Here is a 128,848-nt window from a genome sequence, read left to right as displayed (position 1 = left end):
GTATATTGCCATTTATGCCTGTTAATTTATGGAATCTTTCTTTTAATTAAGTAGACTCATGAGTGGAATATGGCAATTAAAAAAGAGATGTCCCCTATGATTAATTAGCCCTTTTCAGTTTTGCCTCCAAACCGCACCTGGATAATATACAAGGAAAAAGCACCATGCATAAAAGATACGTTCTGTCCCAAGCCACTCCTTTTGAGAGATTAGAGTTATAGTTTCATTGGTCCAAGTTATGCCACCCTATTCAAGGAAACAAACCACAGCAACCTTTAAATTTCCTCGATGTCAGTTTTCTGAGATAACAGGCAGGAGGTCCGAGGAAATGCTTGCTTGGAGCCTCCTGCTGGGATCTGTTCCTGCTAAAGCAGAGCTGCAGCTGGAGGCCAGGGGGTTAAGGAGGAGCGTGTGCGGTGCAGCAGCCGGTCAGCGATTCCCGCCGGGGTAATTTTCACCCTGCTGCAGCCTGTGCCCCCCACTGCCGGCTTGGCCACGGCTGCCCGACCCCTTCTCCTCCCTGGGACACCCCGGGTGCTGTCCCTACCGCCCAGGCAGCCGCGGCTGGCCCCGCATCTTCTGCCACCTGCACCTCGTACTCCAGGCAGTGCGGCGGCACCCGCCCGCCCGGGGGGCTCCAGGCCGCCAGCAGCTCCTCGGCTGCAGACACGGAAACCACCAGCTGCTCCGGGGCTGAGGGCTTTGCTGGAGGGAAAAGAAAGAGAGAAGGTCAAGAGGTGCACTCGGACAGCTCCTGGCTGAAAGGCTGCAGTTAATCACCGCCAGCCTCTGTCCCCTTTCCCCGCTGACGGGATTTCTGAGCGCTCCTGACTTTCAGCCACGATGCTGGAGGAGCAAGATGTCACCGAGTCTGGGGGATGTGTTGTTTATTTTAACCTGACACACAGGCGGGACGGAGTCCTTGCTCTGGGCTGCGGTGCAGGGGTTTAGAAGCACGGCGGTGTGAGCGCTGTGCCTGGCACGTTGCCCGGGCGGTCGCCGGCGCTCCCCGCGCTCCTCGGCCCCTGCAGCGACCCTGCACACTCTGCTGGCCCCACACTCTGCATCACAGAAAGGGCTCTGATTTATGTCCCATACCCAGAACCACACACAAAGCACGTGGCAGCACTAACTGAATTCCGACATCCTGCTCATTAGCCTAGTGGCCCAGATGGAGGACTGGCTGTTTGTCCTGGCATGTAGGCAAATGCACCGACAAGGTAAGTGCATTTAATAAATTACACCATAACAAACACCGAGTACATGTAATAGCTGCAAATCATGCAGTGCTCTGCTCCCTTTCCCTCCTGTCTCTCACGGGTTTGAAATCCATCTCTGACAGACCCCATCACACCTTGTACTCAGCTCACCCCAGACCTTAGCTTGGTTTGAACAGCAGAGCCCAAAGATTTCTCCTGTGCTTGCAAGGAGTGCAGCAGTGGTTTCAGTTCCAGCAGGAGTAAATAAAGATATCTCTGTGACTGTGCTGCTAGAGCCAAAAACCCCGTAGCTGCTCTGCCACATGCCCAGCAGGCCATTTATGTCCCAAGCTGTCCAGCTGCCAAATGCAGCACTTGGATGCACCTGCTGACCTCCAGGGTTATGCTGGGTGGTGTTGTTTGCCTGCAAACACTCCTGGAAACCGAAGTCCTGCTTGGCACATGCCACAGCCCCTTCCCTGGGGGGAAAGGCACACATTCTAACCACCCAGTTACAAAAGCACACATTGAATTGAGACCCTTAATGCAGAAAGTGGGCCTAGGGTGTGTGGTGGCCACGAGGGTCCCCTGTTGTTTCCCTGCCCTCCTTACCGAGGTTGTGAAGATGAAGGGTGGTGTACAGTGGCCGTAGCAGACTGGCTGCTGCTGAGCCATTGACACAAATGTTCAGATCCTGGTATTCTGCCTGGCTGAGGTTGTGTAGCACGCAGCCGAGGTTTATGCCATGATCCTGGATGTAGTGATCGCACTGCACCGCCTGCTCCAGCCCCTCATACCTAGCAGTGGGCAGGGAAACCGAAAAAAGGCACCGAAACAAATTACTACTTAGTAAGACATTTTTCATAAGATTGGACCTAAGCCTCAAGTATTGCCCATATCCCAGCCTTTGTCCAAAGCACAGTGCTGTGGGTCAGTCACCTGGACTCCTGCTATGGCATAAGTGTGGAGAGGAGAAAAAACCCAAATTAGCATGCAAAGACAGCTTCTCAGGTTGGTTTTTAGGCTGTGCCAGGCTGGAGCTGGGAAGGATCTGGCCTCTACTCATGGAGACAGTCCTGCTCCTCTAGGGCCCTTCCTGCATCATCAGCCACAGACTCTGGAGTTGCAGAAAGGTCCCCTCCCAAACCAAAATGAAGTTTTTAGGCAGGTGACGTGTGCCATGGATGTACTCAGTGCTGCTGAACTGCTCTGGCTGACTGCAGGTAGTTCCCATGGCTCTCATGGGCACATGGAAATTCAGGGTTTGCTAGGAAGGGGTTTACTGTTTGTCACTTAATGTGCAGCCACAACCCAGTCCCTTCTGCCTTTTGGGGGCCATTCTCCAAAGCTGAGCTGCTGGCTGCATCCTGGAAATACTGACTGGTGTTTTATACTGCCTTTTAAGATTCCTACTGCTTTATGCCCTCATGACAGGGCTGAATTTGGCCCCTGTACTCCAGACCTAATGAAAGTCTCCTTGCACAGCACATTATGTTTGGGGGAAAAACTTCATGTTCTAGCACTATAAAAATTTGCTCAGAGGGATCAAAGGATGCCGTGGTGTCCACCCAATCTTGTGATAAAATTGGGACCCAGATCCAAATGCCTGGTTTTATTGAAGGCAATTGAATCAAGGTTGGGGTTTTTTTTTAGTGTCTGTTTCCCTTTAGGCATGAATCATGCATTTCCATGGTTTCCTTCAAGCAGATCTTTGCAGTTAGCAAAATGGTTTTGAACTGGTGCTTCTGCTTTGAAGACTATTTCCAAGAACTACACGGAACCTGTTTAAAATGCAGCTATGCTTTTCTTCACATAGCCCAGTGGCACGAAACCCAGCCTAACTCATCCTTTCCGTAATATCATAGGAGCTGAAGCACAAATACAGTATTTACTTTGTTCCAAACCACTAATTCTAGCTATGTTTTTCCTGGAGAACAGAATTTAGGCACCGTTTTAAAAGAAACAGCTGAGAACTATGTATTATTATTACCTTGTGAAAGCATGTTTCCTTGTATAGGATGTGCTAAGGCTATGAAAATATATTTGAACACTAAAACTGTAAGTTGCTGGGAAGCTCCACTCTGTGTCTAGGGTTCACTGAGCTTGGTAGCCTTGTGCTAAATCCTGTCCAGTTGAGATATGTGCACTGTGATCATGGGAAATGTGCAGCCAGAGCTATCCAGGTGTGTTTAGCAAAGACAAAGCACAAGTCTTTATGGTGGACAACATGCAGAAAACACCTCCTGGGGATGAATAACAGGATAGGAGGAAGTGAGAAGACATTTCCTGGTAAAGATCAGCATGGGTCTGATTTTAAGAAAGTAAGAAAGATTTTGGTGTTTTCTTGCCAGAAGCCCTGTGTTCCTTGGGACATTATTTTGGCTCATTCTAGGTGAACTGGACAATAGCACTGCCAGCTATAAAAGCATATTTACTGTGGTATTTTTGTACTCGGAGTGGTTCACTTGATTGCTGCCTGGATGTTTTCCTATTTTTCTGTTACATACCAGTAATATAGCCCATAATGTACACCATGAGGTGTGAGGAGACCTGGCTGCCAGGTGCACTTCAAGTATTCCCAGTCATGATAGATGCAGTTGAAATTCTGGACCTTTGATTCAAGTTTTCCTGTCAAATGAGAAGGAAATAATCACTATTTAACAGTGTACCAGTCAGACGCAGAAAACACGCAGTTTTATGCATTTGAACCACTGTGTGCTGCAGTTGAAAGATAAAAAATGGAAAGAAAAGAAAAGAAAAAAGAAAGGAAAAGTCAGCCAGTCAGAATTATTAGATTTACTGCCAAGTGCTCTGTTTCTCATAATAGCCAGTCCACCTTAGAGCAGAAAGACATTTAACTGACCTTTTCATTCAGCAAATGGAGCTCTTGCAGGGCAGCTGAGCAGAGCTTGGGCATGGGCAGAGGGAAACAAGCCCCAGGTATCCAGTAACCACAACCACAGCCATTGGTAGCAGAGCTGCTCTAATGTCTTAAACATCAGCAAGCCCTGCAATAACTTATCCATCCAGGAACCCTCAAGCCAGCACTGGTTCATGCAACAGACTCATGCAAAGCACAAAACTGCAGCAGGTACTACAGGCCGCTCCTAACCTTGTGGTGGGATCTGAAAGGTTGCATAAATCCAGTCACTCTGCACCTCCATGTCACCTGTACACTGTCCTTTGAGCAGTGTCTGCAGCCTCACTTCAGCAGTCCTGCTGAGGTCAAATCCAACTCTGAGTTTTAGCTTCCTAGTAAAAATAACCTGGTTGAAAGACAGACTTTTTAAGCACCTCTTCTGTCACTAAGTGGGCTGCAGAATTAGGTATCTTTGCTCTTGCTCCAGCTGCAAATATTCTCGTTTGTGTGCTTTATTGTCTCTTTATATATCTGTCCTGCTTCACTTGCCCAGTGCTTCTCCAGCATTAATTTACAGCTACTGTGCCCAGCTTTGCTGGCTGTGAGTCCCTTCACCCCACAGGACACAGCCAGGACAAGGCAGAGCAGGCTGATTAATGGGACCCCCAGCAGCAAGGAGCACTGCGGACAGCCTGAGGAGGATACTACCACAAATCCACATAAAAGGCATTTTTTAAATGGTGTGAAACAATCAGAAACAGAAAGAGCAATGAGTCTTTTAAGGCTGGTTCCTGTGGGAAGCACAAGCAGCCCCTGAAAGGGTGGACCAGCAGCCAGGCAGTGCATCACAGCCTCACCCACCACTATGCACCACCTGGCTTGGCCTTCTGTGGGACTTTCTGAGCACCCCCTTTTAAGGTTTTTCTTCTTTTTTTCCCTCAGACTTACTCCCCTTCACTTTATGCAAGGACAACAAAGTTGACAAGGTTTACGACAAATGATGAGACAAAGTGTTGCATTAGCCCACGCAGGACAGAGGTAGCATGCCATAAAATGCATCTGTGCCATTAAATGCATCTGCGTGCTGCAGTGGGAATAGCAATGGCACAGCTCACAGCCAGGCTGTCCTCAGCACTCCCCAGGTGTGAGAGCTGTGGTGAGCCAGGTATTTCTAACAGATATCAATGATGCTGTCATTGATCATCTTCTGCTGATATCCAATGGATTTTCTTCAGCCTGACTGTTTTTTGTGACCTTATCTGAGGTCAACATTTTGGCAAGGTGTCAGAGGTGATTTTGCCCTAGTCTGTACATCTGCCTCATATAAGAAACTTTTATCACTCATGCTTTCAGGATTTTTTTTTTCTGAAACTGCATATGTTTTTTCTTTTAAATTGCAGTTAAAATCATCCTGGAGGGATCTGCACAGATGGACACTGCTGCACAGCTGGGAGCATGAGGTGCATCATGACCAGCATCAGGTCCAGGAGCCTCTTTCTATGCCCTTGCAATTGCAATCCATAGCTGAAACAGGAATTTTCCCTCTGCAGGCTCCTATGGGGTCCCCGGGCCTAACCCCATTTCTGTGGTGGCTGAGCACAGCCTGGCAGCCTTGGCTTTGCTGCCCCAAGCAGGTGAAGCAGGTGACCTGTTCCAGCAAAGAGCTGGGCTCCACAGCACTGACACCCTGACTGAGTGCTCCTTCTCTCTCCCTGGTCTCTTGAGCTGGCAAGCCCTCTATCTCTCCTCCCTTAGGATTGTGCAAAAAATCCCTTTTTCTTTCAGGATTTCAATCTGTATTTTAGGTTGTTGAGGGAGATCCTCAGCATATTTTTCATGTGTTCCTCAGTACCTTGTGCCAACCAAACAGCTGGGTTTCTCCTCTCCCCATTCCATTTACCTTCCTAACCCTGCAGCAGTTTTCATCTTCTAAGTACTCACAAAATATATTCCAACAACCCTTCCTGTGTCGTGCCTGCTACCACCCTGCTACACATCAATGAGAGATAAGTGACAATTTTATCGAAGAGCTGAGTTAGAGTCAACCACATCTAAAAGAGAGAAGTAAATGGTAATTAGAAACACAGTTCTGGATAGAGGGAATTTTGGAGCATTAGGATAATTAATGAAATTTAACTTTTATTGTTTTATTGTTCACTGCTTTGCATCCCTAAGGATCTGTTGTTTAAGTTCAAGCCCCATAAAGATGCTTTAGAAAAGTGTATTTTTTTTTTCCTTTTACAATGAGGAATGTTATTTAATTATTTTGGGCAGCAAACACCCAGCCCTGTGACAGAAAGAACCCTTTCACTGGCTGCTGCTGCTGTTACATTTCAAAGCACATTCCCATTCAAACCACTGAAACAGTCTGGGTTCTTATGGAAAACTGGAACAGCTTTAGTTTCACTCCTGCTTGAAATGCAGACATAAATCTATGCAGGAAGTAGAGGCAGAACAATAGCCCTGGTTTGGGAGGATTATTTCATGCTTTGCCTTACCTTCCAGTCTCTATCCCCAGTGTTGCGATATTCAAAATTGTATTTTACTGTGCACTTCTTGAAGGTTTGGACGTGGAGCGGAGGCTTCCACTCGACATCAAGAGAACCCAGGAGCCCAGGGTCAGTGATCCGAAGGTCTCGTGGGGGAGCAACTACATTAAAAACAGAGCAGAGGGTGAAACAGAATGTCAAAGTGAAGAAAACAAACCCAAAGCAGTCATGAAACTTGTCGGTGTGATACTTTGATATGAATTGTTGAAATGCAGCTGCTGGGTGTGGAGGGAATTGCTGCAGCCCTGACTGTTCAACAAACATGCACAAGCTCTGCCCCTGCCCACCCCCCCAAATCCAGTTTTTGCTGGATTTTTGCTCAAAGAAAACACTCAAGGATCATTGAAAAGGCACACAGAACGCCACTTTTTCACACCCTTTTTCAAGATGTTTTAAGCAAAACTACTGTCCTGGGATGACCTTTCACGTCCTGTATTTGCTTACCTTCAACCCCTGATATTTACCAACGTTCAGGACACTTATTTCTGCAAACATTGTGTTCAGTACATCCACCAACACAAAATGACAGATCAAAGCATGCTGTCAGGGGGATTTATATTTCTTTACAATAATAGACACAAATCACACATATTGCTTTAAATATTCCTTTCAAGTGTATTAAAGATTATTGGGAAAAAAAAAAAAAAAAACAGGGAAAAAAGGTAAAAAGCAGAGAATTAGAATAATTCTTATTTTAGACATCTATCAGCTACACAAAAATGTGCCCATGCAGTTGATTTGGCTTTTCAAAAAGTATTTCAAGGTGCTTGTATGTGTCAATAAAAGGAAGTATAGATGAATTCCATCCTAAAATGTTTCCTAAAGATACAGCTCTATATGGAGTTGTCATTCACATGACAAAACTGTTTGGCTGCTCAGTTTTATTTGCTGAAACAAAGTAAATTTTTGTCAACATTGAAGGTCATTTTTCTCCACTATCTAGAGGTAGAATGATCCATTTGGTTTCTACATATTCACTGCATGATACAGTTTATTTCACAGGAATTTGGAGCCCATGACCTGGCAGTTTCAGTCCAGAATTACCACCATTCTCCCTTTGAATCTGGCCTTCAGATCACTGGCTTCTCTAACACCTTTTTCATGTCTTCATTAGGATTTACACATTTTTTTTTTTCTTTTATTCTTTTAATAAATCCACTGTGAAAGCAGACCATAAGGATATTTTTCAGTGGAAGATGGTGTCATAAATCCAGCTTTAATATGCTCCCTGGAAAGTTTGCAGGGTACATTGCTGGAGGATTTGTTTCTTCGACAGAATTTTTCCCAAATAAAACACACTTCAGTCAGCAGTTTGAAAATCCCACTTTTCCCAGTATGTGAAGTTCCATGGGATATTTGTTACTACATTCAATGGTGAAGTAGAAGATGTATTTAGATGATACTGGACCAAGTGCTTGGGAGGTGCCTCCTGATTGTATAAATCCTGAACCTCACACAAGTGCAAACAAGGAAACAAAAAGCCTTTGTCATGATAAGCTGTCAAGAGAGGATTAGATTGGTCAGAACTGGAATTCCTATCTGGATAGGAGAATGCTCTGAAATTCATTTATATCTTGAGCTTGAGAAAAACAGAAGTATTTTTTCAAAACAATTGTAATTGTAAACAGCAATTCTTGCAAAATAAATTTTGACTGGATTTCAGAGGGATGTTGCTTGCATTCTGGGATTTGATTGTTTTTTAAATGTCAGCACTGCCTCTTGCAGTTTCTCATTTTCACAATAATACATTACCAGTCTCACTCACATCCACATCCCTCATACAGAACACAGGACTAGAAATGCTCTACTTCATCATGCTGTTTTGAAGGAAAGATGCTCCTGGATGTTTCTTGGAAAAAAAACAAACTAGCAGCTTTTGCCCTTGATGTTTGTGGTGGTGAGTCATGTAATGCTGTCAGGCTGTGAGACAGCCACAGCCCTCACAGCCACCCCTCCTGGCTGCTGGGCACTCTGCCACCAGCATCACTGCTCTGGTGACAAACCCCTGCTTGTCCCCAGCTGCCCCCCCGCCCCACTTCTGTCCACACCACGCCCTCTGACATGCTGGTGGGGTTTGCAATTTTCCACCTATTTTGCCAGTGGACCAACACGAGCCTACCAGGTGTCCCCCAAATGTCCGCCCCCCCCCCCCCCCCCATGTCTGCCCTTCCCTGTGCTGCTCAGAGAGGTGGAGGTGGCACTCATGTTTTCTGGATCCCAGTTCAAAAGCAGCAGGCTTTGCTCAGCATGGCAGCAGGGGAGTTGTCGTAGACAGGTAAAAGAATTATAAAAGAAAGGCCTCATAAAATCAGGCCTTCTCTGCTGGATTGATAGCTGGCCTGTAATTTCTTCTAAGTGCAGCTATTACTTTGCAAGTTCCCATGCAAAAACAATCTTGGTATGAATAGTTCATTAACATAACAACCTATTCTTGGGTGAAAAATAAGTACACCTGCATAAACATTAGATCTGTTCCATCAGAACCCACAAAAGAAAAATGTAAACAACCTGAACCTTAGCATGTATGCACAAATCATCTTCTGACCAATAAATGGAGTAGTACGAAAACTACCAGCCAATAGATGTTGCACATAAGGTCTGTGAAAACTGTATAAAATAAGTTATGTGAATAAAGATTTGGCTTTTCCCACATGAAGAAAATGGAGCCCTGCCTGATTTATTCCGACAGGGGGTTGTGGCAGCTTTCTGTGCGTGCTGGCTAGCAGGACAGACAGTCTCTCGATGGCTGAGCATGTTCTCACCTCTGCACCATGCACTGCTTCCATCAGGGAGGGCCAGACCTGCTCAGCATCTCTCAGGGTGCAAATGCCAGCTGCCAGATGCCAGAAGAGCCAGCAGGTGCAGTGCAGCAAAGAGGTGCTCGAGGGCTGGAACTGAAGGGTGCTTGAAGTGCCATTGCCATCAATGATAGCTTGCAGAGCAGTATTCTCTTAGAAGCCTCACTCTCCAAGTACAAATAAGCCTTGTGTTTCTTACACCTAGCACAGTCTGTCTGTCTAGGACCGTGTTCACGAGCATTTATAGCAGTGTTTGTATTTGATAACTCTCTATCAAAAATATACTTGCTGTGCACCAAAGGCAGTCTTTTCTCCTTTCAAATAGAAAAATAGCCACTAAACACAAAACATATTTAGACCATGGATTATATGTTTATAAACCAGCCACTCACACAGCAATGCACACACAGAGAAGAAAAGCTCTGGCTGACGGACAAACTCCCCAGAGGGCCCAAATGAACACAAAGCAGTGACACAAGAGCACGCTGGGCTTTACCTGTGCTGGGGGAGGAGGAGGCCAGCACCCAGCCCCACACCAGAGCCACGGCGAGCACGGAAAGCCTCCAGGGAGCCATCAGAGGTCGGGGGTCCCACTGGGCAGGCGCTGGTCAGAAGAGCAGTCCTGCAGCAGGGCTGTGAGGGGCTGCAGAAACACAGCAGAGTTCAAAGGCTTCAGCGTTACCCTGGGGCCCTGGTATTCCCTCTGCAGGCTCAGTGTGACAAAAGCATGGCTTTACTTATTTACCAAGGCTAATTAATTATTTCCCAGGGGACTTCTCTTTGCAACTTTTGGTGATGGCTAAACGTGGCTTCATTTGAAATAGTTTCTGGCCAGCTACATACACTCTGCAGATGGGTGTCAGTACTTTAATCACTAGCCCTCTGTCTCATGCCTTCTGTGGAAAGTGATTCAACTCCCTGCCACAGGAAGTGCCTTGGACCAATGATACTTTCATTTAAAAAAAATGAAAATAGAATGCCTGAGCCTTGCCTTATCTAGACACATCTTATGCAGCTATCCCCACCTTTTGCCTTTGCTGTTTCAGGACTTGGTAGGAATGGTAGGAATGCTTGTGAAATTTCTTCTTTGTTGTCATGGCAATATTTGAAGGGGACAAATTTCTATTCCTGTGTAAGTCTGCTGGAGGGAAGATGGGGATTGAGAGGGAGAGGAGCAGAGTTTCCAGGGAGGGGACTACTCTTTCCTTCAGATTTCATGCTAAAGGTGGGTAGAAATTACTGCCTACAGACATGCCAGCCCAGCATGCTTCCCTATGCCAGAAAGCACATGCATTCTGACAGGGTTCTAATTTTTTTCATATAGATACTGGTGTAGGTATAGCTTAGATAGGGATGGAGGACAAGAAAGAGATATAGATTAGATATAGATACAGGTATATCTAGGTATATAAATAGGTCTAGATAAATACATTAATCTTCCTGGAACCTTGAGGCCACTGCTTGAGCACCACTTGAGTAAGAACTTGGCAGGCTCAGTGTGAGCATGCAATTTATCACTGAGATCTATTCAGAAAACAAACTCACTTTATATTGCCCACACAAGCCTGGCTTAAGCAGGTGAAATCCCAGGTCAGACTCTGGCACAGCTGCTTCTTCCTCAGCACCCACAGCTACCATGCAGCAATGGGAAACTGGGGCTCGGCTGAACAACAGAACAAGTCAGAGGGATCTTTAGAAATCTGAGGACTGGAGCCAACAAAAAACCCCCCATCACTGGAAGAAGTGGCTCAGGGGAGCCAGAGGAGGAGACAGGTTATGCTGGCCAGGGTATCTGTATGTGTTTAAAATAAACCAGAAACTCAAGCTGGCAACCCATAACAGCAACTAAAAATACACACCAATTTTAACAGCAAATTTTCAATTTAAATTAATATCAAATCCCCCAGGTCCATCACATAATTGTAACTATTATATCACATAAATCCATCACATAAGTATAGTTATTACATAACTATTATTATTACAGCAATAGCAGCAATTTTTCTTTTTCACTGTGAAGCGAGAATGTATAGGCAAAAGAAATAGAGGAATTACTTCTTTAACCTATCAAACACAGGATAAAACTAGTGTCAGTACAAACCTGTAGAGAGCGGGTCTGTGTTTCAAAAAGATCCGAGGGTGCAGTGACAAAGGAGAGCTGCCTTGCAGAGCTGGGAGAAGCAGTAGCTCTAACTCAGAGCTGGTGAGCAGCAGCATCCAAGGATCATGTGTGCATGTTAGCACAGAGAGCTTCTTTTCATTTCCAGTACGGTTATTTGAATACATTCATATGATTTCAGAAGGCAAGTAAAAATAAACAAATGCTTTCACAGGGAGGTTTAAAATCATCAAAGTGCTCTTACCTTGACCTCTAACTGCGTGGGAGCCCATCTATCTCTGGAGTGTGGGGCTTCTCAGCAGCTTCATGGCTCAAAGCTTTGCATTTCACAGAAATCTTGTGGTTTTTAAAGACTCTTCTGTGTGCTCCCCAGGGAGATTGCATTGAAATGGGATGGCTTTTGGTCAGAGGCTTCACTAAGCATCAGAGGGAACATTGCTAGGTTTTATGAGGTGCTGGTGCTAATTGTGCTGTTACGTGCTCAAGTGGGTCAAAGGTATGTTTGAAATATTGAAGTGACTCATTAAGATGAATACCAAATGGCAGAATCAGTGCAGGCTGTCTGCTGGAGCTGGTGACATGCAGCTGTCCCCAGCAGCTGGCAGCCACAGCCCCTGGCTCACTGCAGCCCCACGCATTGCTTTGACCCAGGTGGTTCCATCAGGTGGTCCCCAGGACCACCCTCAGTGTGACCCACCACAGAGCATTCCCATAATCTCTCTGGCTCTGGAAGAAATCTAGCCTCTCCTGGTCCTTGGGGCTCTGCAGGAAATACGGTGAATTATCCCTCTCCTCTCCCCTCTGCTGTGGCCAGGCATTTAGCCATGAGTTTGTACAGCCTTGCCTGTCACCCAGTTTATTCATCCCTCCTCTCCTGCAAGCCCTCCCTTGCCCCAGCCTGGAGAACTCTGCAAGGAGCAAGTGCTTCAAACGCACCTGGTTTACTCCAGGTGAGAAATCTATTGCCAAATACACCTTGCTGGAAAAGCATCTGATGGTTCCTGCTGATCTACTAAGGATCATTCAAGGTCATGGCCAGTCATACATGAGTCAGTCACAGCCGTGTTGCCTCCTGTGAGCTGCAGGAATTTAACTGCAGTAAGTGCCCTCCAGGAGGAACAGTGGGGATGCTTTGGGATGAGCAGAGCTGTGGTGTGCGTGCCCTGACAAGCAATGGGCTGTGGCTCAGGCTGACTCTTCCCACGGCCAAATTTAGGCATACTGGGAAAGAGTTCAGGCATACAAAGAGCATGAGAAATGGCATCAGGAACTGAAGGAGTGCTTCTTGTTAGGAAGAAAAGTGTCCTCCAAGTACCTGTACAGGACTTAAGGTATCGCTGCTTGATGAGAGGCCGAATGCATGTGTTGTCACTTCCCAGGTGTTGTCAATGGGAATGTTTTGGAGCAGCAAGGGCAGGATCAGGCCCTTTTCTATCTGTCAGGTGTCCTCTCCATTTCTCTATGTGCATAGACATGCAGAAATGTGTAGTGCAAACACAGTCGCCTTGAGAGCCCTGTGAATTCTGGGGATAAGGAGGTTACGGGTGAGTTGTCCCTTCACTGAAATTGCACACTGCTGGCTTTTCCTTCTTACTTCCTGCAAAGGATGGGGAAAAAAGTCCCTTACTGCTGGTAAATGTAGGGCCCTGCTTTCAGAGTTATGCAAGATTAGAATTTAGCATTAATGTATTCCCATTGTGTAAGCTATTTAAAAACAAAAGGTCACATTGGATACATTGTTTGAAACAAATAAGAAACATTTGCCAGTAGAGTGAATGCCAGTTCCCAAAAGCTAGAACTGGGTCAATTCCTGAGAAAATTAGGTTGGAAAAAAAGCATAGTTGGGATTTGCAACAGTAGAGCTCCACCACACATCCAGCAGCACTGGAGCACCTGGGAAGGAGCATAGGGTGCAGGTCTGTGCTGGACCTGCTGGTCCAGCTGCTCTGGCCACGTCCTGCCCAAAACAACTCCCTTTGCAAACTGCAGGTGCTTTTCCCTTCCTCTCCTTGTGCCACTGTGCTGGCATTGCTCCTCCGTCTCTGTTCCTCCCCCTGGCAGTGTTGGTGCAACCCGGCTGGTCCTGGAGGAGCTCAGCTGAGGGCACACTGGAGAGAACCCATGCCCCATTCCAGCAAAGCTGGGGGGAGGCACTGCAGTGGGTGGCAGAGACATCGTGGTCCAGGGCACAGCTCTGCACAGGCCACGTGCTCAGACCTTGTCTGGTTCCAAGCTCACTGACTGTAGCTGTGAGAAGCGTCCCAGCAAGCTGTGGGACAGGCAGGGACAATCCCTGCGTGTGCTGGACCACAGCCTCAGGCTCCTGAGGTCAGGGCAGGGACAGGCAGTGGATGAACTGTTGTGTAAATGGGATTAAGTTAAAAAAAAAAAAAAAAAATCGTCATAAGGTGATGACAAGATCATGGAAGAAGACGTAAATAAAACCTGATCAGCTCTGGCTCACCAGCAAGCCCTGCCAAAGCTGAGCCTGGTGGGCATCACTGCTGGCTGGGCTCAGCCCCTCCCTGTGTCCCCTGTGCCCACCTTTCCTTGGAGGCCACTGGTGTCAGCAGCAAAGCTCCCCTGAACCCAGCAATGAGCAAAGCCACAGGGACTGTGTCCCCTTTGATTGTCTGCCTTCCCTGCTGCAACAGTATCTGGAAGTTGACTGGTCTGGTTTGCTCATGAATGAGAGTTTTTAGGATTTGTCAGCTGGGTGACTGACCCCTGGAGTCACCCCTCCCAGAGTCTGGCCAGCTCCCAGAGGCTCACAGCTCCTCTGTGGGGGCAAGATTAATAAAAACACTAAAGCAAATGGAATGCAAGCTTGTAAAAGTGATTAAGAGATTTCAAAGAGCCATGAATCCCTTGAGCTGGGTTCTTGGACTATGACAGATATACAACTGCATGAAGAAATTAAAAAGCCACACTGTAAAAATCTGCTTCTGTTTGAGGAAATAAAGGAACAGCAGCATCATTGCTGAAATACTTCATTGCAAATGGCAAAGCAGTTGGCAAAGATCATTAATGGAGCTAAATATAAAAAATTGGTCAAATCCTTTTTGGTTGAAATATATTTGATATATTTGTCCCATTTGTGTTAAATTGGTTCTGTCAAGCAATCCATTGTAAACCTAGGTTAAAATATTGGGATGCCATAGCTCAAAATAAAAGCTTTCAACTTTGCAACTTCCATGTTTAGAAGCAGCTTCATAATCACCAAAATACAAATGGAAAGGGTCCAGCTGTGAACAGACCATTTGGTATAAAATAGCATGTTTCATTTGATCCAGAAGGATAGTTTTGAAATTGCCAGTGGCATGGAAAATGGATGATTTATAAAAGCCTCTTAACTGCCTCATGTTTCAGAGAAATCTGTCTCTTTTACATAACTTGCTTTAAATAAGTTCTTTCCAAGGTGCCGGGATGAAGGACTCAGTAATTCCAAGCAGACCTGTGGCCTCCAGCACAGTGTTATGGATTGCGCTGGAGAGGGGATGTCACCACAATGACAAGGGCTAGGAGAAGGAGCATGGGCAGACTGAGTGTTGCAAGAAAAAAAATCCCTTCTTTACATTCATAAATTAAACACTTATGGCTGTTACAGGATTTCAGGAAATGATGGAAGGAATCCAGACTCTCTAGCAATGTCCAGTGTCAATATTTATTTTCCTGGCGAGTGGAGACCTCATTTTCCCATATTTCTTTGCTGATGGCTACTATCCTGGCTTAGATGGCATCTTAGGAAGGACAGCAGCTATTTGAATGTCCCTGTATAATGTGAGCCAACAAGGCGTCTGCCATGGAGCTGGCTCCACGGAAATATTTGCTTTCTGTAATCAGCGTTGCTCCCAGAAAGACCCATCCAGCCCAAAGTCAAACGTCACACACTCCCTCTGCCTTTCAGATGACTTTGTGGCAGCCTCTCCACTTCCTGTGAGGCAGCTCTTCCACAAATCCATCACCAGTTTCCCGCAGTTCCTGAAGAAATGGTTTCTGTGTGCTGTCTGCTACCTTGGGAGCACACCCTGACTGAAGTATCCACAACCTGCTGGCTCCTGTCTTCACACTGAGTCAGCTTTTGCTCCTGGAGCAATTTCTTCCACAGCCTGCATGTACCCCTTGCCTACACAAGGACTTGCTCTGACTCTGCCTCTGATGCAGCTGGGCTTAGGTTTAGCAGAGACCGTGAGAATAATCTAGTTCTTGTCATGGCACAGTGCCATGTTTAATCAAGAACTCAATGACTCTACCCTGGAACAGCAGTGCACATAAAACTTTTGTAGGAAAGAACTACAAAGCAGGCTGAGGAATTAGACAGTGCTGACCAAAGTGTGTAGCAGTGCCTGGGAATCAGCCTGCAGGAAAAAAAGGGCTCCAGGGGCTGGCGGTGTGCAGGGCAGGCTGGGGAGATGCTGGAAGGGGAATAGGAGCACAGTCTGGAATGCCAGGGACCAAATTCTGTCACTAAATGCACCAGGGCATTACAGAAACAACTGAAGACACAATGCTGGCAGAGCAACAACTGCAACAGGCTGTGAATACATCCAGAGGGAGATGTAAAGGAAGCTAAAAATTATCTCCAGAACAGAAAGGCTCTCCCACAGAAGGATTAGGGGGGACAAAGAGTACCGTACCTATTTGTGCAGGCAGCACTCTGCCATGTGCCTGCTCTTGGCCGCTCCCAGCACCATCAGCACTGGGTGCAATGGCCCAATCCCCCTGCCAGGGGACCAGCCTGGCTACGGCAGGCTCTGCCTGGGATATGGGGCTCACAGGGAAGAGCTGTGTATCCCTGTTCTGGAAAAGGTGCCGTTTCCCCTGTTGCTCCTGCTCCCCCCTGTGGTTGTAGCTCTCTGGCCACAGAGAGCAGGCACAACTCTCCCAGGCATTGTCCTGGGGAAGGCTGTGAGAATATTAGAGAAAAGAATGATAAACAATTTTTATCTTTACGTGTTGTACTTGTTGTTGTGAATATGCGGAATGTGCTATGGAGACTTGTTTACTAAAGAGTAGTTTTTAAATTAACTAATCGTGATAGTGTTTAGATTAAAGACTAATTTTGTTTGTCTGCATTAGACTGTTAGTAAGGGTGATGAATTTTTAATAAGTATAATGTAGTGTAGTATAGTATAGTATAGTACAGTATAGTATAGTATAATAAAGTGATTGATTAGCTTTTTAAAATCATGAAGTCAGTACTAATTGTATTGTCTAATACTACTATCAGGGACATCCTACTACAATATCCCCTGCCTGGAGACTCAGATCTGTGCTGCCCAGAGTCAGGGGGAGCTGCTGACCCCATGCAGGCAAGCCCAAGGCTGCTCCAGGACCACTTTCTGCTCTTCAGGCAAGAGCAGGCAGAAATAACACTTTGTATCAAATAGTCTGAGCCCTGCCGTAGCAGAGAAAATTGAGACATCCAAAGACAAATGGTTCTCACCCACAGCATCTTCCCTGCCTGTCCTGCAGGGTGGGCAGGAGCCAAGCACAGCCTCCTGAGCACCAGGCTCTGACTGTGCAGGCATTCATTGAGAGTTAGAAAACACTCTCCATTTTCTTCCTCCCAACAAATCCACCAGCCTGCTGGGAGGGGCAGGTGAATACAACTGGTTCCCTACCTGGCCTAGAGGCTGCCTTAGGAAAGACCAAAATCTTCCCACCACATGGCTTTGAGTCCAGCTTCAAGACAAATTTTACCTGGAAAGGCAAATGTCCTAAATCTTGCTGCAATCCTGAAGCCAGTGTGGAGTTACTGGAGCAGGCAGAGCAAGCTCCCAGGCTGGCTGCCATCCTGCAGCTGAAAACCTGAGTGCAGCCAAGAGCCTAGCGCTTTTCCACGAGAGCAGTTTTTTCACCAGAGTGACGTGAGCGGTGGCAGCCAGGCGTTCAATCCCTTCTTCAGTGCTAAATCCTGGGAGGGGCTGACACACCTCACTGTGACTCTCCTGCCAGGGCCACGCTCAGCCTTTTTGCTGTGATGAATGCCCAGGTGCCAGCCCAGCCTCCTTCCAGCACATCCTGCCGGCAGGCAATCACCATCTCCACTGGCCACCTCCCCTCCCTTGTACCAGTTTTATTCCAGCAGCATTTGCCCTCGAAAGTAATTACTTTTGTGGCAAAAGTAATTAAAGTAATTATTCCCAGTAGTAAGCACTTCCAATCTCGTTTTCAGAATTAGGCATACAAAAAACCAGGTTGAGAATCGTTATTAAGGCAGAAACATCTCACATGAAGTGTTGTCCCAGTAACTGTGAAAATAAGGCTGGCAGCAGGGCAGCACTCTGCAGGCTGGCCCTGAGAGTAAGGATGGGGGAGGCAACGTGATGGGCAAAGCAGGGATCCTGGCAGGCAGGGACCAGCTGCCTCTGATGGCTCTGGCACAGGCAGCAAAGGGAACCAACGCTCCGTTCAGGCCATCCTAAAGTGAGAATAGTTTCCTGGTTTCTTCTTCTCTGCCTTATCCTTGAAAACTGATTTGTCCTCCACAAGCCTCCAAGCCCTTGGAATAAAGAAAATAAATTTCCCTTTCCTTCTCCTTTTAACTGCATCCAATGCCTTGCACGAGAGAGTTTATGGAGACGTTGGCAGAGGTGTTCTGGTGCAATCATTGTGCAATGGGACTAACAAGTGAAAAAACAGATATTCTGTACCGCTAAACACCTTGACCTGGGAGCTGGCAATTCCCAATCTGTTCATCTTTGCTTCCTGCCTTTGTCTCCAGTGGGGATGGAGCACTGCGGGTGCTATGGGCAGGGCAGGATCTGCCAGAGCTGGAGCAGCCACCACCCACACAGTCACTCCTGGGGCCACATGCAGGAAGAGGACATCCACAGGGACACCAGGACAGCCAGGCACCCCGAGAGGCTGGCTGGGAGAAGTGGGCAGCCAGGGAGCCCTGCAGCCAGAATCTAATCCTGCCTTTGCTGCCGAGGGCAGGATCTGGCAACCTCCAGAAGGGTGGGCACAGGGGCAAGGCAGGGCAGCTGGCACATGCAGGACAAAGGGCAAACTCCAGGTCATCCTCACAGACTGGTCCTTGAATCCTGAGCTGCAACCCTGGGCATATAAAACAGCACTTTCCCTGGGACCAGGTGGTTTTCCTGGAGTCTGAGGGGGCAGCAGTGCTGGGCTGCTCTCCTGTGCCTTCCCAGTCCCGTGGGGTGACCAGGGACTATCAAACAGCAGCCCGAGCCTTTATTGCTCACATCAACAACTTTCCTGGTGTTGAAAGCTGCTTTGTGAAATGTTAGAAATACAGTTTGGCCTGAGAGTGAACAAACTGAGAAGAAATTATTTTAAAAAAGAAGAGAAGAGAAGAGAAGAGAAGAGAAGAGAAGAGAAGAGAAGAGAAGAGAAGAGAAGAGAAGAGAAGAGAAGAGAAGAGAAGAGAAGAGAAGAGAAGAGAAGAGAAGAAGAGAAAAGAAAAGAAAAGAAAAGAAAAGAAAAGAAAAGAAAAGAAAAGAAAAGAAGCAAAGAAAAGCAAAGAAAAGCAAAGAAAAGCAAAGAGAAAAGAAAAGAAAAAAAAAGAAAAGAAAAGAAAAGAAAAGAAAAGAAAAGAAAAGAAAAGAAAAGAAAAGAAAAGAAAAGAAAAGAAAAGAAAAGAAAAGAAAAGAAAAGAAAAGACAGTCCAAAAATGCTGAATGGATTTGCTCTTTTCAGAGGCAGATCTTTGACACCTCCCCCAGGAGAGAAGTGTTAGCCTAGAATAACTGCTTGGCCAGACAGCCCTTGCATGATACCAGCTGATAGCTTTTATCAGCAAGCCAGTGCTGGATTAGGACAAGCCTAAAGGCTCTTAATAATATGAAAAGCTGTTTAAATCTTCCCATAAAAGAAAAAATATTGGAAGATACTTAAGGAATGATCACCAGAAGGATTTCAGAACAGCCAGAATGTGGTTTGAAAGGGATGAGCCATATTGATGCAACAATGGTGTAAACACACACATACATACACAATGGTCTGAAAATCTGCAATTTAAACATCACCCTGCACTCTGAGCAGATGCAGCCAAAGTTATTTCAAGAAAACAAACATCAGTGCCACTTAAAAATAAAGAGGTGCTGGAAAACTCTTTCAAATTTATATTTTTTTTTTTCAAATTTATATTGAAATTCTTTCAAATTTATATAGAAATTGTGGTATGCATAAATCAATATTCTGCACTACAACTTAACAGCTTTGGAGAGTTTCAAACATACACGCACAAAATAAAATCATAATATAAAGGAACTATAACTTACCATCACACTTTGGGATTTTCCTTTAAGCCAGGTAAAGTGTTAGACAAAAGACTTATTAACTCTTAAAAGTCTTAAAACTCTAAAAAAGACTTATTAACTCTTAAAACAAAGAAGAGTGAAATGAAAAAAAAAAAGTCCTGCATATGTTCCTGTTTCTAGAGAGTGAGTTTTGATCAGCTGCATCTGACGGGGCAGCCTGGGAGTGTTCTGTGTGTAGGATGCACAGGAAGAAATAGGGCAGGCACCGAGTGCTCGCAGACGTCAGGCTCAGCATCCACTCCCAGGCAGCACAGCTCCCTGCACGTGTGGCTTGCAGCAAACAGCCCCACAACCATGTGTGAGGGACTTGCCCATCACAGGATGCAGAATGGTTGGGAAAACCTTGATTAGTGTGATCTGAAGAGCCCTGCCTGGCAGTGGGAAACCATGGGGACAGTGCCACAGGCAGACTCCAGCAGGGAGGGGCTTTGGCTGGGGGCTCTGTGCCCAGCAGATGGAAAAACCTTGGCAATCCTGGCTGGTCTCAGGTCTGCCAGCTCCCATCACCTGCGATATGGTGACTGCTGCAGCTCTGCACACTCTGGACTCACATCAGCATCTCAGCTGGGCACAGGTGTCCACAGGCAGATGACTGCTGGACTTCTTCATTTATGGGGAAAAGCCCCCAAAAAACAAACACAAGTGTCAGAAAGTAAGACACTTTACATCCAATGAGAAATTTTGTTCTTGGCTTCCACTGTGTCCTTTTAAATTGAGTGGGGCTCCTTCATCAGAGAAAAATTTTGTTCCATTGTTATTTCCTGAGAGATATGCTGTGACCAAGGTCATGCCCAGATGACTGCAGCTTTCAGACAGCAACTCAGCAGCTCTTCAGCTATAAATCATTGTACTGAAGGATGTGCTCACAGGACTGCTCTCCAAGGCACAGCTAGCTGGTCTTCCCAGCACTGACTGGCCAGTGAAATTAGGCACAAGTTTGATCTCACCAGGTTTGTGGATGCTCTTACATAGGTTTGTTCTACAGCAGGAAACATTATTAGGAAATATGATTAGGGAAAAAGGGTAGACCAGCTTCTTCTGGTAGCACTGAAATCCCTGTACAGCCCAGGAGCATGCACACATCAGGGAACAGTGAAAAGGGAAGCAGAGGAGGAGTAATTGGGTGGGTGGCGGGGGGTGTGGATGAGCTGCTGTGCCCTCTGGAAGGTGTTGCTGGCAGGATGCCTTCATTCAGCAGCTTCTGCAGGGCTGTGGTCTGCAGGGGGGCAAGGGTGGGACACCCTGACCCTCTTGAGGGGGTGGTCAGGCTGATCCCACTCTAGGCTGGGCTTGGACAGACCAGCTGTCCCTGTACTTGGGTAGTGGGAGGGACCAGCTCTGGCCAGACCTGTCCCTGGGATGTTGGGGCCAGATGTTCTTGCCAGACAACTTACCAACAATTTATAGTACTGATAGAGGCTTGGGTCAATGTGACCAGACCTGAAGTTAACACTGTTCAAACCTCCACAAAAGCACAGCAAATTTCCAAAGCCAGAGCCCTGAGAGGGCCATTCCCATATAAGTGTCCTGAGGATCCTTTTCAATAGAGGCTGTGTTGGGTTTTCCTTTTGGAGGGGTTCACCAAGCAGCATTTGCACTAACCACTGCAGTTTAGCTTGGGTTAAAGGAATCTAAGGATTTACATCTCTGCTGTGAACCAACACTTACAAAACAAACCCATGCTGGGCTGGTTTCATTGCAGATCTGTTGCTGGTAAGAAAGAATGAGTTTCACCTTGAAGGCAGGGCTCAAACAGTTTAAAGACTGCTTTTGCAAACAAAAATATTGGCTAGCACCTAATATCTGACATGTAATGCTTGAGAAATTAGAGGTCCCACCGGTACAGGCTCTTACGGGTGTGCAGGATTAAGCCCAAAGGTCATCCTGTTATTTCCCAGTTGTTCCCTTTTCTGACTTTCCCTGGTGTTATGCTCTGTTCTTGAGGGTTGCCCTGCATTAGAGATGACTTCATGGATTTGAGTAATACTACTCCAAAGATTTACAACAGCAAAAACAAATATTTCAACAAGCTTTAAGAAATATACCAATAAATCCTTCATCATTGTATTAATCAACTGCCACTTACAAGATAGATATTAGCTGATGGGGAAGATTTGTCATAGCAGAGAAAATAAAAATATTTATTTTAATGAAAGAATCTCAGTAGTTTGCCTGCTTTGTGAAAGACATTCCTTTTACCCTGTGGGTGCCGCAATCTGCACTCTTCTAAAATTGAGTTGTGCTCTCCTTAATTCCCCACAAAGTGATTGAGCAGTGACTTTTTATTCCAATTACTAGCCTTGAAACTTGAAGAGTTGCCTTCTTCTGAAGCTTCTCCCAGTCCTACACCGCCTGTCTCTGCAGAAAGCCCCTGGGAAGATGCCACGCAGACAGAAACACCCTCTGATGCTTTCTTTGTGAAGTCCTACAGCACACTAAGCCCCTGGAGGCTGAACTCCCTTGCTCCATGCATTGGCTTACCCCAAAACAAATGATAGGGCTCATTACACACCAAAATATATTTAAATAAAACCATTTAATGTCAGGAAAAGGATAAGCAGGGAAAGCCTCCACAGACATTGAGCCATTGAAGTGGGTCTGCTTCAGTGGTTCTGCTCCAGTGGATGCTCCAGGGCGTCACCTTTAATTCCACAGGCTGGGATTGCAGGTAACAAAACAGAGCTGAACCTGCTGTCTCTGCTGGGGCAAGAGCTGCCAGCTCAGCCTTGGGCACAGGGGTGAGCACTGGGGATCCTGTGCTGAGGAGAGGGGAGGGCACTGCCCAGAACAAAAGGGACACTGCTCCAGTTAAAGCTAAGGAACCACAGCCTTGGCTCATCTTCCAGTCCACAGCATCTGTGCTTCATTGGTTTCCTATTTCCCAGTTTGGGAGTATCAAGCATAAAACAAATATTCCTGTACTTGTAGGTTTTATTTCTGTGAATGTCTGGCACAGAAAACATTCATCAGAGGTCAGAAATTCGTCCTCTGTGAGAAGGAGTGGTCAACAGAACACAAGTTAACCACTGTCTTCTTCCTGCTGGATGGGAGGCAAGTAAATAAACTCCCCAGTCTTAATCACTTTTGACAGCCAGATTTCAAATGCTTTATTTTGACTTGTAGTTTGTCTCTTACACTGTCTAAAAAATTTCTTTAGCAGCACTTCTTGTGGATGTTTTTCATGGCACCACAGTGCATGAACTGGTCACTCAAAACTGCTCAACTAAAGGGGCAGGGTAAAAATGCCTTTGGATTCCTCCTTTGGTCCACCAGAGTCACAGCATGCCTGACAAATTAACCAGCAATTGAGATACATTTCATGTCAATCCAGCTGTTCATTTTGAACATATCAGAGCACAAGATGCTCCTGCTTGTGAAGAAACATCCCACCCTCTGTTCTGCCAGCTGACAGGAGTACCTGTGTGCTCCCCAACTGTTTCCCTAAAAAAAATGTGGGATTTGTCACAAACCATCATCTACAGCTGTCTAAAGCCTGCTGGCCAACAAGGACTGCCTGAGGCACCATCCTGGGGAGTCCAGAGCCAGCAAGCAGGGCAGGACACTGCAGCTCAGAGCCGAGGCTGGAGGGGACTGCAGGAGATCCCCTATTCCATCCACCTGGCAGAGGTGGGTCAAACACACCAGCAGTGGGCAGCTGGCTAAAATCGGAGCCAAACATGTTTTAGCCCTGTAGGGGAGGCAGGCGGGGAGCTCATCTGAGTTGGTGAGGGGGGTGGAGGGATGCCAAGGCACAGTGACACTGCTGGAAGTTAATAGAGAGCTGAAACTCCTTTAGGCAGCCCTGAGCACCACCCAAGTGTGTATTTTTAACTGCCACATCCTTGGCTTGGATTTTTCATGTTTACCAGCTTGGAAGGGTAACAGCTTCAGTGGCATCAAGTATTTATTTGTATAAACAAGCTGCAAAAGTGACAAACAGCAGAATGCTCTAGTTCTGGAGATCAGAGTGCAGGAGCAGTTCTCTGGCCAAAGTAAAGGGGCTTCACTGTCTGCAGGCAGAGCACAACCTGCACTCACAAGGGAACACAGGATTAAGTCAAGTTCCAATGTTGCCAAGCAGATGCAATCTGTCAGAAAGTGAAAAATAACTCATGTTTTTACCATTGTTGAGTAAACTATCAATTTAGACATGAATTTGTTGTGTTTTTTTTTAAAAAGACAATAACAAATTTAGTTTCAAAAATCTGTATTTACAGAAACTAGTTTACCCTTCTGTGCATAACCCTTTCTTGGTTTATGTCAAAGTCCAAGTGAGAAAAGCCAGATGGTGGCGAGATTTCTTTCCCCATCTGTATCTGTGGGAACAGAAGTGGTAAGATCTGCTCTGTTTTATAGATGTCTTCAAAGCATATTATAGCAATTCTGAGTTTGCTTTTAGTCAAAACAGAACTCCTTGCAATTTGTTGATATCTGAAAGGCCAAATAATTTTGCCAAAAAAAAAAAAAAAAAAAAAAAAAAGGAATGTACCCCAATCTGAGGATACATAAGTCCTGAAAGAATCAAGTATTTTTCCTAAATAAAATGTTTGGCATTTCAATTTATGCATCAAACACAACTCCTGAATTTGCAATGAAAGCGCTTTGAATTAAATATTAATGCAAGTTATCAAAAAGAGTCAGTCAGTGTGATAAAGCAGTCAGAAGCAGTCAGAAGCAGTCTGCATGATAAAGCTGTTTCTAAGCCAGTAGCAAAAGTAAAAATTGGGAATGGGAGTTTCAAAGTTCCCAATACACAAATAAGGCTTAATGATGCCATATACGGGCAATACACAAAAACTGACAATCAGAGCAAGCATGGCACTGCTAAGAGAAGGGCAGTAACACTGAGTAATAAATCTTGGTTCATTCAACGGGGGGGCCTATCTGCTACCTCTCTTTTGTAATCCTGTTGCATATACAGGAGGAAGAAAACTTTGAGAAATCCCCTATGATTTCATCAGAGAAAAAATATAGCCATCATTTAAACTAATATTCCTGGGAAATAGAAGTTTATGTTGCTTGAGCCAAAAAATACAAGATAATCACTGTCCTTACTGGAGAAAGAACAGAATGCGCTTACTATTTCAGTACATAGTGAAAAGTGCAAGTTAGACACATCACCCAATGGTTTGTGGAGGAGAAGAGCTTTCACATAAACATTATTTGGAACTGAATTCAATACTACTTATCTATTTCTAAATTATGCCCTTGAGAGTTTTCAGAGATAATCCTGCTTTCTTTTGATTCTGTTTCTTGAGGCCTGGAGAATACAGGGAGTGTGGGATGATTTGTCTTATTAAGAATTCTTCAGAAGTTCATGTGAAACAGAGATTTTTGGAGTTAAGTTAACAAAATGCATTAAGCATTTATAATTTAGCTTGTAGAGTTATGTGTTGAATTTTAACCTTTTACTTAAGAAACCTCTGCCTGGTACAAAGGGCATAGGAAAATGCAAATTTCTGAAGCTTCTTGCATAAAGAACAATACCAGAAGAGGCAAAGAACCCAGACAAAGAAGCTCCTCTGTCTCCAAGCCCATCAGGACTGACAGACGTACTCAGATAAGCACCAAAGGACCAAAAGCGCACGCGTAGAGAGGAAAAGTTCAAAAGTTCAATCATGAGGAAGAGTACAATCTTCAGCCTCAGGACCACCAAGAGACCCCCGTGAGACCACCACAGCAAACCAGGCGTGCCCAGAAGGGCGTGGACTCATTTAGCATGAGAGGCGAGGACAGGCGGGGCCAGGGGTTGAATGTGCATGAAAAAGTTGTGCAGTGTATTGCATATGGAACACCTTTGGGAATAAAGGTGTGGGTCAGAGTGAGGCTCGGGGCACAAGTTTTGGAGAGTTATCTCACCTGTGCCGGGCGCTGACATACTAACACTGACACTTCATAACTACCCCAGGGTGTGGAGTCTATCTATTTATTTCGCGTATCGTTTCACATGCACTTGGAAGCTTCTGCTAGGAAATACTGTGTTGGCTGTTGCTTTACCTTCTCTGAGAGCTGGAGATGTTGGAGATCAAAAGGGAGAGGATGAAATGAACAACACAGCATCAGCTCATGAATTTATACCTGTCTATCTGGAATGTCATATTCTTATTAACAAAAATTAACATTTACACTGAAGATATCAGTATTTCTCACTCAAGCTGCAAAAGGATTTCAGCCTCCACTAACTGTGGAGAAGAAAAAGGTCTGGAAATGCATTAGGAGAGAAAGTAACACACATCACTGGACTGCTGAAGAGTAGGAATTTTAGATCTGACAGTTTCATAGAAGATAAAAATGGTAGTAAGTCATTGTGTTGGTTTCAACAGGGACAGTATTAACTATCATCTTAGAATCATAGAACCATTAAGGTTGGAAAAGACTCCTGAGACCACTGAGTTCAATCATTAGCTCAGCACCACTGAGCTCACCATTAAACCCTTTACCCAGTGCCACATCCACACAGCTCTTGCCCACTTCCAGGTATAGTGATTCCACCACTGCCCTGGGCAGCCTGTTCAATGCCTGACCACCCTTTCAGAGAAGAAATTTTTCCTAATATTCAATCTAACCCTCCCCTGACACAACATGAGGCTATTTCCTCTCATCCTGTCACTTGTTACCTGGGGGAAGAGACCAACCTCTACCTGGCTCCACCCTCCCTTTAAGGAGCTATAGAAAGTGATAATGTCCCCCTTGAGCCTCCTTTTCTCCAGGCTGAACCCCTCCAGCTCCTTCAGCTGCTCCTCCTCAGATCTACACTTCATGGAGTTCAGCTCGGAACAGAGGCTTCTGCACGTGGTATCATTGCCCTCGAACATCTAAAAAGCCTTTTCATAAGAGGAAAGTTCTCTTCAGAGCTGAAAACTAAACAACAGACTCAGAATATTTCAACTTTAAACCCCTCATTGGTAACTGCAAAAAAAAGTTCCAGCTGCTGAGATGCTTTGGTAAAGGACTGGTGTTCCTTTCTTTAGAATACTGCTCCTCACTTTCTGCTTTACAGTCCCCATTGTGCCTCATCAGAAAACAAAGAGCAGCTGGGTGTGCGCAGGTGCAGAACAAGATCTCACAGGGAAAAAACATCTCTCAAAAGACAGTATTTATTTTCAATATTCAGGTCTAAGAATAAAATTGTCTATGTATTTAAATAATCTAAAAGAAATTAAGGTAAAATAAATTTGGTAATATACAACACTCTGTTAACCTACATTTGAATAACCCAACTTAACTACAGCTCCAAAACGTGGCAGTTCTGTTTCCCTAAGGCTGGATCAAGCAATTGATGACTGCAAACCAGACAGATTATCTGTGCTATTGCCAGAGCCAGCCCAGGGAATAGAAGGGAAACAGATTACCTCTCTCAGGAGGAATTTCTGTGCTGCTTTAAGGTTATCATTAGCAAGACTCAAAAATCTATGTTGTTCCAAATACATATGTGAGAAGATACTGGGTGGTTCTTACAGGAAAATGTGTAAATATATAAAGATTGCTACAAGTGAGGGCAACTTGATCCTTGTATATTCTCACCACTGTTGGTCAAAACCAAAATCCCAACATACTTCATATGTGGATGTGTCCTACATCCCTGAACCAGGAGTTAGCTTTCCATTTGTTTGTCAGAGGATGTATTTCCTGACATAACGAGGCAGGTCACTTATCTATCAAAATGACAACACAGACATTTGAGAGAACATACAACAAATTCTCATTATTTACTACAAATATATAAACTGAAATGAAATCAAGTTGAATAACTTGACTACATGAAAATTATGAAACAGTTTGTATTTTATACACAGCATATGTACACTGGTTTTGGAAATGTGGGGTTTATCCATGCAACTTTAATACAAAACACTATTTACAAAAAAAAAAAAAAAACAGTAAGAACATTTTTCAAAAGAAACATGTATGTTGGAAGCTCCGGCAATAATGGAAATCCTGAAAAAAGGCTTAATACAGTACAGTACAAGTAGACAATCTTCAGAAGTATGAAAGATGCACTTTACAAGAACATGAAATGCAAAATCAATTGAAATGCACTATCAAAAACTTTGCAAGTATATACACAATTTGAGCATCTATTTTTAATGATCACTCTCCTGCTGTGTCCTCAGAACTATTTTTGCCACATCCTGCACACATTTACACATTGACCATTTGGTTACATTGCATCTTCTGAGTTTTATAACCACAAATTACAAAATAAAATAACTGAATACCAGCTGAATGATAATTGTAAAGCAATCACATTTTCATTGTTCTAGACATTCCATAATAACAGAAAGTATTCACATTACTCCCAACATATTCCACCAACCCACCCTTTTTCACTACACCTGTGTGTGCTCCTCCTGGGAATCTCAGCTTTGCCTTGCTGCTGGTGCCACAGCCAAGAGCAGCTACAGCCAGGAACTCCCATGGCTGCAGGAATTTGCTTCAGGTATCACATCCCTACAGCACACACACCTGCATCAGCAGCTCCATGTGAAGAGCACAGTCCTGCACAGCTTCAGAATACAAATTAATACTGAACAGTTACTACAAGCTCCTGTGCCAGGTATGGCACAACCAAACCCTACACAAATATAGTCATTTTGGAAATATTTCACTGGCTCACTCATTTTTAAATTAAAGCAAAAAAGTATCCTTGTGGCATTTCCAAATATTCTCTATTTTACAATCTGCCTTCATAAAACTATGATGGAAAAAGTTGTTTGCCTTATTTCACTTAATTTTGAATGAAGTGAAGAAACGCTCCTTAGTGCCAAGAATGTACTTTAAATTACTAATTTTATGCAGTAACTGAGTTACAAAACTCTGGAGGGAAATTCTGGTCTCACTGAAGCCTTACAATCATAGACTTATTTAGGTTGGAAAAGACTTTAAATGGATCAAGTTCAACTGTTGAGTTTAGCACTGCCAAAATCACAATTTTTCCAAAACAATTAAATTGCTGACAGTCCGAGCTGTTCTTCTCCTTTAGAGTTTCCTAAGACACCAGAGTAAGCCATGGAAAGAAATTTTGGTTTTTGCTTGTTTTAAGATTAGGATTCTAAAATGTAAAAAACACTCTGAAAATTATTTTTTGAAAATGCAATTGGCTATATATAATTTGAACTACAAATGATAGGTTAGATGTCATTTTATGATAACTGGTATGCCTTCCCTATAACTGACCAAGCAGCTTGCAGAAATTTTGCTGAAAAATTTTGCCTCTCATGCTGAAAAAATAATGGTCAAACCCAATAAGGGACCAAACACTTCATATAACCACCATTTTAAGACAGTATGTTGCCAAAACTGTACTACGTGGAAATACTTAAAGACAAATCAAGCAAAAGGCATTTTATTATGTAACAAACACAGGAAGCCAGAACTGCTTCTGTGCAGTGGCAAGTTTAAACTAAAATTCAATTAATCATGTATACTCTATTTAAGCAGTGAAGATCAGCAGAATTCTTCTTCACAGGAAAAGAGAAAATTATCTTATTTTCCAAAACAAACCTGTACCATAACATATCTCATTAAGAACAGACAGTTCACCTGTCCCTCAGTCTGTACATCAATGACACATGACCCAGTGTGCAGCATATGGAACAAACCCAGCATTACTGTTTGCCTTCCTTCCTGGAAGTGCATGAGGGCCACATTAACCATTCAGAGCCACGGTGCAATTTGCATTCAGAAAAGGTCTGCAAGTTCCCGCAGCAAAAGTGTCCTCTGCCTCACTACATCACCCACTGCTGGGGAAAGTTAAATATTGCTGAGTATCTATTAGCAATTACTCTCAAATTATCACTTGGTGGTTTTGCTCAGATTGCAGCATCTCTTTAAGAGCAAGGAGGTGTTTTTGTCAGCAGCTGTCCCACACAGCCTCACTGGTACAAAGGCAGGGGATCACAAATGGCACATGCCAGGTCCCCTGCCCAGGGCTGGGCACGGGCAGTATCTCTGCACCATCAGCCACGCTTCCTGCAGCACTGGGACAGAGTTAACAAAATCAAATGGGCTCTTGGAACACAAAGATGGCAAATCCCTTGTTGTTCTAAGCTCTATTGAAAGCTCCACACAGTCCAGGATCCTTATCCCTCAGCTACAAAACACATCCTTCTTTACTGAGACTGAAGGCTTTTCCTGAAGTGATTCAATGTGAAATGAATTCAGAGCACTCTCTGCTTGGATAACTCTACTTTGCCTTTCCCATTGCTGGTCTTAATGACATTTTCTTAATTCCAAATTTTGTGTTGGGGTGGGTTTACTTACTTTTGCTTTTCAAGTAGAGATCCTCTAACAGAAACAGTTTAGCCTGATTTGGTATGGGAAGTGACATTTGATTTGCCAATACCAAACCACATCTCCTATCTGCAGAAGTGCTAAAAACTCCCAGAGGTTGCTTTCAGTTGAAATCCGTGTAATCAGCCTTTCAAATAAACACTTAAGGAATCAGCAAAAGGAAGAAGTGCCAGACCTTCGTCCTTCTCTCCTTCTCTTCAGTACCAACATGACATATGAAAGTTCCATATTAGTGAAAACAGATGTCTTCATTTTTGTTTGGATTTAGCTACAGATTTACATCAAAATCTGACGAGACTGCCACTAAATGATATGGTATTTGAAATGAAGTTTTTAGTGCAATAAAAACCTAATGGTTGTCATCACCTACAATTTCATTGAGGTAACAACACCTTCCCACCTCACTTCAATGTAATTTTTCCTACCATCTAAATACTGTTTGGCTTATCAGAAAATTTTTATTAAATGAATCCACATAACATTTTACAACTTCATTTAACTTACCAGAGGTCACTATTTTAGTCAAGAATCTGACACTAAAGTTTGCTAGTGTCAAACAAGTTTAAGCCATGTTTGCTACGGTCTTCAGCTCAGGTGCTCCACAAATAAAAAAGGCAAAAATCTACTGAAGTCAAGGGTAAAACTTGCCTTGACTTCAATAAAGCCTAGGATTAAAAAAAAAAAATCTTATTATTCATGTCAGTTGTTTATTGTTTCAAATCCATTCCTCCCTATTTTATGTTCATAGTTCTTGGTTAGATTTTGGAAATCCTGCAGATTAGGGGTCTGGATGGTTTCTGCATTCCCAGCAGTGCCCCAGTGAGCAATGCTGGAAAACAGATGAAAAGCATTTCTGAGATACTCTCTGGGAAGACACTACACTTCACAACGATTATTTTACTGTCACTGCTGTAAGACCTCACCATATCTGAGACATTATTGCTCAAGTGAAAGTTCAGTCACACGTAACATACTGCATCCAGTGACACAAAACACAGAAAACATACACGAGGCCAGAAGCCTTGCCACTATGCTGATCCACTCTATAATTTACAATTCATGCCACATTATTGCAAAGTTTACTAGGAAAAATTAATGCACCTTCCTAAAGCTTTTAATGTTGACTTTTCTTCATGTTGTAAGTGAAAACATAATGAGTGCAACAGGAACTGAGCAGGCCTCTGTTTTTACCTTCCCTATCAGCTGTACCAAGTACTAAACAAATCCTAAACAAAATGGAAGATGGGTATCTCAAACACTGGAAATGTTTGGAGCATGGATTCTGGAATCACAATGGTTCACCAGTGCCACTGGAACAATTCCTTTAAAAAATTCTAGAGGAAGAAGGGAAGTGGCCCAGAGTAAACAGCAACCTGAATGCACTAGATCTAAGAATGAACAAAAGTAAGTAAGATGCTGGGAATCAAAAGGGAAAGGGACAAGGAATACAGTATATGCAAATTCTTGTACAGAGAATACATAACTATCTTCACAGGCTACCTGGAAATGAAAACTTAAAATTCAAATCTTTTCAGTATCATTTTTGAAATTGCTGTTAAAGAAATCACAATGGGTACAAGCCAATGTTGGCAAGGCTTTAGATTATTATTAGTAGTAGTAAAAACAGTTAGATATGACAAAAAGATTCATCCGAGCACAGTGGGTCTTTTCTCAGACTGCTCCTAAGGGTACTTGAAAGCTTTAATCTGCTATGCTAAAAGGGAAGCCTTGGAAGACTCATGACTATCCTTCCCCATAAGCAAGAAGGCAGCCATAATAATTTCCAAGGAATGGCAAAGCACGACTGTTGGTAGCAAGGCTGTGGGGAAGAACTGCAGAGTACTAAAAAATATTAAAAAAAAAAAGTTTTTTTAGTAGATTTCAGTTTAAAATGAGTACATAAGTTTCATACCCAGTTTTCAACTTACTACGGAGTTTGAAAAACCCCTAAGTAGTCAGCAGCTGCCATGCTACATCAAGGGAATTCTTAATGTTTACACTGTGATGTTACTTAATAAAATTAGTTCAAGAAGGAAAAATGTTACCTTAAGATCAGAAAATGTTTTTAAATACGACAATGAAATAACAGTGAAGATCAGTTTTCAGATAAGAAAGTGACAATTTATAGTTAGCACTTCCATGGCTAACACTGAACTAGAACTTTGCTCTGGTAGTAGCAACAACAGTGAAATGAAAGACAAGGACTTATTCTTTTTGAGTGTCTGGGTTTTTTAAATTAGCAGGCTAGTATTTTGATAAGTGAATTATAAATTTTTCATTAGTTTTTGCATGACTTTTCAGACAGCGCCATTAATGAAAATAGAGACTGAAGTTGCTAAAATAACCATTAGAAGAGATACAAGAACCAATTAGAGATAGATTTGAAATACGATATTTCAAATGTCAAAGCAATACAGTTTCTTTAAACACATATTTATCTAACCTAAGATTTATATCTAGGACTTTGCAAATTAATTTATACACCAGCCTCTCCATAAGCTGTGTTTTAAGACAACACTATATGAATAATAGTGGATTTTAACTATTACATGTACACAAACTTATTTCAATGGATTTTAAAATAAGTGGTATTTTTAAACTTATCATCAGAAAAGTTATTTTTCCTGCAAAAAACTTTTTCCTAAAGGCAAAAAGTTATTTTGCCTTTAAGGACTACAGTAGAAGGAACAGACAACACTCTTCCCCCATTCTTTGATGAATTATCTTACATAGGGTCTTGGTCAATTGGAAAGAACATAATCAAGTATTGACACATGCCTGGCAAACATATCCCTCAACTGAAAATAACTTAGCCTGAAATAAAAAATCTGTGGCAGTCAAAACATTTTTTAATTGAGCTACCTACTCATGAAGAACAAACTAATACAAACAGATCTACTACCAAAATTAAGAAATTATTTGCAACTTGTTTAGAGAAGAATTCAACTGTATATGGTTCCAAAATGATCTCAACACACCAAGAATTTGTTCAGAAGCAAACAAATACATGAACTCAGAAATTTCAAAAGAACACTACAGTGGAAATGTTTCATTTTCACATTTATCCATCCATCCAATTTCTCAGCACAGTGACATTTGTACAAACTGACCTGTGTGCTAATGCCACACTCGTAAATTACACAATAAACACTGCAAACACTAAAAAAAGATAAACACTGATACTTCCCAGCTAAATTATGGATATACCTGTTGTAAAAATGTCATGTGAGATCAGGAGCAATTTTACATAAAATCCTGAACATCACAGTGTAAACCTGAGATTTTGGCAGTTTTATCAAAATGTCCGAAATTACTCTGTATGCATCACTAGTCCTCCTGTCTTATTCATCATGTGTATTTGCTTGTCCCAAACAAAGAAAAGTAGACAACTTTGTTTTTGTCCAACAATACAATAAACCAAAAGTAATTAGGTATTATCAAATTAAATATCATAAATAAAAAGTATTTACAGTGTTTTCTAATTATTAGACAACAATTAAATTGTGCAACAAACTTAAAACATCCAACATCAAAAATGTGAAGTATTACTTAAATCTTCACATACTGATTTTACAAAAAAACTATTAAAATATTTAAAAATTTCTATTTTATCTATTTTAAACAAAGAAACTTCAAAAATGTTTAAGACTATTAAGAGTTATCAATTACACAGGCACTTCACAGGTAAACAATCTACAGTACAACTGAAAAAAAATATTTGGCACCAACCTAGAAGACTGGGAAAACTCAATAAGCTGTGTCCTTTTCTCACTGTATCCTGTTCTGTGTAATCACCAGACACTCAGACTCAATACTGGCAATGTTAGAAGTGCGTAAGTTACAATCAGGAGTGCAAAAAACAAAGAACGCAAATATTAAGCTTTCAGAGAGTGAAAGGGGATTACAAGTGATCAGTTGCTCACATATTTACCATCATACCATCGCTACATTTATGACATCTTTAAATCAATGATTGACTCGAAAAATTAAAGTGACAGGGGGTGTGCTTTGTACTTTCAAAAGTAATTTAAACAACATTTTCAATGTAAAAAAGGAATCCAGCATTTAACACTGAGATGTTAAATGGTAGCTTTTAACATAACTAGAAAGAGAACCTGATGCTACCACATTCTCTTTATACATCCAATTACAAAAGAGGAAAAAAAAATAATAGTTATGTTCTTTTAACTGTGAACTGACTCCAATGTTTTCACACACAGCTCCAAAGTAAGGCTCTCTATAGCATCTGGACAGGTTTTAGTTTTTGATGGCTTGGGTGTTCCCGTGTAGGAGGCTGAAGTGCCTCAGAGCAATCTATAACAGAGCAAATGGGAAGCTGTCTAGTTGCCAAGAAGCTGTGTCACATGGAAGAAAGCTGAGATACTTTCAATGCAGGCAACTCAAGCAGAGCTTGAACTGTGAGGCCAACCTTCACCAGACCCCTTTCCTCCAGAATGTGATGAGGTAAGCAAAGTCTCTCCTGCAAAAGAACACAGGACATTTAACCAGTTCCATGCCTTTGTCCCCAGGGCAGGTAACAAACACATCCTCTGAAGCCACACACACCTCAGGAAGACACTTGCAGAGAAAACACCTTTGGCCTTAGATGTCCCTGTGGTTCTCTACAGCAACAGAATGCGCAGAAACTTGTTATAGTTACAATCTCTTTGAAGTGTTAAACTATGAGAATGTCAGAAGACACATAAAAGACTGCTAAATTCTTAAAGTAAAGGACTTTCTTTTCATAAGCAGAGTCAGAAAAACAAGCTGGTGGGTGCTGTTGGCTCAGTCGCCTTCTTCTCCCTTTCCCTTGTTTTGCCATCTTATTAACAATCTTTCCCTTGGGATAACTTAGAAGTGCTGATAGACTCAGTAATGAACCATTCTCCAAGAAAGTCATCAATCTCAAAATTCAGCACAAGCTGGACAATCTTTCCAACTGTCAGCTGGTGTTACAAGTAATTCACAAGGTAAATCTCAGCACCTCTAGCTTCTGAATGGCCTGTGGCTCCACATGAGACAGAAGCTATGGCAGAGCAGTAAACCAGCTTCCAAATCTATCAACTAATTTTCTTCTTGCACTAAAGAAGAGCAAGGGAATTTTTTGTGTCATAATCTGCAGGAAATTACTTAATTTTTAAGTTTTTTCCTCCTCAAAAAAGGAGGTAAGAGGATACACTTGGGCAACAGAAGCACAAGTAATGGGCTGCAACTACAGCCATGCTAAAAAGACAGCCAATCATTCAGGCTACAGACTTCTGTAAGTGTAGGATATTTCCTAGGCAGACTGAATTGATGTCATAATTAGTTACTAAACTCAAGACTTTCAAGTAATAAAACATTACCCTCTCAAGTCCATTCTTTTGTTTAGATGACAATATACATTACAAGGAGGTCAGTGTAAGTTTTACTATTAAGAACTGACTAGAAACCCATAAAGTAGCTTCCTCAAGTCCACCCCATAAACCTGGAATGGAATTTCTCTTCAGACCATAAAGTTCTCTGGTCAGTGTCATAATCACTATTGCTCCCTAAATAAAGATCCCCTAACCCCTCAAACTCAGTATTTGCTGACATTTTCTGTGGTTATTAATAAATCAATAAAGCAATTAGTGTACCTGTGGAACGCCCAATTTTTTACAAGCATCAAGAAAGTTTTCAACATTTCTTCGGCACTTTGCCATGCTGAGTTTAGGCTGTGAAGACAGGATATTAGATCTTCATCAGACATTCATGAAGGAGTCTGAATTTCTGATGTAAATTCACTAACAGTTACTAAAACACAACACACATTCTATGAAGACTCAGTATGAAGAAAATAGCTCTTAAACTGAACTTCTGAGCCTCATTTAATGCTTCTTCCATGAAAAACCAAAGTGAGTAATGTAGCAAATCAATGCGGTAAACATGACTTACAATGTTTAATATAGAAATTCAAAAGCTTCTTTTCATGTAAGATGTACCAAAAATGAGATAAATTATTTATGCCTTACCACTGCTGGCGATGGGACGTGAATGCTGGCAACAGAACGTGGCCTTATGTGATTGGCTAAATGGCAAAGAACCACCCCATCCATCAACGCTGCTCCGATGTCATCTGGCAAAATTACCTTCAACCTGGATTCAAGATTCTAGGAAAAAGGCCAGAAGTAAGTTACTCTCAACATTAGCTAGTTTTTCATTTTAAGAGCAGGGTATTTTAAAGCACGTAGATGTTTAATCCTTTTAAACATTTTAATAATAAAGTGAAATAAACAGAATAAATTTATGCTTAACTCAGTATAAACATCCTTTTCTCCTTATAGGCCCTGTGTTTCTTTTGTTTGTATTGTTGGGTTTTTCTTGCGCTTTGTTATTTTCTGGGGTTTTTTTAAATGACACAACAACATACATTGAGAAATGTCTTTTCTGCCAACAATGACCAGAATACACACCTCTCAAGCCCATACAACAAACTCACTGCTCATAACGGGCAAGCACAAAACTTAAGGACAGAAGTGTTATGCTGAATATGTGATCAGTGCTTAGTGGGCAGAATCTGCAAGTTGAAACCACACAGGACTTTATGAGAAGGAGGAAAATAAAAAGAAGGGAACACAAATGTGGGAAAGGCTATTTCACTTGTACAGATAAAAGTTAAGCTGGAGTGGCCAAGGGCCCACTCTTGTGTTGCAAAACAGAGAAGGCAAACAATGGTTTTTCCCACCCCAACAAGAAGACTTCACTGCTCAGGAAGTGAATCAGACAAACAAACACCCTTCATAGAAGGCACACCACAAATCAACACTGCCCTGAAAAGCAAAGCAGCTATGATTTAGTTAACTCTAACTGCTAAAAACCTTGAAAACAGAACTAGACAAAAACCAATTTACTGGAAATCCAAAATGTAGATCCCATTCAGGATCATGAAATTTGTAGCAACTTTCTACACTCAAAAAGCATTTGGCCATTTAGAAAACAATCATTTTTCTTCAGATCTCAGGTCAAACAATAGCAAACACAAGCAGATTAATTAACTCCCTAGAAAATTTAAAACCTCCGAAAAAAAATTCATTTCACTTTGTTTTTTAGAAAGAAAACAACCCCAACAAATTCCCAGTCAGTATTCTGGTTGGACCCAAACAAGTACCAGTGAAGCCTGTTACATGAAATTCCTTAGGAAGAAATACCACTACAGGGATGCCCTTGTACAACTGCAACAACTTGGAGGCCTTTAAAATTAAGATTTAAATTGTGGAACAGAGCAAACCAAATGCACTGCACCCATATAGTATATGATGGTACCTACACTGCGAAGCTGTCTGATTTGTTCCCTTTCTTCCCTTAAATGCTCCATTTTCCTCCTCATAGTAAACCCAGGATCCACTGCACCGTAGTCCTGGCGTGAGGCACGGCTGAAAGCTGTCAAACATGAGGAAAGTCAGTCAGAAATCAGATTGAAAACATTCAAAAACTGAAGATCTATAACTGAGGATAAAAACAGGAAAAAAAAATGCAGAACTTTTAAGAACAAATATATTTAAGCATCCTGCTAGACAAGATGCTGCCTATGAAACATCTTTCAAATAAAATGCAGAGATCATCTTACTCAAGTGTAAATGGATAATTAGAAAACATGGAGACTGAACTGGCTTCAATAATGAAATATCAATATGGAACATACAACTCCATCTGCACGTCTTCAAGAATATCAGTCTAGCTTTGAAAGTATTTGCATTGTGTTTTACTTTTAATCAAGTATAAAGCCTTTAAGCCATCAAACCTCAAGAACAATTGTGTACTGTTTCCCTGTTCTTTGACAATGACTAAGTATGCACAAAATAAAGAAGTGGGGAAAATAGCTAAAAGAAAACAACTCCCTAAAAACCCCCAAACAAATCACTCTACAACTTGAGGAGCTTCCAATTATTTGTTTGTCAAAGCAGCTGTCTGTGCCTTTCCCAGTACTCTGCAGTGATAAGTAAATTGAGTGAACTGCTGTACTGTGACATCTGTTATGCTTACTGCCTCTTGCAGCCTGGCAAATAAACACACTGTGTTAGAGAACAGCAGCTTACCTGATCTTGGTTTGAGACCAAATGGACCATGAGTGTTACTATCTGTCCTTTCATAATCCTGTTAAAAGAGATAAAGTCAGTTTTCTTCCACTCATTAAAAGAAGTAACTTTTGTTCCCATCAAGATACTGTTTAAGTTATTCTGCCTAAGGAGAGTCCTTCTGCTTAACTGTAAAAGTCTTTTGAGGAGGACAATATAAAATAAATTGAATGAACGTAACCTTACTACATATAGATAAAACTGTCATCATGAGAAAGAAAAGCAGCACCAGATTATCTAAAATGTATTGCAAAATATTTCAAACTACTGCAAACCATTCTGTGAACAGAGTTTAAGCCAGCTGTAAGCCAATGCAAATGCAAATATTCTTCCAATGTTTAGCATCAAAACATTTCTTAAGAAATATCTACTTCCAACTATGAAGACAAGATTTTTCTCATTTCACCATCTGAAAAGAGAAATGCACTCAGTATCTTGCTATGTACAAGAAATATCCTTGTTTCATTCCAGTGTATTCTAGGAGATGTTTTAATTCTTCTCTCTCAGACTGCTTACTGATATGAGGTAGAAATGTTAATAATATTTGCTTTATTTTGAACTAAGCAGTGCAGTGCTCTCACAGTGAGACTTCAGGCACAGCCACCCCTGAATGAAGCTGGAAGGCTGCACCACAAAGGTGACACCCAGGATTGAGAAGGATGAAACTCCTCGAGAAGTGTCATCACTTTTGGGTTCCTGGTGATGTATAAAGAACTAAATCATAAAATTCAAATCTTCTCAGTGACTATGTGCCCTGAAGAGCAGTCGTCCTTAGGAAGGCCTATCAAATATGGCAAATTTGATTTTTGTTTCATTAGTATTTTCATTGGGAAAGATAATGGAGACAAAGCAATGCACCTTTCCTCACACCAGTCAAAAAGAAGACCTCTAGGGGAGACCAGGGTTGCAAAGGTAAAACAAGTTGTAATACCTGTCTCTAGTTTCTATCTCTTTTTGAATTTTTATTATGATGAAATATTTCTAATTGTAATTTCAAAGGAAACTAACAGCTTAGTATCTGAATGAAAACCCGGTGACAGCAATGAACACAAAGAAATGTTTGTTGAATGAAGAACAAACCCACAATTTGTACCTCGGATGACACAGGAGACTGTGGGGACACATTAATATTATCACTGTCTTGCTAAAAAGAAATCAAAGAGATGAAATTATAAAAATTAAAATGATGCTTTAACAAGAAATATGAAATTATTAAATCCATGAGACATGTAACATTTGTCAATTATGCTACAAACTGGCAGCAACTAAATTTAAAAGATGTAAGGCAAGGAACCACTATTCGCTGTTTATATCAAATATTAGTTTTACATCACCTCTGCTTGATAGGTGGATTAATTTTGCTATTACCAAAGCAAGCAAACATCCTACTGTTTCCTAGCAGGCAATCACAATCTTTTTTTTTTCTAATAAAGGAGTGTAATAGTTATTTCTGCTATGGCTTTGGAATGCAAAGTTAATTTGTTCAAAAAAGACATGAGAATAAATTTATTTCTTAATATTTCACACAACTACTACATCTCACCTCATCATTTTCATTTCCACTTGAACTCTTTCTGGAAGACTTATACTGCAAAACACACACAATTATTAATTTAAAATGAAAGCATGGTTTTCATTTGAACTAAAAGGCTTGCTTTCACTCAGATGTTACTTATTACTAATGAAGCTGCTGGGAAAAAAATCATGTTACAGAAACAAAGGAACAAAAAGAAACAAACCAGAAAAGAACATGACATTTCTAGGCTAGACAAGACCTTCATTAGTTGAAGAGGTAAGTGCATTTTAAAACTAAACAATTTTATAAGGTAAACTCCGCACGTGACAGCTGATCCAAGTGAAAAGATCTTAACAATTGCTAACACGAAGCATTATTTCTTAGAAAAAATCATGCAACCTGTGAAAGCTGCTTTTGTAATATGTTTTATGTGACTAAGATTGCTTACACTTCAGGAGATTGACTTGACATTGCAAAAAATTAAATTAAAAAATATTAAGGTTGCCTTTAAAACTTTGAAGTCAGATCACATCCTTTTATGTATTTAAGACAATGTTTTACCCACATGTCTTTCTGATTTGTTGTATGTTGCCTTCATCACTGCCCCACTTCCATGATTATGCAGAAAGTGGAGAAAATTAAGGAGGAATTGAAAGAAAAATTTACAAAAGTGGTATTTAAAAAAATAAATGTATTTCATTGTCTACAGATCAAGCGTACTAAAAAGTAGAGAAGCCCCACGCAAATCAAATCAAAAATATCATCACTACAAAAGTCTAAGTTTGTGGGGTCTATGTGGCCAGGCTACTCCTCTTCACGATGTGACACAAATGCAGGCTAAGCAAGAGACAACTGTATTGTCACTGATTTCTCACAACTGCACTGGTGCCTATTTTTTTTTCCCAGTTTGCCATGGCAAACAGGCTGTTTCTGTGGCTTCTTGCCTTGGTTTTGCAAATGAAACTATGAAACAGTGTCATTTGTTACTGGTACAGGCTGTTTAATTCACTTAGGAGACCCATCTAGAGCTGTATGTAATGTGATTTCAGGCATCTGCTTCCATCACAGAGTTCACAACTGACTGGTCAGTTATGAGGAACCACTTCTGTATTGGTTGCATAGCTCTTTAACCAGCCAAACAACTGAATTCTGTTTTACTGAGAAGTTTCTCTCTCTCTCTCTCTCTTCTTAAATGCCACAGCAAAAAATTAATTTCAGGATGAAAACCCTGAAAAGAAGATTCAAATCCATAATCCCTTCAGGAAAAAAAAAAGCTTCTGTAATCACAACAATATATCTGAGATGTATGGCATGCTCTGTTCTCCCAAGAATTTAATTTCTTTGAAGTTCCCTGGCATTTCACAAAGATGTTTGATGGCAAAGACCCAAGAAACTAATTTCTTAAGTGACAATTTTAATTCTAATTCAACCTAGCACTGCTCAGAGCTCTCCTATTTTCCTACTTAGCCCAAAACAAATGTTACCCAATGCTGCTAGAGCTTCCCCTCTGTTCTGCAGAAAGCAGACACTGGCACCTGCTGACTGAGGGTGCACACTACAGCATCAAGGGAACACTGAAAATATTCCTTCTGAAAAGAAAACTAATGCCATGAGACCAAAAGGGTGTACATCATTCCTAGAACCATGCTGAAAAAAAAAAAAGGCAATGTATCTTTTCTTTGCACTAAAAATAAGTACATAAATAGCTAAATAAAAATCCCTCCAAATAGATGGTGAAGGACCAATGACAAGATTAGTTTTTGTTTTTGCCAGAAAACAACAATTAATTACTTTCTTTTATTTGAAGGATAAACAAAATCTTTTATCAATTTTTTCCTGTTGATTTTCCTGCACTCTCAAATTATCCAAAATACATACATATAACTATTAATCAAAAGAGGAAAATAAAAAATTATATGTTACATGCAAATTTAAAAGCATCAGAACCTTTGAGTATCTATCTTTACTTAGTTTTATAGTTTCTTCTACTCTCATTAAAAGAAATGTCACTTACCCTCACTCCCCCCATTACCTTGAAATACTCTTTTCTAATTTGTTTACTTCTCCTTCTCTCTTCATTCTGCCAGATTACTGGCTGTGTTTCTGGCCAGTGCTGCTCATCCACTGAATCCTTCTGGTTTTCCAGTGGCTATAATAGTCAGAAATATTTTAATGTAAAATGTAAACATCCCTCTTGTGTATAAGCACAAATTAGTATGAACTACAACGGTTAATTGTTTGCCTGCCTCAATCTAGCTTTATGACCTGAAAGTTGTCATGGATTGGTGCTGGCGCAATGCCAGTACACCCTGAAAATATATTTTTCTCAAATGAGCGCTGTGAGATGCGACCATAAACAGAGCAGAGCAGGCTCGAGCTTAGAAATAAAGAAAAAAAAACGTTATTAACCTACACTATGGTAAAAGGAATACACAGGAAAATGTGGTAGTGGGATTTTGAAGTTTATTTGCTTAATAAATAGTTTAAAATATTGTAATGGTTTGTCCCTATTCACCCCTGTTCAGTTTTCCTAATAGTCTCTCCCCAAAGTTGTTCTCCACCTGTTTTCCCATTTTTCCCCATGTTAGTCATGGTATATACCTCCCTTATCTCTAGATCCTTCCCCGTCCATTTTCCAAATCCTGCCCCTGCAGCTTGTCTGTCATTATTTGCTACACCCATTTATCTAGAAGCTTCGTTGTCAGTTATGATATTTCCTTTCACTCATTGGCATATTAAGCATGCACTCTCCCCTTCTCCTTCCCTATTGGTTTTACGTTTACATATATCCACCCCATACTCCTCCTATCTAGCCCTTGATTTGTTGTTAGGCTGTCTCCCCCCTTGGGGACAGCTCCTCTTTAAAAGTTGCCATTTTTCTCTACTTCACGTCTTTTTGCCTCTGCCTTTCCTTCAAGTTGTTACACTGTGTCACCTGTTCTGCTCCCTGCGCCGGGAGAAATAAAGACTGCTCACAGACGCAAGCAAGGGTCCTTCCCTTTTTCCTTTGCCTCGATCCTTCGAAATGGGTCCACTCTTATTGGCTGCTGCTGTCGGTAAGGGACCACAGCCTGCGGCCGAACCGCTGCTCTCTCTGTGCCTGCCCGTGGCTGAGGCGGGGAGCGGCCGCTCGTGGCGCACGCCTAGGGGAGAGCGGGTCGGAGCTTGCCAGCAGCCTGTGCCACCCCCTTCTCCTGCCACCGAGGCGTGGCGTCAGGAAAACAGAATGAAAACTCTTCAAAACATTCCTCCTGCGCACCGCGGCAGGAGGTGGCCATGGGATTCCGCAGCGTATCTGCCACGATGCCTGGGTCTCTTCCAGTGAATGCTGAATCCTGTTGGCCCAAAGATGTGGTAATTGTGGCACTGGATATATATTTTCCCTCTCAGTATGTTGACCAGACAGAGCTGGAGAAGTATGATGGTGTGGATGCTGGGAAGTACACCATTGGGCTAGGCCAGGCAAGGATGGGGTTCTGCTCTGACCGTGAGGATATCAATTGTGCTTGACTGTGGTTTAGAAGCTCATGGAGAGGAACAACCTTTCCTATGATTGTACTGGGAGATTAGAAGTTGGAACAGAGACCATAATTGACAAATCAAAATCTGTAAAGACTGTCCTGATGCAGATTTTGAAGAGTCTGGTAATACAGATGTGGAAGGAATCAACACCACCAATGCATGCTATGAAGGCACTGCTGCTCTTTTTAATGCTGTTAATTGGATTGAATCCAGTTCCTGGGATGGACACTCTGCCCTCGTGGTGGCTGGAGACATCGCTGTGTATGCCTCTGGAAATGCCAGGCCCACTGGGGAGCCAGTGCAGTTGCTATACTGGTCGGCCCAAATGCACCACTGATTTTTGAGAGAGGGTTGCGTGGAACCCACATGCAGCATGCGTATGACTTCTATAAACCAGACATGGTCTCTGAATATCCTGTAGTGAATGGCAAGCTCTCCATACAGTGCTACCTCAGTGCACACTATCGCAACAAAATCCACGCCCAGTGGCAAAAGGAGGGGACAGACAGACGTTTCACCTTGAATGACTTTGGATTTATGATCTTCCATTCTCCATACTGTAAACTGGTACAGAAATCTGTGGCTAGACTCTTGATGAATGACTTTCTCAGTCACCAGAACCCAGAAACAGCAAATGGCGTTTTCAGTGGTCTGGAAGCTTTCAGGGATATAAAACTTGAAGATACATACTTTGACAGAGATGTGGAAAAAGCTTTTATGAAAGCTAGTGCAGAGCTCTTCAATCAGAAAACCAAAGTTTCACTACTTGTTTCCAATCAGAATGGAAATATGTATACCCTTTCAGTCTATGGTTGCCTTGCCTCTCTTCTGGCCCAGTACTCCCCAGAGCAGCTTGCGGGACAGAGAATCAGTGTGTTCTCATACGGCTCTGGTTTTGCTGCTACCCTGTATTCCATCAGGGTCACACAGGATGCCACTCCTGGTTCTGCAGTGGACAAAATAACTGCTAGCCTTTCTGATCTCAAGAAAATGTATTGCATGTGATGTCTTCGCTGAAAACATGAACTGCTCAGACAGGGAGCCGAATCACCCCATTCTGCGGCACTTTCATAACAACACTAGAGCACTTTTAAAGGAAAGGCCTCTGGTCCTTATTAAGGACCCAGAATCTAAGATCATCCAGGGCTCATACCCACTCATAACATGGGGGAGAGGATACGGCCGTGTTTCCACCGAGCAGGGCCCCAAGCGGATTCCTGGGAAGTATGTGAAACTGTACCTGGACGCCGCACCACAAGATGACCTCCCGGCAGAACACCCTCCTGGAGCACCACAAACAGCCCAACCGGACTCCAATGCAGTCGCGTGGAGACAATGCAAGAAGGACACCACTCCACCAAATATCATCTCCCGCGTCCTCATCATGAGAAGATGCTTTCCGCTACCAGCTGAGACAAACCCAGTTTTACCTTCTCCTGTGGTCCCATTCCCTTTCCCCTCTTACATTTTCCCTCGACCCCCTACCCATTAACCCTAGACTTTACCTGTTATTTATTTCATTCTATTAAGTTTAACAAAGGGGGAGAAAGGAGGGAAGGGAACCAAACAGAATTTTACTTACAAATGCTTTCTTCTGTTATCGTACTAGAACACACCCAGAGCAGTGATGGCCACCCTGCTGACACCTACCCAGACAACACTTAAGGCACCCCAGAGCATCCAGATGGCTGCCACCACATTTTTCATCTTACTGTGTCTCCAGGCAGCTGATGCATGGCTTGTCCCACAGCCAAAGGAGAACATTTGGATCCATACAAGCCAACATCAAGAAATTCCAATCACAAATTCAAGACCGTAAGACTGAAAACCAGGCTGTGGACGCAATAAATAAGATACTTACACAATGGGGGTGTTCCTAGCTGGGTGGCCTCCATCCTAAGAGGACTGCTCTGGATTGTAATTATAATTTTTATTGTTTCCATTGCTCTAACTCTCTTCACAAAGACCCTTGTGAAAACCTTGGGGGACGTTTATTTAATAAACAGACAAGGGGGAGATGTGGGATGTGCCCATGGGGAGGACAGTGTGGGAATGCCATGGGAAACTACAGTCATTTAGCATAAGGCATTTCCCCAGAGTCCTCTGCCCCCCAGTGCAAATGAGCACATGCCCATCACCTGTCAGTTTATGGTTGTCATCTCCCCAAGTTCTGGAAAGTTCCCCGTTCTCGTTGTTTCTAATGGTTTCCTCTGTAAACCACTCCTTCCCTTTTCCCTCACTGGCCCAGTTTATGTTACCCCATCCCTTACACCCTCTTCCCATTGGATCATTTGTACCCTAGTTACTCCTTCCCTCCCCAGTTATATACTCTGGCCCCTCCTTCCCCTTGGAGTCTGCCTCCCCTGAGTGTGGTTGTCTCCCTGCTCCTATTTCTGCCTCCCTACTCCTTCGATCAATCCTGAATAAACCCACTTGGATTCCAGCAGCCCAAGAGTCCTTCCGTCTTCCTGGTGGGGATTTTAATTACGCTATCCATGCACCCGTTGCACGGCTAACTGAGGGTTACCCTGCAGGACTCGGTCCGGGGTAGCCTATACTCTCCCACCCAATTTCCACCAAAACACAGTGATACAAAACCTTGGACCCTCGATCAAGTTACCACCACTCACTCAATTCACAGTTCCTCAAGGGAAAGAGGAGTCTCTCTTGTACCATAGTCCTCCACAGGAAACACAGTTGAAACCTCTTATGTTTCCATGTCTTACATGGCACCGTCCAGAGAAAATCTGCTATTGTGACATCCTCCTTCCATGTACAGTGCTCTCACCACCGTGCATGGACCGAGACTGCTCATAGGGTTCCTTTAAGGATGCTTTGCCAAGGACCAAAAGAACAACAGTTTCTCATTTTGGGACAACAGTCCCCCCCCCCCAATTTCTCCTTCTCTGAGGCCGAGGGTCTTGAGAACAGAGATCTTCTTCTTTCCTGAAGACAGAGGGCACCACCACAACCTCCTCATCTTTCTCTGTTCACTCCACTCCTGCACATGGCATCACTGCAGCAGGTCACCCCCACTCCTGCACTGGCAATCACTGTAGCAGGTCACTTTCTTGGCTCAAGCCATTGCATCCCCCTAAATGTAATCTCTGTGTTGAGGAGAATTGGTTCAGTCTATGGCTATACAAGAAAAGTCCAGCCAAAGGCCACTCCATAATTTCCTCCCACCTAGGATTTCTTTTCCATCTTCTTCTGACATCTCAGGTTCCAGACTTTCTCTTCTCTTTCAAACTGAGGAGAAGTAGTGTTTCAGAAAGCTTTCTTTGCCTAAGACAGGCTTAAAAGTTGGGCTCCCAGGACGACTGAAATCTGCAGCAGGCTGCCCAGGCACCTTCCTCTTCCCCTTTCTCCACTGCCAGCATACTGCCGGCACATGATATCAAATTTCCAGGTGTCTTCAGGCTCTCTGTCTCTCTCTCTCCCTCTAGGGAGGGGGAACAAAGACATCTCAGTTTTTTCCACCCTTCCATCCTGCAGGGGCAGACTTGGTTCCAGTCCCTTCAGCCCCTGGCCTACCTCTCCTAGGCCGCATGGCTTCCCCTCCCGCACCCAGCCCATGGCTGGGCAGGGGAGCTCTGAGCTCTTCACTGACCAGAACAGAAGAGAAAGTTCCCCTGGGCGTTCTCTGCTTTTTAACCCTCTGTGTTCTCAGAGGCATGTCCAATGTCTTCAGTGGTCACACCATATGTCAGTATTCAAATCTGACCACTGATTGGTTTGACTATAACTTCCCAAGAAAAACTCACTTCCTTGTCAACCCAGGACAAAGTTTAAGAGTCTTAATGGTAATTCTGGTAGAAACCACTTATTTCTTTCCAAATTCTAAAATGTATTTCACAGAAGAAAAATAATCTATGAAATAATTCTTGAGAAAATAACACTTTTCAGAATTGAGACTAATTTTGTAGGTAGGTTAGGAAATCACCAAAGGCTGCCAGAAACAAACCAGTTTCAAGTGCGGTTAGCCACTAGCACATCTAATTTCTCACTGTGAATACTCAACACACAGAGGAAGGATGGCTACAACAAGACAGTTGGAGTATTTGTTGGCTGTTTCTATCTACAAGATTATACACCCCAACAAGCTGGAAGAGAAACCTCTCTTTCAAAGCATTGTATTATGCAATACATAATGAGGAGACAGCTAAAGTAGATTGATTCTTAAATAATAATAAATATATATGACTGCCTACTTTATGAAAACTGAAAGTAGACAATCTAAACGGCCTGTTTCCTAAGGGTAACACAACATTTCTATTTCTTCTTACAAGAATATGAGGACATTTAAAGCAATTGTAGATAACTACCAGATTGAAATAATAAGGTACTCTCTTTAACTGGAATTTTGTCATATCATGCAAGCTTCTCATTGAGGTATGGGAAATTAAAGGCCTACATACTTCAACCCTTCTAGAAGCTGCATCTAAAAACCAAACTGAACATTATGGTGAGGCAATATCTTTATATGGAAAGACATACTAAACCCAACTAAGTAAAATTTATGCCTCATTTGTTTCAAGACCTTGAAGCTGGTACCACATGTTTTTAAAACAAAAGGCCTCCATTAGAAACAAGTCAAGTTGAGGCATAAGCTCTCCCAACAGCTTATATTTTCGACCAAAATTAAGACACCTTCAAGAACTATGTGTATAAGCAATCATACGAATGCATGAAGTTTTCTGCCATAGAGATAAAATCAAGGAAACAACAATAAAATCACTGCATAATTAAACCACCACATTTACATTTGAATATTTACCTGCCAGCTGTATGGGGACACTGAGGAATTCACTTCATTTGTTGAAACACTAAAAAGTAAGATGAAAGGTATTATGAAGCACACTACTTTTTTGTGTACTTTAAAACAAGTTACTTGAAAATATCAAAACAGTGAACTCTTAAAAAGTGGCTTCTTCACAGCACTACAGTACTTTTCTGCCATCTGTATAAGATGTCACAATGTGGCTTCAAAGTATGACCATTTAACTAAAATCTGAAATAATATTTCACTCTCCTTTAACATAACTTGACAATGGGTCTTCCACACTATAGTACTTTTATTCAGATAAAACTTCTTTTGAATTTTTTAGATTGTTTTGGTTTTACGTCTCAGAACTGCCTGTTTCCTTAACAAAAAAGGAAAAGGCAAGTTTAATTCTTCCCTTCTCTAATAAAGAAGCCTAACAAAGGTGTACACTTGAATAGGTGACAGCAACTCATAGAGAACCTGTGGTAAGTAAACAAGGCCTGGAAGGTTCCAAGTAACAGATGCAGCATGAGTCACACAACCGCAGGACATGTGTGCAGCCAGCTCTGCAAAACCACAGGTACCACTGAGAGGGGAGACAGCCAAAGTAGGATGTGTCACACTGAAGGAGCTCCACTGGCTCAAGATGCTCCCCTGAGGTGTAGCTGAACTGCAGAGATCCATTCCCACCCCACTGCTATCCAGCACCAACAGCAGTTACAGCTTTTTTCTCTCCACACAGGTCTGGACATTTCCCAGTTCCCTAAAGACAAGGCTTTGGTTATTTTAGATTATTGATGGTTTCTGGTTTGGCTTTTTTTTTTTTTTTTTTCTCCTTTGTTTTGTGTGTGGGTGTTTTGGGTTTTTTTTTGTATTTTTTTTTTTTTTAATTCAAAGAAAAAGCCTAAGTACAGCTCCTGCAGACAGTGGATTCCTCAGTAACACATCCTCCACAAACAATAAAGGTGTTGTAGGCTGAACTCCCAGCAACACTTTTCCAACAGCTCTTAACAGCACAAAAGGACTGCCAAGGAGAAAAATTTAGATGCCTAAGCACAGTTCCAGTGGCATCTTGTGTAACACAGGGCAAGACATCTGCACAGCACCATCTCCTGTGGGAGGAGCTACAACCTTCCACACTGAAATTAGATGTCTGAAACACAAATGAATTGCTGCCATAATCAAACCTACAAATTTGTTTCTGTATGACATCTACTTTCCTAAATGCTCAGAAGAACAGATTTTTTTTTTTATCTGAAAGAAAGCTCAAGAATAGATTACTCTTGTAGCTTCAATTTCATAATGAGCTTTTAAAAGCATTATGACAGAAGATGTCAGTAGTAACACAATAAAAAAAAAATGAAAGTAATAAAAGCTTGAAAGCTGTGATATATTTAAGTATATCAATACCATTTTTCAGATTCCATTGGCTGCTTTGGCCTGTTCCTTGTGTTTACTGAAACTGAATGATTAAGAAGCCTAGGGAAAAAAAAAGGTATTTAAAACAATTTTCTTAGAATATGTTACTTTTACTGCATCACATTTCCTGTAAATAAAAAAGTTTTGCACATTAAATGGCATCTTCCATAAAACTAAAATGTGTGTGAACACATATGAAATCCAAGCGCATTCCTGCTTCCATTTGAATTACAAGTGTAATTTCCAGCTCTCAAAGTATTTCAAGTTCTGTATTTTAAGGAAGCAAAACTTGGTGATAACTCAAACCAAAATGAAGTCTCCTCTTATTTTTCTCCCTAAATAGATACTATTTCAACTGATCTCACACCTGTGTAAAGTGATGCTGCTCTCAACACAAAAAGCCCCACTGTTACCTAAAATTAGAAGACGAAAGAGAGTCAACCTAAAGCAGACCAGAAAGGATAGAGATAGATTGAGCACAAAAAAGTCAGTCAGGACAGACGAGAAAGTGGCTGCGAAAGAAACACTGCAAGTGCAAAGGAAATGTAGGTAACAAGGTGAGGTGGAAAATTAACAAACACAGGCTAAGAACAAAATGAAAATTTTAATGCAGAATTTAATGGAAATTCCATTTTTCTAAATGGTAAACAACCAAAAAAGCCTAAACTTACAGAGATTCAGAAAGGTGTTTTCATCTGGAGCAAATGCATACTGCATGTGCACAGGAAGATGACACGATATTATGGATGGATATTATGATATTATGGATGTTTTAAGTGTTAAAAATAAAATTATCAGTAACACTTAAAACTAAATGTTTTCAAGTAAGCATCATCTTGAACTTAAGTGAAAAATTCTGAACTCTTGAAGGTAGCAATATTACACTTTGACACTGACTCCATGTGCAGAAGTGTGGTGGAAGTGTATTTACACAGAATTATATTGAGAACTAGAATGTATTAAGAATCAGAACACAACAAATTATTCCATGGAAGAAAGTAAAACAGTAGACCCCTTTTTATATTTCTTTACTGTTATGTAGTGCAGCACAGCCATTAACTTTAAATGACTGATGATTTTTCAATCAAACTTCTCTGATTACTGTGATAACTTTGAGCTCAGTAATCTCATATGCAGTATAAACCTCTCATTGTGTGACCCTCAGTTTAATGGGATTATAAGAGGTTAAGCCTGTAAACCTGTAAATGTCTGTAAAAGTTAAAGCCTGTAAAAGTTAAGCCTGTAAATGTCTGCTGCACTCAGTCTGTAGCATCTGCTTCCTCTATTTTGTGTTCGGAAACTAAGATTGAAGGGGCATTCCAGAATTAATTTATACTACAGCCTGAAAAAAGAGTAACCAAAATAATATCCAGAGCATGGGTTATCAATCCAGAATATAAACATGCTATTTTAAAGTCATTACTTTTTACAGAGAACCCCTGTTTAAACTAGCTTTATCTCCAACTGAAAGCAATGAGAAATTCAGCGAGACTTTGTAGCAAACACAAATTACAAGTAAAAAAAAAATTAGACTCAGTTTAATGCAACACTTGCGCACTTGCACTGACATTGTAGTGTAAATGCAATGATTGTAGATAATACAGGCTATTCCTTTTCTATACTTAGTATATGAAACACAAGGAAAAACCATTCAAGCTAATTCTAACACATATATACATACAATTTTCATCTACTTTTCATCATTTCTGTGCAACATGTATATAATTAATGACTGAGTTCATCATAAACTAAAATTATTTAAACAAAATATATTCTTATACTTTCTAAAACAAAGCCAGTAATTTTTGAAAGCTCCTGTTTAAAAACTGAAGAATATAGATGGGGAAGTAACAGCAAGCTCAGTATCTGACATGTTGCAAGCCCAGTTACAGAAATCTCAATTTTCTGTGGAATAATAAACTTGAAAGCTTTTAACTAAAGAAAGTAGTGAAGAAAATTAATCTGAATCCACTAAATTGCAGAAAATTGGCAAAATAATTTGTTCAGCTGAAAGGGGTTCAGGGGGAATCACTGCAGGCACATTAATTACTGTCTTCCAGGAAATACAATACAAAGCGGAGTATGTAACATGAAAGTAGAAGTAATTCAAGTTCAGAAGTTACACTCAAGTGTGGTGTTGATGGTCCACCAATAATTTCAGCAACTGTTGTCACTCACGTCATCACTCGTCAAACCCAAATCTTTATTGTATAGGTCAATTATCAGGCCAAATACTGATGTCCTGACTGATTCATGAACTAAGAACCTGCATAGGATAACTGAACTAGAACTGCAATTAATTTCCTAGTTATGATTCCTACAAATCACAACAATTCTATTGTTACGGAGGTAACACACAAACTAATCCTCTTTAAGGGTTCTAAAACTCACAACATTTTTAAAATCTAAATTACTCAACACCACATTTATATATTCTACTTCTATATTATGCAAGCACAGCATCTACTCCAAAGTGCTTGAGAGAGAAAACGCAATGGCAAGACCAACAAAGACATTGGAAAATATTTTCTCAAATTTCAGGATTTAAAGAGTGGAATCTCTTCTCACCAACCTGTACTTTCAGATTTTGTGCAAAAATAACAACGATTAACAGACAAATGAAGTGAAAATGGTAGTGTTATTTTAAGGTTAGCAATCTTCAAGTTTAGACAAGCAAGTACTACCTTGAATCTTAAAGTGTAAAAAGACACTAGAAATCCTGTGCAGTGAGACAAAGATGATTTATTTTCAACTCGTTCCAGAGCAGTCCACTGACTTCACATCTGGCTCTGCTTTGTGACTGAAGCTGTGCTCTTCTGGATTTAGACAGTTTTAGGAAATCCCTGCTGCCAGGTAAAAACCCAGACTTAATTGTGATGCAAATTCAAATAGGCTCATTTGGAACCAATGAAAATTATTTAATCTGAACTACTCTACTGTCTTTTTCAAAAGACAAGGAGTATCCAGACTAAGTTGCAGAGCTTCAATTTATAAGGTAACCAAGTCTGAAATCACTTCATTCAACACCTACATGTTTGAGTATAGTCGACACTATATGTTACTATATGTTACTGGTGAGGTTTGTGTATTACAAATACTTCCACCATGGGTCAAATGCAGAACAAATGATCTCTGGTCATGCTAACTTGAAAATGATCACTTTAAAACCAAAATATCAAACAAACAACAAAAAAACACCAAACAAAATCCCAAAAAAGTAAAAGCAGCACTTTGCACGAGGTACTATATCTGAGGTTGTATACTTAAAGAAAAATAAAAGCTTTTAGGTTTGGACTCAAAGAGTTCTTTGGAGAATTGCCTAATTAAATATTTTTCTCAATTAATATTTCATCCTAAAGAACAAAGAAAATATTGCAAACTGTTTTTGATAACAAAACATCTTAGGCTAACTCAGCCAATCGCTTTAACGGTGTTTGTTCAAGAAATGGCCAAGAGCATTTCTTTTGTCCACATTTTAAGTCTTTATACCTTGATGCACGTCCTGCCGCCCTGGTCCTCTGGAAGAGCTTTTCACTGAATGAAGTTCTATAGCTTAGTGGCCTTCGTCTGTATTCACATTTCATGCACACCAAAGTCAAAGACGAAAGGAAGAAGCAGGATAGGTTGATGGGAGAGGACAGGGAAGTCATTAGCATAGCAAGCAAAAGGAGAGGAGACTGCATATTACAAAAACATACACTGAACAAACAGAAATGTGATTAGTAAGGAGTTATTTTGTGATGCTTAACTTCCGTGAGGATTCTGTTCACTGATAGACCATATTTTCCACAAATAAGCATAGAAGTATCTTCACTAAATGCTAAATAATATTCTCATTGCCAGTCAGGGCTAAATTTCTTATTAGAGGAGATTTTGAGTTCATGTACCTAAAGATACATAAGCCAACTTTAAAATATAAATGCTAAACTAAGAAGCAAAACTTAAGAACTATTAAGATTGCACATCTGCATAATTCATGACAAAGCAGAACAATTAGCAAGACCACTGCATTAAGACACAACAATATATGACAAGTAAAATTCAAATTGCAGTACCCCAGAAGAAGAGTGGCTTGGCATTTCAAATTATTAGATAACTAGGAAATACGTAATCAAACAAGAGCCTCATGCAACATAAATAACCATTATATTAAAACCTAATATGAGAAAAACACCCTCATTCTCTCTTCCTTAATAGGAGAAAATGATGCATTCTTGGCCTTATTTGCAGTACGTTAGGTATGGAGAATATCCTAGCATTAACATTTCATTCCTATTTTTCCCCTCCCTGTGAACAACCAATTCTTGAATGCAGGGCTTGGAGTTCTAAGCAAAACCTATTTTATCTTTCACACATGCACACTACTGTTACTATATTTACCTAATATAAAATGCTGGTGAATTTTTAAGACCCTGCAATTCATAGTATTGAGATCTCAGTTTCTCTGAGGGCTTCATGTGTATTTCAACCATCTTAAAAGCAAAGCAGCAGAGTATCATAATTACACAGAAATTTGAAAGAAAAGAACATAGTATTTAAGTTGGTATGAAATTACATCTATTACTGTGAGATACTGAATGAGTGTTATGAACTATTTTAGTTAATAAACTGCTATTAAATACAACTTTCACCTCTCGGAGGAGCTTACTCTAGAAGTACCTTACAGTATTTGCCTGCTTGTTAAAGGAACAGTACAGAAACTGTTCCTATGCCAGTCTGGCCACTTCTATGTGACTCCGGCTATTCTTTCTTGTTCTTCATTTTACACAGTTGCTAACATGTTCTATTACATGCCTTTAATCTGCTGCTTGTTCCATGGCTCCTTTTCAAGATTCTGTTGAGATGCCCACAATGAAGCAGAGAAAGGCAGGCAGTTGAAATGATCTATTTTTATCCATAGATATTGTCATTAGACATGATAATGTTAAAACTAATTTCCCCTTCAGTCCACAGGATATTGACTGAAGGAAGTACGACCTAAATTAGTTTGTATCTGAATAAAAATAACCAGTCGCAAACAAACTGTAGGGAAGTTGTGTAATTCAGACAAGAAACACAGGACAGCTATCTTGACAGAGTCCATCACTTCACTCTTTAGCAGCTGGACAAAACTGTTCTCAAAATAAGGTGTCAAAAGCTTTTGAGTATAAGAGAGGTTAAGGAATAAATTAATTGTAACAGAAGTTATTTTAACTAATATTGTTATACCTGTGTTTTTGTTCTTGCTGCAACAACTGAGCTGCTATTTTTCTCAAGTCAGTCACTTCTTTGAGTTCATCATCATCTTCAGCCAGCAGCTGTTCTTTCTGAAGGCTGAAAAATTAAACATTAGTGACCTGCCTGACTTCACTGAAGGAAGAAACAGAAATGGCTCACTATGGCAGTAACTAAGCAGTGCTTCCTGTAAGCTTATTCTCTGTCCAAGAGGAACACTCTGTTCAATATGAGAATTCTTTCTTCCATATGCAAGGAGCTTAAAAAAAACCCTCACTATCACCCCTGCCACTACTAGTAAAATCTACTAAAAATATTAAGAATATTTACCTTTTTTCATCTCTCCAGTCCTCATTTTGTTCTATTTTCTGGGATTTCTCAGGATGTTTTCCCCGTTCCTTCAACAAAATGGAAAAATAAAAGTTAGAATTGAATTAAGAAGGAAAAAAAAAAAAAATCAAGGTTACTCAACAGTTTTTCTTTTGTTAGTCTCTGATACCTTGACATAGGAGAGCAGGGGGCCAATCTGTGAATCTCCCTGCTCAGGAAGAGCTCCCTCCTCTGCATTGGGATCAATGTAGTCAAACGCCTCCTGGTCTGGGGAGGATTTATGAAGAACAGGAAAGACATTGAAACAATTCTGTTGACCAAATGTTATTCCTGAGAGAAACAAGTACTTATGAAAAATGTCAGATAAAGATAAAACATAGAAACTGTGCCTTCTTAAGCTAGAAATAATCTTTTTTTTCCCTTTCTCTCAAGCCTTTTCTGCTTGTTATTATTCCATTGTTTTCTGAACTGATGAAAATACAACACCAACACGATCCTGTAATTTTGTGCCATCTTCCTACATTAGATTACCTAAGCAAAGTATCTCTGTTACCTAAAATAACAAATGCACAACTGGTATTACCTTTCTGTGGATCCAGTTTACTTCCCATTACATGATTGTCATTCCTTAATGTCTGTTCCCTTGTTGATTCTGATACCTGGGAGTGAAGGCTGATTGTATCATCATCAGATGGCTGCAAAGACACTCACGTTTAGTGCAGAACTGACATGGAAATGGTATTATATGATTTCCTGTATTCCCATCATATCATATTAATTAGAATCAACCGTAACCAGAAAAGTTAAAGAAATACATAAGTAATTTGTGTCTGCTATGGCAGTCTAAAGGTTTAAACTCAACTGTACACATATTGAAAGAATATTAAATGCAACTTACTGAGGTATTTCTCAAACGATATAAAATACAAAGGAAAAAGTTCTAAAAAAATCAGAAATTACAATTTCAACAGTGAAAAAATACTCACTTCTGTAGTAGACAATCTTTTATCTCCATTATCACTTCCAATGCCAGAGTCTGGTCCATGGTTTTTATTGGGATAAAAGTCCTCCATGCTTCATTAAGAAAAACAACACAAAAAATCCACACAAGAAAGAAGAAAACAGCAGTTTCACTTTCCATAAGAAAATAAACACCCTTTTCAAGATATATTCTCTATACTCAAAAACCCCACTACTCACCTGTCTGTGAGTGGCTGGGAGGGGATTCGTTTACCTAATGATGGAAGATCCAAAGAATCTGGTTTTTTATCTATTCTGAGGCATGCCTGAATACTGAGGAATTTAAATATATGTACTTTGCCCTTTAAGCATATCTGTTGGGAAACACAGGAACAAAGAGAACTCTTAATTATACAGCATGTCTGCTGAGAATGCACCCCATGAAATACCTGCTGCACTGCATTTACAGCCACAACACCCGAAAAGGAGAAATACAAGAAATACAACTAAAAAAAGAGAAAACTTCATTGGTATAACTTAGAAGAGCTTCCTCTAAGATCCTAATGAAAAGTTCTGTAGTTGCGTGGTTTAATACTAACCTGTGCTGGTGGTATCTGCATTGGATTGTTATCCAAAACTATAACTTGTAAATGACGTAACTTTCTGTAACAAATGGGAATTTCTGTAATTTTATTACAAGAAAAATCCAGCTTTACCAAGGGAAGGTCTCCTAATTCTGCATTCAGGAAAAAAAGCAAATAAACAAAAAAAGAATCAGTTATCTTCTTAACACTTTACCTAATTTGCCTACATCAATGGAAAGAAGATGAGTAGCTCACCATCTGGCAACATATGGAGATTATTTCTTCTTATGTTCAATTCTCTAAGTGACTGCAATTTTCCTATTTGCTGGGGAAGAACTTGAAGTTCATTACAGCTAATATCCTAAGAAAGATATAATTAATAAATCAACTGAACACCTTAAATGAAATTACACAGAGGAATACTGCGATCAAAACTATTATAAAACACACTATTAAAAGAAAAGAAATCCAAGAAAAGAAATTCAGCTATCTTGGATTTTCCATGGAGAAGATGTACCACAACAGATCTTGCTATTTTTAAAGTATTTAATGATTCCAGAGATTCAATTCAAGAAGTTAAATCAATGAATGATGAAATACTGGGTTTGAAATGAATACTGTAGCTTAGGAATCAGGAGTTCCTGGTGTAGTTCCCAGATCTGTCAAAAACTTCTTGTGCTATTGCTGGCAATTGACTGGCATTCTGCTCCTCTTCTAAAAATTCTTTTTCCTTAATAAACCTTGAACCAACTCATGAAACTAAAAAATGTACAGACAGCAATAGCAGGCTCCAGCTTTTTGGATACAAGCACTAGAGGGTGACAAAGCTGCATCAAGTGAACACAGACTACAGCTATTTCTGACACTAATTTAATATTAATTTATGTAGACCAGAGTGTTTGAACAATCACAGAGTCTTTCCAGTCTTCTTATGTTCTAAATAGGTATATCACAGGTACTGGAATGAAACTCTCTACTATGTCCTTAATCACCATCAAGCGTGCATTCTGGGTTTGTCAACCTTAAAAATTAACCAAAAAATTCAATAAAACACAGTAACTAAATTTAAATTTTGTAGTTCTGTATTTTAAAAATATTAACAATTTATTATACTGAATATATATATATATATATAGTGCTTATAAGTGTACTTACTACAAAGATTCACAGTTGTACTTACCAACTCCATTAGATCTCTCAACTTTCCAATTTCTTCTGGAATGGAGACCAGCTTGTTATTACTGACAACCAGAACTTTCAGTGGGAGATCAAACAGGTATTTTGGCAATGTTGACAAAAGATTTCGACTTGAAAGCAAGAAAAAGGGACAAGAAAGGCTGAATTATAATCTCTTATATAGCTGTCAGGGAGTCTGAGATGAATATGGTACAACTTTTCTCCCATCCCAGATCACATTCTCCATCTATTACAATTTCATCTACAGTGTCCATCACCAATTCCTTATCAGATACAGCCTATTTCGAGTATGTGAATTTTAGCTCCCCTTTTTATGTGATGCAATGAGGATGTACTAGGGCAGAAACTAATACCAAAACGTACAGAGAAATCTGTTAAAAGAAATAATGTTTGACACTTGCTTTTATCCTGCTGGTACCTTCAGAAGAATCACCTGATCTGACAGTCTGCCAAGTCAGAACTTTATATTATTTATATTGCTTCTCATGTCATGTTGTTTTGACCCTCCTGAGCCATCCCAAAAAGCCCTAAACATTTAATTATTTTGCTGGGCAATAGGCTGGAAAGTAAGTCTTAATTAAAATGTATTTCTTCTGTGTATATTATTTTCCAGCTGCATGCATGTATATCTGCTTTGTGCACTGTAATCCACTACTGTATTTAAATCTACATTGAAAAATGACCCACACTGATGGACTTCCACTGCCAGAAGCACCTAAAAGGTTTCTAATAAGGTGCATTTTAAAAAGTCATTGGGAAACAAGCTTGTTCAGATGTGATATGAAAGCAATTCCTTTCACGTGTAAAAGTAAAAAAATAAAAATCAGCATTTGCTGTTGATTTAGGTAGACCTAGCTCTATTTTTGACAAAAAAGTTACTTTTAAGTGCTGACACCTGGGTTCATACTACATTAAGAAAAATACCAGAAGTTTTAGTGCTTAGCTGATATAAAGTCAGAGCACTGTTTTCATAATCTAAAAATCTTGGAGTTTTTTCTGTATTTTCTCTATGATTAAAGTTTATAGAACTGCAGAAATTTAGGAAACTTCTAACAGTACATTTATAGAAGCAATGTATTAATTCTGTTAAATTCTGAGTGAACAATACAGAAAAGTTATTTATATAGATATGCATTAAGTCTCGTTTTAAGTTGTGTTTCAAGCAGATATGCCAGGCTTTTTTGGTTGACGGCATGAGAAGCAAAAATATAATATGCAAGTAAACTTTTTTTGAAGTGACTATAAAAACGTGGCAATGAAGCAGTCATTCATGTCAGTTACATAGATTTCCTCTGGTTTTTTCAGGTTTTTGTTTTTTTTAGGAGCTGTCTGCTTTACTATGAAATGCACAGTACATTTCTTCCACCATCTGAAGCCCAAATTAGAATGTGGTTTTCTCCTGTAACAAAGCACCTGAGCTAGGAAGGCAAGATTTTAGCCTGTTCTCCAATGCTACAGCCCATACGTTCCTGCACTGCAAAATCAGTCCTTGGACAGGAGCACAGAAATGAGGACAAAGTACAGTTTGGCAAAGGATCGTTGGGAGAATCGACTCTTGAAAGGAACTGTGTAGTAGAACTATGCAGTTTCTGTGTAAAGAAATGTATTCAGCACCTCAAGCACCATCAAAAGAGAAAGGGGTTGCTGCTGAAGAAAGTTAGGCCATATTTCTTTCAGAAAATACTGCGGTTTTGTATCATATTAATCCTCTTTAAAGTTGTGACAGAGCACCTTACTTATGAATTAGTACTATAAGAATTGGTATTTGCAGATTTTGAGACACAGGAGGTTTTGGGGATTTAAATAGCTCTTAACTGAGAAAACTGCTTTGGATTTGATGCAGCTAATATGAGAAACAAGGAGTATTGTGGAAAACAGGGTCAGGAGAGTTTTCTAGGTTACCTCTCTGTTGCATCCCAGGTTTGAGTTCAGATTAGGGGTTCTAATCTATGTTAGTTAGCCGAGTGCTGTGTACCCCCGTGTACCCCCCCGTGTTTCCCTCCCTGCGGTGGCTCGCTCCAGGCTGCGTGCTATTGGAACGTCCCCCCGCCACTCCTGTGACCACTCCCCCATCCAGTCCCGGGAGCTCGGTGTCTGCCACCCCGATCCCGCAACCCCGTTCGCCCCGGGGACCCGTGTCCGCCCCTGTCGTGTTCCGGTTGGTCGCTGTCTCCATGTCATCGCCACAGCGCCCATCCCAATTGGGTGGGAGGGTGTCTGCCCTCCCTGTCACACCCCCTATATCATCCCGCTCCCCCCCCCCGGGCCCGGCCACCTTTTCCCCCATGCGGGCGCTGGAAACGGGGGTCAGGGTCTCCCCGCTGCAGCTCTCCGTGACCAATAAAACCTTCCCGCCTCCCGCGTGGGTGATTTGGTCATTCCTTCCCTCTTCGCCTCGGACCCTCGCGCGGGCGACAGATCCCCGCAGCCCCAACCAGCGTGCCGCTGCAGCGGCATGCAGGAGAGAAGCGGCGAGCCCGAGCTCCAGAGGGAGGCGGTGCCAAAAGGCGCTGGATCTGCCCAGAGCCGGGAGGAGCAACAGACCGTTGCACCTCTCCTTCCAGAGCTCATATCCATCTTCTGTTCTAGTGAGAAAAGCCAACCAAATGTTTTCCAAGTTTAAAAAGAGCACTACAGCAGTGAATGTAAATAATGTGCAAAATGAGCAGCAAATTTTTATAGCTGTGGTTTCTGAACACTGTCTGTCTACATAACATCAGAAACAAAGAAAACTCTGCAAACACAGTGACCTGATGAAACAAACTGCCAAATCTCTAAGGAGGAATGTTAAATAAAGACCAAAACCAACCACCATTACTCACCTAATGTTAAGGTAGGTAAGCATTTGCAGGTTTTTAATAGATTCTGGAATGGATTTGATGCAGTTGTGATACAAATTTAAAGTTTCCAGTGGTGCAAACAACCAGACATCGGGAGGAATTTCAGTAAATCTGTTCTTTGAAAGATCTAGAAGCAAACAGAAAAAAAAAATCCTTTTTTACTCAAGACTTTCCCTGCAGTGAGAGGAGGTAAAAGTACCCACTGTTATTCTTGTCATGCTCCTAAAAAATAAGGTGTTGCAAGAAGTGTAAAATAATTCAGTTTTACCAGATGCTACCCCATATAATTAATACACAAAAGAGTCTTAAAATACTAAAATATTATTGCTCAATATGCAATTACAGCAGAAAGCAGAGGAGTGACAGGAATTCACAAATGCATTTCCTACTAGTTACAGTTACAATAACACTGAATATCAATTATGATTGTCCCTCCTCTATCAAGTCTTTGTCCTGTGCAATTCTTGTGTTTCTTCCCCTCCAACTCTAGGCACAACAGTAAATCAAGGTAAAAACTCAAAGTTATTTCTCCTGTTTGACAGCTATATTAGAATCCAATGTCATTGTACAATGTATCTGCAGTGCTAAAGCCAAGTTCCCAAAGCACTCTTACACAGTAACTGACATTCTCCAGATACACATTTTGTAACTTAACTAAAAGAGGATAAAGTTGCATAAACCAATGCCACAGGTATTTATATATAAAAATCAAGATTTAATTTAGCCTGGTCTAAAAGCAGAAAGAGGAGAGATCTTTGCCTGTGGAAACACAATTCTTGAGCTAGTCTGACAATGCCTGACTGCATTATGCAAATCTGCATGCAGGAGTTATGACAAAAGAGAGCATTACCAAAATGCACAGCACCTCTTACTATATAAAACCTTGAAAAGAACCAGAAATATAAATGAAATGTGACCCAAGAATCCTGGAAATTATCAGCTAAACTTCCAAAACCTGTGCCATCAAGAGTACACCAAACTACCCTGGAAAAAAAGAGATATTTACTTGTGAACAACTGCCTAGTCTTCTGAAAGGAACTCTGGCTGCCAACCGAAGACATTTCAAAAGGATGTGGTTTCTCAGAAATGCTGAACAAACTCTTTTAACAGAGAAGTAATACAGATCCCTTGCTATGTCAGGCTTTAGTTCTCAGTTTTTAACACTCACATGGAATAATTGTTTTTGCTTAGCTCCCATCACATTATCACTGGAACAAACAGTTCTGCAAAAAGTCTAGAAAAGGGCTGGAAAATTGGCTCCAAGTCATTGTCAGATTCAAAGAGAGCTCAACAACCTGAAGTTTAACTGGCAAACCAGCTACGAGCAGCATTTCTCAGGGCCAACACTGGAATCAATATTGCTTAGCTTCTTCATCACCAACCTGGCAAACAGGTCAGAATGCGCCTTCAGAAAGTGCAAAGACAGCACCAAGCTGGAGGGATGGGATGAGAGCCAGGACCTCCCCTGGCAGACACCCAGTGTGAATAAAGGCTCACCTGTGGCAGATCCCTGCTCACACCAGCGTGAGCTGCCGGACAGCAGGGTACCAGGAAAGCTGTGCAGAGAACACCCTATGATGCTGCACACAACAGGCTGAATGCAGGACACCACGGTGCTGAGCAGAGGGAATGGCCTCCATAGTGTGCTGCAGGTGACCAGCAAACAAAACGGACTGGTACAATGAAACACTATCTTCCTGCGGAGTTATTTTTGGCAGTAGCTTTAACTTTACTTCTTGAAGTCTACAATATGTGAAATTTTGTGTGCTATCTGGCTGTCATTCCATTATTTCTAAAAAACATTCTCAAGCTTAAGTATCATAAAGTCTTCCTAAAAATCAGGGTATCCACTGCTGATGCAGAATTCTGCAAACTCTACCTGCAAGAGGCAGAGAAATACATTCCTAGGTTGAAGGAGTGGCATTCCTAATGAACTGTGAGAAAAATGGAGTAAAATTAACTAAAACTGAACATCTCAACAAAACCTAAAAAGCTTATTAAAAAATTAGCATGCTTGAGAAAGTTTTCACAACCAGTGAAGCTCATTTTCTGTTTTCCACTACATCAGTTTTCAAAATGTTACAGAAAAATGACAGCTTTCACACGAAAGTTTTCTGCAAAACCCTTCTTTAACAAATCCTCTCTTGTTCTAATATTCAGCAGAGTGCGACCCCTGCATGCACAAGGGATGCCCACAGTTTTATTGCTGGCCCAGTTCTACAACCTCCACCACATGCTGAAGTCTTTAATACAGCTCCATTCTGAAAAAAACCTCCAGATTTAAGCCTCTTCCTGATTTGGTTTTATCAGCAGTTGAAAAGGTGACTGAAGGCTGGTGCAAAGATCTAGTCCACAAAACAAAAGACAGAATCTGACCCTACTGCCACTGGTCCCAGGAGCAGCACTGTAGACCTGAATGAGAAGGCTCAAGGGCACCACAAGAATTTTGCCGCTGTATTTGATTCCAGCCACACCATAACTACACATCTTGGAAAGTCCCAGGTTAAAAACAGCTTTGCTATTTCTTCTGCAGAAATAAAATCTAGAGGCAAGTCCAGACAATAAGCAGAGGATGCACTAACTCTCTGCTCTGGATGAGTGGACCAGGGGTGTAATACCCTACAGGGAACATAAACCAGCTGTGGTTTCCAGCCTGGCCTGAGACAAATCAAAGCAGCACAGACTGGTTGGAGCACCTCAGTATGCCCTGGTACAGAACCCATACAGCTGCACATCAAAACACGTAACGAGGTCACCATATTTGTGTATTACTATAGAAACCACTTGTCTGGAAACAATGCCTTTCAAGACACTGTGGGGCAAGGATTATACTTTCTTATTATGAAACCCAGAAATCCTATTAGAATAGGAAATGATACCCACTATCTCTCAACAATAAAATAAAAAAAGGTAAATAAAGAGGTGGGAGATAGCATGACTTCTATTCCAAGAAATTTTTCATTCCATCATTGCAAAACAGCATTAGAATAGCTCCAGGGGTTGGTCCAGATTGAGTATCTATAGTTTTCCTCAATATTCTCATATTGAATGTACTTGCAGCTTTTTAAAATCAAGTAAAGCTATTTTTATCCTAACTGAAGAATGATTTCTACTCTGAAAATGTTTTTATAACAATCAAGATGTTTATGAGACAGTATTGCCTATTATGGTAAATAAAATGTAGATATGAAACATATGCAATTTAGGTACTTTTTGAAGACTAATAATACAACAGATGACCAAGAAAATACAGTCTGAAAAAAGGAAGGAACTTTAGGAATAGAGTGCTCCTCTATAAACAACACACAGCTTCCATCTCACCTGAAAGCAGGCTGCTAGCACTCGAGAATGGCTTTGTAAGGGTTAATAGAGCTTTTTGTTGAAGCAATGAGAAGCAAGGAAAGCTGCTAAATCCAGAACCACAGATGACTTAGGTTGACAACTCCTCTAGAAGTGAGATTATAGGAATCCTTTGCTTAATCAGTTTAGACTGGAAAACTCTCAGTGGGAGTGTTAAGTGAGGACTAACCAGAAGACCCTACCTATGCCTGCTCATGAATCACAGGGTATTTCAATACATTATCTCTGCAGGAACAATGAAAGTGAGAAGTACACCATTACTAAGGTTAAATTTGAAAGAGGAACTAGGAACTAGAAAAATATGAAGAGGTTGCCCTTTAGGTTTTTTTTTTTTTTTGGACAGAAAAAGTAAACTCTTTAGTTACTATAAGATGATGATTAAAAAACAATATATAGAAAGACCAAAAGGAAAGAATTCTAGGAAATCAGTCTGGAAGGGAAGCTATAAGAAGTGAGAAGTTATCTTCTATCGATTTAAGTCATGATCAAGAGGGAAAACAAAAAGCTCAAGCTGTCAGGTTACAGCAGTGTGCAGCCAGGTATTTAAGTAGTGTTACCATCACATTTGCCTTGGTTTTGCACTTTTCCCTAAGGATGCAGTACTGCTTACCATCAGGAACATGCTGATACAGCAGACTGGCCTTTTATTCAAATCAGTACAATTCCTTTTATATTCACATATTACATACACTACATGTTGAATTTGAAATACAAGGCTCAGCTAGGAAATTTACACTGAACTTCATCTTGATATTACAGTATTTTTCATAAAACTATATTTCTGATCCAGGATATTGGTGTTAGGCTTGTGCTCCAAAATGGTATTAGGAAACTAGATCATAAAACCCCCATATTCTTCACCCCACAAAACCCAAAACTGCTCTCCTAACTCATCACAGATAGATTTTCCTAGCCAGCTTTTCTAGCAATGTTTTAGCCTAAGCCAACCAAAATCTAAGAACAGTTGTAACTGTAAAATTAATCCTACAGACGACAACAGATGCTTAAAAACAAGTGTTCAGACCTGATCCCAAAGATACTCTTTTAGTCAATCTAAACACGAATCTGGGATCACCACACAGAACATGGGTAAAACTCATTTGTCTGTCAGATGCAAGATGATTCCAGAGAAGAAAAAAGTAGCCTCAAATACTACAGAAACACCTGCATGTGGTATCTGTAGGAGGCACAAGCTGTCAATGTCCACAAATCACTGACTGAAGAAAGCTTTGTTATATAAACAATGAAATCGCTAAGTGTCATTTCTGTGGTTAGTCTTAGTTTCTCAACAAACTGGAGAAGAAGCCTCAGGAGAAAGGAACTCTTCAGCTTCCCAAGCTCACTTCAAATGGGCTGTCCTTCTAGCATTTCCCTCAAACTCCACATATCTACTTCTAGTTTCACAGTTCCAATCTTAATGCATGATGAGTGACAGAAGTGTTTTAAAATTTTCTATTCAAAGAAAAAACAAGCCCGGATAATTAAATAATAAAAACCAGAATTCTTCAAACTTACTTGTGTTGCAAAATGAAGTCCTGAATAATTAAAATACATCCAGATGTAGAATGATTTCCCATATTGATATAAACAGTAATCATTTCAGTTGCAAAGGAGACCAAAAATTTTGAACTTACTCACAAAGAATGTTCAAGAATTACAGCACCATAAATCTACGTAACTGAATTTCACATACAAATCAACATTTGTTCTCCAACATCAAGAGCAATGCTGAAGGACAACACAGAACAATCTGAGCACCCATCAGCTCTTATGTGCACTAAGGAAGCTGAGAATACCTGCCAAAACCCTGCAGCTCTCAGGAAATTAAACTGACCACAAATTGTCAAGGAAAGCTACGTACATTTGAAGTCTATTCTTAAAAGCTTATGTAGCAGTATTTAACTTGATTTTTATCTGTTGTGTATACTCAAATCAAGTAGAAGCAGTCTGTCTTCTGTTTAAATGAAAGAAGAAACATTCCCAGGACTAAAGGTGGCTACAAACAGCTTTTGCTTTTTTTTCAACTGGGCATTTGACAGCATGGAATAGCTTCTGGTTTTGCGAAAAGATATTACAAACAGATATCAAAATGGTATTTGGATTCTAAATACAACAACTGAAGATCTAGGAAATCTAGGTGAAGATCTAGGTGCTTTATGGTTATCCTTGCCCTAAGTTTAGTTACAGACTTGATCTGTGCAATTAAAATGACAAACAAATAAACTGTACACAACCACATAATTGAGTTTTCTCATCAAGTACAGAGGAAAGGTTGATACAAGCAACCAGAAATTCTTTTTGACAGTACATGAGTTCTTGGCTTTTCATGCTAATCAGCACTTCTGAAGAAAAATAAAACGCTTTTTAAACATACACTTTTACTACTTTTAAGACTTCAATAAAAAATAAAACACCCTGTCAGACTGAACAGTTCTTCCACATGACAGAATTGTTTCTGTAACTGGAACCAACGGACCAATGGCTGTCTCTCACACTTCTGCTAACAGGGAGAAAGAACTGAGATCCAGCACACTGGCTCAGAAATCAAAGCAGCCTTAAGGAACCCATGATTCCAGCCCACCCTCACTAATCCCAGTCTCCCAGTCTATACTGGATGCGCCTACACTGAACATGTCTAAATTGGCAGTTTGGTTCAAGCAATTCTTGTTTTTCATGTAAGCTGCCTCTGCTCACCACATGTTGGTTCATGTGAGGTTTTTCCTGAAATCTCTACCAGTAGAAAACTAAACCAGAAGCTCTGATCTAAAGGCTGGAACAAGTTGGGGGCATGCTGGCGCTGATCTGCTGCACAGCAATGCCAGTGTTGTCCACACAAACAATCAGATTTGTTACTTGAGGTGCAACAAGCACACTTGAGAGAGGCACTAATTTATTTCAGAGTTGGGCAAGCCTGGGTGCTCAGGGGCATTCCGCAACTCAAGCACACTAACTATCAAAACTTATTACTATTTATACATTTTAGCAAAGAAAGGAATTAGTGTTCATTGGCTACAAGTTATATAGCTCTCTTTTCAATCAGTATTCTATCTTCTATGAGCTAAGGACCTCTCTTGTTTCTCACACTAATTAGTCCATGTGCCCAGTCTCTCTTCCTTTGGGTGAGTGGGTTTCTTGGGTTCGTGGTCCATCAGTCACTGCTGTGATCTCCCCCTGCCAAAATTACCTTTTATCTACTCAGAACTGATTCAGCAGAGGTGCTGAGTTGGCTTTAAAGGCTTCATAATTATCTTGGGGATTCTGCCAACTGTCCTTGTGGCAAGTTCTGCACTCCCTGTGCCCACTCTCAGTGTTACATCCTTCTTCCCAAGCCTTGTAACTGCCCCCACGTGTGAGATCACTGAAGCCTGTCAAGCCCTAAATCTTAACAAGGCAATTCTTAAACCAGTAATTTGTTTTTTTTACCACCTGGACATCACTTAGGTCTTACCTGTTAGTTGCTATTTGCTTCACGGATTAAATTTCCCTCCTTGCCAAGCAGGCTTGAAAGTACACAAAGATGAACATGCTTTCTCAAGAAAATGTTACATATTCCACATTTTGCAACATGAGGGTGAACTCAACAGATGAACAGATGAATTCTTCACTGCATTGCAACATCAGAAAGGTCCGGACATTTCCAACACAAGATAACACAGTGCTCCAACTCTGGAGTGTGTTCAGCTATTTTAGCACAGCATGATTTAAATGGAAAATAAAGAACACATCACCAGGATCACTCCTCAATCTGGCACGTGAAGGTGTAAATTCACATACCATGTCAAAAGGGCATAATTCATTACTTCACGTCAAGGATTATTTTCCTCTCCATTATTGAAGGTGTCTTGGCTCCACAGATCTTTCAGAGTTTAAACTGGTAAGCAGAAAATCCCACTGGAATCTTTTTTTGCTTTGGCACTTCAGCATTTAGTCTAGAGTATAGCTGTTAAAACACTGTACTACCAGAAAGAGTATTTTCTTGACAAGTCAGCAAGACTTCTTAAGCTGCCATATTACAGCACAGGGCATCTTCCTCCCACTTAAACTCGCCATCATTTATCAGTATAATGCTGACAATTTATTTTCTGGCTTTGAAATTTTTTAATTCCAAATTTCTGTCTCTGCAACAAGTAATATAAGAGAAAGTAATCCTCATCTGGCAATGAATCAAAGCCTGGGTTTGTTAAGGAATATCTCAAATATACACAAAATTCCCAAGACTTACATCAGCCTTTGTATGCCCAGTAACACACATCCAAGCCTTTGACCTGATGAGCTTACAATCTAAACAGACATGAGACAAGCTACAACCAACCTGCAGAAATCAGTGTTTACTACTGATTATCTTTTGTGCAGATAAAATGGCTTATTGCTGGATAAACTGATTAGAAACATTTTTGAAGTAAGCTAATCTGCTGGAAGACAAAGAACATTGGAGAACAAGACAATTGTACTAAGATGAAAGCAGAAGAAAACCTGAAGAAACTGGGTAAACCAGCAGTCCATGAGCACTGAGTGAACAGGGTCTAGTAACACTTCCAGCATGTTCTCCTGAGATCTGGAGGCCCCTGCTGTAGCAACTTCAGCATCTGCTCTTACTGGCTGGTGCCTCCCACTGACTCTGTCCTACTCTTGCCAGACCTGGTGGCAGCATTTAAGAACAGCCACAGCCTCTTCTCTTAGCTCAAAAATCATTCTACAGTATCTCTTTTTCCTTCATGTATCAACTTGAAGCAAACACTCTCAGAAACCTTTTAGTTCTAGGTCAGTCTTCAACAGAATAAGTTCTGGTCACTACATCCTGCTTCCACCTATGGGAACGGTGCTGAAGTGACAAACGGCAGGAGAGTTTGGTTTAACACACAGATGGCCGGGGATTTGCTCCCTGTGCAGTTACACCTGCTGCTCAGCTGCCAGTGAGCCAGGGCTCAGGGGTCCTTCAAGCCTTTTAACTTCACAAACCGTTTTTCAGAAGTCGTTCAGTGACACTTGGAAACACATTTGTGATAATCATGTCTGCCAAGCACAAAACTATTTTAGTTCTACACCAGAGTATAAGACTTTATTTTTTATTTTCACCTGAAGTGTGAGACCTCCTCTAGACCTGTGAGCACATTCTCCTAGCAAGTGGCAAACAATACCAGGCCAGAAGAACGATGAACATCAGACTGTGGGACAGGCACAGAAGAGAACTCAGAAGTCTCTTCCCACAGCCATTCCACTATTTTATTACCAAAAAAAAAAAAAAAAAAAGTATCAAATAACTTCACATTTTCTGTGGAACTCCAGCCTTCAGCCCTGATTTAGTTACCTTTTTGCTAAGGACAGATTTCAGCATTAAATGCTAGCCTTGCTGGGAATGCGAGTATGTACTTTCGAATTAGCTCCAACCAAGTAGCACAACTTAAATGGGAAAACACATTTCACCAAAAAGAGTATCTCAAAAAGCAAAAACTACTTCATTATTCTTTATCATACAATCTAAATTATTTGCCACCTCTGCAAATAATCAGTAGCAAGTAGAAACATGTAGAAACTCAAAAGAAGTTCCTTATTGATCAAACACAGAAATATTACAGACGTTAGATGTTGGATATTACAAAACACAAAAATAGTCAATGCAATGGCAAATTCAATTGTGATGGATGGAGATGGTAAAAACTCGAAAAATTACATATTACATGTTTTTTGTAGGTCAGTATTTCAGATAAGGCTGTAACACTAAATTTATTGGGTTTTTTAATATTAAGAGGTAAGTGATATTTTTCATAATACAATCTTTTTAGGCAGGCAAATAGTAATGATCAGCTTCTTTAACTTCAAGTCACTGAACTGAACTTGCCCATCACACCAAGTATCCTTAACAAGGATCCTTAATAGTGGCCATCAGCAAGAAAGCCTCAAGCACACACAGCTCATTTCTGCTCTGCTGAAACACTGGCTGCGAGAACACTGCGGAAAGCTTCCATACTTGTCTATAAACTGCGTCACATCCAGATTTTGCATCAGATGCATTTCAGAGCATAAACACTGTCCCCTCTCCCCCAAAAAACACAGAATCAGAGTTCCTCTTTTTGTTAAAATCTGAACGAAATGCCACTGAAAAACCATATTTTGCAATGTGTTTGATTTCCAGAATGTAATCAAGATTTAGGATAGACATCCTATATGAAAGTTATTTTTTTTTAGCTGAATACTGGATTTGTTGTTGCTCTTCAGCTATCGTTGTCCTCAATTTAATCAACATTGGCTCCACCAACAGAAATAATAATTTTATTCAGAAAGGAAAATATAACTGGTTTAGAAGTCCATAGTGTAGAGGCAGAACTGCAGAATAAATTAACATTCTTATGCATTTCACACTCAGTATTAAGCCTTGGGGGTTTAATCTGTAATCACATGAATGACAATATACCTTTGAAGGGCCAGAAATAGGATGTAAAAAAAGTCAAAGACATGCAAGTTACGGTGACAATGGTCTCTCTAACAATGCCTTGCCAAGCCTGGTATTGGCCTTGACAGGAGGACTCACTCTCAAGTCATACTGGAATACACTGGTGTTACTCCTCCATGCTACAAGGAGGGAACAAGGGTGAGAAAGGAGAAATTTCAACATTCATCTATTTACAGGCATCTGTTCACCTACTTATAATTGCCTGGGAGTTTCCTCAGAATTAAGAGGTGGGAATTGAAGCTGTTGTGACAAAGCCATAAACAAATAAGCTTGATGGCACCACTGCATTTTTCTGGAGCTGTCGGTCACGCACCTTTCATATTTACTAAATTCATTTCTGAAAAACTGCTCACTATAAAGGGGGAACATTGCTAAAGGCATGGATTGACTTAGGTTCCTGTGCTATATTGTCAGACTGAACTATCTTTAAAAAAATAAAACCGCAAACACACAACTCTTCAGCTAAGCAGACTGTGATTACACTGATATGATAGACTCAATTACTTAACTGCCAGGGGGCCTAATGCTGTCCATACAGACAGAAGCAAAGTTACACATAAAATTACTGAAATATTCCAGGTATCTCTTGATATCTCAAGAAGTATGATTTTATTTTCTCTTCAAGAAGTTCATTAAAAGCAACACAAGATCTGTTTGGGCAGCCAGAAGACAAATTCAGATAAATAACAAAATAAGGATTTCCTGGCCAAAGTGCCTGCAAGGACAATTCACAGTTAAAACCAACCAAACGAGAAGAGCTAAACAGCCCGATATGATCACTATGCTTTAGAAACATAATTTAAAATACAAAACGTATGCCTCAGTATTTGTAAATTAAGTATTGGCAAGCCATTATGTAAGTTAGATGCAAAATAAAATCCCAAGCCATTTTTGATAAATCAACAGAAGTTGTGCTTCAACATAGCTCTTGCTGACTTTACTGATACAAAGACACAATATTCTGGGTTTACAGTAACACTGGAGATCCTACTGCCTAAGGGCTAGTGATATGGAAAATAAATTGTTTACATCCACACTGGCCAGAGACTGTTTTTCTTAAATATTTGTTCCAAGTACCACAGAATTGAATTGATGTCAGAGTCACTGACATAAAACAGAAAGTGAAACCCTGAAAGATTTGTGACCCAAGCCCCCATCTCCTATGCCTCAGCCTATAACCTTGTTCATGGGGACATTTACATGTGAATCAGGGATAACTGCTACAGAAATACCAGTTACTGCATGACTGTTGCCTCTCAGGCAGCTGCTAATTCCCCATGGAGCTCCAGGCCACACTGACACTGTCAAGGATGTCCGTGATTCACCAGCAGAAAACCGTTTACCCACTTGACAAAAATTCCTACAGATCAAGTCAAAATACAGACGACAGGTCTCTTTTTTTACAAGCATCTTTTGAAAGACATCTAAAATGTGTATTTCACCAGGATTCATTAATTAACCAGGACTACAATAAAACAGAATTATCTGGAGATGGTACTTATATAGACACCGTTCAACTACTTCAGTACAGGATTTTAGAGCAGCAAGCAATAAAACTATTTCTGCCGGAAATAGCCCTTAAAACATTTTCACATCACCATTCACAATAACAACTCAATCCTGATGGGAATGACTGGGCTTTACTACATCCTAGAATACAGAGACAAGACCACTGTAGACAGCTCTGACTCAAATGTTGAGATTAAAAATAAATGGACAAAAAAAAAAAAACTTACCAAAATGCACACAGCAATAATTAGAAGTAAACAAAAAGTACAGACCCTTGATGCTGCAGGATACAGAAAGTCTTTTTAATAACATATTGCCTATATACCTACAGTGCTTCTTTCTTTCTGAGTGCTTTGGTTATTGAATATCTACACAAAGCAGTGACCGACAACATTGCTAAATACATTTTTATACTACTACAAGGAAAACTCCAGCTTTCATTATTTCACAGAACCTCTTTTTATTTCCAGGTACCACCACGGACAGTTTCCTATTCCAAACAATATGCCAGCTATTCATAACCCATGGGGAAAGAAAAGCCCCAAAACAAACCCCCCCACAGCATCTATTCACTCAAACAACATTTTCAAATGCCACTACTATTTCTGAACAAAAGATCCTGCGCCTCTCAGTAATATTTTAAATAGTCTAGGACATTATTTAAAATTGTCTAGACATTTAAATAATGTCCTAGACATTATTTAAAATTATCCATTTTCAGCAACTACCCCAGCAGCAAAAAACCCCACAAGCAAATGGAGATGAGCCACAATATGAGAGAACCTCCGTAGAAAAGGTAGCTTTGTTTTCCAGGAACCGTATAGAAAAATTCCTCCATATTTACTTCACCTAAAAGTTTGGGTAAATCCAGGCCCACACTCACGATATCCAACACAGTGAACACACCAAGCTCTCCACACTCATTGCTGGATGCTCACACATCCCTCGCACTCGCACTTGGAACCACCTTCCTGCTGAGCGGGGACCGCGATACCCCAGGCGATACAGCTTTTACTGCAAGGGATCCGACACCCTTGAAAGTACAGCCCAACCACAACACGGAGCTCTCATTCCCCCGAGTGCGAACACAAGCGCTCGCCTCACCCTGTACACCCTGCTCCGGACACACTAACTGCAATTCCCACCTTCAGGCACGTATGGACCGACACAGGGGACAAATGCCCGATTCCCTGAGACCGCCCCTCTTCCCTGCAGGCACACAGACCACAGCACCTTGCCCCCGCCGCGCACGGAGCCGTTCGCCCCGCACGGCCGCGGAGCCGGCAGCCCGGGCACACCGACAGCGCCGGCTCTGCTCCCAGCACCCAGGGGGACAGCGACCTCCACCCTCCGAACACCGAGCACCAGTGAGCTCGGACACGCACGGCCGAGCGGTGCAGGGAGCCCTTCTGCCCGCACAGCTCTGTGCCCCCGCACACGTAACACACACAGAGAGCCTTATGCCCTTCCACACTCACACACACCCCGTGCTATCGCACACGCTCACACAGAGCTCGCCCCCCCGCCTCCCCAGACACCTCCGGGTCCCCCGCTCCCCTCGCATACAGCGGGCTCAGCGTGCCCCGCTCACAGCCCGCACCTGCACGGACGCTCGCCCAACACTCACGAGGCAGAACGGGCCCCGGTGCGCCCAGCAGGGCAGCCCCAATACTGCAGCCTCACAGGCACTCGGCCCGGTGCCTGCACGGAGAGCCCCCCAAACGCGGAGCCTCCACGCTGTCCCCCACTGCCCTCACCCAGCGGAATCCCCGCTCCTCACCCACAGCGGCCGCTCCCGTGTCACCCCCTCAGCTGTCCCCACAGCCCTCCCCTGCCACCGCGGGGATCCTCCCGCTGCATCCCCGCACCCGGGCCCGCACCTGCCGCCGCCCGGCCCCAGCGGCCACCACAGCGGGTCCACGCCCCCCGCCCTCAGCGCCGGGCCCGCAGCGACCCCGCAGGACGCCCGCAGCCCCGGCCCGGCGCTGCCAGGGCCCCCTCACCTGCTTGCGTGGTGTCGCTCAGGTCGCAGCCGCTGCTGGGGAAGTCGCGCAGCTTCCTCCCGCTCAGGCACAGGATGCCCGAGCTGCCCGCCTCCTCCAGGGCCCGCTCCAAGCTGCGCACCGTGTGCGACTGCGGCAGAGCTGCCGCGCCCCAGTGCGGCCCGGACGAGAAGGAGAGAGTGAGGTGCGCGGGGATGCCGAGCCCCGCCACTCCGCTCCCGGCCGCCGTCCCGGTCCCGCTGCCGGTGCCGTTGTTGCCGCCGCCGCCCCCCTGCCCGGCCGCCATCTTGACCGGCCCCTCCACAACAACGGCCGGGACCGCTGCGCAGGCGCCGCGGGGCCCGCAGGGGGCGCCGCGGGACAGGGCGGGGCTTCGCGGCGCCCCTCGGCCGCGCCAACCAATCGGCGGCGGCGACGGCACCGAAGGGCGGGGCTTCCTGAGGGGGCGTGCGGCTGTGTGCCCGAGGGCTCCTGTGCCGCTAGAGGGCGCTGCCTGGAGCTGAGGGATCGGGATCGGGGTCGGGAACGGGAACGGGAATGGGAATAGAGTCGGGATCGGGACCGGGACCGGGATCCTCTTAGCAACGGAGGCATCCCGGGAGCGGGGGGAGCCCGGGAGGGAGGGTCCCGCAGCCGGGACGGGAGCGGGCGCAGGGGGCGCCGTTCGGGAGGCTGCGGGGAGGCTTCGGAGCCGAAGGAACGCGGGGAACATCGGCTCGGCAGCCCCGGCGCCGCTGCGAGAGTGGCCCTGCCCGGCCGCGGGGCCGCTCGGCTCTGCCCGCTGCCCTCACGCACCGCTCGGCGGTGCCGTCGCCTCTGCCCCGGCACCGCACAGCATCGGCCGCTCCTCAGGCCTGCAGCTCTCCTGCGCCGGCAGCGCCACAGCCTCCGTGGCCTCTGCCTCGCAAACCCGGGCACCGGCAGAGCCGGGCACGGACTGCGGATCCCCGCATGTGGCAGCGGCAAAAATCACCCACGAATCGGCCGTGGCAGATCAAAGGCAAGACGAGCGAGCAGCTCACCCTGAAATGGGTGAAAGAACACTCACAAAAGCCCCACAGACACAAGTGCGCGGAGCTCAGAATGTGAAAGGGCAGTGGGGGGACATAAATCAGAAGCCCCCGTGCAAGGTCCAGGGACCAGTTACCTGAATAAAATGCTACAGAACTGCAGGGATACTGGATGGATGGATGGATGGATGGATGGATGGATGGATGGATGGATGGATGGATGGATGGATGGATGGATGGATGGATGGATGGATGGATAATTACCTCCTACCATGTAATCAGTCCTTGTTAGGTGCTGCATATTTCTCTTCCAGAAATGGCTCTGGAGCTGTGATTAGGAAATGCTAAAGAAAGCCTCATAGACCCACATTTTAATGCAATTGTCATACGTTTGATGAGCAAAATCTGCTTTTAAGCCTCAAACCTCAGGAAGACCCTTGAATTCTTGAATTGGTTTGGGTTGGTTTTTTGTTTATTTTTGCTTGCATATGTCATGCCTAATTGGGGGATCTAAGGGAAATTCCCTCTCTAGGGGGTATGGAAGAGACTGGCCTTCAGCCAGCAACACGTCACTGACATGTTGAGCCGTTATTGATCACAAAAGAACCAGACCTGAAATATGATGTGGCTGATGTCTGGGTGAAATTCAGCAGAACCAATGAGCTAGGTTCTCTGAGCAGGTCCTGAAGAGTGAAGGGCTCTGTCCTGCAGTGCAGTGCTGTGTACATTTGGGGATCACCCTGTCCTGGCACACAGATTGCCCTTCCAGCAAAGAGCTCAGTATGCAAAATGCAGCTCTGGGGGGAAGGGGTCCCATTGTCACCTGCAAATAGTGGCCGTCTGCCTCCTCTGGCCTTAGCTGTGGGTACTTGTGGGGGCTCTGAGATTCAAGCTTTCAGATGAATATCTGCCAATCAGTCTGACTGGGCCAGAGCTACTGCTCTTGCCCTGAAAAAAATGATCATTCCCCGGATTCACAGCAAGAAAATCAGGCCAACCTGTATAAACACTGCTGACTGCTGCCCTTGGTTGAGATTCCAGCCAGAGAGGGTGGAGGATGAATAAACTCAGACTGGTGTGGGGCCAAGTGTGTAGGATGATTTTGCCTGCAGACACGGAGCAGGAGGCACAGTGGCTCTGCAGCTGGCAAGAGTGAAGAGGAGCAGGGCCCCTTTGGAATTCCAGATAAATAGAAAGCAAAAAGCAATACTGGAAGAATCCTCCACCAAGCGATGTGAAATGCAATGATACAAGTGGCTAAACAGGTGAATGGTACTGTGGGTTCAGTGCAGTGACCAAGCAGGGCCACACAACTATACTGGTGTCCTCCCTGCCCTGGGGATGCACTGTGGGGACTCTCTTCTAACCCTGTGCTGTTGCTTCTTCGTTTTTAAACTTCTCAGACACCACTGGAGATGTTACTCTTGAGGTGGTGTTACCTGGCCTGAAAGAGAGTAGAAGTTTTTCATGTCACGGAGCTGCCCCTTCACAGTGGCCCCGGCCTGTGCGCAGCCATAGTGGCTGAGAGCTTGGGCAAAGCAAGATGCTGCCACTCCCCAGGTGGGGAACTGCCGGCCCACCTGTCCAGCACAGGACAGTGCACAGGAGCTGTCAGACACTGGATGAGCACAGGCCACGTGTGCCCCACTGATAGCTCAGGAAGCAGCTGGACTGTGTCAACATGAATACCCTTCCCAAAGGACAGGCAAGCCCTGTGCAGCAGTTCACCCTGTTGACAACAGCAGGGATAATTCTGTTAGAGACAATTATTCTGTGGGTTTTGTACTGTGGCAGAATGGGTTATTTTATGCCTGTTGGGCCGAGCTCACACTGTGCCCTCTCCCAGTATGTTTTTAGTGTGATGGTTATGCATTTTGGCTGCTTGTGAATTCAGTGCAAAGCCTGTTTTATCTCCTGCTACATAAAAAGTCACCCAGCACTGCAAGGGAACCAAGCTAGGAAAAAAAGCAGTTTTTACCACCTAAGCCCTCAATATAAATTTAGAGTGGTTAAAAGATTATAAGGTACAGATTGCTAAAAACCATTTCTTTGGAGAATAGAAATGGTGCGATCTGAACAGCAAAAGGATGTTTCCCACTCAGCTATTCTTTCAGGACTGAATGGCTCCATCCCTTTGCAACCTGATTGAAGAAGTGCTCAGGTTTTCCTAGCAAGTCTGCCATCTTCTGTCCATATTTATAGTCAGGAGGCAACTGAAATTAGGGATACTACCATTTGTGACAGTGTTTCTTGTTCAACTTTTCAACTTCCATGACATACAGACTTTGCAAGAAGGGATGATATCTCCTATGGAGGTCATTAATGTGGGAGTTAGGGTGCATTTGTTTAATTCTGAATATACTTGTTTTGGTTTGGAAAGCCAGGTGTCTGCTAAGGAAGGCAGGAGCCGCCTCTGAAATGGAAAAATGTAGACCCTTCCCTCTGAATTGTTATAAAGTTGAAATTAAGGGGGGCTCCCAGGCAAAAATATGGAAGCAGGAATAACAGTTCTTTATTAGGGAAGAAAAAAAAAATATAAACAATGCAGTGAACCAAAACAGCACTGACAGAGTCAGAATACAGCCTGACACCCTGTTAGTCAGGGTGTTGGCCGCAGTCCAATTGGAATTGTGGCTGCAGTCCTCCTGGACTGTCAGGTGTGGTTCTGTTGGAGCAGTGATCCTGTAGAAAGAAGGGTGTAGTCTTCCTGCAGTGGAAGAGGCAGCTGTTCCTCTGGGAAATCCAGTGCAGGAAAAGCCGTGCTGGTGTTCCAGAAACTCAGGATTATATCCAGGTAGGAATGCTTGGCTCCTCCCTCTGGGCAGAACATCTCCCAGTGGGATGTTCCAGTTCTTATCAGTCCTGCAGTGACATTCAATAGCCCATTATCAGCAGATGTCTCCCCTGAGAGAGGATGGGTTGTGGAAGAGATAAGGAAAACTACCCACTTACCAGAAGACAACTGCCACACAGATGGCAAATGGAAACATCTTGCCTTTCATTCTGGGACAATACTCAGAGCCAGGACTGCTCTGATAATTTTGACAGTAACATTCAAGGCATAAGAGATCACAGCGAAAATTTTACAAAATACCTATTGAAAACCTCACACTGCTCTGGACCCATCTTTTAAAGCAGTAAACTGCCTGCAGATGGGCACTAATTTCCCCCAAAGCACCAGCCCATGCAGTGTCACTATGAGAAGCTGAACTTGCACCAAAGAGCTGTTGAAGAAAAGGAAATAACCAGAGGTGACATTTGACAAGTTAAGTTTTTTATTCACTGCACTGGACTCATACAGCATTGCTTCTTCAACTAACAACATTTCACACATTCTTATAAAACCAATGCCAAGTCCAGTCTCTTGTTAAAGATGCTTGGTGTAAAATGTAAAGCAGTCTATCAAATATTTCCTGTTATAAGTATAGCTTAGAGCCCAGTAACAGGCTGTGTCCAGCATGTTCAGTGCTGGGTTCCAGCAGTGGATGGAGAATGGAGGAGTTACTCAGGGTTGATGCAGGGCTTCATTAACAAATGTCTAAACCCAGCTCATTAACATCTCACCCAATGTTTATCAGAGGGCTGCTGCTTTGAGCATGGGTGGAGCTGCAACTACAAAAACCCTAATGCAGAACTACTCAGCACTGGAAAATGTGATCTGGGCTGGGGCAGCCTGTCTTGCTCCATGCTGAGGACAGTGACTCCAGCAGCACGGCAGGGCATGTCTCACCCCATCCCTGCAGCAGCAGTCAGAACAGCACAGCAATCCACAGAGAAATGACAGGTGCTCAGGCCTGACTGTCAGGGCAAAGCAACAGGTTTTCAGGGTGGAGCAATCTTACACTGCAAACCTCTGGGCAGGGATGCCTGCAAGCACAAGTTGGGCAATTAGGTGGATGCTGGTGATTGTGGGCAGCTGCAGCATCTCCACTTTCCTCCCATCTGGGCAGGCACATCATCCTCAAACCCTCCTACCCACCAAGCAATGTAGGGAAGGCTCCATGGTACACCCTCCCACTATCAGCCATCACCCTGTTCAGCACAGGGTGCCCTGGCAGGGGGACACGGCTGGTGCCAGCCCTACAGCTTTCCAGCAGAGCTCTCGCAGCAAATCCATCTCCGCTCATCCCCCTCCACCACCTTGCCCATGTCCCACCTGCCTTGTGCTCTGGCCCAAACTCTAATCCTGCCTGATCCCAGCCCTCAATCACTCATTCACTCTGTGTGTAAGGAAGGAGACAGCACATTGCCAAATCAGCTATCTCAAAGGGAATCTAGCGACTTTTATTGAGGCCTTGTCATGGAGCCTGGACTGTCACAGGCAGTCCCTGTGACGAGCACGCGGTCCTAAGGCATGGTGACCATCCGTCCGGCGCTCCTGGCTGCTGTAAAGCGCCTCTTATTCCTCAGACTAGAGAATCTCTCATCCAGCGTCAGGCTGGTCTGCAGGGGAAAGTGAGAGTGAGTCAGTCCCTTGTCTTGTGGCAAAGCACAGCCAAACTTGTAGCGGGGCGGGGAGGGGGTACTGATTAGAGCCCATCAGTCAGGCTGGTGATTCACAGCTGGTTAGTCAATTAAACCACTCAGCACACAGAGACAGGGAGCTCAACAGACTGTGTGTGGCTGGAAAAGCTCCAAGCAACTCCAAGCCCCAAGACATAGGGCATCCTCGACAAGAACAGGAGCAAACAGATGGCATTTGAGTACAAGGCATCAGGTAAAACCAAACCGTCCAGACAAGAAACGCCGGCAATGGAGAAGTTGGAGCAGGATTTCTCAGCTGCCCCAAAGCTCTTGGACCATACTTCAGTGTAAAATGTGACACCAAGAAGGGCACCAAAGCAAAGAGCGAGCAAAGCCCAGAAGTGCCATGTGTCTCTGAGGAATGGGAAGCACTGACAGTGAAACAGTCCCCTCTGGCCAGGACTACTCATCAGCAGGACCTCCCTGCTCCAAGCAAGCACACGGACAGGCCAAGACAGGCCATCAGAGTGGGGAAAACTGGGCTGAGTCTGTAGCTGCTGAACAGTCTTCTCAAGTGTCTTCAGTTTTGTGAGCAACACAGCTACAGGATTTTCCTCCCAGGTTGTGTTAGATAAACCCAGCTGGCAGCCCCAAAAACCTGAGTGTGACATTAACAGCTCAGTGGCAGGGCCGCTGCAGGGAGCCAAGTGCCTCCTGTCTGGTCGACAATCGTCTACCTGGTTGGCCATGGCGCGGAAGTTGAATCTCAGCAGCACCCCCTTGGGCTGGGGCTTGGCCACCCGTGCTGGGGGTCTCTGGCTTCGCAGGAATGGGCGCTTGGATCCAGGCCTGGGGAAAGGACAGAGCTGCAGTCACTCAGGATGCTAAGGCAGCTCATTTCCCATCCTCTGCAAATCAGCACGGAGTAAAGGACACACCTGCACACTCCACCCATCCCATTGTGTGTCCGACCCCTGGCAAAGCCAGAAGAGCAGCCGTGCAGGTGGAGTTCAAGCACTGGGGGCTGTCACATCCAGGCTATTGAGGGGTGCTCTCTGCACCCAGAACATGAACAATGCCCTCACCCACCCTTCTCTCTGCCCCCAGCTAGGTGCCAGGTCCTGCAGCTGCCCCTTTCCAGCCCCTGAGCTCCTCTTACACAGGGAGCACGAGGTCTGAGGACTCCCTTTGGGGCACACTGTTTCTCCCAACACCTCACAACCAGCACAACCAGCCTGCCACCTCCTCCTACAATGGTGCTTCCATTTCTCCTCACTCTGCATAACAAATGAGGGCACAGTAATTACAGATTACCATGCAATTACAGGTAAATACAGGAAAATTTTATCTCCTTCTGGTATGCTGGGAAAGGAACCAGACATCATTTGCTAACCGTTTTGGGTCTGAACCATTCACTGCACACTCATTACAGAAGTGAAGCTGCAATAATGCTAAAGGAACTTGCAATGGCTTTTGTAGGGCTCCCACCCTAAGAAATCACCTCATTTACTTACAGGCTGCGCTGGCCCGCCTGGGGATTAACCACAGAAACCGTCAGAATTGCTCCCGGGCTGGGTTTCACTTGCCACCTGCCAAGACAGGGAGATTTATCCAGCTTCAAGTCTGAAAGAGCACTGTCATATTTGCATTGTGCCTTTGTTCCCCAATTACCTTCTCATCCTTGGCCGTTTCCCTTCTCCTTGAGAATCCATCTGCTGTAAAATATATTTAAAAACAATTACTTAAAAGAATTAGCTCTCAGAAACAGTGATTCCTTTTCCAGGATTTTGTTTGGTGTATCTGAAGAGCTCCTTTCTTGTCAAGAAACGTGCTAATTTGGGGTTTCTCACTGGCACAGTGATGTGTATGCGGTGCCTTTACCTTGCCCTGCTTGTGCTGCTTTATGAACTGCAAGGTTTATTTTAATCACCCTCCCAGGATTTACTTCCCAGCTGCCAGAATACCAAGCTGCATTAAAAACTGCCTGCAAATAGTTTCCTACCAATACATGCAGCATTCAGGTCTTCCACCTCTTTCCCCCAGTTGCTTTTGGAAGCAAAGCTACAACCAGGCTGGGAAAACATGAAGGCTTCTCACTACCAGCAGAGTGCAGAGGAAATGTCTCAAATACTGACCCCTCTCTGGAAGCGGGCTTTGGAGAACCACTGCTGCACCCGCTGCAACGCCAATCCCCTGTTCAGCAGGAAAGGCCTGCTGGTAAAGACGAGAGACAAAGAAGTGAGGATGATACCAGGTTTAAAATTTAATGCCAAATACACCTAACCCAAGCTGGTCTTAAAAAGCAGTGTAAGAAGCAAATGAGGTTATGTGTTACCAAGTTCAGCCCAACAGGTTTTTCTGCCAGCAAAGGATTTCAGAGGAACTTGATTTTCTGCTCAAATGAGGCAACAGTTTGTGTGTTCTGAGCTTTTCTCATTAAAAGCAAAAAACACGTGAGGAAAATCATAGAAAAAAATCAGGTCAGAAAGGACCTCTCAATGTTATTCAGTCCCCATTCTGCTCAGAGATGAGGAAGGATTGCAAGGAGCTTCCTTTCAAGCTCAGAGAACACAATGATCTTGATGAGACAGGCACTGAGACAATGCCCAGCACCTGGCACACTGCCTCACTCAGCTCCTGGAGCACAGTCTGCTCCTGCAGCCCCTCACTGGGACAGACGCCCTGTCTCTGCCCATCCCTTATGGCTGAAATCTGTATTTCCTGCCTGTATGAAAATAAATGCTATTTCACCCTTCAAAAGTGTTTCCCAAAATGATGAAGTTTATTAAAAATACAAAGGTTACATTTTCTGTGCTTCCTGAAATAAAATCACAGATTAATGTCGGCATTATTAACTATGAGCATGAGGTTGTTTTCTTTCCAGGTGCCTTCCTAACATACCCAGGGGTATTTTTCTGGTGCTGCACATGCACATGGCTGTAGCCACACCCAGCTGGCACATACAAAGAGAGGAATCCAATGAGTTGCACAGCTAAAAACCACTGAAAACCAAAATAACCCAGAGTTACCAAAGATTTTACCTTCTCCCTGGGGCACAGATGCTGGCAGTATCTGCTCTGAATCTTTTGGTGCCTGGAGATGGCTGTGGCTGTTCCTCCTGCTGCCCACTGCAGCTTTTGGCAAAAGCATGGTTCTTCTTGGTGCCCTGAAAGAGCAGTGAGACATCAGCAGCTGTCACCTGCAGCACAATCTTGGTACAAGAACAGGCGGTGAGGGCAAGGGACAGCACACAAGATGCTGCTCTCCTCTGACACTGCTGTCAATAATCAGGGGTATGCCTCGCTTCCTGCACATGGAACTACAAGTGCCAGGGAGAATGTTTTGTTCTAATGCTGCAAAAACCAAAGAAGAAAAAAAAGATCAGTCCATGCAGAGCAAATGTCACAGAATCTGTGCATTACAGCCCTGCTCAGGTTTCCTTTTGGTCATCAGCTCTTTCTTGTCTGGACACGCGCATTGCCTGGACCACACCTTGATGCATGAAACACACCAGAAGACCCCTCAGCAGGGTCTGTCCTGCAGTTCCAACACACACTGCCCCAGGCTCCAGCCTGGTGATTTCTGTGGGGCAACTACTATCTGTGGGGCAACTACTATCAACTACTACTAACTGAGGTCTATTTCCATATTCTTCCCCCTTGGTTTATTCCTGCAAAGTGGAAGCTACTGTAGAATTCTGCCTCCTAGCAACTGCTTATTACTCTCTGTAAATACCAGCCACACTCAATATCTCAGTCATCCTGGTCTTTCTTTTCAGGAATAACCTCACTCCTTGCACATGCATGCTCAGTTTAGAGCTTTCTTATTTATACACCTACAACACAGTCACTAAATGCGCCATCCTGTTCAGCACTTGCATTTTTTTAAAAAGCTTACAGAACATCTATGACCTCCTAACTGAGTGGATTTTCATCAGTGCAGGAAAACCCAGCTGCCTCTCACACTATCTGTCACAGTAGTGGGAAGCAGTGTCTCTGGTGGAAAGTATATCTCTGAACTAGTCACCTGACAAGTCAGCAAGTCTGTCCTTTGACTTCACATGAACTTGAAAAATGTTTTAGGTGGAGAACAAATAACAAAGAATCTTAACACACCTCCTCTAAATGATAATAGTAAGATGAGATGCCATGGAATTAATTTTTATGGAAATATTTTTAAACCTTTTCATATCAATTTAAAAACAATCTTTTTTAGCAAAACTCATGGGAACTGATCAGTAAAATTATGCTAAGTCAGAAGCTTTATAAAACTAACTGTAAAATTGCTATTCCATATGCATGTATGTCTGTACTCACCTATGCATACAAATGCTGTGCACAGGCATTAAAAGATGGTGTTTTTTATTTAGATTGTTCTTTGGGGGTGATCCAGGATCATAAAATTGAGCAGATTTCTACATTACATTTGGGAAAAGCCATACCGTCCTTATTCCCCTACCTCCTGAGCTGATGCCTGGCGATTTAAAGGGCTCACTCCATCAAATGCAGCAGCTGCTCTTCTCTTGCGACCAGGCAAAGCATTCCTGAATTGTCTCCGATTGAACTGCTGCTGTCCAAACCCTCTTCTGAAACGGTTAGGTCCTAAAAACAAAGTCGTCTTACTTTAGGATCCTTCAAAATTTGATTTATGATTAGTTTCGTAAATAGATTACAAGGTTAACTTAATGTGAAACAGCAGTATCTACAGAAATAGTGATGCAAAAGTCATACTTATTCATATTAAATAATTAATTTTTCCAAACTCTCTCTAGTACTCTTATTGTATATAGGACTGCCATACAGATTATTTTATGTGAAAGAATAAAGAAGAGAAAAGCCTTTCACAATTCTGATTCCTCATAAAGACAGGACCACCTACATCAGACCTGTCAAATCTGTTGTCAGAGCTCATACTGATATGAATTAACTATTAAACAGAAAAAGCATTTAGATACAGATATACACATGATTAAACACGCCAAAGCCAACCCCACAGCAGCTTGAAATAGCTCTGAGGGCCCACATCATAGTATAATTTTTATTTTTATTTATTTATTTATTTGTTTTCTTTTAGCTTGACACACCATAACTTCTCGTATTGAAGGGGAAGCCTCCTGCTGCTCTTTTATGATACACACACAGCCGCTGTCCATCCTGCATTTAACCTTCTCCCCTAAGCCTGCTGATGATTTTGAAGAGTGCTGAAGAGCTGAGCGAGAGGAAAGCCCTGTCAGACTGAGGCACAGTGCTTCCAAACCTAATTACCCCACATAATAAAATTCTGTAGTTGTAATGAGAGACTCAGAAAGTTTCTGAGTCACTGTGTGAGCTGACACAGGCACAACAACAACAACAATCACAAACCCACAGCTGGAATGCCAAGATGGAGTTTATTTCTGTTACCTCACAAACCAGCAGATCTCTGAAGCAACACCTAAGCTGAACCACTTAGTCACCAGCACCATTAAGTTTGGCCCAGTGCTGGAGAATCACCAAGCTGCCCTTCACACCAGTTTATCAAGGGTTTGCCTGCATAGGGTCACCACCACACTGTGTTCTTATCTCTGTACCACGGCAGGGAGCTCAAGCATGTCCAGACAGGTGCCCCAAGTCCACCAAACACCTCCATTATCTATAACCAGATGTTCTACTTCTCAATACACACAGAGGATGAACAGCAGTAGACGTGTGTTTTCCTTCACTGCTGCTTCAGACTGCTATCCCCAGCTGCAAGGTCACTTAAGCCCCTCTGTTTTGAGCCCATTCCCCCCAACGGCCAGTGAGATGTGCCCACACCTGTAGGCTGTATAAATTAGGCACAAATCTGTGCATGGCAGAGGGCAGTGGGAGTGCACTCAAACCTGGATCTCACAGCAGAACCTCACTGACACAAACCACAGAGCAGTGAGGTGCGTATATTGATCTTACATCATCGACTGCTACATAACAGCAATTTATACTGCCTTGGAGCAACTGGAAATGAAGTGTTCTGAGGAAGCAGTGGCATTGCTGTGAGGGGCCACAACTGCTGCAAAGAATGAAGGCTCCAGTCTCAGGGTGTAACACCAGCCAGCACCAGCTGGAGCTGCCTACACTGGAACATGCTTGAAGATGATTTGAGCTGCTCTTGCTCTAAAACAGAAGGGCACCAGTACAGGCCCTTGGGAAGCAGATCCCAAAAACCATGCTGGGGTGCTTCATGCCCCATGGCCAGAGGTGCTGGTTGGGAATGTGCACAAAACCACATGACACAAGTTCACAAGCTCTGGGGCCAGTTGTTATTTCCTTTGCAGACAATGCCCTCTCATTGTAGAAGTGCAGGTGTGTAAATGTTCCTCTCATGGCAAACATTCAAGTTCGGCAAACTGTTTCTTTTTGACCACATGTGGACTTGCTGTAGTCAATGTCCCTTTGAATTTTTTCTCCTGCTTCTATTCCCCCAGTCTGTTTTAGCCCCGCCTTGTTTCTCTTCAGCCCCCACCGTGGGCCTGTCCCTATCTCTTGCCTATTTGCTGGGCTGCTCTCCTCCTGGACACCCAGCTTTGCTGCACAGCTCTCCTACACCCTGGAGAGGACAAGAGACTGAGCTCAGCTGCCTTTCCTGGATACTCCATCAGGGCAATGGCAGGGACGGCTGCAGAAGGCAGCCCTGACTAGAAAATCGTGTCCCTGTCAGTCTGTTCCTATTAGAGAGCCTGTGCTCAGCAGTGCACTCAGGCACAGCTCACTCAACACAAATAACACATGACAGAGCCATCAGCCTCCAAGGGGGACCCCATCACACCAGCTGGGGACCAAGGCCTTGCTCTGTCATCTGTGTCCTGAAGTGTGACACATGGGAGGCTTCATGTCTGCAAAAGGCCTGGCAGATATTTAATAATGTAAGAACATTTCAATAAAACCCCACAGCATCAGCAGCTGGGGAAGAACCCCCCCACACACACATCCCATGGTTGGGTGTGTGCTCAGAGCCTGGCTCTGAGCACACCTGGAATGGCCAAAAGGCACCTCTGCTCAGCCAGTCCAGAGTGGGAGTAAGTTCCCATGTCTGACAGACTCTTTTTTCCAAGGAGATTTGAAATTCAAATTTCTCGTCATTAAAAATCATCTTTCCCCCACTAGGAAAAAGGTTTAAGCCATATTCCAAGAGGGATTAACAGCTCTTTGCTTGCTGGTTTAATCAGCATAACACCCTTCCCCCTCCTCTGTCATTACAGTGCTGGGCTCCTCAGATCATCATTTTGATAATGGTTATCACATCTCAGCCCAGAACTGCATTTCAGCAGGGACCAAAGTGAACTGAGCCCCTGATGAATTATGGGCTAAATTCCCAGTCATGTTGAGCTTCCCCAAATTGCTACTGACAATCAGCACCACACAGCATGGCAAGTCTCTGCACTTGGCAGGGATGAATTCAGACTCATTCAAAACCTATGAAATACTAAAACTATCCAAAGTAATTATATAAATTAACAGAAAAGCTCTCCCATCTAAGAAATAACGAAAAAATATTTTATTGGATTTGCCTCTGGATGCAGTAATTGCTTGAGTGTGGGAGAATATCAAAGCCTGTGGGTTTTGACAGAAAAATCAATTTGCTAAGGGCATTTATCACCATTATGATTTGAACTAGAACAATCCTCAGTAAGGCACTGTGAGGTGGACACCAAGAACACAAAGGTCAGAGGCAGAGCAGAGACAAGCAGGGTATCTCCCAGTGATCCCACTGTCCTGATCTGCGATAGGCACTCCAATATAAGACTGAAAAGATATTTCTACAAAATATCACTAAAATCTTCAGGGTATGACTTAGCATTAATTAAAAAAAAAGTTCATAGAGATGTAATTTCATGCAGCAGATAACTTTGTTTTGTAGGTAAAAGCCAGTGGAACAAAACAAAGGTGTGATCACTTGGTATTATAAAAGAACCTCACCATAAAAATAGCATGCTTGGCAAAAGTGACAATTTAGCTTCAATAACTGAGCTATCAAATACAGTTACTGAGGGGGTAATTTGGATAATTTAAATCTGCTCTGGGAAAATGAGGATTAGGAACAGGCATAATTAAAATATGCAAAGCCAAGGGGAATAGAGAATAGGTATTAAGTCACTTTAAATTAGTAATTCATGAGAGTAGAAGGGAGAGAAATGGATGAATTATGCTCTGAAAGGGCCCTGATATTCCATTGTTATGGAGAGAAAAGCTAATCAGGGCCTGAGGGCATCTTATACGCACACAGAAATTGGAAAGGAGAAGGATTTAAGAGATGGATTTTACTAAAAAATGCATTTCCCAGCCTGGCCAGCCTCTGCTGTCTCAAGTGCCCATCTACCTTGCAAATTCCTCTGCTTCCAGGCTCGGTATCGGGGCCGCCCATACCCGGAGGCTGAACTCCTGCTCTTGACCTGCTGCCTTCTGCTGTCGCCCACGGCGCTGGCATCTGTCTGCTCTTTCCTGTGGCGCTTTATGATGTCATCTAGAATAAAATTAGGAGAAATCCATAGAAACTGCACTTTCCACCAACAGTGATTCCCTCTTTGGGTGCTTGGAATTGTCTGTGGTAAACATGGACCTTGCTGTTCTGTGAGCTACACTGGGCAGACAATGAAAGATTAAGCTTAGCTTAGAAAGTATAGGATCAATTTACTGGGCTCCTGCAGGCTGGAGATTAGAGTGCAGCAAATGATTTACAAATGTGCCACCATCAAGCACGTCCCCACCACTGGCAGGACAGAGATTTCAGACCCTATCCCCTGAGGGGTCTGATCCTGCAGGCTTCCTACAAGCCTAAGGGAAGATGTTTTTGCAGAGGCCCTAGGAGCTCAGTGCTGGGCAGAGAACTTTTTTGAGAAGGTCTGACTTGAGTGGCTGTAGGAAAGGTGGCCAAAGAGGGGAGGATGTGACAGTTGTTGAGCTACTTGGATCATGCACAAAGTACTGCCAGATGTAGAGCTCTGTCAAGAAACAGCTCAGGCCCTCCATTCTCAATCAGCTGGTCTGCAATCAATGGGATCTTCCTAATTCAAGCTGTTCTGATGAAGAGGAATGGCAAAGGCAAAGGGACGTCTCTTTATTAATTCATATTTTCCAACATTTTCTTCTTTTAACGCCAAATCTTCCAGGAAATACTTTGCAAATATTTGCAAATAATAAAGGCACATCTGCCTTTATTATTGCCTGCATTCTGCAGGCAGAATGTTTTAACTTGAACGAATTAGCAAGAAATGAAGTGGCCCTTTCCCAGGCAGTGGCTACTCCAGCTCCTTAATGTATCACTGGAGTCAAAGGACAGAAGTGCCATCAGCTTTCAGTGGGTGCTTACCATGAATTATCAGACCTTCAGCACTGGTCCCTTGTCATTTCCTATCAAGAAACTCCCGTGTCCTAACGAATACAAAGCCCAAGGAAAAGAAACAAGAGCATGTGTAAGAACAGGCTGCTTTTGTGATTTCTCTTTCAAGTCTGCCAGGAAAAGAATAGGCTGGGAGATGCTAGGCCAAGTTCTTGGGATGAATTTGCTAATGGTCTTAGCTAAATGTGCCCTTGGGACATGTGTGATTTGGAGCACAGGATACTTTGAAGTGTTTTGAAAGCATCACTGCTCCTCTGCAGGGAGGCGACCACACTCATCCGAGGGTGGGCTGTCCACAGCTTGAGGAAATGAGAGGGGCTGAATGCTCAGGTGCCTGACCTGTCACCCTTCAGTGTCTTTTTTGTTTGGGTATGACTTGTTACCCTGGCTTTTGTGCCCATAAACCTGATGAGGTTAACAGACTGATGTAATGGACTACCACACAAGGCTGCAAGGGAATCTTGAGAGGTCATTGATGGTATATGTATGCCCCTGAGGTAGAATTAGATCTATCAGGGCAGCTTTAAAGCAACTCCTGCAGTTCTTTTTTGTGACTGCTAACTCATATAAGGCACAAATGTACCTGAAAGCACAGAAAAACCACTTGATGAAAAAAGTTCACCAGGGGCCTCTTGTTTTCCAATTCTCTCTTCTACCCTGAGCAAGGTGTATTCTGGATGGAATATGGAGCTGGACTACAGGAGGTCTGACTGAGAGAAGCACTGAGGGAGAGGAAAAGCAAAGGGAGTATCACACATCACCAAAGAGGAAAAGGGTGTGCAGCACTATGGGAGAAAAATAAATTAAAAATGAGGGATCCACTGTTGCTATAGCTCCTTATAGAGACATTAAAATAAGGGTACATAAGCCAAGGGATCAGTTTGAGTTTGCAGTGGAAAATGTTCGTCCTTCCTAACAAATGACTCTTCGCTGGGAAGAAATGACACAAGGTTTCAGTTAGGAAGCTGACCCAATAATGAAAAGTGCTGGTGGACTTTCACAGCAGAGACACCAACACGATAATCCACCAAAATCTCTCATCCATGCGTCGGAATCCAGGCCTGGGGAGTTCATGACAGGGCAGTTGGTTGTTTATGCACAGTCCACATTCCCCGTGCCAAAGGAATGGCGAGCATCGGAGCAAGCTGCTATAAATAGCACGGCGAGGCCATGGCTCCCCCTCCGCTGTCACCGGGGCTGCTCTGCGTTAGCCCCCCCCGGGCCGCCCTCCCGTGAGCTCCGGGCTGCTGCCAGCCCAGCGCCGAGCCCGGGGTCCGCACACGGCCCCTCTGCCCGTGCTGCTACCCGGACAAGGCGAGCCCGCACGGCGGGACCGCCTCCGGCCCGAGCCCGGCCTGAGCCATCCCGCACACAGCCATCCCAGCTCCCCCGCCCGTACGGAGGGCCCGGTCCGACCGCGCCGCCCGGCAGCGCGCCGCACCTACCCAGGGACATGTCGATCTCCTCGGCCCCCGGCTGCGGCCCCGCCGCGGGCTGCGGCCCCGCCGTCTCCATGGGCCCGGAGCGCTGCGCGCTCACTGCGCCTGCCCAGAATGGGCCGGCCCCGCGGCGGCCCCCGCCCGCCCCGGCCCCGGCCCCGACTCCCGCCCCGGCCCCGCCGGACCCCGCCCCGGCCCCGACTCCCGCCCCGGCCCCGCCGGACCCCGCCCCGGCCCCGGCCCCGGCTCCCGCCCCGGCCCCGCCGGACCCCGCCCCGGCTGTCCCGGCCGCTGTGCCCGACTGCCTTGTCCCCGCACCGAGGGGCCTCTGCGCCGCCTGTGGCCGGCGCTGCTCCCTGCCCGCGCTCAGCCCTGCCCTCCGCACTCTCCCCGGCGATCCTTTCCATCAGAACCTCCACTCCATCTCTCTCTGCCTTAAGCACCGTGCCTCAGCCTCTGGGCTGACACTCTTCCGCATCTCCCCCGGAATTCTCCTCCTCCGGGGTTTATGCCAGCAGCAGATACATCTTAACGACCCGGCAGTCAATTCTGAGCCATGTGAACGATGGAATGACCTGGCTTCGTTCTGAAGCAAGGCAAGTATACGAACAGAGATACTCGTGGCTCATATTCGTGCTTGAAGTCTGTTCTCATATTTGTGAGCGCCTGAAGGAGGAAGCACCCATTTGGGACTGGTCTTGGGGCAGCATCCCGATCACTCACAGAACTCAGATTTCTCAGGGATCTTTCAGTCTCTGTAGCATTGGTTATGGCACCGAAGCTATTCTACAGTTTGAATACAAAATGCATGCTAAAGCATTTTCCTCCCCTTTAAAACACAGGTGAAGAAATAAATTAAAAAAAAAATAAAATAGAAGAACAATATCTTCCAAAGGGCTGCCATGCATCAAGTGAGGAGCATGCTTTTCTCTGAAGTTTCCATAAGATAAATGCTGTGAAATAAACTTTCTCACCATGTACATAATAGGGGCCACATAAATAGTGAACAGTGTCTACATGTTTTGTGTTTTCAATACAGTGGTTTTTTTCCACCTTGCACTTCAAATGGGAGAGAAATTTCTACAAGCAGATCAATCAGGGCAAGAATTGCCTCCTGGTATGTGTACAGCCCTTGGAAAGATCAAGTGCTTCTGAAAATGTTGGTTTAGGGAGTCATTCTTTCACGAAAGAAAATAATAGAACAGTGCTGAGGGAGCAACAAATAACCTTTGCTGTATTTTGCAGTGATGCTGCAGAATGACCATGGAAGCAGATTGGTGTGAAATGTGAGGACCTGGGGTTGATACCTTGTTTGCAATGTTCCGTGGTACACAAGGTGTGCTGGGTGGTCTGCTGTTCTCTGGGGAACATGGCTCTAACACTGCCGTAGTCCAAGAGCTTTTCTCCAAAGTGAATCCTTGAGATTTCTCAGCAATTTAGCCAGAGTATCTAGAGAAGTTGTGGCTGCTGGAAAAGGGCTGGAAGTATCCATATAAGCCCAGCTTCTAGTGATGTACTGGGAGAGAAGGTTTACAGCTGTATTATTTCCTAGCACCTAAGTAGGGGGCTGGAGCAGGGCTCTGGGCAGTGTCCTGCAAAGCAGCAGCTGTCCAGAAACACGAGCAAAGGACTGCAGCAGGGGTTTGGAGTCTCCTCGGGTAAGGCCAGCCGTCAGCTGAATGACCCAAGTTTCCACATGGGGCAGCAGCTGGGTCACTCTGTGAGGTCCGTGTCATGAAAGCTTGTAGTAATGTAAAAAGGTAAAAGACTTTAGAAAGTGCAAAAAGGCCCCAAAAAGTAGACATAAAGCTGAGAAAGGCTGGGAAATTTCAAAACCTTCTCATGAGAAAGCTAGGAAGTTAAGAACCAAGTGAATACATTTATATTTATCATAAGGAACAAGAAAGAACAAGAACTTATTGATAGTTGGAGATGTAAAAAGTCCTAGATAAATGCTTTGCAAAGATAGAAAAAGTTTCCATCTTAAATAATGAATTATTGTGTATTGTTTGAGGTTCACAGAAGTCCTTTTGTTAATGTTAAACCCATGTGGGTCCTTTTCTAATTGTTTAGAGTATAATGACTTTACACCTTTTCTTTTACACTATTGGTTCAAAGAATATGTAGAAAAAGGCTTTGCATGGGCTGCCATCTTGCCTCTGATCTGTGTTTGCATGGATGCTGTTATTTTCCTGTGTCTCTTGCTTTTTGCTTGTATGATACAGACAGATAATAAATCCTAAGTCTGCAACCAGTCAGGGTCCATCCCGTTTGTGAGACACGGACCAATCTGGCAGAAAAGCTTTCCTGGCTTTCTGTAAAATCTTGGACATTTGTATCTTCAGAAGCTCTGGAAGCAACAGCTGAGAGATTTCCAGCAGTGTTTCTGTTTGATCACATTTAGTGAAACAAACATTTGAGACCAAAGAAGACAAAGGCAGAGTTTAGAAATGGCAACTTCTAAAATATTCAAAAGAAATTTTTTCATGGAACTACAACACAGCTTTTGCAGCAAATTCCACTTCACCAGCTGAGGTTTAATTAGCTGCTTTCCTTCAAGTGCATAGCATTAAAGGCAATAATAAAACCTTTCCAAGCCATATTTCTTCATCTGGGAAGTATGAGCTGATATGTGCTCTTATCTCTCAACTGCCAGTCTGTGACCTCTTAACATCTTGGCAAGTGTCCCATTGGCTTAGTATGTCTGAGCACTGCCATCATCTCAGTCCTGAGTAATTTCTCACATCAACAGTGGAGGTGACACATGCTGGAGTTGGTGAAAAGGCCTGAAGAGCCAGAGCCTCCTCTAAAGCACAATCCCCCTGCACTGGAGAGCACTGCAGGTGTCTGACAGACAGACTTGACTCTGCATCCTAGAAAAGGAACATCAGGAATGTGACTTTCACAACTAAAAAGTGAGATTAATAAATGAACAATGAAAAAAGAAACTAAGAAAGCGGGGGGGGGGGGGAAGGGGGTTAGGGTTAGGGTTTAGGGTTAGGGGTAAGGGTTAGGGTTAAGGTTTGGGTTTAGGATTAAGGTTTAGGGTTAGGGATAGGGTTAGAGTTAGGGTTAGGGCTAGGGCTAGGATTAGGGCTAGGGTTAGGGTTAGGGTTAGGGTTTAGGGTTCAGGGTTAGGGTTAGGGTTACGGTTAGGGGTTAGGGTTAGGTTAGCGTTAGGGTTAGGGATAGGGTTAGGGAGTGAGGTGGGGGCAGCTTGGGTCTGCGACACATCTTCGATCGTTTGGATTTTTGGAGGTGTCCGGCCACTCAGGGCCACAGGCCCCTGGAGATAAAGACCGGCCCTTTTGCCTGGAAAAGATAAGTGGCCAGCCCAGGTTCCTGATGTCAGTTTGCCGGTTGTGCTTGGGACTGTCAGGGCAGCAGAAATTCTCGGTGGTGATAGTTTGGGTGTGGGACTCAGCCTGCCTTATTCAGGTTTGTGGAGGGAACAGCCCATTCAGGGCCACAGGCCCCTTCAACTTGATCCCCAGCCCTTTTCCCTGTGAAAGAAAAACTATCACTCCAGATTCTTGATGCTAGTTTGCAGGAGGTTCTTGTCACTGCCAGGGCTGCCCGAATTTTCGGTGGGGGCAGTTTTGCTCCCTTGTAAATCTTGCCCCGTTCGGACCTTGAGGTTGCATAATGTCATTTGGGCCCACTGACCTCTGGACCCAATCGCTGGTCCTTTTCCCTGTAAAACCAAACTCTCTCTCACCGTGTATTGATGTCTGTTCACTGGTGGTATGCTTCACCCCGAAGGCAGCAAGAGTTCTTGGTGTTGGCATCTGTGGTCTGTGAGAAATCGTTCGCTGTCTGCAATTTTGGATGCAATTCCTGTTTGGCTAGGGGCACACAGAGAGGAAAGACTGTTAATTTCCTTGGAAAGCAAAGTCTGACACCCCATTGTTTAAGGGGCAGACAAAGGGCTGCGTGGGGGAGGGAACTCCCCACAGGACCTTTCTTCACCTCATCCCCCACTCCAAAGTGTCGCAGCCCCCCGTGTGACAAGCCGCTTTCAGAGGGTTACCTGGGCACACCTGCACAGGGAGCTGCTAGTCCAGAGGGCCTAACAGGGCTATTCCAAGCGTTCCTCCAGGAACTATGGTTGGAACATCCAGCAGGGACTGGGGAGCAGCGGGACCCACCTGGGCACAGAGCATCCCTTTGAGAAAATGCCAAGGGAAGAGCCCTCTTGCCAAGGGGCAGCACCTGAGCAGGCCAGGCAGCATGTGGGGTTCCAGGGGAGAGCTTTCAGCTTTCCCCTTTTATTGTGTCAGCCCTTCCCTAGAACCCCCAGACCTTCCACAGCAGTCCCAGAAAAGAGAGGGCTTAGTAGGAGAAAAGGAGTTTAAATTGAGAGAAAAAGCTTCCTTTTCCATTATTTCTTGTGTTCAAATCGTGAGGGAATCCACTTTCCCTGCAATTTTAATGGTCTCAGTGGAAAGAATCCCTGCCTTTTCTATGCTGTTAGGGGTGTTAAAGAAGGCCCTCATGTCAGCTCCAGCTTTAGGACTTCCAGACGTGAGTAAACCATTTTTCTTGTTTCCCCATGAAAAGCAAGGGATTGCCTTAGGAATATTAGCACAGAACTTGGGCCTGTATCGGAGAGCAGTGGCTTATCTCTCCAAACAGCTGGATACGGCAGCTAAAGGATGGCCAGGGTGTCTCAGAGCTGTTGCAGCAGTGGCAGTGAACATCCAGGAAGCACGCAAATTCACCCTGGGCCAGAAGATGACTGTGCTAGTGTCCCACACAGTGTCTGCAGTCCTTGAGGCAAAAGGGGGACATTGGCTCTTTCCACAGAGGTTTCTGAAGTACCAAGCTGTACTAGTAGAACAAGATGATGTTGAAATTGTGGTAACTAACATTATGAATCCAGCTTCCTTTCTCAGCAGGAGTATGGGAGAACCAGTGATCCATGACTGTCTGGAAAACATTGAAGCCACCTACTCCAGCCGCCCGGATCTGAAGGACACCCCACTCGAAGGTGCTGAGACTTGGTTTACTGATGGAAGCAGCTATGTCATCAGTGGAAAAAGGCACGCTGGATATGCGGTTACCACAAGCAGAGAGGTAATAGTCTGGACCCTTATCAGCAAACACCTCTGCACAGAAGGCTGAAATAATTGCCTTAACTCAAGCCTTAGAGCTGGCGAAAGGAAAGGAGATTAATATCTACACGGACTCAAGGTATGCATTCGGGGTGGTTCATGCACATGGAGCTATTTGGAGAGAGAGAAGACTATTGAATTCGCAAGGAAAGAATATTAAACATACACAAGAAATATTGAGACTACTAGATGCAGTACAACTACCTGAGAAAGTAGCCATCATGCACATTAAGGCACACCAAAAAGTGAGCTCTGAATTGGAAGAAGGGAATATGCTGGCAGACAGAGAGGCAAAAGACGCAGCCAAAGGTGAGGTATTTGAGGAGACAGTGGAAGCAACATTGATCCCAGATGGAAAAATTTCTATTGAAGGTAAGCCAGTGTACAATAAAAAGGATAAGAAACTTATTAAGGCAGAAAAAGCAAATTATAATCAAGAAGGATGGGCTGTAACAGAGGAAGGGAGACTTATAGTGCCTTCCTATTTGTTGTGGTCATTAGTGCAGAAAGAACATGAAAAGACACATTGGGGAACAGATGCCCTGTATAACCATCTGAAAGGAAAAATTATAGCTAGAAAACTACAGGGTACAGTAATACAAGTAACTCGTCAGTGCAGCCTTTGCCTCTGAACTAATCCCCAAAACATTCCAAAGCCTAAAGCTGGACAAATTGGGAAAGGTTGTAGACCTGGGCAGCAGTGGCAAATCAATTTCACAGAATTACCCAGGAAGGGGGGATATCGTTACCTCCTGGTATTGACTGATACCTTTTCAGGTTAGCCAGAAACTTTTCCTACTAGGACAGCTAAAGCACGAGAGGTAACCAAAGCATTGTAGCAAGAAATAATACCGAGGTTTGGAATTCCAGCCACCATATCCTCAGATAGAGGGCCACATTTTATTTCCAAAATTGTGCAACAGATTAGCCACCACCTGGGGATAGACTGGGAGCTACATACCCCATATCATCCTCAATCGAGTGGCTAAGTAGAAAAGATGAATCATTTGATTAAACAACAAATTGTGAGATTGGGGCAAGAGGCAAACTTACCTTGGCCCCAGGCTCTCCCATTAGCATTATTGCGAATCCGGACAAAACCAAGGACAAAAGAAAAACTGAGCCCCTTTGAAATATTATATGGAAGGCCATATGCAGTTCAGGAAGGAACCACACCGACACAAGTAGGGGAGGAAACCCTACATAAGTATATGGTAGCCCTGAATAAACAACTGAGGGAAGTTCAAAAATATGTGGCTGGAGCTCAAAACAGAGAATTAGATGGACCAGTACACAATGTACAACCTGGGGATTATGTATATGTTAAGTCTTTTGCAGAAAAGACCTTGGAACCGCAGTGGGAAGGACCATTCCAGGTGCTCCTCACCACCTTTACTGCAATCAAGATCAAAGAACAGAAGGCCTGGATCCATCACTCCCGAGTGAAGAAAGCCCCTGAGGGAGTCTGGAAAGTGACACCAGGCGACAACGAACTGAAGCTGAAGCTCACCTGGAACAGCAAATAAATGGACCTATAGAAATCATGGACATAATGGAGAAGGTCGTAACTATTACAGCCACTGCTATAGTTGTAACAGGAGCCCATACAATGCCACACAGGTACAACGTAACTGGAATATACCGGTGCCAAGGAAGGGCCTACGATCCCCACTCTCGTAAGGCCCTAAACAAGATTCTAAAGGTCACAAATGCACATTTGTGGGAAGGGAGAAATGTTTGAGGATGTAATTATACGACAAGGTTGTGTCTGTCTCAGGACAGCATGCCCCACCATAATGATAGACAACCTAAGCATGAATGAGACTCAGTTTAATTTATGTGTCTGTAACTTTGTCAAAATTGAGGGATGTGACTTCTCCTACTGGGCACCTGTAGTATCACACCAGTATATGAAAGCCAATTTAGTTACTGTACAAAAAAATAGTGCCTGTGCCCATAGGAATGAATTTGACTTTAGTTGCTCAGTTGTTAAAACATCAAGAACTGAGAGAAATTTTGAAAGGTATTAGAGATGCAGGGAAAAAGACTTTAATCACTATACACCATGACACAGAAACCATCAAAAGAGTTTTTAAACGATTTGAGGAACACTTGTCTCATCATTGGTGGGATGTGCTTTTTGGATGGTCACCAACAGCAACTGGCATACTTAATACTTTAATTCATCCTATCATTGTGTTGCTTATTTTAGTTACTATAAGCTTGATCTTGTTTATTGTGATACTTGTTTGGAATTAGAAGATGATACGACAAATGACGGCCCTAAGTTCCTTATCAAAAGCATATGGTTTAATCTTGAGAAACAGTAAGCACATGTCTTGGGCAGATGAACAGAAATCTATATATTGAGTAAAAGAATTTACTCATTTCAAAGAAGAAGTGGGGAATGAAACATAAACTTTAAGAGATTTAGAGATTCTAGAGGAGCTAAGATTTTAGTTAGAGATAAGCCTTACTAGAGTTAATTAAAATAAAGGGATTCTGTAAGTAGGCCTTGATGAAGTTAAGAGTTAGTAGTTAACTAAGAATTGATTGCTTGTCAACACAATCTTTAGTGAGCTGGGTTTATAATGAAGAATATAGAAACTGACAAACAGCTTTTAGGAACATAAGACAATTGTGGGCCTCCTCTGTTCTGAAACCAATTGAAGACAAGGAATGGGAGTTCTACCAAGGTTCATTTGTCATATTTGCATTGAAAAGGTAGAAAGGTCAGAATGAGGAAGACTTCATTGACTTCCTCATTTTGGGACCCCTCCCCATGAAAGGGACCACCGACCCATTTCAAGGAACAAACTACGCATGCTTAATAGCTTTTGAAATGATTAGCATAGGAAGCGAGGAATGGGATGTACCAAAATGATGAATATGTCTTTGTATTTTGGGTATTCAATTCTTGTGTGGATAAAAGGACTCTGTAATCACTGGAAAGGTGCGGTGGGTATTTGGGAGCTATCCCGCACGCTGTCCGGCATCGCAATGAACATACACTTTCTAACTTTAAAACTGTTAGAGAGTTTTTGTCCGTCACAGTTGGATATTGGTGCTAGATCAATATCCATATTTCTTTAATAAATCAGCACACCAAAGAATGGCCTTCTTTTTGCCTCTGTATAGTGCTATGTTTCCAAAGTGACTTTCAATGGAATGTGTTAAGGCAAATTAATTGCTGCTTTTAGACGGGAACAAACTTCCAAATCCTTCACGTTCTCCGGCAATCGCTATTAATTTGAGAAGTTTGCAAATTTTGGAATTGAGAATTGAGGATTCTTAAATGCCCTGATCCCGCAGAGCAGGGCAGGGTTTGCTGGTGGTTTGAGCTGTTCCTAAAGATCCTGTCGGGCTGTCTTAGACACTTGGAGCCAGGGATTCCTTCCAACCTGGGCCATTTTGGGGGGGCTGGGGGCAGCCCCAGGGCAGGTGACAGTGTGTGCAAGGTCCCTTTGTGACACGCTGCAGCACGGTCAGCCTGGAATGGAACAGGACAGGGTGTCCAAGGGCCCTCCCTTTGTGACACGTGGTGACATAGGAGCTGGCGGTGACAAGAGCACGCCACAGTGCTTGGTGCACGCATCAGGACAGGACAGAACCGAGTAGTGCTGTGAGGAGCCCCCCCACAGCGTGCTCATTTGTGTCTGACCCAGCAATTTTCCAAGGCGTTATTCCTGCAGCTGACCTCGCGGCCAGACTGTGGGACTTGGTGATCAGAATCATTTACGAGGAGTCTCCTGTCATTGTGGCAGGAGCCCTCCAGACCACAGTGCAGGACTTGCTGTCCTGCAGCCTTCCTGAGGCTCCTCTGTCTCAGGTGTCTTCAAGGGTCAACTGCAATTGTTGACTTGGATATATCCTGAGGCATCTCTCTAGAAGGTGCCTTCAAGGCTAGCTGGTGGAATGGCGGGCAGATTTCTCAGCCTGTGCAAAGTGTTCAGGAGGGGAAAAAAGAAAGGCCCTGGAGCTGCCCCAGCACAACAGCCTGAAGAGCCAGAGCAGATCCAGACACTGCAGGATGGTGAGTGGCAGAGTGGGGCCACAGGGCTGATGCCTGCAGCCAGCTTGACCCCATCCCATCCCAGCTCATCCCATCACCTGGGGACATGCCCATGGACAGGATGGCACAGGGGCCGGGCAGACACCCCACCGTGCTCCATCCCCTGGGGCATCCCGGGGCTCTCCCTGCTTGGGGAGCGCAGGGCTGGGCTGTGTTCTCCAGCCTCTCCCGCAGCCCCTCAGCTCTGGCTGCGCTCGCTCTTTGCCAGATGCAGCCCTGGGCCGGACACAAGAGCGGGAACCCACCCGTGGCCGCTTCCACAGAACCCTGAAGGTACCAGCAGCCATCCCCACCTGGGCTGGGCCTGCTGTCACTGCTCAGTCCAGCACCACATTTGGAGCACTCCATGGAACACTCCGGGCTTCCCTGTCCTTTGTTCTCCTGCAGATGTTCCGGAGGTTCCTGCGCATTCGGCGTAGAAAGACCGGCAGCACAGCAGCTGAGGGCCCGGCCGAGCCTGACTCGGGGATGACCGAGCTCCAGGCAGAGCCTGATGTCAGCCCAGATTCGGCTGAGCTCTCAGAAGACTCTGAGGCTGCAGTGAATGGTCACAGGGCAAAGCCTGAGATGGCAGTGACTGAGGATGTGCCCATCACAAACGCCAAAACCAGAGAGACTCAGGGCCTCACAAATACTGGTACCACGCCTGCTCCAACTATGATTCCTGCTCCCACTATGGATTTTTTCAAAGAGACTGCTGTTCCTTCTCAGCAGCGGGTAAGCAGCCGGGGGCCAGGCCTGGAGGCCTCCCAGGATGGTGTGTCCCCTCAAGCCACGGTCACTGGGCCCCTCAGCCTTTGAGGCCAGCACAGTGTAGCGGGAACAGAAGCACTTCTTGGGGGAAGCTGGGCAAGTTTCTCCCTTGGACAGTGCTCCAAGTCTCCCCCATGTCTCCTCCAGGTGCCAGCCAAGGTGAAGGACATCCACCAGAGTCTCCTGTCCCACGTCTCTGCGGATGCCAGGCTGCAAATGGACATTGTGAGGCTGGCAGAAGAGCACCCTGCTGACGTGGTGCTGACCCTCCTGCGCTGTGCCCCAACGTGTGACAGGTACGGGGCCCACGAGTCTTCAGAGCTCAGGGCTCAGCAGCCTTTAGGGCCCGTGGCCCTGCACAGCCTGTCCAATGGGGTCTGCCAGAGAGGCAGAGAGGCCCAGGACCCTCGGGCCCCTCTGTTTCCTGAGCCTGCTGCCAGTGCTCCTTCCCTGCCCTTCAGGGCACCGGGGCTCTGTCACCTGGGCCCCCACAGCTGCACAGGGCATGGTGCTGTGACTGAGATGCCCCTGACACAGAGCTGCCATCCCACAGAGCAGCTGCAATGATGTGGAGAGCCATAGCCTCATCGGGACCAGCAGTGGAGAAAGTGCTGCCAACACTGCTCTGTGTGATGGAGGACTGGCCACAGCACAGAATGTGCACCTCCGATGGGGACAACGAGGATGTTTTTGCCCTGGCTGTGAGTTTCTGGACCTGGCCTCTGCTCGCCCCCAGGTCACCTTTCCAGCAGCATTCCATCCTCTCCATGCCTCAGGCGCTGGGCTGAAACCGGGGCTAGGGGCAGGCTCAGGGGGCACCAGGCCCGCTGCTCCCCCTGCCTCTGCCCTTGGGCCCTGCCCATGGACACCTCAGCACTGAGCGCTGCCTTGGCCTGCTTCTTTTGCAGGCAACTCTGGTGATCTGGCTGATTGTGCCCGAGTACAACAAGGCGATGATCCCTTTTACTGGGCAATTGTTTGTGGCTCTCCTCTTCCATGTTGCCATCGCCACACAGCAGATGCCACCAGAGGAAGTTGGTCACTTCTGGAGAGCATGCCAGGAGGAACACCGCCTTCCCAGCAAGCCCAACAGGTCCCAGTCCTCCTGTCCTTCCCGTGCCCTTGTGGCCAGTGCCAGTGCTCCCAGTGTGACCTGGGCTTTGCTCTGCACACAGGTTTGCAGTGCAGGCCATGAAGGCTCTGCTTTACCGACTGCCGTGTGACAAGGTGGTGATGGCTATGGAGCACAAGCGTGGCTGGGACACGCTGCTGTGTGCTCACACCCAGCACTATGCCGTGGGTCTGCTGGCCAGGTGAGACCCCCCTCTCCCCACTGCCCCCGGCATTTGTGCCCTGTCCCCAGGTGCCACTCACAGTCCCTGTGGTCATGGGCCAGAGGGCCTTGTCACCGAGGGACAGCCGAGCAGACTGGAAAAGGCTGGGAAAGGAGGGTGCCCAGAAAGGGCTGCCTCACAACGCGCCCACATCCCCTCCAGGGATGCTGGGGAAAGACCGGACCTCTGTGACTCAGTCCTGGGAGAGGATTGGTCTCCCCACCTCAGCGCCTTTTTCCCCCCTGCCAGGGAGATGCGCCGTGTCTCGATCCTTTTCTGTTCTTGCATCGCATCCCACGTGCTCTGGCACCTCAGCAGGAAGAAGCCGTGCTGGGATCTGCCTGCCCTGGCATTCCTTGTGGAGGTGAGCCTGTTGGTCAGCGCTGCCTCGCTCAGCTGCCTCCCAGCTCCCTGCCCTCTTGTAGCCACAGCTGCCTGGGACGGTGCCCACGCCCTGTGCTGCTGCCTGGGCCCAGCCCTGTGCGCTTCTGGGCTCCTGCCGGCCGGCTCCCCTGTCACTGCCCTGTGCCTTTCAGGTCCTGGATTGCCTGGACTTCAGTAAATATGGTGGCAGCGTCCTGAACATCATGTCAGGGCACCTCCAGAGTGAATGCAGTCAGAGGCGTCGCCTGGCACTCAGAGGCCTCGTGCTGCTCAGCAAGGATCCCTCGATGGTGAGAAGGGGGCAGCAGCTGAAGCTGCGCCAGGCAAAGCCCCTTGGGCTGGCTGGGCTTCAGGAGCTGAGGCAGCTGCTCCCAGCTCTCCTGCCTCACCTGCCCCAGTGCTTTGGGACAGGCCTTTGGCCTGTGGGCCCTGCAGCAGCAGGGTGGGGTTGCAGTGCCAGGGCGGTGTTGGCCATGCAGCCGTCCATGGCTTCCCAGCACAGCCTTGTGTTCCACACAGGCCAGAAGGATGTGCAGTCTGTCTCGCAGCCTTCTGGAGCTGCTGGGGGATGCAGATGAAGAGGTGGTCAGCATGAGCCTCCGTGTGCTCACGAATGTGCTCCCGCACCACGGCATCCTGTTATCCGGCATCATTGCCCCAAAGCTGGCTGAGGTGCTCCTGCTGCTCTTTGACCACGTAAGGTTCTGCATCCTGAGCCACAGGCATCGGGTGCTTCCCAGAAACTTTGTGCCCTGTGGATTTTCAGGCCTTTGCCCAGGTGGGCCTGGAGTAGCTGGTGTAGGTCTTTTCCTTTCCTCTAGAAAAACAGCCACGTGCAGTTGCTCTGCATTCAGCTCTTCTGTAAGGTAATGGAATTGGTAGCAGATGAGGGGAAAAAGCCCCTGAAGACAATTGTGAATGAGAGCCTGTACGCACTTTTAATCTACTGTCATGATGACAACTGGCACGTGGCAAAGGTGAGCATTTCTACGATGCTGGGAGGGGGCTCGGCTGCCTCCTGCCCTGGCGCCTGGCGGGCTGCAGCCTCCTCCAGGCCTTGGCACAGGGACACAGGTCTTGTGCCCTGGGCTGTGGGGCCATCTCTGGGTCTCTGCTGCTCTCCAGGCCTCTCGGGAAACGCTGCATTGTGCGGCCAAGTTCCTGACGAGGAGAGATCTCGAACAGCTGGTGGAGAAGGAGCAGCTGTCAAAGTTTGTCAAGTGCCTGGTAAGAACGGCCTGGAAGGCCCAGGCTCAGCCTGGAGAAGCCCCCTGAGCGCGGTGCTCAGTGTGTGGGCCGGCAGCTGTGCTCCTGCCCGCTGCTGCAGCCAGAGGCCGCGCAGGCTCTTCTCCAGGCTCCCGTGGGCCCCAGCCGGGTGCCGATGGAGCCCCGGCCCGGCGGGGCTGCGGGGCGGCCCCGCGGCTCCCCGGGCAGCAGCCGGCCCTCTGCCCCCTCCAGAGCCCGGCGCCAGCGACTGCTGGCCGGGTCTCAGGGCTGTGCGGGCAGGGGAGGCCGGGGCGCAGGGAGCGGCCGGCCCAGGGGCTGAGCCCGCGCCAACCCTTCCCTCCTGTCGCTCTCTCCAGCTGGCAGAGGACAGGATCCGAGCGGCCGAGCACCTGCGCCGGGCCCTGCCCTACCTGGAGAGCCCAGAGGAGCCCCTGCGAGAGGCGGCCCTCAGCTTCATGGGTGAGCCACGAGCCCGGGCTCCCTCCCCGCCCCGCCGCAGCTCGGCCCCAGCCCCGCCTGCTGCCCCGGCAGCGCCATCCGGGCCCGGCGCCGGGGAGCCCCGCCTGGCCTGGGCGCTGCTGCCGCCCTCCGGCAGCCGTGCCCTTGGGCGGCAGCGTGCGGCAAGGGCCCGGGCTGAGCCCTGCCGGGCCACGAGGCCGTGTGGCCGCAGGGCTGGCAGCGCCGCTGGCAGGGAGCTGTGCCGCTGGGGCCAAGATGAGCTCTTTGTTCTCAGAGATGGACGAGTTTCCCATGATGAGGGGGCAGCAGGAAGAGCTCCACGCCCTCAGTCAGGGTGAGTGAGGGCAGCGGGCTGTCAGCGGGGGCTGCCCGGGAGAGCTGCAATCCCTGCCCCAGCTGCAGTGGGCTTCGCTCCCTGGGTGGATGAAGGGCGGCATGGGCAGAGCACACAGAGATTTCAGGGCCACGTGGAGGATTCGTGGCCAGCACATTCTGGCTGATCCTGTTGGCAGCTCCTCTCTGTTGGCCATGGCAGGAGTTGGGCGTGGTGGCTCTGGCACCATGGTTTCCTCAGGTCGCAGCAGATCCAGGCTCTGACCATGGCTCTCCTGTTCTCTGTTCCAGGCCTTGAAGCCCCAAGGAATAATGCCAGCCAATCCTGCTCTAAAAATGAAATCAGTGTCCCAAGAACAGCACCAGGAGACACTGAAGAGGACATCACATCTTAGTGCTGCTGGCGCTCCAGGCAGAGCTGACGCTGGGCACAATTCTTGTGGCCTCAGCCCTCTCCCTGCCTCTAGATAGCTCCCTCCCTCTAGATAGCTCCCTCCCTCCAGCCCTCAGACACTGTCCGTCCCCATTTTTTCCCTCCACTCTTCCTGTCTTTTGACAGCTCCATTCCTCTAGTCCTCAGACCCTGCCCATTCCCTTTTTTTACCTCCCAGCTCATCCCTTTGTTTCATCTTCCATTAATAAAGAGTTTGGCTTTTTCACTTTGCCTCCGTCTCTGTGGAGATGAAACGACGCAAATCCCGAGCCCTGGGACACACAGACCCCTGCTGCCGTTCTCTTCCACACCGTCTTTTGTGCACACACACAGAGGAACGAGGGCAGATCAGGCTGGAAAGGTGCCTGTGCTGAAGCTGTAGTTCCACAGCACTGTGGAGTTGCAGATCTTGCTGAGCACCCTGGAGCCCCTGGAATTTGGAAGAGCCAACCTGAGGATGCTCTGAAGCCAGCTGTGAGGGATTCCATGGCAAGCATCCACGGAGGGCAAAGGAGCTTGGAATGCTGGAAGGTTTCAAGAATAGCTTCCTGAAAGCACAGCAGTGCTCCATCCCTGCACAGCATGAGGAAGAGGACAGAACCAGCGACCATCCGGGCTTAACAGGGAGCTTTAGGTGTGCCTAAGAGCAAATGAAGCAGCAGCGCGGTGCCCGAGACTGGGATGCGCCACCGTGCCAGTGCCCGGAGCGCTGTCAGGCAGTGCTGGGATCCCGGGTGTGGTTCTGGTCTCCAGAGGTGAGGAATGGCAGCCCCAGGCTCAGAGCCAGTCAGAAAGCCAACCAAGTGAGCCCACAGAGAGGGCACCCTTCCAGTTTCTCTTGGGCATGGCTGCAAAACAGCCCCTGCTGCTTCTTCCTCCGCCTGTGTTTGGGGTGTGCTGCTGGCAGAGGCAGCCAGGTTGTGCTCTGCCTTCCAAAGCCTGTTGGGAGCGGGCATGAAAAGCGCTGCGTGCGCAGCGGAGAGTCCTGGAAGGTGCTGGCAAGAGCGTCCTGCGGGAACAGGGCTCTGGTCTGTGGCCGGGAACAGCCTGGTTTTGGTGCCGTGAGCGCAGGCAGGAGTTGAGGCAGGTGAAGAGGCAGTGAGCAGCTTGTGTTTGTAGAGGGCCTGGGGCTGCACGTCTGAACCTCCACCTGGAAACGCACTTGGGGGAATAGGAGCGAGAGCTGGAGTGCCTGGCCTGAAAGGACATGAAGTCCTTGAGCCTTGCCAGCGTTCCTTAAGGGTGTGTTGGTATTCCCCAGAAAAGCTGCGCCTTTGGGAAAACGCCTTTGGAGGAAAGGGGCTTGCTTCTCAGGGGAAGCGCTTCCCAGGGAGCTCCCACTGAGGCAGGTGCAAGTGGGCACCGGCGGAGGCGCGGTCGCAGCGGTCACGGGCCGGGGGCGGCGGGCGGGGGGCGAGCGGCGTCGGAACAGGGCTGCACTCCCCTTTCCTGACCCCCGCACGCGTCCCTCTCAAGACGCTGGAAGCGACCGCGTGCTGGAAAATCTCGCGGGGTGGCGTGCAGGCGGCGCAGTCGGCGGAGCGGGGCCCCGGCTTTCCCCGCCCTTTCTGCCGGCATCTGTGGAAGGTCAAGCGAGTCGTCCCCGTCCCGCCGCGTCCCTGTCTCGTCCCGCCGCGTTCCCACTGTCTCCACTCTCACACAAACCGCCCCCCTCCCGGACCCCCTCCGCTGCAGGGAAATGCAGGAGAACGCGAAAGCATCGGGGCAGAGCAGCCGCTGGAGGTGCCCGAGCCGTCTCCCCCTTGCCCGCAGGGCCGGCGTTGCCCACCGCCGGCAGCTGACAGCTACGCTGACAGCACGGGCGGCTCCGGCACGCTTTGCCTCGCTGTGTTCCGGTGCCGTGCTGCTGCGGGAGGACGGGGCCAGCGCTCCAAAGGCCAGAGCAGAGCGCTGGGGAATGGGAGGCGAGGAAGGCTTGAGCTAAGGATGGATTGCAATCGGGCTGCCTGTAAGTGCGCAGAGAGACCTTTGTCATCCACGCTGCCAAAAGGAGCACCTGGTACACCCTATAGGTGTGCCTTGTGTTTCACGTGTATTCATTTCCTGTTTTTGTCATCCCAAAAAGCAGGGACGGAGCAAATGGGACTGGTTCCCACTGTTGCTGTGTGAAGGCTTTTTACAGGCTCCTGTATTGATGTCATCTTTTTTTCACCCCAAGCTTGGCTTCTCCCATCCTTTTCCTGTGGCTGCTGAATTGGGTGTTCCCAGGAGGGCTGGGTTCCTCAGCAGGGGTCTTAGGAGTTACTATGGATTCTGATTTTTCTGAAGCTGTATGGAAGCGTGCTAGCGAATCAGCTCTTTTCTCTCCTGAAAAGCTTTCCATCTATGTCCACCCGTGCGTCTCTGTGTTTTAATCACGTAGCCGGACGCGCTGAGGTTTTTACTTTCTAAGCCAAAAGCTGAGGCAGATGAATGTTTGCTTTGTCTGTGTGAGAAGGGGCATTTGTGCTGGAGAGCTGCGGTTGGGAGGAAAAGATGGACTAAAGGTGCTCTGGGGACGGGCACGGGAGGAAACGCTTGCAGAGAAAGGCAAGGCAGTGATGATTGCGGAGGAGAAATGAGAGGTGGTTGCTTCCGATCCGTGGGGACTTTCCTTGGGAGTGATCGATCAGAGAGCGTATGGAAGCAGAGAGCATCTTCTGGCTGTTGCTGCTCCGTAAACTTCTCCCTGGCTTCACAGGTCCGTGCTGGAGAGTGGGAGAAGGGTCCCTGCTGGCTGCCGTGTCCTGGGTGGGCACAGAGCTCTGCCCTTGGCCAGATGGGCTGGTGAGTATTGAATCAATCCCTGCCTCCTCGTGAACAAGTTGTTTGAAGGAGTCGTCGGCAGGGACGGCTTTTAGCCGGCTGCAGTTCGGTTTCTTTCTCACAGGTTTCCGGGTGTTTTGATCCTGACGTCGCCAAAGCCTCAGGTTTGCTGAATTGGGGCTCCTACCTGTGTGACCCGTGAAATGTCCCGGAAGCTGATCGATGTCTTTGTGCTCCCGCTGTGTTCATTTGGGCTGTGCTTCAGGCTTCTCTCCCTGGGCCCTTGCCGTTGCCGTATCTCTTGGATGCCGTGCAGAACGGAATCAGGCAGCCAAGCCTCAGGTTCACCTTCTCCCTCACCCTCTGCGCTGCTCGTGTGGCACAGCAGATCCTGAAGCCAGGTACTGGAACGTGCTGCGTGTGTCACTGCTGGGGTGAAAAGCAGAGCCCTGGGGAGTGTCGATCCCCTCACCTGCTCTGTGCTCGTGCGCTCTTGCCTGAGCTTTTCCTCCTGGGCAAGAGAAGGGGAGGGTGGGCAGCAATGGGAATGCGCCTCAGAGCAAAGGCCTTCTGCAGTTGCCGGGCTGTTCTCCCAGCTCGGAGCGCTGCACGCTCACTGACTGCAGCTTCCACGAATTGTCATCCGTGCTTGTGGATTGGGAGCGCTGTCCTCCTCCACGATGCCAGCCTTTTCTCTTTACAGAGGAGCACGTGTACATAAGGGTAAAGAGATTCCTTCTGTCACACCGGTATTTGGACCTGAGGAAGGTACTGGGCTTTCTCCAGCTTTTCTACAGTTTTGATTTTGAGGTGAGAGACCCATTTTAGGTATCCAGTAATTCTTCAGGAATGTATTAAAAACAGACGTAAAAATACGACGAAACCTCATTCTCCCACAGGTAGTTAATTAGAAGCGTCTTTCTAATGTTTCATATAGGAATTCAAAATGTTATTTCCATGGGGTTTTTGTTGTTTTCTTGACGCCAACGCACAAGGAGTTGTGCTGTGTATGCTCTGTGAGCACAAGAAAAGAATGTCCTGCCCCGGCTAGCTACAATTCCTCTGTGAGTTTAGGTTAGTAACTTTGAGTTCAACTGAAGTATTTTAGAAACTGCTACTTCTGAAATTCCATTTCCTCTGCATGTTTGGGCTGCAGACTGACTGTTCCCAATGGATGTTAGTGATGAAATTTGATAGGTATGGAAATGGAGAAGTCCAGACCAAGCTGTGGTAAGCCCTGAGCTGGCACTCAGAGGGAACTGGGGTTTTGTGCTCTTAGGAGCAGGTATTCTTTGGAAATGTCTGAATGTCTGATGGTGGTGTTTTCCTTTGTGGCTTCCTGTAGTAAACAGAGCGCGAGTGGATCCTCAGATTTCTTGGGGAAGGGCTGCGTGACAAACATTGCTGTGAGCTCTATGTCTACCAGAGGATTTTCCGGGTCATTCTTGCCTTTTTCAGCAGTCCTTTGTGTGACCAGGGCTCCCAGGTAAGAATTTATAAAGAACAGTTCCCAAATACCCCAAACCACAAAAGCTTGTATGGCCTCGAGATCTCAAGTACCAAACAGAAAGGAATAGCTGATTCTGCCTTGGTCCTCTTGAAAATCTGTTCCTTGTTGGTTTTGTGTATGTGTGGAGGGGGAAATAATTTAGGTTGTGTCTAAACCAGTCCCATCCTTATCCCCTTAAACTGGGACCGGTTCCTGCCGTCGTGGAGCCTCACGGGGGTGCCGTGGTTTTGCTCCTGCAGTCGGGGCCTTTTCTTTTTGGGGTCTCTATTTCCCCAGCCAGCACGTTTGTCACCTGCACAGTGCTTCGGCAGGAGGGAAACTCGCCTGCCAGGAGCTCTCAGGTTTGGGAGCATCCCAACCCTGAGGATTTCAGGTATCAAAACCTCGGACAAAAAGAGAAAATTGTCTTGCTACCTGAATACTTCTTGTAAGAGCAGCACCTGTGGGGTGAAGCGTTGAAGGGAGAATGTCTTTCCTTCTCTGGAGTTGCTGAAAACAGGCGGTGTTCATTTTAGCTGGGAGTTGATCAGATACCAGCCAAATTGCTCATTTTAAGTTAGATAATCAGATCTTGGCTGTAAAAGAACAAGTTGCATTTTCTGTTTCAGAGTCGTATTCTGGAGATACGACAGAGTGCTGCCCGTGTCACCTCTAGAGCTGCCCATGAGCCGATAGAGGATCACAGCCTCCTCTCGTGGGTCCTGCACGGCTTAGAGAAAAGGTAACCAGCCAAGTACGGGAGACATGGGGACAATTTCCTGTCCACGGCTGAAGAATGACGTGGCTGAGGATGAAAGCAAGGGGGACAGACCTGGAGACGGGGGCACCGAGGGCTGCACTGGCAGAACTTGCTGAACGCTGAGGTGTCCCTGGTGTTTTTGAGAAGAGAATCAAGAGGCTTTCAGGTGGTGGTGGGAGGGACGATGGTGGGGGGGCTGTGTGATTTGGGAATCACTTCCTTGACAAAGCAAAAGGACACCTTGTGCTGGTGTCTTTAGCTTTTAAATTTCAAGCAGCCTCAGTTCCCATCCTGTCACAGAACCTGCTGCACAGGAAGTGGCACAGTAATGGATTTGAGCTGTCTAGAACGTTATTTCTCCTCCCCTTGCCTCTCCCTGACAAAAAAAAAATCTCTCCTGCAAGCACAGAGTGCCCTGACAGGTTCAGGCAAGTGCACCAAAAGTGCCCTAGAATATGGTCCCCCGTAGGAGATGGACCAGCTGCTGGTGAGGATCTGCCTTTCAAATGTGGTTTTCTTTTTTTTTTTTTTTTTTTTCTTTTTGTTCTGTTTTATTTTGTTTTTCAGGTTTCTGGAGAACCAGGTGATAAATAACATGATTTCCTTACTCCATCCTCTGTGGCTAATAAATTTAGGAGACAAGAGAGAAAACAGGAATCGATCCCAGATGCTGCTGTTGAGATGGGTATATGATCTACCTGTATATAGATATATGCGTATCTATCTATATCTGTGTAGTGATAATAATGGGAGTTTTTATGATACGTTGCTTTACTGTCTTATATTTTTAATAAAGTGTGATTTTAAGTTATTAGGTATATTATTACAGTTTATTCTGTTTATTGGCTAAAGTAACAGTTTCTTGTATTTGATTGGTATCAAGTAATTAATGTTAATCGTTAATTGATAAGAGTTTATAATGAATTATTAAGGTGTGAATACTGTTCATTAAGGTACGTCTTTTTTAACTGTAGGTATTTTCATGTGTTTATATGGGTTTTTATGTTAATGATTTTGGGTTTTTGTGTTATGAATATATTAGTATTTTATTCGGGTTTTTTTAATTAGTTTAGTTGTTTGGTTATTAGAATAACAAGATTATTCTTGTTAAGTATGTTTGTCTATATATGTTTTAAAATTTAAGTTATAAATATACTTGGTAAGGATTTTTGTAGAGTTCTATGTAAAAATTTAAGTAGGTAGGGGAGATAAAAAAAAATAATTATTAATAAGATGGATATTTTAGTTTTTAATAATGATTTAAGTTATTCAGTGATGTTTTAATTTTTGAAAATATTATTTAGTTATTTTTATGTGTGATTGATTAATGTTTTAAAAAATATTTAGTAATGTTTTTATAAATTGATTTCTTGTGATTTCATGAATTTATATATTTTTTAAATGTTTTATATTTATGATTGTGTGTGAATAATAAAAAATGAACAGTTGTTTTATTTTGTAAGGCAGTATGTTTAAAGATGTTTATATTTGGCAGTAATTTATTTAAAGTTATAGATGTGTTATTGTTTCATCTGGTTAGTTAATAAGTAAGATCATTTGATGTGGTTCAAGTGTGAGTTGTAGTTTTCTTAGGTGTTAAAAGAGATGTAGAACTAATAGAATTAGGTTGTTAAAAGGTCGTACGATGTTGATACTGAGAAGTAAATTTGTGTTGGAGTGATTGGGTATTTTTGGGTGGGTGTTATTTTATTTTGGGTTTTTTTTTTTGATGTATTGTTGTTATGTTTGGTCTTAGTGGGGTTAATTGTTTTAAATTGTAGGTTTGCTGTTTTGAGGTAACTTCTTTGTGGTTTCGTGTGGTTTGGGGGTTGTTTTGTAACTAAATATTGTACAAGTATTTGTTTGTAATGATTTGAGTAATTTTACTTTTGGTGGTTTACCTGTAATTTGGGGTATGAGTGTATAAATGTTATTTGAAGAGTTTATGTTACGTGTAAGTTTTTTGATTTGCAATTTAGTGTTTGTAAAGGATAAGGTTAGTTGTGAGGAGGTATACAAACGAGCTACGTAGAAAAGAGATTTTTCGGGTTGGTGACTGTAATAAAAAGGTCTTTGTTCATTAAAACGAACATTGAAAGAAAATAAGAATTTAAACTGAATAGAGAATTTCAGACTGTGAGAAGAGAAAGAGGGAAAAAAAAAAAAAAGGGGGGGTGGTTTGATAAACAACAAGTATTCTGCTTAAGAATTGTGCAAATGCAGCTAGCACAGAAGACTGTGTAACTAACTATATACAAGCTAACTTTTAGGCCAAGGACAACCGGCAAAGATAAGGAGCCTTCATCCCTATGACCACCAAGGGCAGAGAGAAAAAGGACCCCCTAGCAACCAATTGCACCGGCGCAGAGTACATCGAGAGAAAATACGTCAACTGAAAAAAAAAAGGGGGGACTATAAAAACAAAAAGGTCAAAGGGGGAAGGCGCGCCGTGGCAGAGTGGAGACTCCCCGGCCACCCAGCGCTGTTTTTTTTGCTTAATACCGCTTGCTTAATAAATTCTTGTTAATTGATTTATCTATAATTAGCCTCCCCAATTGAATTTGTCCATAACAGTGACTAATAAACAGAGCGTATTTGGACGTGTGGTTTTAGTTAGTGTTACTTGTTTGTTCTGTTTTGGTTGTGGAACTATTTCTTTCGGGGTTGGGTTTTTTTGGTTTTTTTTTTTTTTTGGTGTGTTTTAAATAAGGCTTGACACAGTGAGTAGGACTCTTGTGTGATTTTTTTTTTTTTTTTTTTTTTTAATTGTGGAAACGTAAGTATAACGTGTTCTTTAGCTTATGAAATTGACGGGACTACTTTATCGGCTACTTACTGAGTCTTGTAGTTGAGTAGGTTTTTGTAACTCTGATTTTGAAATCAAAGAAGAAAACTGAGGATACGAAGGAGGTAGAGAAGTTTATCTCCTTCTAGGACAGAAAGGGTTTAGCGCAGAAACTGCTGGGTCTAATGTGGCGCGGGGGTTTCCGTGCGCCGGCCGGGCCGGGCGCGGGGCTCGGCGGCAGGAGAGCGGCGAGCTGTGCGCGTGCGCGGGAGGCGCGCTGCCGCGGGGAGCCGAGCGGAGCCGAAGGGAGCCGAGCGGAGCCGAACGGAGCCGAGCCGAGTCGAGCGGAGCCGAGCGGAGGTGAATGGAGCCGAGCGGAGCCGAACGGAGCCGAGCCGAGCGAGCGGCTCCGAGTTGAGGCGAGCCGAGCTGCGCCGAAGAGGCGAATCCAGCCGAGTCTAGCGGAGAACAGCCGAGTGTAGGCGAGGAGCCGAGCGGGGCCGAACCGAGCCGAGCTCCGCCGAGCGCAGCATCCCGAGCAGGGCGGGCCGCCGGGGCGGGCTCGGGGTGGATCGGCGCTCTCTGAGGCTCCCCCTCTTGTCCCGCTCTCTACCAATCCTTCTTCCTTTCTTCCTCCTTCCCGTATTCCCCTTCTTTCTCTCTCTATCCCTTAGTTCCCTCTCTCCCCAAAGCCGACCCCTTTCTCTCCCTTTTCGGCCTCCCCTCTCGTCCCCCCTCCATCCTTCCTTCCTCCTCCCCGTATTCCTGTTCTTTCTCCGCAGACCCTCACCTCCTCTCCCTCCCAAACCCGAGCCCCCACTGCCCTCACTCCTTCCTGCCCTGTCCCTATCCTGCTCCTCCGTTCTATTCCTCTTCTCTCCCTCCTCTGTGCACCGTCCCTCTTCCCCGCTCCCGGCCTTTCCCTTGCCCTCCCGCTTTCCTCCACAGCCCGACCTCCCTCCATACGCTGTCTCACGCCCTGCTAGCCCTCTTCTCTTCCCGTCGCCCCGTTCCTTCTTTCCCCGCAGCCGCGGGGCCGGGGGCGCCGGAGAATAAAGCCCAGAGGGCCGGAGCCCGGCGCCCCTGGGCCCTTGCGGGAGTCCCCGCACGGGGCCGGAGGCTCTCGGCGGATCCCCCCGTGCCGGTCAAACCCCGCCCGGCCCCGCCGGACCTGCGGCTTTGCCGGCATCGCGCTGAGAGCGGCCCCCGCTCTGTGCCGTGCCGTCCGTGCCGCGTCCCCGCCGTCTCTGCCGCTCCCTCTCTCTGCCCCTCGCCCGTGACAGCGAGGCTGGGCAGGAGCTTCGACCCTTCTGGGGGCTGCCCCCCTTTCTTGTTGCGGCAGAGTCCCTTTCGGGGGGAATGTACATGTGGAAAGGGATGGAAGCAAGTGCTGGGCTGCTGTCCAGGGCAGTTAGACTCGTTCTGTGCCTTCTTTGGGGGCCAGGAAAAAGGGGTGAAGACTCGGGGCTCTGGTGTCATTTGGGGCACCCTAAGGTCCCTAGGAGAGGGAGGCACGCTGCGGCGGAGGAGCAGGTGGGTGGCGAATGACGGGGGGTCCTGCCGGGTGCCGTCCCCCCGAGGGACCCAAAGCTGCCCCAAAATGCACAGGGAGGGGGGTGTGTAGAATACTACTAAATCCTGGCAAATGTTTCGTTTTTATAGGTATTGGTAAAAATAGGAAAGTATTGCTAAATTCATTTGGAAAGAAACCCTCTCTCTATCCACTCATTTGTATCCAGGAATGTAGGAAACTCTGACTGGGCATGGGTAGTAGTTTTGAAAATAATGCCATAACGTTTTGATCTAGGAATGAACCAAGCAAGTGCCCTGAAACCATCAGAACAGCTGCAGGGGATGAAGGGAATAGAAAGGGCGCTCTGGCACCTTTTGCCTCCATTCTCTGCCAGTCCCCAAAACGTGTCGCAGTCCCGTAAGAGGCGTTTGTCATCCAGACTGCCAAAATGAAGACCTGTAAAATCCTAGCTCTGCCTTTTGTTTAACGTGTTTTTACTTCATATTTATGTCATCACAGAAAGCAAGGAAAGGAGAAATGTGACTGGTTCCCACTATTGCTGTGTGCAGGCATTTTGAAAGGCTGGTGTACTTATGTTCTCTTTTTCCACTCCAAGCTTGACTTTTCCCCTCCTTTTTCGAGGTCTGCTGCTTTGGGTGTCCCAAGGAGGGCTGGGTTCCTCAGCAAGGGTCTTAGGAGCTGGTGCTGATTCTGCTTTCTCTGAAGGTGTATCAAAGTGTGCTTCCAAAATGACTATTTTCTCCACTGGAAAGCTTTCCCTCAATGACCATCAATGCATGTGCGTGTTTTAATCGTCTAATCAGACGGACTAAGAAAAGCCAACACCCCTAGTGGATTTCTGCTTGGTGTGTGTCTGTGAGAAGTGGGCTGTGTGCTGGACAGGGAGAGGCGCTGTTGGAGAGTGGCAACAGCGCCAGGTGTGAGCTGTGAGGATGATGAGGGCTCAGAGCAGCCCCAGGTGTGAGCTGTGAGGATGATGAGGGCTCAGAGCAGCCCCAGGTGTGAGCTGTGAGGATGATGAGGGCTCAGAGCAGCCCCAGGTGTGAGCTGTGAGGATGATGAGGGGGCGGCTCCTGCCGGCGGCTGTTTTAGGGGGTTTGCCTCAGCTCACTCTTGCATGGAGCTGTTGGAGAAGAAGAGTTTGGGGGGGGGCTCCCGGGGTTGTCTCATGGAAGGACGGTGAGAGCTTCAGACAGGGTCTGGGGGATCGCTTGGATACCTGGAGCATTGCTCAAAGGAGGTGCCGAGGGACAAACCTTTGTGCCGGGAAACAGCAGCCAAACAGGTGAGACGGTGTGCCTTTGTAGCGGGGACTTTTCTCCTTTCCCTTTTAAATTTCGTTTTGCCAATCCCTCCCCATTGCTCCCCGAAAAAAAAAAAAACCCACCAAAAAACCCCAAAACCAAAAAAAAAAAAAAACAAAAAAACAAAAACAAACAAAAAAACCCAAACAAACTAGGGTTTATTAAGACAAAAGAAATTCAAAATGAGGGAAGGAACTTCTCTTCCATTATTGTCTGTGTTTGAACTGGGTGGGATTCCCGTGCACTCGTGGTTTTGAGGGTCTTGATTGAAGGAAAACCTGCCTTTTCCAGGGTGTTAGGCGTATCCCGGGGTGGCAGCGAATCCCTGTGTTCTATTTCAAATAGAAGGGGAAAAATATTGTTGTTGTATGCTGGGTTTTGACTTGAGGGTAGCCCCCCCCCCCCATTTTCATCATCCTGAGGTTTAAATGGAGGGGGTAGTTGGTAGGGGACGTGTTGTCTGTCCTTGTAAAGGGTTTGGATTGCGGTAAAAATCCCCCTTTTACCATCATTTGAGGAAAGTACTTTCTTTTCTGTTCTTATAGGGGCTGAAACTGAAGGGGAGAACACATTTATTTGCCCTTGTTGAAGTGAGGTGAGCACCTGAGTGTGGCGTCAGTTTCGGGGGTTGAATTGAAGGAGGCTGCAGCTCTCGCAGCGTTTGAAGGGTTGGGATCGGGCTGTGCCGCTGCATTGGAGGGCGCTTCTTGTGCCCCTGGCCCGACAGCCAAGGCTGTGGCGCGGGAGCTGCTGGCGTTGCCCGGGGAGCTGCCGAGGTGGAAGGGGACTTGGGCGCGGCCGGGCTGGCGCGGGACTGCCGGAGCCGCGCCGGAGCGAGGCGTGCGGAGCCGAGGGGAGCTTTGCCGGGCCGGCGGGCGGGAGAGGCGGCGCGGGCGCTGCGCCGGTGCCGGCCGGTGCCGGCCGCTCCGGGCGCGGGGCTCGGGCGCGGCCGGGGCCCCCTGCAGCCCGAAGGAGCCGCTTTCTTACCGGAAGCCGCCTTCCGCCCGGTGCCGGCAGCGCGGCTTTTAATTTTCCAAAGTTCCTTGATGTTGTGACTTTGAGGTGGTTTTTAGGAATTGATTGTATCGTTTTATTTTGTTCGTAATTGATGTATGATAACGGACATGGTGTACTTCTTGAATGTTATGGTTCTTGTTTCAGGTGCTGATGGCAAGGGTTTTTTGGGATTGAGTTTTGTTGAATATTTTTTGTTGTGGAATTTGCTAGATTTTTTTGTTTTGATTTTTTTTTTACTATGTAGTAATATTTTTATGCTATAAAAATATAATTTAAACAGTAAAATTTTAAGAGGATCTGTTGTTTAAGGTCTACAAAAGTCTATATGGGTCATACCATGAAGTAGAGGGTAGGTTTATAATTCTGCTGGAGTGGGTTTTATAAGTGTGAGTATGTAGTGTTCGTTTTGATGGGTTTTAGGTACTGTCCTGTAGTTAATCAGTGAGGTATTTATAATATTGGAAATTGCATTATTATTTATAGTATAATAGAGGTTTTATTCATTTAGTTTGTTTGATTGTCGTGTATGTTTTGTTTGTTGTTGCAGAGAATCTGTGAAATACTGATTATGGTAACAGGTTTCTTTGGTGTTCTTGATTGTAGCTGAGCAAGGGGCCACAGTCGGTGACTCTAGGAAACTGCCAGCGGGCGAGGCGGCCTTCCTCGGCACCGGACGTGGATTCTCGTCCCCGGACGTCCGAGAGATAAGTGGAGGGCCGGGACCCTGAGAGGGGATGGAAGCGAGGCGCTGGGAGGGCTTTTGGAGGCAGCTTTGGAGATGGGGGTGGCCCTTTAGGCCACATAAAGGAAAAGCCTCACAGTGCTGAAGTGCTCAGGGCAGAGCAGTGCCGGTGCACGCTGTGTCACTTGTCTGTCGTGCCTTCTGTGTCTTTTGCCTTAGTCCTTAGAGGGGCTTATCGGAAGCCCGGGCGTCCATCTTTGCATCTCTCATCTCTGTGTTCCTCGGCCCCGTGCCGATTCCTTCTTACCTTTGGCTCGGGAGCCCGGACAGGCCTTGGAGTAGCATCCGGTCAGATGTCTTTTGAGGTCTTGTTCTGGGCTGTTCTCGACAGCTGTGATTTGTGACAATTGTGACGGCAAGGATGCGTTCTAGCAGATTAGGACTCGTAGCAATGCGGAGATCCGTAGAGCATTCTGACGCTAGGATTCTCGGGCATCCGTCTCTGCCTTGCTTGGAATAGGTCATTCAGTTAGCATCTTGTTCCTGCAGGGTTCTCTGCGCCTTAGAGGCTCGCCATCAGTCTCAGCTAGGTCATCTCATTCTGCAGTCTCTGGCTCCCTGAGGGCATTCTTCTCGCTCAGAGCTTTCTCCCCCTGTTGTGTCCCCTTGTTTGTCTTGTTCTGTGTCACGGGTGTCTGGGTATTTGGTCTGGAGCTGCTCTGCCCTGCTGCATAGCCTGGTGTAGGTCTAGAATGGGGCGTGTCCTGGGGCCTGGAAATTTGTAATGTGGGGTGTATTTGGACTCTAGATGGGATCTGTAGATTGATGAAGGCTATCTGGAGCTGTTAAGTTATCCTGCAGTGCTCTGACTTTTGTCCTAACGTTCTTTCAGACGCAGCCAGATGGAATCTGTGGCAGAGGGCCCCGTCCCGGGTGAGGGGGGTCCCCCGAGAAGGTCAGTCACCGTTTGTCTTTGCAGGGGGAGTATAAATGGTGCCTCTGTATTACAGCTATTTTCTTTGTTGTTATTTTTAGGAACTAAAGCCAGATACTAGCGGTCAAGGTAAGTGGGCAAGGTGAGCAGTGAGCGGTGGCAGGCAGCAGTTGTTCTTGCTCCGGTCTCAATTCCCGGTGCAGCTCTTAGGCTCCGTTCTTGTTTGCGTGCTCTAGGCGGTCCGCTCGTATTACGCCGAGACCCCCCTCAGCAACGGGGCCGCAGACCCCCGCTTCGTCACTCTCGTGGGAATTTGGGAAGCAGCGCACCGATCTGTGATGAAGCCTTGATCTTTGACATTTGAAGGTGTCACCCGGGGAGCCTTCAGGAGCGGCCGAGGAGTTGCTGTAAGTCGGGGAGCTAGGGAGGAGGAGCCAGGGTCCACTCGAGTTTCAGCGATGCCACGTCACCTCGTCTCCTCTTCACCCAGGCAGACCCTGCCGCGAGGGCATCGGCCTCCGGGCGCGGCCAGATGAGGCGGACGTTCTTAGGAGAATGGTGAGTAGCAGAATTGTTATTGGTTATTGGCCGCTGTGCAGCTAAGATCCTGCAGTGATGTTTGGTGTTCTTGATTGTAGCTGAGCAAGGGGCCACAGTCGGTGACTCTAGGAAACTGCCAGCGGGCGAGGCGGCCTTCCTCGGCACCGGACGTGGATTCTCGTCCCCGGACGTCCGAGAGATAAGTCGAGGGCCGGGACCCTGAGAGGGGATGGAAGCGAGGCGCTGGGAGGGCTTTTGGAGGCAGCTTTGGAGATGGGGGTGGCCCTTTAGGCCACATAAAGGAAAAGCCTCACAGTGCTGAAGTGCTCAGGGCAGAGCAGTGCCGGTGCACGCTGTGTCACTTGTCTGTCGTGCCTTCTGTGTCTTTTGCCTTAGTCCTTTGAGGGGCTTATCGGAAGCCCGGGCGTCCATCTTTGCATCTCTCATCTCTGTGTTCCTCGGCCCCGTGCCGATTCCTTCTTACCTTTGGCTCGGGAGCCCGGACAGGCCTTGGAGTAGCATCCGGTCAGATGTCTTTTGAGGTCTTGTTCTGGGCTGTTCTCGACAGCTGTGATTTGTGACAATTGTGACGGCAAGGATGCGTTCTAGCAGATTAGGACTCGTAGCAATGCGGAGATCCGTAGAGCATTCTGACGCTAGGATTCTCGGGCATCCTTCTCTGCTTTGCTTGGAATAGGTCATTCAGTTAGCATCTTGTTCCTGCAGGGTTCTCTGTGCCTTAGAGGCTCGCCATCAGTCTCAGCTAGGTCATCTCATTCTGCAGTCTCTGGCTCCCTGAGGGCATTCTTCTCGCTCAGAGCTTTCTCCCCCTGTTGTGTCCCCTTGTTTGTCTTGTTCTGTGTCACGGGTGTCTGGGTATTTGGTCTGGAGCTGCTCTGCCCTGCTGCATAGCCTGGTGTAGGTCTAGAATGGGGCGTGTCCTGGGGCCTGGAAATTTGTGGGGTATTTTGTATTTGGACTCTAGATGGGATCTGTAGATTGATGAAGGCTATCTGGAGCTGTTAAGTTATCCTGCAGTGCTCTGACTTTTGTCCTAACGTTCTTTCAGACGCAGCCAGATGGAATCCGTGGCAGAGGGCCCCGTCCCGGGTGAGGGGGGTCCCCCGAGAAGGTCAGTCACCGTTTGTCTTTGCAGGGGGAGTATAAATGGTGCCTCTGTATTACAGCTATTTTCTTTGTTGTTATTTTTAGGAACTAAAGCCAGATACTAGCGGTCAAGGTAAGTGGGCAAGGTGAGCAGTGAGCGGTGGCAGGCAGCAGTTGTTCTTGCTCCGGTCTCAATTCCCGGTGCAGCTCTTAGGCTCCGTTCTTGTTTGCGTGCTCTAGGCGGTCCGCTCGTATTACGCCGAGACCCCCCTCAGCAACGGGGCCGCAGACCCCCGCTTCGTCACTCTCGTGGGAATTTGGGAAGCAGCGCACCGATCTGTGATGAAGCCTTGATCTTTGACATTTGAAGGTGTCACCCGGGGAGCCTTCAGGAGCGGCTGAGGAGTTGCTGTAAGTCGGGGAGCTAGGGAGGAGGAGCCAGGGTCCACTCGAGTTTCAGCGATGCCACGTCACCTCGTCTCCTCTTCACCCAGGCAGACCCTGCCGCGAGGGCATCGGCCTCCGGGCGCGGCCAGATGAGGCGGACGTTCTTAGGAGAATGGTGAGTAGCAGAATTGTTATTGGTTATTGGCTGCTGTGCAGCTAAGATCCTGCAGTGATGTTTGGTGTTCTTGATTGTAGCTGAGCAAGGGGCCACAGTCGGTGACTCTAGGAAACTGCCAGCGGGCGAGGCGGCCTTCCTCGGCACCGGACGTGGATTCTCGTCCCCGGACGTCCGAGAGATAAGTCGAGGGCCGGGACCCTGAGAGGGGATGGAAGCGAGGCGCTGGGAGGGCTTTTGGAGGCAGCTTTGGAGATGGGGGTGGCCCTTTAGGCCACATAAAGGAAAAGCCTCACAGTGCTGAAGTGCTCAGGGCAGAGCAGTGCCGGTGCACGGTGTGTCACTTGTCTGTCGTGCCTTCTGTGTCTTTTGCCTTAGTCCTTTGAGGGGCTTATCGGAAGCCCGGGCGTCCATCTTTGCATCTCTCATCTCTGTGTTCCTCGGCCCCGTGCCGATTCCTTCTTACCTTTGGCTCGGGGGCCCGGACAGGCCTTGGAGTAGCATCCGGTCAGATGTCTTTTGAGGTCTTGTTCTGGGCTGTTCTCGACAGCTGTGATTTGTGACAATTGTGACGGCAAGGATGTGTTCTAGCAGATTAGGACTCGTAGCAATGCGGAGATCCGTAGAGCATTCTGACGCTAGGATTCTCGGGCATCCTTCTCTGCCTTGCTTGGAATAGGTCATTCACTTAGCATCTTGTTCCTGCAGGGTTCTCTGCGCCTTAGAGGCTCGCCATCAGTCTCAGCTAGGTCATCTCATTCTGCAGTCTCTGGCTCCCTGAGGGCATTCTTCTCGCTCAGAGCTTTCTCCCCCTGTTGTGTCCCCTTGTTTGTCTTGTTCTGTGTCACGGGTGTCTGGGTATTTGGTCTGGAGCTGCTCTGCCCTGCTGCATAGCCTGGTGTAGGTCTAGAATGGGGCGTGTCCTGGGGCCTGGAAATTTGTAATGTGGGGTGTATTTGGACTCTAGATGGGATCTGTAGATTGATGAAGGCTATCTGGAGCTGTTAAGTTATCCTGCAGTGCTCTGACTTTTGTCCTCACGTTCTTTCAGACGCAGCCAGATGGAATCTGTGGCAGAGGGCCCCGTCCCGGGTGAGGGGGGTCCCCCGAGAAGGTCAGTCACCGTTTGTCTTTGCAGGGGGAGTATAAATGGTGCCTCTGTATTACAGCTATTTTCTTTGTTGTTATTTTTAGGAACTAAAGCCAGATACTAGCGGTCAAGGTAAGTGGGCAAGGTGAGCAGTGAGCGGTGGCAGGCAGCAGTTGTTCTTGCTCCGGTCTCAATTCCCGGTGCAGCTCTTAGGCTCCGTTCTTGTTTGCGTGCTCTAGGCGGTCCGCTCGTATTACGCCGAGACCCCCCTCAGCAACGGGGCCGCAGACCCCCGCTTCGTCACTCTCGTGGGAATTTGGGAAGCAGCGCACGGATCTGTGATGAAGCCTTGATCTTTGACATTTGAAGGTGTCACCCGGGAGCCTTCAGGAGCGGCCGAGGAGTTGCTGTAAGTCGGGGAGCTAGGGAGGAGGAGCCAGGGTCCACTCGAGTTTCAGCGATGCCACGTCACCTCGTCTCCTCTTCACCCAGGCAGACCCTGCCGCGAGGGCATCGGCCTCCGGGCGCGGCCAGATGAGGCGGACGTTCTTAGGAGAATGGTGAGTAGCAGAATTGTTATTGGTTATTGGCCGCTGTGCAGCTAAGATCCTGCAGTGATGTTTGGTGTTCTTGATTGTAGCTGAGCAAGGGGCCACAGTCGGTGACTCTAGGAAACTGCCAGCGGGCGAGGCGGCCTTCCTCGGCACCGGACGTGGATTCTCGTCCCCGGACGTCCGAGAGATAAGTCGAGGGCCGGGACCCTGAGAGGGGGTGGAAGCGAGGCGCTGGGAGGGCTTTTGGAGGCAGCTTTGGAGATGGGGGTGGCCCTTTAGGCCACATAAAGGAAAAGCCTCACAGTGCTGAAGTGCTCAGGGCAGAGCAGTGCCGGTGCACGGTGTGTCACTTGTCTGTCGTGCCTTCTGTGTCTTTTGCCTTAGTCCTTTGAGGGGCTTATCGGAAGCCCGGGCGTCCATCTTTGCATCTCTCATCTCTGTGTTCCTCGGCCCCGTGCCGATTCCTTCTTACCTTTGGCTCGGGGGCCCGGACAGGCCTTGGAGTAGCATCCGGTCAGATGTCTTTTGAGGTCTTGTTCTGGGCTGTTCTCGACAGCTGTGATTTGTGACAATTGTGACGGCAAGGATGCGTTCTAGCAGATTAGGACTCGTAGCAATGCGGAGATCCGTAGAGCATTCTGACGCTAGGATTCTCGGGCATCCTTCTCTGCCTTGCTTGGAATAGGTCATTCAGTTAGCATCTTGTTCCTGCAGGGTTCTCTGCGCCTTAGAGGCTCGCCATCAGTCTCAGCTAGGTCATCTCATTCTGCAGTCTCTGGCTCCCTGAGGGCATTCTTCTCGCTCAGAGCTTTCTCCCCCTGTTGTGTCCCCTTGTTTGTCTTGTTCTGTGTCACGGGTGTCTGGGTATTTGGTCTGGAGCTGCTCTGCCCTGCTGCATAGCCTGGTGTAGGTCTAGAATGGGGCGTGTCCTGGGGCCTGGAAATTTGTGGGGTGTATTTGGACTCTAGATGGGATCTGTAGATTGATGAAGGCTATCTGGAGCTGTTAAGTTATCCTGCAGTGCTCTGACTTTTGTCCTAACGTTCTTTCAGACGCAGCCAGATGGAATCCGTGGCAGAGGGCCCCGTCCCGGGTGAGGGGGGTCCCCCGAGAAGGTCAGTCACCGTTTGTCTTTGCAGGGGGAGTATAAATGGTGCCTCTGTATTACAGCTATTTTCTTTGTTGTTATTTTTAGGAACTAAAGCCAGATACTAGCGGTCAAGGTAAGTGGGCAAGGTGAGCAGTGAGCGGTGGCAGGCAGCAGTTGTTCTTGCTCCGGTCTCAATTCCCGGTGCAGCTCTTAGGCTCCGTTCTTGTTTGCGTGCTCTAGGCGGTCCGCTCGTATTACGCCGAGACCCCCCTCAGCAACGGGGCCGCAGACCCCCGCTTCGTCACTCTCGTGGGAATTTGGGAAGCAGCGCACGGATCTGTGATGAAGCCTTGATCTTTGACATTTGAAGGTGTCACCCGGGGAGCCTTCAGGAGCGGCCGAGGAGTTGCTGTAAGTCGGGGAGCTAGGGAGGAGGAGCCAGGGTCCACTCGAGTTTCAGCGATGCCACGTCACCTCGTCTCCTCTTCACCCAGGCAGACCCTGCCGCGAGGGCATCGGCCTCCGGGCGCGGCCAGATGAGGCGGACGTTCTTAGGAGAATGGTGAGTAGCAGAATTGTTATTGGTTATTGGCCGCTGTGCAGCTAAGATCCTGCAGTGATGTTTGGTGTTCTTGATTGTAGCTGAGCAAGGGGCCACAGTCGGTGACTCTAGGAAACTGCCAGCAGGCGAGGCGGCCTTCCTCGGCACCGGACGTGGATTCTCGTCCCCGGACGTCCGAGAGATAAGTCGAGGGCCGGGACCCTGAGAGGGGGTGGAAGCGAGGCGCTGGGAGGGCTTTTGGAGGCAGCTTTGGAGATGGGGGTGGCCCTTTAGGCCACATAAAGGAAAAGCCTCACAGTGCTGAAGTGCTCAGGGCAGAGCAGTGCCGGTGCACGGTGTGTCACTTGTCTGTCGTGCCTTCTGTGTCTTTTGCCTTAGTCCTTTGAGGGGCTTATCGGAAGCCCGGGCGTCCATCTTTGCATCTCTCATCTCTGTGTTCCTCGGCCCCGTGCCGATTCCTTCTTACCTTTGGCTCGGGAGCCCGGACAGGCCTTGGAGTAGCATCCGGTCAGATGTCTTTTGAGGTCTTGTTCTGGGCTGTTCTCGACAGCTGTGATTTGTGACAATTGTGACGGCAAGGATGCGTTCTAGCAGATTAGGACTCGTAGCAATGCGGAGATCCGTAGAGCATTCTGACGCTAGGATTCTCGGGCATCCTTCTCTGCCTTGCTTGGAATAGGTCATTCAGTTAGCATCTTGTTCCTGCAGGGTTCTCTGCGCCTTAGAGGCTCGCCATCAGTCTCAGCTAGGTCATCTCATTCTGCAGTCTCTGGCTCCCTGAGGGCATTCTTCTCGCTCAGAGCTTTCTCCCCCTGTTGTGTCCCCTTGTTTGTCTTGTTCTGTGTCACGGGTGTCTGGGTATTTGGTCTGGAGCTGCTCTGCCCTGCTGCATAGCCTGGTGTAGGTCTAGAATGGGGCGTGTCCTGGGGCCTGGAAATTTGTAATGTGGGGTGTATTTGGACTCTAGATGGGATCTGTAGATTGATGAAGGCTATCTGGAGCTGTTAAGTTATCCTGCAGTGCTCTGACTTTTGTCCTAACGTTCTTTCAGACGCAGCCAGATGGAATCCGTGGCAGAGGGCCCCGTCCCGGGTGAGGGGGGTCCCCGAGAAGGTCAGTCACCGTTTGTCTTTGCAGGGGGAGTATAAATGGTGCCTCTGTATTACAGCTATTTTCTTTGTTGTTATTTTTAGGAACTAAAGCCAGATACTAGCGGTCAAGGTAAGTGGGCAAGGTGAGCAGTGAGCGGTGGCAGGCAGCAGTTGTTCTTGCTCCGGTCTCAATTCCCGGTGCAGCTCTTAGGCTCCGTTCTTGTTTGCGTGCTCTAGGCGGTCCGCTCGTATTACGCCGAGACCCCCCTCAGCAACGGGGCCGCAGACCCCCGCTTCGTCACTCTCGTGGGAATTTGGGAAGCAGCGCACCGATCTGTGATGAAGCCTTGATCTTTGACATTTGAAGGTGTCACCCGGGGAGCCTTCAGGAGCGGCCGAGGAGTTGCTGTAAGTCGGGGAGCTAGGGAGGAGGAGCCAGGGTCCACTCGAGTTTCAGCGATGCCACGTCACCTCGTCTCCTCTTCACCCAGGCAGACCCTGCCGCGAGGGCATCGGCCTCCGGGCGCGGCCAGATGAGGCGGACGTTCTTAGGAGAATGGTGAGTAGCAGAATTGTTATTGGTTATTGGCTGCTGTGCAGCTAAGATCCTGCAGTGATGTTTGGTGTTCTTGATTGTAGCTGAGCAAGGGGCCACAGTCGGTGACTCTAGGAAACTGCCAGCGGGCGAGGCGGCCTTCCTCGGCACCGGACGTGGATTCTCGTCCCCGGACGTCCGAGAGATAAGTCGAGGGCCGGGACCCTGAGAGGGGGTGGAAGCGAGGCGCTGGGAGGGCTTTTGGAGGCAGCTTTGGAGATGGGGGTGGCCCTTTAGGCCACATAAAGGAAAAGCCTCACAGTGCTGAAGTGCTCAGGGCAGAGCAGTGCCGGTGCACGCTGTGTCACTTGTCTGTCGTGCCTTCTGTGTCTTTTGCCTTAGTCCTTAGAGGGGCTTATCGGAAGCCCGGGCGTCCATCTTTGCATCTCTCATCTCTGTGTTCCTCGGCCCCGTGCCGATTCCTTCTTACCTTTGGCTCGGGGGCCCGGACAGGCCTTGGAGTAGCATCCGGTCAGATGTCTTTTGAGGTCTTGTTCTGGGCTGTTCTCGACAGCTGTGATTTGTGACAATTGTGACGGCAAGGATGCGTTCTAGCAGATTAGGACTCGTAGCAATGCGGAGATCCGTAGAGCATTCTGACGCTAGGATTCTCGGGCATCCGTCTCTGCCTTGCTTGGAATAGGTCATTCAGTTAGCATCTTGTTCCTGCAGGGTTCTCTGCGCCTTAGAGGCTCGCCATCAGTCTCAGCTAGGTCATCTCATTCTGCAGTCTCTGGCTCCCTGAGGGCATTCTTCTCGCTCAGAGCTTTCTCCCCCTGTTGTGTCCCCTTGTTTGTCTTGTTCTGTGTCACGGGTGTCTGGGTATTTGGTCTGGAGCTGCTCTGCCCTGCTGCATAGCCTGGTGTAGGTCTAGAATGGGGCGTGTCCTGGGGCCTGGAAATTTGTGGGGTGTATTTGGACTCTAGATGGGATCTGTAGATTGATGAAGGCTATCTGGAGCTGTTAAGTTATCCTGCAGTGCTCTGACTTTTGTCCTAACGTTCTTTCAGACGCAGCCAGATGGAATCCGTGGCAGAGGGCCCCGTCCCGGGTGAGGGGGGTCCCCCGAGAAGGTCAGTCACCGTTTGTCTTTGCAGGGGGAGTATAAATGGTGCCTCTGTATTACAGCTATTTTCTTTGTTGTTATTTTTAGGAACTAAAGCCAGATACTAGCGGTCAAGGTAAGTGGGCAAGGTGAGCAGTGAGCGGTGGCAGGCAGCAGTTGTTCTTGCTCCGGTCTCAATTCCCGGTGCAGCTCTTAGGCTCCGTTCTTGTTTGCGTGCTCTAGGCGGTCCGCTCGTATTACGCCGAGACCCCCCTCAGCAACGGGGCCGCAGACCCCCGCTTCGTCACTCTCGTGGGAATTTGGGAAGCAGCGCACCGATCTGTGATGAAGCCTTGATCTTTGACATTTGAAGGTGTCACCCGGGAGCCTTCAGGAGCGGCCGAGGAGTTGCTGTAAGTCGGGGAGCTAGGGAGGAGGAGCCAGGGTCCACTCGAGTTTCAGCGATGCCACGTCACCTCGTCTCCTCTTCACCCAGGCAGACCCTGCCGCGAGGGCATCGGCCTCCGGGCGCGGCCAGATGAGGCGGACGTTCTTAGGAGAATGGTGAGTAGCAGAATTGTTATTGGTTATTGGCCGCTGTGCAGCTAAGATCCTGCAGTGATGTTTGGTGTTCTTGATTGTAGCTGAGCAAGGGGCCACAGTCGGTGACTCTAGGAAACTGCCAGCGGGCGAGGCGGCCTTCCTCGGCACCGGACGTGGATTCTCGTCCCCGGACGTCCGAGAGATAAGTCGAGGGCCGGGACCCTGAGAGGGGGTGGAAGCGAGGCGCTGGGAGGGCTTTTGGAGGCAGCTTTGGAGATGGGGGTGGCCCTTTAGGCCACATAAAGGAAAAGCCTCACAGTGCTGAAGTGCTCAGGGCAGAGCAGTGCCGGTGCACGGTGTGTCACTTGTCTGTCGTGCCTTCTGTGTCTTTTGCCTTAGTCCTTTGAGGGGCTTATCGGAAGCCCGGGCGTCCATCTTTGCATCTCTCATCTCTGTGTTCCTCGGCCCGTGCCGATTCCTTCTTACCTTTGGCTCGGGAGCCCGGACAGGCCTTGGAGTAGCATCCGGTCAGATGTCTTTTGAGGTCTTGTTCTGGGCTGTTCTCGACAGCTGTGATTTGTGACAATTGTGACGGCAAGGATGCGTTCTAGCAGATTAGGACTCGTAGCAATGCGGAGATCCGTAGAGCATTCTGACGCTAGGATTCTCGGGCATCCGTCTCTGCCTTGCTTGGAATAGGTCATTCAGTTAGCATCTTGTTCCTGCAGGGTTCTCTGCGCCTTAGAGGCTCGCCATCAGTCTCAGCTAGGTCATCTCATTCTGCAGTCTCTGGCTCCCTGAGGGCATTCTTCTCGCTCAGAGCTTTCTCCCCCTGTTGTGTCCCCTTGTTTGTCTTGTTCTGTGTCACGGGTGTCTGGGTATTTGGTCTGGAGCTGCTCTGCCCTGCTGCATAGCCTGGTGTAGGTCTAGAATGGGGCGTGTCCTGGGGCCTGGAAATTTGTGGGGTGTATTTGGACTCTAGATGGGATCTGTAGATTGATGAAGGCTATCTGGAGCTGTTAAGTTATCCTGCAGTGCTCTGACTTTTGTCCTAACGTTCTTTCAGACGCAGCCAGATGGAATCCGTGGCAGAGGGCCCCGTCCCGGGTGAGGGGGGTCCCCCGAGAAGGTCAGTCACCGTTTGTCTTTGCAGGGGGAGTATAAATGGTGCCTCTGTATTACAGCTATTTTCTTTGTTGTTATTTTTAGGAACTAAAGCCAGATACTAGCGGTCAAGGTAAGTGGGCAAGGTGAGCAGTGAGCGGTGGCAGGCAGCAGTTGTTCTTGCTCCGGTCTCAATTCCCGGTGCAGCTCTTAGGCTCCGTTCTTGTTTGCGTGCTCTAGGCGGTCCGCTCGTATTACGCCGAGACCCCCCTCAGCAACGGGGCCGCAGACCCCCGCTTCGTCACTCTCGTGGGAATTTGGGAAGCAGCGCACCGATCTGTGATGAAGCCTTGATCTTTGACATTTGAAGGTGTCACCCGGGGAGCCTTCAGGAGCGGCCGAGGAGTTGCTGTAAGTCGGGGAGCTAGGGAGGAGGAGCCAGGGTCCACTCGAGTTTCAGCGATGCCACGTCACCTCGTCTCCTCTTCACCCAGGCAGACCCTGCCGCGAGGGCATCGGCCTCCGGGCGCGGCCAGATGAGGCGGACGTTCTTAGGAGAATGGTGAGTAGCAGAATTGTTATTGGTTATTGGCCGCTGTGCAGCTAAGATCCTGCAGTGATGTTTGGTGTTCTTGATTGTAGCTGAGCAAGGGGCCACAGTCGGTGACTCTAGGAAACTGCCAGCGGGCGGGGTGGCCTTCCTCGGCACCGGACGTGGATTCTCGTCCCCGGACGTCCGAGAGATAAGTCGAGGGCCGGGACCCTGAGAGGGGGTGGAAGCGAGGCGCTGGGAGGGCTTTTGGAGGCAGCTTTGGAGATGGGGGTGGCCCTTTAGGCCACATAAAGGAAAAGCCTCACAGTGCTGAAGTGCTCAGGGCAGAGCAGTGCCGGTGCACGCTGTGTCACTTGTCTGTCGTGCCTTCTGTGTCTTTTGCCTTAGTCCTTAGAGGGGCTTATCGGAAGCCCGGGCGTCCATCTTTGCATCTCTCATCTCTGTGTTCCTCGGCCCCGTGCCGATTCCTTCTTACCTTTGGCTCGGGGGCCCGGACAGGCCTTGGAGTAGCATCCGGTCAGATGTCTTTTGAGGTCTTGTTCTGGGCTGTTCTCGACAGCTGTGATTTGTGACAATTGTGACGGCAAGGATGCGTTCTAGCAGATTAGGACTCGTAGCAATGCGGAGATCCGTAGAGCATTCTGACGCTAGGATTCTCGGGCATCCGTCTCTGCCTTGCTTGGAATAGGTCATTCAGTTAGCATCTTGTTCCTGCAGGGTTCTCTGCGCCTTAGAGGCTCGCCATCAGTCTCAGCTAGGTCATCTCATTCTGCAGTCTCTGGCTCCCTGAGGGCATTCTTCTCGCTCAGAGCTTTCTCCCCCTGTTGTGTCCCCTTGTTTGTCTTGTTCTGTGTCACGGGTGTCTGGGTATTTGGTCTGGAGCTGCTCTGCCC

The 128,848-nt window shown here is 45.8% G+C and overlaps 5 protein-coding genes and 1 pseudogene across 26 annotated transcripts in view; 3 read left to right on the top strand and 3 right to left on the bottom strand.

Moving 5' to 3' along the window:
* The window catches only part of IL13RA2 (interleukin 13 receptor subunit alpha 2), a 22,264-nt gene extending 2,319 nt beyond the window's left edge, over nt 1-19,945 (bottom strand). The window contains exons 1-7 of one of the 5 annotated variants that reach the window (XM_053955852.1): nt 19,775-19,945; nt 9,903-10,049; nt 6,558-6,709; nt 4,312-4,465; nt 3,707-3,827; nt 1,812-1,996; nt 548-705 (exon numbers count right to left, since the gene is read on the bottom strand). In XM_053955852.1, the coding sequence (XP_053811827.1) occupies nt 548-705; nt 1,812-1,996; nt 3,707-3,827; nt 4,312-4,465; nt 6,558-6,709; nt 9,903-9,981 (849 nt within the window). In that variant the 5' untranslated portion in view covers nt 9,982-10,049; nt 19,775-19,945. Of the gene's footprint in view, nt 1-547; nt 706-1,811; nt 1,997-3,706; nt 3,828-4,311; nt 4,466-6,557; nt 6,710-9,902; nt 10,104-10,151; nt 10,167-11,507; nt 11,584-11,769; nt 11,911-19,774 lie in introns of those variants that run through there. The other 4 variants (XM_053955851.1, XM_053955853.1, XM_053955854.1 and 1 more) reach the window with 4 other exon arrangements.
* A 7,558-nt stretch (nt 19,946-27,503) lies between these two features.
* LRCH2 (leucine rich repeats and calponin homology domain containing 2) lies at nt 27,504-74,158 on the bottom strand. Of its 11 annotated transcripts, none has more exons than XM_053955376.1 (22): nt 73,873-74,158; nt 60,532-60,676; nt 57,693-57,819; nt 56,768-56,873; nt 56,528-56,664; nt 56,169-56,302; nt 55,955-56,042; nt 55,552-55,663; nt 55,138-55,235; nt 54,969-55,036; nt 54,633-54,737; nt 52,914-52,991; nt 49,416-49,484; nt 48,018-48,066; nt 41,733-41,867; nt 39,746-39,790; nt 39,287-39,346; nt 38,164-38,221; nt 37,395-37,507; nt 36,100-36,237; nt 35,725-35,802; nt 27,504-34,586 (listed from the first exon to the last, which is right to left on the bottom strand). In XM_053955376.1, exons 1-22 carry the CDS (start codon nt 74,156-74,158, stop codon nt 34,467-34,469), a joined length of 2,349 nt encoding a protein of 782 aa, XP_053811351.1. In that variant the 3' UTR covers nt 27,504-34,466. The 11 variants fall into 11 exon arrangements, with proteins under 11 accessions (XP_053811351.1, XP_053811352.1, XP_053811353.1 ...); XM_053955377.1 differs by having other exon boundaries at nt 39,296-39,346; XM_053955378.1 differs by having other exon boundaries at nt 41,751-41,867.
* Nucleotides 42,882-44,525, top strand: LOC128795008 (hydroxymethylglutaryl-CoA synthase, cytoplasmic-like; annotated as a pseudogene).
* A 4,987-nt stretch (nt 74,159-79,145) lies between the features above and the next one.
* On the bottom strand, nt 79,146-90,257 carry LOC128795335 (UAP56-interacting factor-like). 6 transcript variants are annotated; one of them, XM_053956048.1, is made up of 9 exons: nt 90,146-90,257; nt 87,681-87,824; nt 83,805-83,947; nt 82,388-82,512; nt 81,482-81,557; nt 81,018-81,058; nt 80,861-80,935; nt 80,084-80,195; nt 79,146-79,325 (listed from the first exon to the last, which is right to left on the bottom strand). In XM_053956048.1, exons 1-9 carry the CDS (start codon nt 90,213-90,215, stop codon nt 79,230-79,232), a joined length of 882 nt encoding a protein of 293 aa, XP_053812023.1. In that variant the 5' UTR covers nt 90,216-90,257; the 3' UTR covers nt 79,146-79,229. The 6 variants fall into 6 exon arrangements, with proteins under 6 accessions (XP_053812023.1, XP_053812022.1, XP_053812021.1 ...); XM_053956047.1 differs by having other exon boundaries at nt 81,482-81,560; nt 90,146-90,256; XM_053956046.1 differs by having other exon boundaries at nt 81,018-81,061; nt 90,146-90,256.
* Nucleotides 90,258-98,761: 8,504 nt separating this feature from the next.
* LOC128795405 (uncharacterized) lies at nt 98,762-104,474 on the top strand. Its single transcript, XM_053956133.1, has 15 exons — nt 98,762-99,286; nt 99,534-99,598; nt 99,713-100,042; nt 100,226-100,374; nt 100,632-100,779; nt 100,987-101,171; nt 101,254-101,391; nt 101,662-101,776; nt 101,949-102,086; nt 102,316-102,492; nt 102,618-102,773; nt 102,922-103,023; nt 103,380-103,482; nt 103,757-103,816; nt 104,107-104,474. The coding sequence occupies exons 1-15, from the start codon at nt 99,169-99,171 to the stop codon at nt 104,208-104,210; spliced, it is 2,088 nt and encodes a 695-aa protein (XP_053812108.1). The 5' UTR covers nt 98,762-99,168; the 3' UTR covers nt 104,211-104,474.
* Nucleotides 104,475-106,717: 2,243 nt separating this feature from the next.
* On the top strand, nt 106,718-110,104 carry LOC128795441 (uncharacterized). Of its 3 annotated transcripts, XM_053956182.1 has the most exons (7): nt 106,718-107,035; nt 107,139-107,178; nt 107,280-107,415; nt 107,718-107,824; nt 108,367-108,500; nt 109,133-109,245; nt 109,831-110,104. In XM_053956182.1, the coding sequence occupies exons 1-6, from the start codon at nt 106,827-106,829 to the stop codon at nt 109,197-109,199; spliced, it is 693 nt and encodes a 230-aa protein (XP_053812157.1). In that variant the 5' UTR covers nt 106,718-106,826; the 3' UTR covers nt 109,200-109,245; nt 109,831-110,104. The 3 variants fall into 3 exon arrangements, 1 of the variants encoding a protein (XP_053812157.1); XR_008433545.1 differs by lacking the exon at nt 109,831-110,104 and having other exon boundaries at nt 106,725-107,035; nt 108,360-108,500; nt 109,133-109,814; XR_008433546.1 differs by lacking the exon at nt 109,831-110,104 and having other exon boundaries at nt 107,021-107,035; nt 107,120-107,415; nt 108,360-108,500; nt 109,133-109,814.
* Nucleotides 110,105-128,848: the final 18,744 nt, after the last annotated feature.

This window comes from Vidua chalybeata, chromosome 14, assembly GCF_026979565.1.
Source record: "Vidua chalybeata isolate OUT-0048 chromosome 14, bVidCha1 merged haplotype, whole genome shotgun sequence".
NCBI lineage: Eukaryota > Metazoa > Chordata > Aves > Passeriformes > Viduidae > Vidua > Vidua chalybeata.
Note: the sequence above shows the minus strand (reverse complement) of the source record. Positions and strands in the feature narration are given on the sequence as shown.

Bases quoted from the DNA above. Each gene is read 5' to 3' on its own strand.
- LRCH2 (XM_053955376.1), bottom strand. From the start codon at position 74,158: ATGGCGGCCGGGCAGGGGGGCGGCGGCGGCAACAACGGCACCGGCAGC. The intron at 41,868-48,017 runs GTAAATATTCAA...TGACTATTATAG, and splicing joins TGTCCCCATACAGCTGGCAG to CCACTGGAAAACCAGAAGGA. The intron at 37,508-38,163 runs GTAAGCTGCTGT...CATGTTTGACAG, and splicing joins TGGTCTCAAACCAAGATCAG to CTTTCAGCCGTGCCTCACGC.
- LOC128795335 (XM_053956045.1), bottom strand. From the start codon at position 90,215: ATGGAGACGGCGGGGCCGCAGCCCGCGGCGGGGCCGCAGCCGGGGGCC. The intron at 82,513-83,804 runs GTAGGGGAATAA...CTGCTCTTTCAG, and splicing joins GCCAGGCATCAGCTCAGGAG to GGCACCAAGAAGAACCATGC. The intron at 80,936-81,017 runs GTAATTGGGGAA...CTGTCTTGGCAG, and splicing joins AAACGGCCAAGGATGAGAAG to GTGGCAAGTGAAACCCAGCC.
- LOC128795405 (XM_053956133.1), top strand. From the start codon at position 99,169: ATGGCGGGCAGATTTCTCAGCCTGTGCAAAGTGTTCAGGAGGGGAAAA. The intron at 99,599-99,712 runs GTACCAGCAGCC...GTTCTCCTGCAG, and splicing joins GCTTCCACAGAACCCTGAAG to ATGTTCCGGAGGTTCCTGCG. The intron at 102,774-102,921 runs GTGAGCATTTCT...GCTGCTCTCCAG, and splicing joins ACAACTGGCACGTGGCAAAG to GCCTCTCGGGAAACGCTGCA.
- LOC128795441 (XM_053956182.1), top strand. From the start codon at position 106,827: ATGAGAGGTGGTTGCTTCCGATCCGTGGGGACTTTCCTTGGGAGTGAT. The intron at 107,179-107,279 runs GTTTGCTGAATT...GCTGTGCTTCAG, and splicing joins TGACGTCGCCAAAGCCTCAG to GCTTCTCTCCCTGGGCCCTT. The intron at 108,501-109,132 runs GTAAGAATTTAT...TTTCTGTTTCAG, and splicing joins TGTGTGACCAGGGCTCCCAG to AGTCGTATTCTGGAGATACG.